This window comes from Tachypleus tridentatus, chromosome 6, assembly GCF_004210375.1.
Source record: "Tachypleus tridentatus isolate NWPU-2018 chromosome 6, ASM421037v1, whole genome shotgun sequence".
Classification (NCBI taxonomy): domain Eukaryota; kingdom Metazoa; phylum Arthropoda; class Merostomata; order Xiphosura; family Limulidae; genus Tachypleus; species Tachypleus tridentatus.
This window is the reverse complement of record NC_134830.1, coordinates 16,388,939-16,533,117: the sequence shown is the minus strand read 5'-3', so window position 1 is coordinate 16,533,117 and position 144,179 is coordinate 16,388,939. Positions and strand designations below refer to the sequence as shown.

Sequence of the window (144,179 nt, the reverse complement as noted above, 5' to 3'; positions counted from 1 at the left end):
ACTGCAAATTCGTGGGTTCGTGGTTTATCTCCTGCAGCCACACACAAACAACAACAACAAACGCCAACACAAAAAAGATATTCCATAACTTAGATCCGTGGATGCGCTGATTGTAGAACTCATTATTTGTTAGATAAAAATAATCCCAGAGTTTACGGTGGGTGTTGTTGATTAAGTTGCCTTAACCAATTCAAAATCAGAAACGGCAATGCGTGTGATAGCTCATTTATAGCTTTGCGCGAAGGTTTTGAAAAACAAAAATGAGCGAATGTAACGGTTTTACTGATGCATATGTATTTTAATACTGATATTTATTCCAGTTAAATATATATCTTGAAATGAGTGTAATTTGTTCTGTTAAATGTATGTTGCGAAATTCTCGCTTATTCACTATATTTATAGAAGGTTCTCGAGCTTCAGAATCAACAATATATATATATGTACGTATATACTGGTATTATTTCCTTAGCTGAAATTTCTAGAAAGTCTCTTCTCAGTCTTATAAAGGTAACCAACGCAACGCGGAGAGACAGTTTTATACTGCTAGTTTGCTACAGTTAGTATACTATAAACCTCAGAGGCGATTAATTGGGAAATTACCTATACTTGAACAAAAAAGTTTACAGATTTCGAACATTAAAAACCGTTCAACTTCAATGAATTAACTTCGGTCGTTAGTATTTCTACGAGGGTATTAGATATTTTCATTGGAGAAGAGTCAGCTTATAAACGACGTAAGAACAACCAATAATAAATAGAGTTGTCCTTCAAGTGAACTGTACAGATGTGAACTCTAAATTCATTCGTTCATCGTAAACCGCCTATAAAATATTCATTTCCACACCAGATATAAGATTCGATATTGTTCGTAAGTTTTAATACTTTTGTATATGAATTATTATTTGTAATAACCATGTGTAATAACCGTTACTAAAATTGTATTGTAGTTTGTATATTAAAATATATTTGTGTTATGAAAAACTGTGCGTTGGCAAATATTGTAAATTTGATATATATCGACAATCCATTAGCTTCTAAATTAAAATTAAAATTTCAGGCTATTTTAACTCGTAATATGTAACATAGTAAACAGAGACTCGTCCAAGATAAGTTATAATGCGTAACATATTAAGTATAATCAGATAATGTTATGAGATGTCACTTTCCATAACTCAAGTATTCAGTAACAATGTTGTTCAAAGATAACTTAACCTACTACAGGATCAGGTGTAATTCCTACACCACCGATCAGGCACACCGAATCAGTTGGGTAAAAAAACAACAACAAGGAAAGTATTTCATAGAATGCTATCTACAAATTGAATCAGCTGACTAACGAACAAGGGAAATAATGCTCAAAACTTCACTTAGAGACGGAGTTATTTTGCTTAGAACTCTATCTGTAGATTGCATCATCTGAGTAAAGAACGAGGGAAATGTTGTCCGCTCTATGAATAGATTGACTCACTGAGTAGAGAATGATGGAAATATTACTTAGAACTTCACCCATAGATTGAATGAGTTGGGTAAAAAACGAAGAAAATATTCCTTGAAACTTTATTCAGAGATTCATACAGAGTACAAATAGGGTTTAAAAAATCTGTAACCTTTGTTGACCCTCAAGTTGAAATAAATATTTTGAGAATTTTAAGGTCGTAAATATTTCTATTCCATTGAGGGATAGTCTCATGTTTACATCTTGGTAAGTTTTAATATTTCTCATGTTTATGTTTTGTTGTGGGGCACTTTCATGCTCACATGTCAGTGAGATATAATTTTGCCTTAAGAAAATAGTACTTTCTCTATTCTAATCTGGTTACATCTAATTTATTTTGTCTACCGTATAATATTGTTTTGCATAGTATCTTTACAGCAATGACTATACTATTATTTGTACTGTATATATTGTTATTTCATGGCTATAAAAATTATAGTTTCATTATTACTTTCTAAATCAATTGTTGAACCATTTTTACCGGAGAATAGAAGTTAAATATTCCTGGTGGATTTGTAAAGCAGTAGTGATTAGAAGCGTGTGTAATCTGTCTCACATCACTCGTCAAGAGCCTTCTATATTATATCTGTTCAGTCTGACTTCATTGGATAGATTCAGCACGTTATAGTTTTTATTTCATTTATTTCTTTATAAACTTTGACATTGAAATATGTGTGGTAAGACAATGGACAAATTAGATGTGTTCGGTAAGAGTACTCCCATCGTTTTTCGGTTTCAGCTTCTGCACTTGTAAGGTATATTTTAGGCTGGTTTGAGATTGTTAACCGCTATGCAGCTCCGTTAGTCTTAACAAAGCCCGAACAAAGAGCAGTAATTTCGTAAAGTTATATGCTGTAACATTCCAGCCTTTTCTCAGGGTTATTAACTTTAATGTAAGGTCACCACGGCCTCACCCTCTCCACTGCCTCAACCTTCAACGTCTACCGTTACACGCAATTATGTTTTTGTTATTTATTAAAAGCCATGATCAATTATAGGCGACCAATCTCATCAACCAAGAGTGAAAGAGTAAGCTCCGTTTAGAAAGGGAGGGAGGAGGACGAAAAACGCGTGCAGCCTTTCACCCGGAATTCCCCAGTGGACAGGCATTAGTTAAGAAACGAGGATGCGTACGTCGCCTCTCCGACTGTTTGATGACGAGAAGGATCTCTACACTGTTTTCATAATGTTTATTCCATTAAGCATACGTGATTTGCAGTGGGATCGTACGTAGACCGAAGTCTAGTCAGCACGTGCACACGTGCCTGCTGATCACGTGATCAGACCGGGAAACGATAGGATTGAAGAACTATGATATGATCCCATCAAACGGATGAACGGAGATATGAAAGTGACTTCAATTAGATTAAAAGACAGGATAAAGGTAAAAAATCGACAACTCTATGCGAGGCCATCTTATAGCTCTGTGATAAAGGATGTAGTAATGTGTTTAGCGAAGTCCTGGTTGTTGAGTCAGCCAATTTACAGACAGTAGCTTGTCACAAAAGAGAGGATTACTTAATTAATGTACAGAGTGGACGTTTCAGAAGTTGTTTCGCTTTCTTTCTTTAAACAAGGATGGTATGTTAAAAGCTCCGACTCATTCACTTGTAAAGGTTCTCTATGTGATTCAAGCATGCGGAAACAATACGAAAGAAGAATAAAACAGAAATAATATCGAGCTAAACAACAACGAATATGATAACACTGCAAATTAAACAAAAGAGATATCAGGAAATGTATCAAAAACTAAACAATAAGGTTTCCCTCACAGATGGCATTAGAAGACATGAACGTAAAGTTTTGAGAGTAATTATTTTATTGGTATTGATGATTGTGTTTTGATTTTTATCCAACGCGTGAATATTTTACTCGTTTTATTAATATGCTCTCCTACCTTTAAATATTAATTCATTACGCCACCTTTCTTTATTAAACCAAATATTTAAACAACCAAATAAGTAAAATAATTAGCGAGACGTTGAAAAAAGAAAACCAAATATTTAAACAACCAAATAAGTAAAATAATTAGCGAGACGTTGAAAAAAAGAAAACCAAATATTTAAACAACCAAATAAGTAAGATAATTAGCGAGTGGTTGAAAAAAGAAAACGCAATTATGAGCAATAAGTAAAGGAATTATTCTAAAATTCACATTCAGTCCGAATTTAATGATAGGTTATTTATTAATACATTTTCTACTGGTAACTCACTGATAGACTGTTTTAGAATAATAAAAAAAAACGAACCTAAATAATATAAATGAGTCAAGTTTCACACAATACAAACTGTTGAGACTAAATGACTCATTGCTGTTCATAATATTTCTCCGTGTTTAGCGCAACATACATGATACATTCGTTTTTTGACATTAATTAATTAGATAAAGAATGTTGAATGGTAAAACGACTTAGAAGCGGTCTTGATTACCGAGACCGGATATTCATGCGTGCGGGTAATGAATAATTAACCTTTCTGGAACGTTTTTCGGCGACCGGTTTTGAGCCACCAACATTTACGTTTGAGTTGTTTCACCCTCCACTTGGCGCACATTCTGCTAAATTAAGTAAACGCAACTCTTTGGCTCCTGCATAGGAACTCTGTCGAGTTTACTTCCATGTAAACCGGAAAGACGCGCCACGCCCTCCACAACTCATTAATCTCCCAAGACAACCAAGCTTTATACAGCAAGCAGCTGGTCTCTAGAGGTCTCGAGGCACTGTCCAATATAGCGCCCAACTCGGACCTCGGAAATCAAGTCCGCTTGCTGATTTAGCGACAAAGCCGTGACGTTGATAAATGATAGTAGTGTCATCCTTGACAGTACGTGCGTTTAAATTTGTCCATTTCGGTAACATGTATTGTTCCCTGAGGAGGAAGTTGAAAATGATCATACACTCGAGTGTACCTCCTTCATCTTTTCTTGTACAAAACTGGAAAAAAAACACACCCAAAAGTTAACTTTTTTTTTATGGTGTCGGAATAAGAAAGGAAGTTAAACATGTCGTTGAGTATAAGAGTTACTTGTAAACAACCTTCCTAAAGTAATTTTTACGTTTCTTTTTTATATATTGTTACGTATTATGATTTCAAATAGCTTGAAAACGAGTTAACTGGTAGTTGAAATTTAGAAGTTTATTGAATATCAAATTCATCACGTTTGCCAACAAAATTAATACCCACAATTTTCTTTATAACACAAATATATTTTAATATAGAAACAACAATACGATTTATAATAACGGTTATTACAAATAATAGTTTATATATAAGAGTTTTACAAATTTACAAACAATACTGTGTCTTCTATCTGGTCTGGAACTGAATCTTTTATTGACGCTCCGTGGAGAGCGAATTAATTCTATGTTGATACGTAGGCACACTTTTTTTCATTTTTGGGTGGCCTTACTTTTAAACGACAAAGATATATGATGTACTCGTATAAATGCTAATGTCCGGAGTTAATTCTCTGAAGTTGAACGATTTATAATGTTCAAATTAATAAACATTCCTGGTCAAATATCTGTAGTTTTCCGATTAACAACCGTTTATCACAATTATAGCTTCTGAGGTTTATAGTATACTGACTATAGCAAACCAACAATATTAAACTTTCTCCCTGCTTGTTGCGATTTATAAACTTTAAGAAGAAGTTCTAGAAAGTTCAGTTGGCCAAACAATACTGGTATTTACGGAATCTGCGTCCTGAAAATCGTGTCTGGTAGTGTAAGACCTGAATAAAAACGAACTATCAAAGTTTATTTTCGGCTATCATAATGGTTACAGTTTTTGTGTTTTTTGTGGCAATATTACAATCAGTTAATTGTATGCATTATAATGTACCTATCAAAATCAATAACGTTCGAATTTCTTCGTACTTAATATTTTTCCGACCTGTGGTGGCTTATAGCGCTAAAAGTAAGGTTTCGATAACCGCGGCTAGCATAGCATAGGTAATCCTTTGTTTCGTTGCTTTCCGTCTAACAATGAATAAACACTAAACCATTTTCTTTGGTGTCGCCTAGTGCTGTGTAACCAATATACTTCCCAGTAGTAGGGGTAATACGTTGTACGGAAAAGATAGAGTAAACACAATTTCTGTTATTGGTTCAGAAAATCAATATTATTTGGGGGCGGGAATGAATGGGAATTTGAAATAAAACAAATAAACATTATTATTTTTCCTTTTACGGATACTGAGTTGTTGTAAGTCACTCTGATAGATAAAGTTTATAGAAAGAAGGTTCCTTAGTCTTGAAACATAACAAACAGTTTTTACAAACAACAAATCAATTGGTAAGTTTATCAGATCTCTCGATGTGTTTTTTTTTTTTGGGGGGGTACGTTTAGATGTAACACACAATTGTAACAGCTATTGGATTTTGCTGCTTATTTAGAGTAGGTTTATGTTGACTGCTCTCCGACTCTACAATGTATAAAAATGTAGTTCAAGCTTTTAGTTGAACGTTTCCGAGACCACTACGATTTCTGTATACTTAAAAGGTCTGTCCAGATGTCCAATTCTGAAATCTCTAAGAAATTACGTTTAAAATTATAAATGATCGTTAATACTGAACGAAGTACATCAATTCGTACCATAGTTGTAGCTCCTCGAACTAAATATTAAATTTGTGTTCCTTAATAGCGTGAGAACAACAAATGTTAATCGGCGGTTAACGTCGAGCGAATTAATTAATTAACAATAAGCAGGTACACTTCTTTTGACGGGTAAGCTAGCTAGTTCTATTTTTGGGTGGTCTCACACGGTTTACAAGCTAGCTAGTTCTATTTTTGGGTGGTCTCACACGGTTTACAAGCTAGCTTGTAAAAAATTCAAAAATATATTTAATTTCCGTTCTTATTCCGACGCCATAATGTTCAGTTAACTTTTTTTTTCAGTTTTGTACAAGAATTTGTTTGTTTGTTTTTGAATTTCGCACAAAGCTCCTCGAGGGCTATCTGTGCTAGCCGTTCCTAATTTAGTAGTGTAAGACTAGAGAGAAGGCAACTAGTCATCATCACCCACCGCCAACTCTTGGGCTACTCTTTTACCAACGTATAGTGGGATTGACCGTCACATTACAACGCCCCCATGGCTGAAAGGGCGAGCATGTTTGGTGTGACAGGAATTCGAACTCGCGACCTTCGGATTACGAGTCGAACGCCTTAATGCGCTTGGCCATGCCGGGCCTTTGTACAAGAAAAAATGAAAGAGGGACATTGAAAGTTATTTATAGCAATATATCGATGTCGCTTGTTGGATTAGTAAAACACAACTTTAAGAAAAGTAGACAACCACAAGAAAAAAAGCAATTTTTTCACATCTATATTCATGATATAAAATTAAGATTATTGTTGGTAAAGCTAAATACTATAATTTATTTTAATTGAAGTTTTAATATCCATATCAGCCGTTTGAGAATACATAAATACAGTATAATTTTTAACTGTTTTGATACAAGTGAAGTACTTCGCTAATAGGGACTGTCCCTTAATATAAAAATATTGCTAAATAAAATCTTCCAATTCTTCCAAATTAATTTGTTGACTATTAAAAAAGTTATATACAATCTCAAGAAAACCAGAAATTATAAATATATAAAATGAACAAAAATATAAGTTACAGAGCGGATTACAATACGAAATAAGACATTTAACACAGAAGGAAACCAGTCTATCTGCGGTAGAGGGTGTACCGTATAAAACCGCCTTCACTGGTACGAGGAAATAAAGAAGAAACGTCGGAATAAGTGTAAGTGGGTTAATATAGAATCTTAATTTGTCGTGTGATTATGTTTAGCACGCTCCACAATCGTGGTAACATGAAAATCACAAAATGATGATCTCTGTTTACAGTCTATAAGATAACGATCTCCCATGGTGCGTGTTTCGTAAAACGAGTGCGCGTCGCTACCCAAGCCCGCGAGGAGGGGAACGTGGGGTGGGGGAGTTGATGTATGCATGTCATAATGAATGCGACTAAATAAAAGAGCCATACAGTCAGGTGGTCAACTACGGTTTAGAGGTGGTTAACAAGAACCCCATCGTCAAGTTATTTGTTGTACAACTTGCACAGAACACACCCCTTTCCTCCGGGATGATATGCTGTTCAGAACTGTACATTGTTTGTACAACCCTACTGTAAAGCTTAGCAGTGAACAGCTAATAAATTCAGTCCATTGTCAGCACGCGTGGACAACATAAGTACAAGGATCTTCTAGTCTAATAAAGACCAATTACTGTTGCACGTGTCATATAAAACAAAACTATTGCAACTAGTCATTTAACTCAATAGATATTCAATAATTATATAAAACACTTTCAGAATATTAAGTTATACATTTGATAATTGATAAAGTAGAATTACAATAGCTCACCTCCACGAATCATTGAATCACTCTAATAATATAAAACTATAACCAGCCATGTGAATTTCTGCCTTAAAAATTAGCAACTTTTTAATATCAGGGGACTGAGTGTGGCTTAGTGATTAACGTGTGTGTTGTCTTACAGCAAAGCCACATCGGGCTATCTGCTGAGCCCACCGAGGGGAATCGAATTCTTGAGTTTAGCGTTGTAAATCCGTAAACTTACCGCAGCATTAGCGGGGAGCCAGTGATTAACGTCTTAGACTTTGACTCAGAGGATATTTGATGTGTATCCCACACTTTGAGGTTTTGGGTGTGTTGTAAAAGTAACACTCAAATGTCACTACGTGATTAAAGAAACCTAAGAGTTTTACAGCATGTGATGTTTACCATCTGCTTTCCCTCCATTCTATCAATTGAAAATTTGTGTTGGGTAGCGCAGATATCCCTTGTGTAGCTTTGTAAAATATCCCAAACAAATTTATTAATCCGAGAAATTATGACTTACGTGATTCTTGGACTTGAAGCAGATATACAAACTTTAAGTGAACTTCATTATTTTAATTCATTGAGTTAATAACGGTATAATTACAACACAAATCAATAAATTACAGTAAATTTATCCGGCTAAATTATTTATTGCAATATACTGAATATTAGCCACTCGTACAATTTTCATAGAACAAAACCTGACCATCCGTCTCACACTTCTCTTGGCAGAGCCAAGTATGAAAATTAGGATACAGGCCTTCTTCACGTCTGCGCTATACATGCTAAGCCATACCGCTACTGTAACTGGCCAATATCAAAAAAATGTTTGTCTGTCTGTTTGTGAACGCATGTCCTATTAAACGAGCTGATCGATCGAAACCATACTTGGCATGATAATTTAGTGGTCTAAAAGCAAACTCAATTGAAGTTAAACTTTCACGTTTATTGAAAAATTACTTTATAGAGTAAACCCTATATCGTTACTGCAATAGCTATTGTAAATATTTGAAGAAAACTCACATTCCAACAAAATTCAATAAGTTTGTTTGTTTTGGAATTTCGCACAAAGCTACTCAAGCCGTCCCTAATTTAGCAGTGTAAGACTAGAGGGAAGACAGCTAGTCATCACCACTCACCGCCAACTCTTGGGCTACTCTTTTACCAACGAATAGTGGGATTGACCGTCACATTATAACGCCCCCACGGCTGAAAGGGCGAGCATGTTTGGCGCGACCGGGGTGCGAACCCACGACACTCAGATTACGAGTCGCACGCCTTAACACGCTTGGCCATGCCGGGTCTCATTCAATAAGTTCAAGACTGTAAGTAAATTATCATTACTTTAATTTCTTTATCGTAATAACCAAAGATACAGTAATAAAACGTCATCTACAATGCGGAGAATAAACATATTGCTGCTCTTTCCGCTCCTTCTTCATTCGTTTGTTTCTAAATTTCACACAAAGGAACTCGAGGGCTGTCTGAGTTAGCCGTCCCTATTTTAGCATTGTAAGACTAAAGGGAAGGCAGCTAGTCATCACCACCCACCGCCAACTCTTGAGCTACTCTTTTACCAACGAATAGTGGGATTGACCATCATATTATAATGCCCCCACGGCTGAAACGGCGAGCATCTTTGATGCGACATGGATTCGAACTCGCGACCCTCGGATTACGAGTCGAGTGCCTTAACCACCTGGCTATGCCGGTCCAATGCAATGACCTAAGAAAGTGTCAAAGCGGTATATGTGCAGACTCACACCGCCTCAAACCGGGTTTCGATACTCGTGGTAGGCAGAGCAAAAATAACCCATTGTGTAGCTTTGTGCTAAATTGGAAACAAACATAAGGGTAGATTTATTGGATAGCTACGTATATTACAGCCATTTCAGATAAAGGATGTTCGTATTACGAGACTGGTAAGTAATGCACAACCTAAAGACATGATATCCCGAAAAAGGAAAACTTCAGTTTTATTCATTAAATTTGTAACGGTTTCACAATAGGACGTTTAGGATATTACCTTGTTCCAAAACAACATTCCAAGACAATATAGAGCAATATCTTTATCCTCTAATGTGAGGAAATGGTCACGAAATATAATCTTCCTTTAAGAACCACCATAAGACAATCTATTAATTTCCTCACTGTGGTTGCAAAAAAAAAAATAAAAAAATCTAACATTAAAACCCATTACGATGAAGCTGGGCATAGGTCCCAGTACCTTTATCAAATAAAGTCAAATGTTCAAAATCTTTCCATTACACTTTGACACCAATGGCTATTTTCGTTAAAAAAAGACAAATAAAATTTAAAATACAACATTTTTCATTCTATGTAAGTCTTTCTATGTTGTTCTAGTGAAATGTTGCGTCTCTGGTCTACAGTCTTGTCTGACAATTTACCATCCACATATACTAGAAAATTTGGAAAATTTATTAAGATGTGATGTCTAGACTGACTACGCCATCCTCTGTAATGATTAGTAATAATTATGGCCATCACAACGTAAGCTATTTATGATATTGGATTTGGTTCTTGTGATAGAAAAAGACCTACAACACCGGTCGTATTAACTTGCAATTAACTTTTATACGACAAAATATACTTGACTGCAACATAATTTTAATAGAATTTATGTATGTACGTTTTCTTATAGCAAAGCCACATCGGGCTATCTGCTGAGTCCACCGAGAGAAATCAAGTCCCCGATATTAGCGTTGTAAATCCGTAGACTTACCGCTGTACCAACAGGGTACGTCAAATTTATATCAGTCCATAAAATACAATGCTTAAATACCACTATATCTGTGGTCGAACGCTGTTAGCGTGCAGGATACTGGCTTCGATCAATGTTTTGTGTTTGGCGCCATGTTTCAGCAAGTTTGTGTGTTTGTGTGTTTTCTTATAGCAAAGCCACAAGGGGCTATCTGCTCAGCCCACCGAGGGGAATCGAACCCCTGATTTTAGCGTTGTAAATCCGGAGACATACCGCTGTACTAGCGGGGGCGTTTCAGCAAGAAAAAAGAAAAATGTTTGTTTGTTTGTTTTTGAATTTCGCACAAAGCTACTCGATGGCTCTCTGTGCTAGCCGTCCCTAATTTTGCAGTGTAAGACTAGAGGGAAGGCAGCGAGTCATCACCATCCACCGCCAACTCTTGGGCTACTCTTTTACCAACGAATAGTGGGATTGACTGTCACATTATAACGCCCCCACGGCTGAAAGGGCGAGCATGTTTGGCGCGACGGGGATGCGAACCCGCGACCCTCGGATTACGAGTTGCACGCCTTAACGCGCTTTGTCATGCCGGGCCCAAAAAGAAAAATAAATAGGGTCTCGCACTTTGGAGCAATTGGTGCGTTATAGGAGTGCCAGTCAAATCATACTATTATATTAGAGTAGCTCACAAATTCGAGGGTGGTTTACATTGACTAGCTGCCTTTTCTCTGGCCTTATCACTTCAAAACAAATTACGTTTAGCGCAGATAGTCCTTGAGTTTTAAAAGCTGAATTGAATTACTTTGTTATTTAATATTTGATCCTTAAGAGTAGTGGCGGTAAGTTGATATGTGAGTAAATAGAAAACATAATAATTGTTTTAGAAACGTTGTTTGTAATTTTAAATACAAATTAGTGTTACCAATTTCATGGATGGAATACTGTGTTTAATTTATTTTCAAGTCATTTTAGTATAAATTAATGGATGAGCAAAATTACATTAATATATCGTCAACAACTGCGCGCGCATGTAATGTGTGTGTGTATACATATAATTTTGTTTCTTAATTTGGATATAAAATCGATGTTAGTGTTTTGTAACCTAACGTTATAAGTGCTCATTTATTAATTTTTCAAAATTCGACGTGGCCCGGTATCGTCAGGTGGTTAGGGCGCTCGACTCGCAGCAATTTGAGGATCACAGGTTCCAATTCTCCTCACATCAAACATACTCGCTCTTTCGGCTGTTGGTGTGTTATCACGTGACGGTTAATTCCACTCTTCGTTGATAAAATAGTAGGCGGTGATGACTATCTACCTTACCTCTAGTTTCATTAAATTAAAGGGGTTCAAATCCCCGTCGCACCAAACATGCTCGCCCTTTCAGCCATAGGAGCGTAAAAATGTGACGATCAATTCCACTATTCGTAGGTAAAATTTTTGTTTGTTTGTTTTGAATTTTCGCACGAAGCTACTCGAGGGCTATCTGTGCTAACCGTCCCTAATTTAGCAGTGTAAGACTAGAGGGAAGGCAGCTAGTCATCACCACTCACCGCCAACTCTTGGGCTACTCTTTTACCAACGAATAGTGGGATTGACCATCACATTATAACGCCCCACAGCTGGGAGGGCGAGCATGTTTGGCGCGACGGAGATGCGAACCCGCGACCCTCAGATTACGAGTCGCACGCCTTAACACGCTTGGCCATATCGGGCCCAGGTAAAAGAGTAGCCCAAGTGTTTGCGGTGGATGGTGATGACTAGCTGCCTTCCCTTCTAGTCTTATACTGCTAAATTAGGGACGGCTAGCGCAGATAGCCCGTGAGTAGCTTTGAGCAAAATTCAAAAACAAAGAAACAAAATTCGATATATGTTTTTATAGCAAGTTTCATCGAACATTTTACTCGGGTGTTAACTTGATATTAAACTTTCCTTTATTCGAATACTAATTTGTCCAGTGACCAAAGAAAGACACCATTTAGTTTTGCATTTTGAAAAAAAAACACAAAAAGAACTTTTTAAAAAATATTCAATGCATTACCTTCGCTACTACCGGTTTATTATTTAACATTGATCTTATTATACCGATCTTTACAACTTTTGCTACACTAAAACATAATCACGTTACAAACATACACCAAAACCTATAATAAACAAACTTCTACCTTCCCTTCATTAAATTGGCAATAAATAAAACAACAGTTAATAACATTAGGTAACATTTTTGTATTCTCTAGTCATTTTAAAACAAGCCCGTCTTATGTTACACAGAATTGTAATGTCAGGAAAGCAAGGTATGTTAGTTTGTTTGCTTTTGAATTTCGCGCAAAGCTACAAGAGGGCTATCTGCGCTAGCCATCCCTAATTTTGCAGTGTAAGACTAGAGGGAAGGCAGCTAGTCATCACCACTCACCGCCAACTCTTGGGCTACTCTTTTGCCAAAGAATAGTGGGATTGACCTGACATTATAACGTCCCCACGGCTGAAAGGGCGAGCATGTTTAGTGTGACACGGATTCGAACTCGAGACCCTCGGATTACGAGTCGAGCGCCTAGGGTAGGTTCGTACTTATCTAAAAGCTCAATACAGTAACTGAACGGTTTTAGTTCAGTTATTGAACTAACTTTAAATTCGATGGAAAGATTTGTAAATGTACAGAAGTTATCTCAACTTTTGTGTTAGTTAAAATTTAAAGACATAATATTACTTCATGTACATGAAGAAAAAGGGAAAAATATTTTTACTTTTTATATAAGGGTCGTAATGCATATGTTTAGTAAACATTGATTGGTGGGGCGTATTTGAATGATTTTTGTACCGCCCTGTGAATCGTACGATTGACAGTTCGCGTACCGTTGATATACAACTGCGTTTTACAATGTTTAGTCCGCTGTTACGTTATTCAAGTACAGAGGTCCAGGAGTTGGAGATGGATGTTGTTTAGTAATTCGCTCTAGTCTATCGATTAAAAATGTCGAACGACTAGCGCAGATAGCCTTTGGATATTGCGAAAAAAAAAAACCAAAAAAACAACCAAACAAACAATCAAACAAGCCGTTAAGTATTGTAACGATTTTCACAAATAAATATGAATTATACAAAATCTGAATTACCGACTTTTCAAACACTTCACAAAATGCGAGCAATGAGAAACTAAAGAGCATATAATTTATCGAGATGTACTGGTGTATAAAATATCAATTTTTCATGATATAATCATAAAACTGCTGTTAAACTGTTGAATATCACGCTTGTCAAAACACACACATTTCCACTAAAAACATTTGTATTTCTAGCATTGTAACAGTCAGAATGTTTCTGTGTAATCAAAGCCTTTAAGGAAACACAAAAAAATTGGTGAGATCTGTGAAGTAAAGAACAGTCTTCAAAAGCCTCAACACAATAAGTTCTAAATTAGCACTTAAAGTCTTGTCATCTTTCTGTGTGAACACGGACAATGGTATACTGAAGACAGAAAAAAAATAATAAATGTCGAACTTCATGATTTACTGTGTAGCACTAATTCATCCACAGTGGCTTTTGACGTCAGAAAAGATCACATAACGAAATAGAAATATTCTAAAACACTATAATGTGAAATGATCAGAGTAAAACATAAAGGTAAGAAATATTTTCCACATCCAAATAAAATAAAACAGATTAATTCACTCAAACAGAAAAGTAAACAGAACATTAACATCCCTTCATCTGCGTTCATGTAGTTGTTTAACATCTTGGTTTCACTGTATAACAAAAGTCTCTCACTGAAGACAGTAACAGGATAACACCTAAATGAACAAAAGGTTTTTCAAAACAAGACAAAGCTTCATGAAGGTTATCTCCGCTAACAATCTATAATTTAGCAGTGAAAGAGTAGAGGGAAGGCAGCTAGTCATCACCACCCACCGTTAACTCTTGGGTTACTTTTACCAACGAATAGTGGGATTGACTCTTACATTATAACGTCCCTACAGCTGAAATGGTGAGCGCATTTGACGGGACACTAATGAACAGTCCAAAGTATATTTATTGTTGGAAACTACTTCGAAGATTATGACATTGATGTCAGTCATGTTCCTTGACCAATACAATTACTAGATTTTAATTTGATTAAAAATCTTTGTTTTGGACTTGAATATAGCATTTAATACTATAATCCTCTGTCAACGTGTTTGAACTAATTTCTCGAAATGGAATAAACTTGACAAAATACACTTGCTAGTATTTTGATGAGTGTACGAAGCAACGTGTTTAAGCTATTATCACGACAAACATTGATTCAACTAGAAAAAAGATAAGGGCTCTAATAAAATGGCCACTCAATGTATTGCCCACACATATTACTATAACGTGTTACTAGAGCGTAGCTGATTATTAAACAGAAGTAAAACATTTGGCGGAAAACTTCATTACTGCTAAACGTTAATATGTCATCACATCGCGGGAGTAAGTTTGTAATGTTTCAACTGTTAGCGACATGGGCACGCGAGGGCAGCTTGCAAATCTCTCCCACTATATGTGGGCTGTAGTGGAGGGCGTAAAAACTCAATGTGCCAACTGCATACAATACATAGCCAACTACAAGGGATGTCAAGAATATAGAGACATTAAAACACGAATATATAACACACAAAATAATAAACACAACACAAAAACAACAATCTGAACAGCCAGTACAGAAAGTATCCTTCCTACCAACACCAACCATACGGATAGTACCCACATACATATATGCAGTGATAACACTACCACATAAAGAAATTAACCATCTTAACAAATAAACAGTCACGCACACATCAACTACCTTATAAAAAACACTTTAAACCACATAATTGAAACTGTACCAAACATACTATTTGAATTTGTTGCTGAACGCCAAAAACACAAAGACAGTATTAAACTACTACTAACTCCAGCTAAGAAACATTCTGCATCCATGCGTGTGTGTGTGTTTTCTTATAGCAAAGCCACATCGGGGTACCTGCATCCATTATCTTGCATATAATACAACAATTCATGAACACAGTTACAGCGTAAAATAGGCCCGGCTTGTCCTGGCGGTTAGGGAGCTCAATTCATAACCTGAGGGTCGCTGATTTGAATCCTCATTAGATCAAACGTGCTCGCCCTTTCAGCCGTGGGGACGTTATAAGTTACGATCAATCCCACTATTTATTGGTAAAATAGTAGCCCAGCAGTTGGCGGTGGGTGGAAATGACTAGCTGCCTTCTCTCTAGTCTTACATTGCTAAATTATGGACAGCTAAGTCAAATAGCTCTCGTGTAGCTTTGTGCGAAATTCAAAAACAAAACAAACATAAAATAAGAAACATATCTATCCAGGGTTAACAAGCCATCAAATATCGCAATTGACCTAGATTTTAGATATCACTATTGTATCAGGTCATCCCATAAGTAATGTTTAAGAATTTAATACAGAAAGTGCATCATCATTTCTGTCTTTGTAGAAGGCTTTAATGACTAAAATATGTAGTAAGACGTGTATAAAAATGTCCAGACAAATAATAGAAATTAATCCAACTCCATTTTTTCACATCATTAATCATATAAACCCTCATGAAGATGGATGTGTCTGAGGAGCACATTAGGTATATAATACTTAATGAGTTTAAAAAAGGCAATAGTGCAGCAGAAACTACACGAAACGTTTCAGGTGTTTATGGTGCGGAGTCTGTCAATGAAAGATAATGTCGAAGGTGGTTTAAGATGTTCAGATCAGGTGACTACAGCTTAGGTGATGCACCACGTTCAGGTCGTTTGAGTTTAATGATAACTTGCTGCTGGCTGCACTTGATGAAGATTGTGCTGTAACAGTTGAAGGACTAGTACAGATGTTTAATTCAACCCATTCAAGAGTTCACCATTGTCTGCAACAACTTGGAAAATGGGACCCCATGGTTTGACAGAAGCCAACATTAGAGCAAGAGTGGACATTTGCAATTCTCTGCACTCTCGTGAACGTAAATCTCCTTTTTTGGACAGGTTAGTGACTGGAGATGAAAAATGGATATGTTATAAAAATGTTAAACGCCGCAGACAATGGCTTAGTGCAGGTACACTGGTTGAAGCACAACCCAAAATGGACCTCCATCCTAAGTAAGTCTTGTTAAGAATTTTGGTGGGATATTGTTGGCGTGATCTACCTTGAGTTGTAGCCACTCATTGAAACGATTACGTCAGATTTTTACTGTTTACTGTTAGAGCACGTAAATGTTGCAGTGAAAGAGACCTGATTTGATCAATCGTATAGGTGTTGTATTACACCAGAATAATGCACGGCCCCATACAGCAAGGATCACATCTGCAAAGATTAAAGAGTCAGATTGGAAAAAAGGTTGCCCCATCTGATTATCATCTATTCCAAAATTTGCAGAACTATATTAATGGAAAAAAACTTGGAAAACATGAAGATGTCAAAACTACCCACTCTACATTCATTTCCTCCAAACCCCAAGAATTTTATAGAAGTGGCATTCAGAAGCTGGTGTATCGTTGGTAAGAAGTAACTATTAATAATGGAACATGCATTATTGATTAAATAACATTAAAAGCGTTTAAAATCCTTTCTCATTTTCTGCACCAAAATCGGACATTACTGAAGGGACGACCTAATTAATACTTAAACTAATACTTAAATAAATACTTATTTATGTATAATACGCATATGATTCCTTAACCTAGGTAAAAAAAGCAGTGAACTATTTCTAGACTTTAAATGCAATCAAAATACGTGAAGTGGTTACTAGCACTAAATACTGTTAGTGCTTCATCCACTGACTTGGCTCTGAATGGGGAAGTTTAAGTCAGTTGTAAATTTATTATTAGTTCACTGATTTCTTGAATGTTCTTATGGCATTTGTAAATAATATAAATAATAAAGGAAAGAGGAAGAGGTTCAGACTTAATCTGACCCTCCCAGGCCTACAGAGACCTAAAGCCAACCGACAGCTTTCGATACCCGTGTTAGGCACAATGCATATAGATCATTGTGCAGCTTTGTGCTTGACAATAAATAAATAGATATTTTTCTTTTAAAGTTTCGGACGCTTCACAGCTCATTAGAGCCATGGGATTATAAAATACTTATAACAACAGAGGAACTAGACATATTATATAAATGTAATATTAGCGTAGGTTACACATAAAATATAATAGCTGTATATGTCTATATCATACATAGAAGTAAGTAACTGATTTTAATGTTTTAGGTAAAACAAAATACAATACTGTAGTGAAACAAAATTTGGTTCAAAACTTGTTGACAATAGTAGTTGTTTATATGCAGAAACTTAGTAAAGATAATAACTTGTAGTTATATTTGTAATTCTAATAATAATAACACAAATTATGTTATGAATCACTCGAAAAGCATCAAAATTAAAGTGATAATACTGCATTAACTTCTTAGCCCTCCATCCTAATGAATCAGGAATAGATTCGGTTTAAACAATGGAAATAGTATTTTGAAGTTATTACTTCTAGGGAACCGATAAAGATCGCTAATTAAGAAGCTTTATGGGTTGATAACAACCCATTTAGAGCAAAAGTTTCATAAAGCACAAAATAACACGAAATCGTCAAATTTAAATAAACTTTACATGTTAAATTAACGATTTTGTAAAACATAAAATAAATAAATTGAAATTATCAACTTTAAATTCTACATGTAACATTAACGATTTGATGAAAAACATCAAATCAAATAAATTAAATAATCAAATTTAAATGATTATTTTATGTTTTATCAAACTGTCAGTATAAATCATCTCTCGCACATTAAATACATTATTATCACTTCACCAGTTCATACAGATCTCTCACATCATGATATACACTGTACAGTCTGGTATCTACAATATCTTGGTGGAGTTATGAAGATCTCTCAGGATGTGTTATACCTTCTACAGCCTAATGTCCAGTATTTAACTAATCCTTGATTTAGTTCTGATGATTTATCAGGATGTGGTATAGACTGTACGGTCTGATGTCTACAGTGTTACTAATTCTTGATTAATACAGGAGTGAGGAAATGTCCGGACGTGATATAAACTCTACAGCTTAGTATCTACAATACAACTAATCATTGATCATTGGCGCAATTGTGAAAATCTCTCGAGACATTAATATAGACTATACAGCCTGATATATACACTGTTACTTATCCTGAGGTTGTATAGTTGTTATTATATCCCAAGACGTCCTCAGTGTTATTAATCTTTGGGTGATACAGTTGTGACGATCTTTCAGGACGTGGTACAGACTAAAGCCTGATGTCTACAGTGTTATTAATCATTGGATGGTACGATTGTGAAAATTTCTCACGACGTGGTATAGACTCTACAGCCTGATGTCTACAGTTAATACAGTTGTGAAGATCTCTCCAGGCGTAATATTTTATAGCTGGATGTCTAGTGTTACTAGACCTTGGGTGATATAGTTGTGAATATTTCTCAAGACGTGGTGCAGACTTTAAGGTCTGACATCTACAGTATTACTAATATTTTGTTAGTAAACATCTCTCTAGATTCTACACTCCGGTTTCTACAGTGCTACAGAACTTTCGAAGTTACAGTAACGAAAAAACATTGCTTACAAAGTTTGTAATTTTTTTTCTAATTATCTAACTCTATTGTACACCTTTGATGTCCAGTGTTAGCAAACCTTGGGTTTTCTCTTTATAATTTTGAAGTCATTCTTTCTTTGTTTTTGAATTTCGCGCAAAGCTACACGAATATTATCTGCGCTAGCCGTCACTAAATTAACAATGTAAAACTAGAGGAAAGGCAGCTAGTCATCACCGCACATCGCCAACTCTTGGACTACTCTTTTACCAATGAATAATGGGATTAACCATCACTTTATAATGCTCCCACGACTGAAAGAGCGAGCATGCTTGGTATGGCGTGGATTTGAAATTCCTTGGAAACGGCGATGAAGATCAAACTAGTCTTTTGTAACTACTTGAAATAATCCAACGCTGATGTAAACTAGTAGTTGCATATCGTTGTGAATTGTCCGTGTGGGAAAGAAATATCTTTGTAGATTAGTTTACTCATATATATAATATAAAAGTGCTGCAGGAACGTTTCAAATGAGTTTGAAAATTAACAGTATTGAGTTGAGACCTTTCCACTGGGGTGGGAGGATGTGTGAAGCTGGTGGGAGTGAATTAAAACTCAAATTTGACAAAATGTAAATCACTGTACTTCAGGGTGGAAAGTGGAAGTACCCCCCTGTACACCTCTGAATTTAACAGTGAAAATGAAAACAGAAACATTGGCATGAACCGTAATAGACTGCAATGTTTTTAAATTGTATTTAAAGTCAAGTTTATTTCTTTTAACTACTTTTTACCATAAACCTTGAAGATCTTTATTTAATTTATTTTAAGTTGCTACAAAACTACAATGATTTTCTTACATAGGATTTTATATGCGACTGATCAGGTGATTTTAGATATTATTAATATATTTGGTGAACCATAAAATAATTATAATACATTACTATACATGCCTTGGCTTGTTTTGTGTTAAAGCAACAGTATTTTAAATCTCTTCTCGTAACTATGAGAACAACAAATGAAACGATTTTAACTTATGAATTTCAATATAAAACAAAAAGAGAGGTTGTTATTGATATGTACAAATTATACTTGTGAACACTCTAGTTGAATTTAAAGTTTGTTTCAAATGTTTGCGCAAGTCAACATAATAGCTATGTGTACGTAGTTGTCCTTAATTTTAAAATTATAGGCAACGGCGAAGGCAATTAGTCAACAGCACCCACCGCCAACTCTTGGGTTACTTTTTCTAACCGAATAGTGTGCATGGACTTAACTGTCACTCTTATAGAGCAGCCATGGCGAGAGTACAGCACACAATAGTGTGCATGGACTTAACTGTCACTCTTATAGAGCAGCCATGACGAGAGTACAGCACACATTCTTTGTGTTAACGGTAAGTTACCTAAGAACCTTCGGATTTACGGTCAGAAGATGCTAACATATGGCCATTTTTGGCCTTGGAATACTAAGATATGTGATATAGCTCTTAAAAATAGCCTTTTTGAGTTATAGCTGTGTATCGTGAATTAAAACATGTTGGCGAATGACTATAACCAACATGAGTATTGTAATAAAATGATGATTTGTTTAAGACATTATATTGGTAAGTTAACGAATTCAAAAACAAAAACATGCCTTCAAAATATGGTCGCAAGTGTGGGAAAAATACTGTTAACAATCCAGAAAAACCAAATGATGATACGAGAGTTGCAAAGTTTCTGTTTCTAAAGAAAATGAAAAACATTAAGAAAACAATTGGCAGCGTGGTATACAGTACGTGTTGCCATGTCGCATATACAAACCTCTTATAATCAGTGTCTGTGTAGTAGATAGTTTCTGGATATAGTTGACGGAAGGGAATGTGTAACATGAAGTTATTAATGGTAATATTTAGCCAACTATTCACGTGCTAATGAAAAGATTTGAGAAATAGTGGTTTGTAAAACAGAGGCTCAATGAATTCATTTTTTTTACTACATAAAAGAGGTTGATTTTGAATTTCACGCAAAGCTACGTGAGGGCTATCTGTGCTAGCCGTCCCTAATTTAGCAGTGTAAGACTAGAGGGAAGGCAACTAGTCATCACCACTCACCACTAACTCTTGGGCTTTTCTTTTACCAACGAATAGTGGGATTGACCGTAACTATATAACGCCCTCACGGCTAAAAGGGCGAGCATATTTTGTGCGACGAGATTCGAACCCGCAACACTCAGATTACGAGTCGAGTGCCGTAACCACCTGGCCATGCAGGGCCAATAAAAGACGAGTGAAATAGACTAGACATGCTCTGGTGTAGTTTTAATTATTCTCGTATTTCTTTTGGTATGTTTAATATTAAATGGTTCCCACTGGTACAGAGGTAAGTCTACGGATTTACAACGCTTAAATCAGGGTTTCGATTCCCCTCGGTGGACTCAGCAGATAGCCCGATGTAGCTTTGCTATATGAAAACACACACATAATATTAAACGAGATCTGGATTACTCTTACAATCTTTATTATGACTTCCGCTTTGTTAGAAGATAGAATTAGGTGTTCTATATAATAAACACTATTTCATCTATCTTTTTTTTTTCGTTATTTTGAATTTTTGAATCATTCGTTGATTATGCTACTGGAAGATGTTATAAAATGTTGAAGATTACTTCTTTTAAGTTCCTTGAAAATGTACTTGAAAGCTAAGTATTTATGGTTACTATTTATAAACTCGCGAAAGTGTACGTATACATTCTTTGCTGTTTAGAAGAACACTTTAATTTAATTTTGAGCTGAGTCTTACCTTTCTCATTTTGCTGTCGTGCGACATGCTATCAGCTATCAATCGCAACTGACGTCCAACTTGCACGACATTTGTTGAAGGAATCTTCAAGGAAGACGTTACGACGTCGGGTAAATCTGTCATCCATGAACCGTCACGGTATGGGGTGTTAGTTCCGATCAAAGCGTCTGAAATGTTTCGTGTAAATAAACAAGGCAAATTAATTATAAATATATTTCCTAATATATAACATACTGGCCTTAAATGCTGTTTGTAAATGTCGTTGTTTGTCTAATTCAATAATGTCATAGAGAAGTAGAACAATAACTTTTCTCACGTGATAGTTTTTTTTTAAATTCAACTTTCCATAAAATAGAGCAGATACATGTTTCTCGATATTTACATTTTATAACATTAAAACTATTTTTAAAACCCTCAAACTTTATAAAATCAGTTATTAGGAAGTTTACTGAGTAAAATCGAAGTTAAAATGTATTTTAGCTCTTGACAAGGTTTATTATTGTCTCTCATGAGTATATCGCTTTATTGCGGTGTTTTCATTAATACGTATTAACACTTTCGTTTCTTCTTGCGTCAATTTCATTAAAAGTGCATTTAAATAAGAAAACTTTGCCATTATAGAACAGCCTAAGTTTTTTACTGTTTAACACAAGTATTGTTTTTTAACATGTCTATAGAGTTATAGTTTTATTAGTACGGTGAAACAACCACGCTTCTAGGCTTGAACACCACTTGGATTGTTTTTAATCCAAGGTCACAATTTTTTTAATGATTTTAAGTTCTTGAAAATGAAAAACAAGAAATATTTTTGTTTTTGTTTTTTCAGACACAAGTTTCATAAGCAAAACAATATCTGTTAGAACTGCGTAGATACGAAAGTCTCACAATTTTGAAAGGTGTGACGGTTCAAATACTTTTTTGTTCTCTTTACAACCTGTCTCACATAGGAACGTAAACAATAGTTTTATTTAGAAATTTAAAAACTTACTTCCTTGTTTTTCAGTCAGAGTAAAAACAAAAATATTTATGAAGTTACTTACGTAGTAGTACTTCTGTATGAATTTTGATGTTTGTTAAAGATATATGAATTAATTTTATGCAAAAAAAACAACCCTAAACTTATCCTTTCAGTAGCCTGGAAGAAAATCAGTTTACCAATGCGTAACATCAGAGTAAATATGGCAGCATGTTTAGTATTACAATAATAAGTTTGAATATGAGATAGTCGTGAATGTTTTAACACCTTGAAACGAAATCTTAGCAAGGGTCAGTAAGAGGAAAACATACTCATAGAAGTTTTGAAAAGAAAAATGAATCTCTGGCTCTTTGTGCTGGTATCTCAAAGACGTTTTCGACATGCCCATCAAATATTGTTGTTGTTCTTTAAGTGAAAAATCATTAATTCCCCTGAGCGCTACACACAAGAAATAAAAATATAAGTGTTGAAATGGCAAAATTCCAAAAAACCGTAAAATTTCTATTGTCAGTTGTTGAGAGAAATGAAAAATGTTAGCGTAATACGAAATTATTCAGCTGATTCTCTCGGTCTCTCCAATTAAAAAAGGTTTATCAACATAACGTTCTAATATTACAGAATCCTGTGTATGTAATTAACGTGTGCGAGATCATTGTATCTATCTGTAACATAACACCATTCTAACTCGAAGTCTTAGCAACCAAAAGCTTCAAATGTGGTAATAAGCGCCTTTACAATAAATGCACACAAAAAGAGTAAACTTTTTGTAGTAAACTGATATCTGGGTTCTTCTCGAACTTTTTTCTTCATGTGTTCCTACTTATGAAAAAGGCCCGGCATGGCCAGGTGGTTAAAGCACTCGACTCGTAATCTGAGGGTCTCGGGTTAGAATCCCCGTCACACCAAACATGCTCGCCTTTTAGCCGTGGGGGCGTTATAATGTGACAGTCAATCCCACTATTCGTTGGTAAAAGAGTAACCCAAGAGTTGGCGTTGGGTGGTGATGACTAGTTGCCTTCTCTCTAATCTTACACTGCAAAATTAGGGACGGCTAGCGCAGATAGGCCTCGAGTAGCTTTTCGCGAAATTCAAAACAAACTTATCAAAAAGTTGTTTTAAATTAAGCACAAAACTACACAATGGGCTACCTGTGCTCTGCCCACCACGCGTATCGAAACCCGGTTTTTAGCGTTGTAAGTCCGCAGACATACCGCTGAGCCACTGGGGGGCTTATCAAAAAGAGGAAGAGGTTTAGTGCACCTGACCCTCCTGGGTATTTAAAATCATTATCCAAATACCAACACAGAGGAAGCGCTGTGAGACTGCAGTAAACCTTCTGAGTTACTACACCACAACAGCAGATGTGACTTTGTTGTTACAAAACTCATTTATCAAAGAAAAACAAATAAGATAGAAAGTTATTGAATGTAACAAAGGAACAATTTAAACAATATTAAAACACGAGAAAATAATTTAGCGAAAAAAGAAGAAAATTTATCAGCACAGCCAAAATAATCTAAGGGGGAAAATAAGCTAATTCTGAAATAAAATATCTGAATAAGAGGAGAGATTACATTTCATATGTTCAAAACCAAACCTAAAAGAGTTAAAATAAATAAAATCAAATACTCTGGTACTAACTGGTGAAGAAACTGATGGGGTGACAGGCGGGTGGGGATTGGAGGAAACACGTAAGGTGCCACAATGTATTTAGACATAGATTAAGTAAAACAGTTGCCTGGTTACAAGACTGTAACCACAATGTATTTAGACATAGGTTAAGTAAAACAGTTGCCTGGTTACAAGACTGTAACCACAATGTATTTAGACATATATTAAGTAAAACAGTTGCCTGGTTACAAGACTGTAACCACAATGTATTTAGACATAAATTAAGTAAAACAGTTGCCTGGTTACAAGACTGTAACCACAATGTATTTAGACATAGATTAAGTAAAACAGTTGCCTGGTTACAAGACTGTAACTGTGACAGTTTTATAGACTAACAAATTATTAAGGAATATAAAAACCAATATTTCAAAAACAAAACAGTGGAAAAGTAAACACAAAACAGAACAGTAGGTGTCAGTATAAAGTTGAGAGAATGTTTATACATGTATATTGATATTTTAGCAGCCAGAGAAGCTCGAAATATCATTATAATATCAAAATAGGAATATCAGATAAATCCTTGGATTGAATTATTTCGTTTTCTAACCACTCACTGTTGAGTAACTCAATTCCTTATTCCTATTAGCACATCTGAATCGTATATATATATGTCTATATTTAACAACAATTTACTTTGATAGTAAAAAATAGTCCTAAGACGTAAATGGTTAAAGAAACGTACCTGTAGTAAAGTTACCGAAATCCATTTTATAAGTTACAACTGTTCAAATATTTGAGTAAATGAACAATATCACATTTCAGTTACATGTGGTCAGCAGGCGGGAAATACGACGTATTATTTACTGACCACTATGTCCAAACATTTAAGCACGTGGTTTTGTGTATGTTCCCTCTTAACACACGTGCAAGCACGCTCAAAGCTAGGATGAATAGTAAATACTCCCGCGCGTGCGTCAAAGCCGCCCAATAAACTCAAAGCCTTGGCTGTCGATCGTGGTAATCCATTTAATCGTATTATAATACACGTGGTTCTCTGTATGTTTATGTGAACTTGGTCAGAATGATAATAGATTAGAAGTTTTTATGATTTAATATACTTTATAAGTGATTACCGTAAAATCTAATATTTTATTTATTGACGTCAAATGTGTATTGGAGAGTACAAATAACAGCTAAATGAAAATCGATAATATTTATATCCCCCCTATAAAAATAAAATAGTAATAATAAAAATAAAAAGTATGGAGAGTGTGTGACTGATATTTAGACTTTCTTCGACTAATGTGTTATTCCCATTGGAAAAACTCATAGAACTTGCACTATTATATAGACTTAAACCTAAAGAAAGTAGTGAACAAGAAAAGTTGGGTCGGACATGGTTAAGGAGTCACAAATTTGTGCTCTTAGTTTTGGAACAGCGGATACGTTATAAGACGCTCAAATTCCACTATTCGATTAGAGTAGCGAAACAGTTGGCGGTGGGTGCTGTTGACTATCCGCCTTCAGGTTACTCAACTTAAATTTTGTGATGCCTAGGACAGAATAATCATTACCAAGCTTTAAGTGATTATTTGAAGTAAATTAAAATGAAATCCTATAGGATTTGCAAAAATGTCGTCAAATGAAGTACTACTTTCTCAACAGAGCAGTTAGAGTCATCAAAAGAGACACAGTCTTTTGCTTTCTCAATAGATTAATTAAAGTTGTCAAAAGAGACACAATCTCTTGCTTTCTTAATAGGTTAATTAATTAAAGTTGTGAAAAGAGACACAGTCTCTTGCTTTCTCAATAGATTAATTAATTAAAGTTGTCAAAAGAGACAACTTGCTTTCTTTAGTGAAAGTTGTCAGAAAAAACATTATCTCCTGCTTTTTCAAGAGAGGCCTCCAATATTTGCAAAATTAAGAAACCTCGAAACACTTCTCAAACGTAGGGATATTCTGGTAACGACACCGAATTAACTAGCTGAAACAAAAAAGTTATCGCCAAACCAAGTTCACTGCGCGGATACTGAAGGAACCCGATATTAAAATACGTGCGCTAAACAAATACGAGGGCTGTTAAAAAAATACGCGGACTGACGTCATAAAACAAAATGTACTTTATTTAGAAGTTACAGGTCTGGGACCCTTTCAAAGTACTCTCCTTCCCAACGCACACACTTATCCCAACGGTGTTTCCACTTGTTGAAACAGTCTTGGTACGCTTCTTTTGTAATGTCCTCCAGCTCCTTCTTCGCATTTGCCTTAATCTCGGGAATCGTCTCAAATCTTCTTCCTTTCAAGGGTCTTTTGTGTTTGAGGAACAAGAAAAAATCGCAAGGAGCAAGATCAGGTGAGTAGGGGGGTGGGGAAGAACAGTGATCGAGTGTTTGGCCAAAAACTCACGAGTTCTGAGGGCTAAATTTCGCAGCAACGCGGTGCATCTTCAATTTTTCGGTCAAAATCTCGTAACAAGATCCAACTGATATCCCACACTCTTCAGCAAGCTTCCTGACAGTCAGATGTCAATTTTCCCGCATCAGGGTGTTGATTTTGTCGACGTGTGGGTCGTCAGTTGACGTGGAAAGACGTCCAGGACGCTCATCATCTTCAATGGACTGTCGACCATCCTTAAAACGTTCATGCCACTTGAAACATGCCGTACGATTCATAGCAACATCACCGTAAGCCGTGTTAAGCATAGCAAAAGTTTCAGTCGCAGATTTTCCAAGTTTAACACAAAATTTCACAGCAAGTCGTTGCTCCTTCAGGTCATTCATTCTGAAATCCGCCAAACGAAAAAATCGCACTTCACTTAAAACCGCGTAGCTAATACACAAATGAAGATATCTGCAATCGGGAAATGGCGTCGTAATCAGCTGATCTGTGCGAACCTAGCGACACCAAGCAGATTCCCCTGGAATCAACTGGAGCCGCGCAATTCAAACAGTCCGCGTATTTTTTGAACAGCCCTCGTATCCAAGTAACCAAGTATTAAACCACGTATCAGAATCAACGTTTAAATATAGCGTATATGATTCTTGTTTTATAAAATCGTTTAATCACAATTCCTGAAAGAGCTTTACTGTATGTTCTACAATTATAGAAACCTATTTATAGACACACAGTGTATTTCAATTATTGTTTTTGTATCTGCCAACACTAGACACGCAGTGATGTAGCGTTTATCTGGGTTTATTTTTATAGAAAATAAATACTTTCGAAAATCGAAACAGTTACATTTATTTCTGTAAAAATATTTCATAAATACTTGACATTAAAGAAAATCAAATAAGAGTTATACACTTATTAAACAAACTTGTTTTAAGAGCAACGTCGTTAAGAAGTAACCAGAGTTAGGTTAACAAAGTTTATATTTAACAAGAACAAAATATTGGTGTCCAAAGTTATCAAACGGATCATTTAACGAATGAAGATGAATCGTGAAAACAACAACAACAAAAAAAAACGTTTTACTCTCAAAGGTGAAAGTTTCTCTAGAAGATGACTCAGAAATAATACGACTCTAGAACATGTATAAATGAGATGTATTTCTTGAGCAGTCCTTTTCTAATTATATTTCCTGAGTAGTCCATTTCTAATTAATCCACTGTAACCATACATATAAAACAGAATCGCGTGACACACTTTATTATACAGTGTGGATTTAATACAGTGCATAAAAATACATAACATTTATGATCCCCCAAAGGCCTAAAAATTTTGAGTCACTCTGTGAAATATTGTTTGGACAATTTGTACAATTTTGTTGGACAAAAATGACAAAAAGAGAAACATTCAAAAGCATTAAATGTAATTTTTTTTTTTTTATATTGCTCTTAGGATTTGGTTTGTTTTGAATTTAGCGCAAAGCTACACGCAAGGCGTCTGTAATTTAGCAGTGTAAGACTAGAGGGAAGGCAACCAGTTATCCCCAGCCACCGCTAACTCTTGGGCTACTCTTTTACCAACGAATAGTAGGATTGACCGTCACATTTAACGCCCCCACGGCTGAATGGGCAAGCATGTTTGGTGTGACGGAGTTTCGAACCCACGACTTTCAGATTACGAGTCGAGTGCCTAAACCACTTGGCTTTGTCATGCCGTTTTGTTCAGACTTTAGTGTTTCTAGGCATTGTTACTATTGTTACGTGATTGGTCTTTCGAGAAAATCAGATGTCCTCGTTATAAGCTAATGATTCTGAAACAGGTCGTTGATTTTCATTTCACCTTTTATATTTATTAAATCAACCCCCCGCCAATACAGCGGTAAGTATACGGACTTATAACACTAATTAAAGGATTCGATTTCCCTCGGTGGGCTCAGCAGATAGCTCTATGTGGCTTTGCTACAATAAAAAACACATTATACAATATTTTCGTGTTTTGTAGATTTTTTTTTGCTTTGATCATATTTATATTTGTTACAAATTCGCTTGTGCATGTTACAAATGTTTCAAGCTCCACGAAATGATTTATATTAGTTCTTTTGATTTTACTTTTAAAACATTTTAAGTTATTTCTGAGGTGACAAAGCCCGGGATGGCCAAGCGTGTTAAAGCGTGCGACTCGTAATCTGAGGGTCGCGGGTTCGCATCCCCGTCGCGCCAAACATGCTCGCCCTTTCAGCCGTGGGGGCGTTATAATGTGACGGTCAATCCCACTATTGGTTGGTAAAAGAGTAGCCCAAGAGTTGGCGGTGGGTGATGATGACTAGCTGCCTTCCCTCTAGTCTTACACTGCTAAATTAGGGACGGTTAGCGCAGATAGCCCTCGAGTAGCTTTGTGCGAAATTCAAAATACAATTCTGAGATGACATGTCATTCTTACTAACTGTAGTACAGAATTATTATTAAGTTTGTTTGTTATACGAGGTAATAAGTTTTTCAAAAAAATAAGCAAATGAATTTTGGTGTAAGTGGGATTATAAATTACATTAAATTAATAGCAAGGTAGTATATCTTCGTAAAGTACGTCTTTTATATTGTCCATTCTAATGAGTAAAATAAAACATTCCGGCTACACTGAACTATAGCCATCAGTCAATGGATATGTGGTCACGTGGTAGCGAATCTTAGTTTCTCGGTCAATATTTTGGCATCATTAGCCTCGATCAAACCAGTCTACTCAGAGTCCACAAGCAACATTTATCAGAGCTAATAGTATCTACTTACATAAATGTGAATCAAATTTAGCAGAAGAATATAGTGTCCTCCAGGGTGCACTCGATAGGTTTTTCGTGAATGTAAGTTCAAAGGTCAACATTGTAGTAATAACTATCAATATATCACCCGTCCAAGGAGATTTGAAAATGCCCCATATCTCTAGAACGATAGAAAAAATAGCAGAAGCAGAAGTTGCAATAAAAATAAATGGTAGTTTGGTGTTATTTGACAGACATTTGTGCTCTCCTGGACTTCTTGTTCCATCGGAAGGATATGATTACGTTGTATTAAATGTGTTTGTGAAATAAAATGTAAAAAACAAAACACGTTAAAATTACAAACTGATAGCAGTCCTTTATTTGTAAAAAAACAACAAAAACATGTTAAAACTACAAACTGATAGCAGTCCTTTATTTGTAAAAAAAACAAAAACAAAACATGTTAAAACTACAAACTGATAGCAGTCCTTTATTTATGTGAATATTTACTTTTGTCAACAGCGCACTAGAAACGCCAAAGTTTTAAAGCAATTAAAAACAATACAATTATTAAAAAAACAGTATTTCTCTAAAGTTCACACGTAAATCGAAAATTACATAATTCCTGGATATAAACAAATTTTGAACCATTACAAACTGTGTACGTAGTCACACGTCCCCTGTTGTGCCAACGTTAAGTTTACTTTAAATTTAATTTTAATTTTATGCCAAAATTCAGGGTCCATTTCCCCGCGATTTACAGCCCAGATAGCTCTCTGTGTGTAGTTTTGTACTATACGAAATTAACGACACTTAGTCAAACAATACTTGTTCACTTTAAAACCAATTAACCCATACTGAATGTTAAATATTTTATTTTGCCATTCAAACGGCTAGATTTGTGACTTCACTATGTGTGTATATTCTTCAAATATTAAACTACACAAAAAATATATATATATAGTTTTGAAACTTAAAAATGTATCTCAGTATGCTTCTCATATTAATTACTACGAGAATAATGCGGTAAACCAGTGGTCTCCAAACGTTTTGTGCTCACGGCACACTTGGAAAATTGTTTACTCTGCGGCACACGCGTCTGACTCCGCGTCCGAAAAGAGAAATGTTTTTCTTATTAAAAACATGAAATACACTAATTTGGGACTATTTTGAACGCCCTGTGTTAGGATAATAAGGCCACGTTGGTCTAAATCAACTTGATACCATAAATTTATAAAATTTCGCGGCACACCTGGAATGGTTTCACGGTACGCCGTCTGGGAACCACTGTGGTAAATAAATAGATGAATAATCTTAAGTCGATTTTTAATTCTTAACAATCACAAGCAGTTACGGCTAAATGTAAATGGCTTTTAATTACGAAATTAAATCTTTCTTTTGCTACGATATGATCAATGTCTCTCACGTATATCACAAATAAACTTTCTATTACGATAACATAAATAATATCCTTCAGTGATAACATGAACAACTTTTGTTCATTGATAATATAACTTTTGTTTAATGATAAAATAACGTTTGTCTAGTGATATCATGAATTCTATTTTTTATTTATAACGTTAATGTGGTAGTTTAATGTTTGTTTCTTTATCGTTCAACACAAAACTACGGCGCAGATAGCCTAGCTGCTTTGTGCCATAAAACACCAAATCAACCAACCAGCACAAACTACACAATGGGCTATTTATGCTGTGTCCGCCATGGGTACCGAAGCCAGATATTTAGCATTGTAAATTCATGGACTTTTCTTTGAGCTACTGGAAAGCCACTGTTTAGTGATAACAGAAATATTATTTAGGGATAATTTGAATAAATATCTTTAGTGATAACCATTAACAACATTGTTCAACGTTTGTTTTTTTAAGCACAAATATACACAATGATGTGCCCATCATGGGTACAGAAAAACAACTGGTAGCGTTATAAACCCACAAATTGAGTTACTGGATGCTATTGTTTAGTAATAATATGTACAGCATTCTTTAGTGAGAGCATGAACAACTTTTATTTGGCAATGAAATGAATTTTCTTTTCAGTGACACCTTAAACAGTGACGTGCACAGGGAAGTGGTTGGGCTCAAGCCCCTGTCTTCCTGTCTTCATGCCTTCAAAGTGCCCATCTTTTCTATGCATTAAAAATTGTCATCAATTATGAAATAATACACCTAGATCCACGCCTCATTTGTTTACTGCGAGTTATTGAAAATAGAACTGTATAATGTCCAGAGACTTGTAGGCCTTTACAGTAAAAACTGATTTTGACATGCTATTAAATGTTAATACGCAATAATTTACTATTTAGTTTTAGATAATAAAAGTGTTTATAAGACCAACTGAGTAGAAATAAAAGATTATCTGTTTGTTTTTTATGTATTTTTTCCCTATGTGTACCAGAAGAAACTCAAAATCCTCATGGTCTCCTTTAACAAGTATCCCCTCAAAAAAAGAAAGAAAGAAGGCTTGCCTTGCTATACTTTAAAAGTATCCTTTTCTAATGTTCTCTGCACATTGCTAAATATAATATGCATTTCCTTAATGATAACATAAATACCTTTCCTTATGTGTTAATAGAATATATTTTCTTTGGTAATAACATGAATAATATTCTTTAGTGATAACGCGAAAAATATTGTTGACAGATAACACGAATAACTTTCTATGTGGTAAGAAGAATGACTTTTCTTTAGTGATAATATAGATAACATTTATTTATTGCTAACATGAATAAGGTTTATTGTGTCTTTGTTTATCGTTAAACACAAAACTATACGATGGGCTATCTTTGCAGGTACTCATCACGGGTATCGAAACCCAGGTTTTAAGTATAAAAAGTAGAAATACTTACCGCTTAGCTACGGTGGTGATGTTCTTCTTTTGTGTTAACTTGAATATTTTTTTATTTTGTGTTAACTTGAATATTTTTTTTATTTTGTGTTAACCTGAATATTATTATTTCGAGAGAATATAAATATGAATCTTTAGTGTAATACAAATAACATTTTTCCTTAGTGATTTCAAATCGTTTGGAAATTTTCAACATAATTCGATTAATGTGCTTTCCATTTACTTTTGCAACGTCAAATAGAAAATGAGAATCTAAAAACTGGTATATTTAGATCTTATCTAACAACATTGCGGTTAATTAACAACTATGGTTTTTAAGTTTCTCTTTTTTTTAAAAAAAAGTTAATTCGTAATATTATTTTTACTACTATTACTACTTAGATAGATCGAGAATGATGTAGCAGTTAACGCGCAGGCCAACACATTGAAAGGTTCAAAGTTCAAATCGGTGGCATATTTCAAAATTTGCTACGCACCTTCAGCTGTGGATGTTTTTACTGCTTAAGAGGTTCCATGGCGACTGTTAATTAAGTCGCCTTTCTTCCAGTCAGTAGTTCTAAATCAAGGACAACTGTGCCTGAACGTTGGGATATTTGTCCTGGAATTTTAGACCACATGTTCCGCAATATGTCTTTCACATTGAGTACCACATACTACATGGAAAAGGGGTCGGAACATTGTAAATTATTTCTATTATACTTTTCATAAGACAGACATTAGTATTAAACATATTACATTTTTAAACACTATATTTTATGTTTATTCCCTTAGGGATTTTCAAAAATTAGAAGGCTATAAAATAACAGTATTCCGATAACAGTGTTCCCCAATGGGACAACGATACGTATAAGGACTTATAACGCAAATATCCAGGATACAATTTCCCATGGTGGACACAGTAGATAGCCCAACGTAGTTTTATTCTGAAATGAACAAACTATAACACTATATTTGTCATATCCAGTGCCGACGGCGCGTTTCACTTAATCCAGAGCTCTTTGAGCCAGCTGAGATTAAAAAACAACAACAACAAAAAACCAGCTGTGGTCGAAACACTATTTATCCGGGCTATTTGATACAAAAACTTTTTATTATTATTATGTTCACACCTTTTGTAAGCCGGGGGAAAATGATTACAACTGTATTTGTCATAAGGTATTAGTGTTAGACCTATTACATATTATAAACAATGCATTCTTTATCTAGTCTCTTAGGCCTAATACTAATATCTTATGACAAAAAAATTATGTGATAGATCTAGGTTAATTAAATCCTCCTTAAAAGGGGGAAAGATAGAAAGTTGTGTGATAATAGTTTTCACGTGTTTTTAAATACATGTGTTTGTTTTATTTTATCATTTTTAATGCAGTACAACGCAATCACTTAAACTAAGAGATAAAAAGTGTTCCTGTTCCATATAACTGTAAACGTACCACAATGATGACATATCACGGTATTCACAGTTCATGATAAGCAGCAGTCCTTGTTATAACAGTTTCGTTACCAGCTTCCGGTAAAAACGAAAATAATATTTTACATCATACTTTAATAAAAATTGTAGCTAGAATGTTACTATATATTTTTCTGAAGTTTTATTTCAACTAGGAAGCTCTGGCATGGTTAAAATTACTACTGGTGCGATGAGATATTACATCCATTATCCAGTTCAATATCTTCTCTTGTGAATCACTTTGTGTTGGTCCGAAGGAAAGACAAAGCTGAAACGTAGGGTATAATAATGAAAATCCCATTTACAAGGTAGTGTTTATCATTTAAACCAATTACTATAATATGAATAGTGATACAGTACGGTAAGTAGCAATGAGAGAAATACGTGAGAAGTACTGTTTGGCATGTAATTTAATTATCATAAAATTAGTAGCGATACATTATCGTATGTAGCTATAAAATAAATACATGGAAATCTCATCAACTACATACTGTTTAGTATTTAAATAAATAGTTGTAAGGTAAGTAGTGTTACAAGTATGGTATGTAGCAATATGACAAATTAATGAGAACTTCATTTATAAAGTACTGTTTAGTATTAAAACGAACTGTTGCAACGGGAGCATGGATACAATATAGTACGTAGCTATAAGATAAACACATAGAAATCCTATCAACAACGTACTGTTTAGTATTAAAACGAACTGTTGCAACGGGAGCATGGATACAGTATAGTATGTAGCTATAAGATAAACACATAGAAATCCTATCAACAACGTACTATTTAGTATTTAAATGAATTGTTGTGAGGTGACTGGTGACACAGTGGTTTGTAGCAATGAGAGAAATACATAGAGATCTTGTCCACGCATGAATATTTAGTGTTTACATGAGAATAGCGATTTGTATTCTGGACTCATTTTAGCATATAAATATAACTTATCTACTTTTGTTGTTCCTTTTCGAAATGTGGCCTGTTTATAAAGGTAACCTTCCCTCTGACTTGTCTTCCGAATTTAAACTTAAATAGCACAAACAAATGATAAAAACATACCTCTTTAATTAATGGAATCTCTAAATTAGAAAACAAAAAATATATTATTTTTAATTTTTAGTATATACATTTCATTTTCTACTTTCAACACATTGCTAAGCAATATGATATAAAAGCCATTGTTGAGACGCATTGTTACCAAAACACATTGGCTTTTCTATGTACTAGTAGTTGTTATGTAAGGAGCCGCTATTTTAATATGGGGGTAAAATAGTTATAACACCCAGCTATAATCCCTCAAGATCGACATAGTATGACTGCAAAACTTTGGGTTTCCATGTTTTTACTTCTTGGAGCTATGGCAGTCACGCCTACACGAAGACGCACGTTTATAAGATAAGTAATAAAACCCTGGTTGACACGCTCAGGGTTCACTTAGTATTAAGGCAAAAGTTTAGATTTCTAGATTTATTGCTCTTGGTGTTACGACTTCCACATATTCTTTTCTATGTAGTTTTTACTAGTTTGCCTCATTAAAAAGATGCGCACACGCACGTGAATAAATAATAAAACATAGGTGCACAACATCCTCAGAGCCCACTTAGTTTGTGTGTAAACTTTCAGGTTTCTAGGTTCCTTCTTTTTGGAGTTATGGCGGTCACAGACATATCCTTTTATTATTATAGATTAATGCAGGTTGTCACAAGGCTATAGTTGTAGCATACTAACACAGGCCCATAAAAAGTGCTATATTGAAATTTACTACTATAGATAATTGTTACATCGTATATTAACGAAAGTTTACCACTGATGAAGAAAGGTCAACCTTTCGAAAGCGCTCGGGTTATAAGATTTTTATTTTATTTTTATCAAGTCTTCTTGAACCTATGTATTTTTATAACATCGTGAACGGAAGTTATCACTTTGTTATAGTTTTAGCATTCTAACACGGGCTATTACAAGGTAATACGATTATTAAAAGAGATGTGTTTGTTTGCTGTTTTTCACTGTGAAATATTACTATATAGAAAACACAAACTGATTAACTCCACAGCACATGCTGCAACTCGTGTTTATTGTGTAAGAATAATTCAAATTTTTAATGTGCTTTACATGTGTTTTTAATTTATGTTTACTTTTTCTTTCTTAATGTAACGAACAATTATTAAAATGAGGTGTTTTTCACAAGTCATTTAACCTGAAGTGCTTTCCTACCCAAGTTAAAAATTATTCTGAAAATAGTTTGTGTTAAATATAGGGTAGACGGTACACTTCTTTAGATGTGAAAAACGTATATAATTATTGGATGTAAAAGAAAGTGTTTTCTTTAATATGAAATAATGTATTATGTTTAATTCGTCAAACATCTTAAAGATGTATTAGTGTTTGTTATTAGATAAATAATATTTTAAAGATCAATCAGTCCCTTATAAAATGACTGAACGAAGACTACCTTAAACGTAACGTCTGTGGATAAAATTTTTGTTCTTGTTCATTTACTTAATATCATAAATTTAATTTAAGATTTAAAGGTCAGATAAATTAAAAACAAACCAAATGATGACTGTGTTGTTATATAAGGATTGCAAACAAATCGTTAACATTTCTAAACATGGCCCGGCATGGCCAAGCGCATTAAGGCGTTCGACTCGTAATCCGAGGGTCTCGGATTAATTGAGACAACACTTGGTAATGTGGTTCAGCTTGGCCAGTTAGTTAGGGCGCTAGATTCGTAATCTGAGGGTCGAGGCCTCGTCGCACCTTTCAGCCGTGGGGGCGTTATAATGTTACGGTCAATCCTACTATTCGTTGGTAAAAGAGTAGCCCAAGAGTTGGCGGGGGGTGGTGATGACTAGCTGCCTTCACTCTAGTCTTACACTACTAAATTAGGGACGGCTAGCGCAGTTAGCCCTTGAGTAGCTTTGCGAGAAATTAAAAAAAAATTCTAAATTTATATTGAAAATTGTTTGCAATTAATCTATGGGTCTGTTAATGTGTGATGCTATCTGTTTGGACGAGACTTCTAAACTGCTCATAGCAATGTAGCGTTAAACTGGAAAGCTTATTACCCTACAAACGGGAGATCATTACCATTGTGACTACAGCACAAATAGCTTACTGGGTAGCTTTGTACGTAAAACAAACAAAAGAAAATCTTCGAAGACTGTCTTGGTTATATTCACCTGAATTTATAAATTATTAATTGTTTGATTATTTAAATGTGTTATGTGAGTGTGAATATTGTCTCTTTTGTACAGAAATATCGTAATATTTTACTTTTTGGTTAAAAAACCAGTGATTTGTTTAAGAACAATAACAACAGATACGTAGAGACATTATTTTCTTCATTTATTAGTTTGTGTTTAAAGGTGAAGCATTCTTTTCTTCGTTTATTAGGTTGTGTTTAAAGCTTTGTTTACTTGAATTTAGCGCAAAGCTACACGAGAGCTGTATGCGCTGGCCTTCATTGTAAGACTAGAAGGAAGGCAACTAGTCATTATCACCCACCGCTAAATCTTGGGCTACTCTTTAACCAACAAATAGTGGGATTGTTCGTGGCATTATAACACCCGTATGGCTCCAGAATGTTTGGTGTAATGGGGATTCGAACCAGCGACCCACAGATTGTAGATGGAGAGCCTTAATTACCTGGCCGTGCTGGGCCTATGTTTAAAGATAGATAAAGAACAATTTATTTATCTTTAGTGTTTTTCAGTCAAATACTTGACATGGTGAAACACTTATGAAAACATAAACTGTTGTGCTGATAAAGGCGCACTGTGATAAATATGGGGGAAAAGTTATACGTCATAGAAGTACTTCGCTATTATCATACCAAGAACTAAATGATGATTATTTCGAAGCACATCAACAAGTTGATGGACATTGTCTGGTATCTTATTTACTGTTAACGAACCAAGGGCTTCTCTGTATCCTTCCTAGGCTGAGTTAGCGGTGAATCTGGTTGAAGAACTGCCTACAATGTTACCATATATTTTTCAGATTATGTTTTCTGGTGAATGAATATCAGAAAAAGCGATACTGGGTTAATGTTTGTTTGTTGTTCGCACGTGCTTGTAATTACTGCTGAAAGAACTGGTTTTCATTTATTTATTGTAATAATATATCCAATATTGTTGTAATATCAAAAAAATCCAGAATATGGGTAATGCTTAGTATTTTTGTTGCTTAATGAATCCAATACTTTTAAGCGAGAAATTAAATGTTAAAATATGAGAGATGACTACTGTCTGTTGTTAATTATTATTAAATGAGTAATAATGCCAGAATATTGGCGATATATAGTATTTTATTTGTTGTTGAATATATTCTGTGTCGTCGTTAAAGCAAGGATAAACAGCACAATATCGGCCAAAGATAATTTCTGTTTGTTGATAAATTAGTAATAAATTTCAGAATATGATTTAGGGCTAGTATCTGTTTTCAAGCTACGTCATTATATATATAATCCACACAAAAATATTAGTACGAAAAAACAACAACCTTCTACATTTATTTAAATAATAATAATAATAAAGTAGAGCCAGACAGAAAGCTTTTTCTATTGTAGACCAATAAAAGAGTAATGGAATTCAAACACACGTAGGATATACAATTTCCGCGAAATTTTCTTTGACAGAATTATTATTTGTTCCTGTGGAATTTTTAAAGCATTTGTGCAGAATAACAGGTTACAGGTTGGAGTATTTCCAGTCTTTATCAAATGAATGGCAGTATTTTCTATGTAATCGTGCTTGATTAATAATTACATAAGACGGATATTTTTTTTCTTTATTTCAAGAAGGACCTATGTAAAAAATGTACTGTAAACACTTTCTAACAGTAAGAAATATATTAAAACACCAGCTTACAGTTTTAAAAGCAGCTTGATCAATGTCTTTTGCTTTTAACCAAGCGGTAATTAATGATGCAGGATGAATTTCCCCAAAACTGCCTTAACCCCGAGGAGCGAATAAAAATGAAAGAAACAGAGTTTTAAAAAAAATTCTTTATCTCGCCAGAAAGTGGAGAATAAGACATCAATCAATGTTGCGAACAGTTATGTCCTGTAAAAAAAAAACTGCTAGCAGGGATACGCCCCTTTCATGAAGCCTCTTCCACAGAAATTTCTCTTCATTTGACCATAAACGGTGAAAAAACACACATTATTTCATATGAAAAAGTACTGAGCGATTATTATTTAAGCATGCTTAATTTATACATTATGATTGTCGATTATACTAATTAAATATTACGCCTTACATGTGCAGAGCTCCAGGGCAAAGCATTTATGTTTAAAAAATATATAAACGCAATTTCCTTGACAATTTTGGCCTGCCTATATGTAAACTTTTATTTTATTTTTTTTTGTTCACTAATGCTGATCAAAAGTTGAGATGGTGGTTTCATTTAATGTTCAGTAAGAATGTGATCGAGTTTGTTATTGCTTAAGTATATGGATACCCAACTGGCCAGATCAGGGCAAACCCAAAATCGTAACGTTATAAGCCCTCAAGCCAATTTTTCATGTTTACACACAATTAATTTTTAAGGTTTCCAAAATTAATTTTCACGTCAATTGTTTGTTTTAATTTTGCGCAAAGCTACGCGAGAGCTATCCACGTTAGCCGTCCCTGATTTAGTAAGACTTGAGGAAAAGCAGTTATTTATCACCACGCACTGCCAACTCTGGGGTTACTTTTAACCAAAGAACAGTGGGATTGACTATAACATTATAATGTCCCCACGGCTGAAAGGGCGACCACGTTTGGTGCGACAAGGATTCGAACCTTCGACCCTCAGATTACGAGTTGAGCGCCTTAACCACCTGGCCATGCTGGGCCTACAGTAACTGTATATTGATGTTCTATAAATTGTAGTTGAAACCAAATATTATATAAAAAATAACTTCATGTTCACGATTTTATTCAAGTTGTAATACTTTGTGATAAATAAAATGGTAATTTATTCCAGGGAAAAGAATGGAGTTTTTGCCATGAATGGTACCTTACACCACTGGGATAAAAGGTCAAGCCACTGATCATAAGATTCTAGCCAGAACTGCCTCTACTTCTGAGCTACTAATCAGAGGGATGACCAGTTTGCCGCCACAAGGACTTGTTCCTGTTCTTCGAGCCAACATAAACAGAACTGACTGCCAATTTTATAACACGCCCCCCAGTAAGTGCTGAGAATGCATAACAGCATCACTCTCCAGCCCTGGATTCTACTTTCCACACCCTGAAACGCTTTTCTTTGGATAATCCTGGTCCGTTTGTTTTTCACCTCTTTTGATAAGAACACACAGGGTAAAGAAACATTTCAACTTGAAAAAATGTGTTGTTAAGTGATCAGCGATTGCATCGGTTCTTCTTAAGGTTTACTGTTCCGTTTTTGCTTGGTTTTTTAATAACAAATAAAATTGTCTCTCTCTTTGTTTAAAATATATAACAAAGTGGTATTACTGGCAACCTGAAGGCCAGGGTTTCTCAATCACTTTTCAAGGAGAACAAATCAGAAAACTTTAGGAGTAAGCGGGCCAGAATTACTTCAGTTTGTACTTCTTGATGCAACAAACTAAATATTGTATAACGTTAATGTAGTACGCAAATTTCACCATGCAAATAGTGCTTTAACAACAGGATTTTGTATCTTTATAAAGTGCTTTAATAACAGAATTTTGTATCTTTATAAACTTTTTAAATACCCGTGTGACAGACAATACTCGTACAAACATTTTTAAAAATAAAATATGCATTTTAGTGCCATTAAGTGCTTATTGTGTTGGCCATATATTTTAACACAAAAATTTTGTACGTTTTAATCACAAATTGATTCACGATATCACCGCTTCTCTCCCGTACTGATTTCAGTTATTATAATTATGTCACGACAGTTGGAAGGACCTGTAGTTGACGAGCCCTACTGTGGGTTACGATTTACATATATGTAAAAACGACTGATATGAGTAGAGAAAGCACTAATATAGAGGAGCGAACAACGTTTCGACCTTCTTCGGTCATCGTCAGGTTCACAAAGAAAGAAAGAGGTAACTGACCCGATAGCTGACCACGTGTTTGAAGGCGGTTGTGTAATTGAGTGTAGGAATGTAAAGGGCGTGCTTAGATGTTTGATTATATATTAATATAGGTATAAAGATGTTCTTTTGTATTGATTTATTTTGGGCTTGAGTTGTTGTATAAGTAAGGCTTCTTTAATTTTTCGTTTGTTTTTTATTTGTTTCTTTATTTAGTATTTGGGTGTTTTTCTATGGTTATGTTGTGTTTATTTGATTTGCAGTGTTTGAAAACGTGTGAAGGTGACTTTTTATATTCTTTGAATCTGGTTTCCATGTTTTTACTTGTTTCTCCAATATAGAAGTCGTGGCAGTTATCACATTGTATTTTATAAATAATGTTGGTGTGGTGTTTGTCAGTGTAGTTTTTACATAGTATAGACCTCAGTTTTGTGCCTGGTTTTTGAATAAATTTAGTATTAACTAGAATGTCATATTTTGTTACTAGTTTCTGCCAAATGTTGGTTATTTTTCTGCTGATGTCGGGAATATATGGTATACAGCAGTATATGGTTTCGTGATTTTTTAAGTCATGGGATATATTTACTTTTGTTAGTTGATTTTGCTTTTTTGTCTAGGTGTGTGCGTATAATGTTTTCTAGGGTTTGTGGAGGAAACTTATTGATGTTGATAAAGTATTGTTTTATTTTTCTAATTCGTCGTTAATTTTATCTGGTGAGCATAGTTTTATGGCTGTGTTTATTAGGTTTCTTAGTATGTTGAGTTTTTGTTTTGTTTCATGTGCTGAGTCCCAAGGAATGTATAATCCAGTATGGGTGATTTTTCGGTGGATTTCTGTTTTAAATTGTGTATGGGTTCTTGTAATTTTGAGGTTAAGAAATGATATTTGATTGCTTTCTTTCTGTTCACATGTGAAGTTAATGTTGGGATGCATAGAGTTAATGTGATTGAAAAAATTAAGTGTGTGTTCTGTAGATGTGAATCCCGCAATCGTGTCGTCTACATATCTGTACCAGTATAGTAGTGGATGTAATGCTGTGCTAATGTTGCCCATGCTTAGGCCATTTGTTTATATATAGTTGTGGTTGTTGAACATGAAGTTTGTCTTCATCGTGGTGAATTCTATGAGGGTTGATAATTGGCTGCTGGGAATGTCTGTTAATGGATTAGGGTCTCGAATATAGAGTTCTTAAGCTATCTTGCAGTTTGTTTGTTTTGGAATTTCGCACAAAGCTACTCAAGGGCTATCTGTGCTAGCCGTCCCTAATTTTGCAGTGTAAAACTAGAGGGAAGGCAGCTAGTCATCACCACCCACCGCCAACTCTTGGGCTACTCTTTTACCAACGAAAAGTGGGATTGACCGTCACATTATAACGCCCCCACGGCTGGGAGGGCGAGCATGTTTGGCGCGACTATCTTGCAGGCTTCAGCGGTTGGGACTTCTGTGAAGAGGGATATAACATCGAAACTGACCATTAAGGTTTTATGATTAAGTTGATCAAGATTAGACTTGAAATTAAGAGCCTTTGATGAATGAGCTGGCTGATGTTACATATTTGGAGAATGCCCATGCAATGTATTTACCAAGAATGTAATTAAACGATTCATATGTGGACATTATTGGTCGTAATGGACAATCTGGTTTATGAGGTTTGGGGATGCCGTATATTTGTGGTGTGTCAGGCCCGGCATGGCCAAGCGTGTTAAGGCGTGCGACTCGTAATCTGACGGTCGCGGGTTCGCATCCCCGTCGCGCCAAACATGCTCGCCCTTTCAGCCGTGGGGGCGTTATAATGTGACGGTCAATCCCACTATTCGTTGGTAAAAGAGTATCCCAAGAGTTGGCGGTGGGTGGTGATGACTAGCTGCCTTCCCTCTAGTCTTACACTCTAAATTCGGGACGGCTAGCACAGATAGCTCTCAAGTAGCTTTGTGCGAAATTCAAAAACAAACAAACAAATCTTTGTGGTGTGCATGTGTCGGTCTTGCGTAAATAAGAATAAAGTATTTTTGAAATTGTGTTGGCTTTTTTCATTTTTAGTAGTATTTTGTTTAGTTGCGTTTTGTGTGTCTGTTAGATTTGTGTGTATTGGTTTAAATTTGTTTCTGATGGGATATTCTTCATTTTTTGGATGTATTCATTATGATTATAGCGTTTCGTTTATCTGCTTTTAGAATTTTTACGCTTTTGTCTTGTTTTAGGTTTATAATGCAATTAATGTTTCTTTTTGTAAGATTGTTTTTAGTTTTCTGTTTTATGAAATTATATCGATGGTTTTGTGAGAAAATTCTTTGAAAAAAATAATTTAAGATATTGTTTTTAAGCGTCTCTGGAAAATATAAATTTTTATTTTTTTCTGGGAAGTTTATCTGTTGGATGTCAATAAAATTGTCGAAGCTGTCTTCTTTCTGTTGGTTGTTTTTTGTTTTCTGTGGAAAGTATCACAAGTCTCCTAAACATGTTTTAATTTCTAAGGTTCGAATGCACCTACGTGCTATTGTGAAGTTAAGTCCTTTGTTAAGTAGATGTATCTCGTCTGTGTTTAATTGTCGGTCAGATCTGTTAATGTTGAGATTAGTATTGGTGTCTTTTCTGTTGTTTGCATCTTAGTTTCTCTACAAGTAGGTTTTCTCATCATCATGGACTACGATTTGTTGCAATCTGTATTGCCAGTTGTATAGTGCTACCACCTGGTGGACAACATTCACACTACATCAGGGGTTTTGACATGTCACTTTTTAACTTGCGAGCTAATCTGGCTGATGAAAGTGCGTGAGTAAAGCACGAAAACTACCATTGTTATTCTTCGAAATATTTCCAAAGGCGACATAGTCTAAGATATTACTTCATGGTCAGAATAATATTGAAAATGAAAAACGTGGGAGGGAGAAAATTTTTTACACACTTTCGTATATATACATATATATAAAAATTATTAATAATTTATTTTAAATTAATCTTTATGTATTTTTTATCTACCATAATCAAAAGTCAATATTTGTATATGCTAAATATATAAATTATTACAATACTAAAAATTTGAATTATCGTTTTTACATTAATACCGAATTTTATCTTCTAACTTTGTAAAATATATATACAACTTCACAAAAATAACGAGCAGATACTTTCATTCTATTTAACTAAAAATATTTTATTAACAACGTCTTACAACAAAAATTTGTCATCTGTTCTAACTAAACTGGTGTAAAAACTAGCAACTACAATATTACATGGATTTAAAAAATTTTAACACTTTAAATACCGTAACTTTACAAAAAAGTTGTTCAACTATAGTCCCCGTACCAAGAGGAGTAAATTACAAATCTCAGTTATCTGATAACAAAAGTTTTTGCACAACCTTACTGTTTACAGTTTCAATTGTACAGGAGAAAAGAAATCCTGTTAACTATATGAATGTTATGAAAACACCGTATTGTTCATCAATTTGTTCTTTAATTATCAAGGCACTTTGTAAGAAGTTATAATACGATTATTTAGTTCCGTAATTTTTAAAAGTGCTGACTTCTGAAATTAATCAAATCTTTTCAATATAAGTTGAACTTTCACCTTCCAGAAATATGGTACATGGTATGATTTCTTACATCGATAATACATTTTTAGTAACAACAATGCTTTTAATAATTACTTGTTAAATGTAAAAACACAAAAAACTTCCAGAATTTTAGTTTAGGTTCAATACAAACTGAATATTTAGTTTTCCACAATAATCTCTGAAATCTGCTTAAGTATGGCTTATTTTCGAAATATATATTACTTATTTTAGATGAACTTGTAAAAATATATAAACCATACAATAATTTAATTAAATACTGAATCCTACGAGTAAACGTGACTGGAAGCATTTTTCTTTTAACATGCAAAACAAAAAGTCTTCATTTCAGTTGCGACATTCAGCTATTTCCGTGTTAATTGTGTCCAAACTTACGGAAACTCAAAAACGTTCCATTTTTCTTGTAAGAACACTTTGTGTAATTGTTTTACATATGCAAACACAAGCCTACTCTGAATAACATATTCTTCATCATTAAAATGATTCTTTTCTCATCGTAAAGCCACATCAGACTACCTGCTGAGCAAACCGAGGGGAATCAAACTCCTGATTTTAGCGTTGTAAATCCGTAGACTTACCGATGTACTAGATGGGTGCATTCAAATGACGTCTTACGAGTTATTATTATCAATAATTAATTAGATCGATTTAAAATATTAAGACCGTACACAGCGACTTTTGTAAATGAAGCTCGTTCCTTGATATTAAGTCTTGCTTTCGCAATTACCAATGATCTTGTAGAAAACTGAAAAAAAAATTTTTAAACATAATTTGAAAATTATGAAACTACGCACTAAGCGGTCAAAAGAACTGTCCGTTTCAAAAACACCTCACAAGTAAATATTTTTCGACAGTTAAATGCTTTATAAACAGATCAATAATTACGTTAAACGTTTTCAATTTCTTTTTTTCCTGATGGATATTATTTGTTTTGTTTGTTTCTGAATTTCGCGCAAAGCTACACAAGGGCTATCTGCGCTAGCCGTTCCTAATTTAGCAGTGTAAGACTAGAGGGAAGGCAGCTAGTCATCACCACCCAACATCAACTCTTGGGCTACTCTTTTACCAACAAATAGTGGGATTGACCGCACATTATAATGCCCCTACGACTGAAAGGACGAGCACGTTTGGTGTAACGGGGATGGATATTATATATGATAGAAACGGTTTGTTGAATGTACATTAAACTATTAAATATATCCAGCAATTGTCAAATCGCAAACTGTATCTTCAACCGTTCTAAAGTTACGTTTATAACATTCAACAATCCACTTTGCGTGTTTATACATGTACACACACCACAGACAAAACGAAATGCACACTGCTGTATTATTTACAGATAAAAAATCACTGGGGGCTAACTTCTAAAATTCTAAACCAAAGTCCATTCCAGAGTTTATGTTCAATATTAAAACACGGTACGATAAAAACAAAATAAACGTACAGTTAACTTAATAATCATTATTGTTTTTAAACACAACTTAATCACAGTTAATATATTTATAACTGACGTTACGATACAAGAGAAAACATTATTTAGAACAATTCGGAAATCAATGAATCATGAAAAACAAAATTTACACGAAACTTCATTTTTCTTGCAGGAACGAAATTCACATAAATGATTTCATATCAGACACAATTTTAATTTTATACCAAAGTTAAACTTTCTGTACTTGATTGTCTTTTAGTTAATTGACGAATATAATATTAGACTAAATACACAAGACGAGAAACCATTTAAACATCACTATAAATTCGAAAATGAATCATAAAAGTAAGCGGGAACTAATAAACAAAATGACTTTTATATGTGCAAATTTGTTTTCGCTTCAAATACTTTAAATCATTTAGTAAGTTTCAAAAAAAACTTATTCAAGCAATAAATATGCTTTTATATAAAACAAAAACGCTGTTCTGCCCAAAGTGTTGTCGATATGGAGAATTCAGCACGCGGTACAAGAAAACACACTAGGCATAGACATAAGGTAGGTTACACCTGTTAAAGTAGGTGCAAGGCGACAATACGTCATAAATTACGTAAATATAAGAGGGAAAATGATTAAACAATCCTGGGAGTCTGTGAATTTGATACACGAAATATCCACAATACTTGGGCATTCTTAACTTATTGTGCACTAAAATATTAGGAACCAGATATTAAAACATCTGAAAAATGCTGTTAATATGCGACAGAATTTTGTAAATGTTCCAGAAACCATCTTTCGAGGAAATTGTTAATGCCAGACATAGCCACATGTAACAAGAACCACAGATGGGGTCGTTTCTGCAATATTCTCTACAAGTGTGGGTATTGGAAGGATGGAGGTCCATAAACCACACATCACTCAAAAGAATGTTTATAAATCTCTACGCACAATGTAGAGATGTACTTCGTCCACTTGCAAAACAATTAACTATGGGTCTGATGGCCAATAAGTAAACATTAATATTAAATACCTTGTACCAAGTGGCAAAGGTTTTGTTGGAAGTATTACAGTGTATATTGATTTTAAAACCTAATTGTCAAATAAGTGGATATCTGAGTGCCCATGAATAACAAGAAATATTAGATGAACAGTGCCAATGTGTTAGGCAGGAGTTTAACGGTCAGTAAGCCAAAGTTTTAAATCCAGCTGAATATTACCATGCTCCACAAAGCATATATGACCTATCTGAAAGTCACAATATCAGTAGCTTGGATTAGTATACTCCAGGGTACAGATTTTAACCCTATAATATATAGTTGAGATTACCTAGTGTTTTTAATTCAGAATATTAGGCCAGAGCCTACAAGCCCTTATCAATTGGCAAGCTTTAGAAATGGTAATTAAAACAGATTATATTATTCTATCTACTCAAACCTCCTTGACAGAATCATTCTGCAGTACAGTAGCAGTTATCTAGGTCAAAGGTAGTTCAAGCCTGTACTAGGACAACAAACACTAGACACTTCCTGTACAGTTATATGTCTGGATACTTTTAGAAAGGCAGTATATACTACCAATAATGCATTAAGTTAATTGACTTTTCTATAGGTGTATATCTAGTGACAACATGATATCCTTTTAAAATTATTTTGAAGCAGATTTCAAGAACTAATTTCTGAAACATTTTTGTCCATTAATGTTGTAAAACTGAAAGAAACAATATCTGAAAACATGATCACAGAACCTAATTTTACAACTTTCTGGAAGAGTTTTGTCCATCATAACTCAGTAGTTTTAGTATTTCATGAAACATTTTAACTACCTATTCTTTCTAACAAGACTATACAAGTAGTTATATGCTTCACAAAATCTACATAACAGGTAATAAGAAAATTATGTTATACATTTTTAATTGTTTATACCAATATAAAAAACAAAATAATACAAAATTTTACAAATTAGTAAAGTTTAACTTAAAAAAATATTTTTTAAAAATGGAAAAATACATAGTAATTCTACTGTTGTTCTCTGACATTCTTTGCAAGATGATGTTTTCTAAGACACAATTTAACAAAAAACTGTCCTTTGTTGAAGTAAATATTTACATTACCTGTAAGCAACAACAAAGATAAACCTTATGACAGTCAATCATTTTACTACAAACTCTTAAACAACATTTATACTTTTAAAGGAATTTCATTTTAAGCCTAACCTATTCATAAAGTATCACAGAGCTCAATCTTTATGGATTTCCATTTCTTCTAATGCACTCTTATCATCATAAAAAAAAAAACAATCATACTACACACTTAACAGTATAATGACAATTTACAATTACCCATGTACCAATTTAAATACAATGGATGTTCCTATACTTGTTCTGGTGAAAACTCAGTATTAGCTCAGTTGTTTATTAAAATATCTGCTTTGTATTATACTGAATAGCTTTTCAGACCAAGTCTTTTCCAAGGAATGGTTTCATTATAAAAATTAATATAATTCCCAGACAAATAGAAATGGTAAACATTCTGAAAAAATATACAACTTTTGAAAACTCTAGTAAAATATCTTAAACAGTGTTTATGAAAGCACTAAATATACAAACATTACCAGAAATTCTAATGTGTAAGTATGTGTATATATAAATATATTTATATACAAAATTGCTAAACTGTTTATATATATAAAATGCTCTAAAAAGTAGAATCATCTTTTGTTTGAGCTTAAATGTATGTTGAAGTCAGCTGTCTCACCAACACCATAAACTACTAGAATACTGACTGCACGAAGTAAACCTAAGAACTGACAAAGTTTATGATGACCCATTACAAACGGTCAGTACAAGGAGCCATTTTGTTACAAAGAAACATATTAAATTCTTCTGTTTAACACAGCTTTAAACATAAGATTACTTAAATACACTAAAATATAAACAAAATAAAAACTGAAAAGAAGTAATATTACAATAAAACTTGTGATTAGTGAGTCTGCTTCTTGGATGCAGAAAAGTTGCTTGATTTCATTTAGAAGTGTCAACCCCAGGACTACCTGCTTTCATTTTAGTCTATTATAATTAAACACCACTGACAGAAATAAAACTTAACACTAGAATGAAGGAATCATAGTTAGTTACCTAAACTGGTGTGGTTCTAAAGGATTTTGTACTGCTTTACCTTTAAAATATTAGAACTTATATAGGGTTTGATTTACTACAAAACACAGATGCATATCACAAAGTTAAAGCATAGCACTGACGGCATGCACCTGTTGGTAAAAGATCTTTAACTTACTACTGTTTTTTAAGAGTTTCTTATTTGTATATAAATCAGTTTAAGACAAGTGTCTTTGATACAATGAGTTCATTGAATTTACAAGATAACTACACAACACAGTGATATTGGTATGCACTCAAAAATAACAAACACATTAAATTATAAGTGAACACTGACAAATATAATTACCATATTTCACACAATATCTTAGTGCAGACAAAGAAAGTTTCACCTTCTATTTAATAGTAAATTATTTATACTACATCAGAGAAGAATCCCTGATATGCAAGAAATTAGACTATTTTTACTGTACTTACACACACTTTATCACAGTTTATTCAAGAAAGAATGATTCAGACTGCTGAGTACTGGTTCATAATTGTTGCCATAGAAACTTAGCTCTGAGAGCTACAAGACCAAGGTGTAATAGTTCCCAGTCATAAAGAAAATAGTAATGGAGAAAAACATTTAACATATCATCACATAAAATAAAACCACTAAATTTATCAAACACAGAAGTTAATGTGGCTGAGATCATTGACAAAGAATGCCATAGTCTGTGATTAGTCATATATTGCATTTCAAAGATTCATAAAAATAATTCTGTTTTCATTTTCAATAAAGCTTACAAATCATTATTCAGAATCTAACTGGTATTTCTACAATACATTTCATGAAAAGAAGTAGAGGATAACATACTGCTTTATCGTTATGTTGAATTAAATAGTCCCCTGGGCTTCATAACTAGTTTAAAGGTGTCTCCCCCAGCAAACTTCAGTCCATGAATGTTTTTTTAATCTTGAACAGATCCTTTCCAACACAGTAATTTCTCAGTTATTAACTGAATATTCAAGCACTTAAAACTAGTCATCTGTTCTTTTATATTGTACATTAGAGAACTTGTGTAATATCTGAATGAAATTAAAAGTATAAAGACCATATGAAATAACATGTACAAAATACAGCAGGTGATTACAAAATATTCATTTTATAACTAGATCTTAAACAATATTGCTATTCCTGATATTTCTTCTAATACTTCTTTCTGAAGAACAAGATAAAACACTAATATTTTTATCTCAGTACTAAAAATTTCAAAGCACTGTGTCACAAAATCATAATCTCTGTAATCTTTGCTTATCACACAATGATAAATCATCTTCACTTACTCAGGTACTTAATTGAATACAAGATGTTATCCCACTAATTCACAATTTTAGCAATTAATGGCATAAGGAAGGCTACTGATAAAATTATTTTGTGGTGCAGATTCATAAAAATGATATATGATATTACATTCACAATAATTTACCTTTTCTTTAGATTTCCTTAGTAACACTTCTAGAATACAGTTATAAATGAATACAGTTGTATGATTAAAATATTTAAATGCAATAAGAGTTATACTAGATTATGTAAAAGTTCCTAGTTTCTTGAAATATTTTCTTTATCAGTATAATAGTTTTTATAGGCATCTTTACCAAGGAAGACACTTTGGAAGTACTTTTTTTATGTACATGTTAGTTTTTACTTTTTTTTTCCCCATTATTTAATATACATTAATAACCCCAAAACCTCAAACATTAATATAAAAGATTGTTCAACTATTTATCTATTCTTTAAGGGGTGGAAAAGGTTTCCCAAGTTCCCGTAATGGTGGTACAGAAATTCGAGCTGCTCGAGTGGACATTGTTCTGTGCAATGTCTTGATTTTTTGTTGTGCAGTATTTGTTAGAGACACCGACTGAGTTCTTCGGAGTCGACAGTCTGAAGATTTTTGCTCTGGAAAAATATTAGCTGCAAACACAAAAGAAATAAAGATTATTTGTTAAAAGGGAACTGTATTTACAAATGTATCAACTAAACATTCAGTTTACAACTTTATTCTTTCCATTAAAGTACTCATTTTTTTTTTAAATATGAAAGATATTTTGTAACAAATTTGAAACAATGAATCAATAATGGAATAAGATTACACCCTATAAAATGTATTATTTATCTCATTTTATGTTTTATTAAATATCTGTGAAACTAAGTTCTAAACCAGCCTGTCATTTAGATAGATCAAATTTCTTTTAAACCTTACTTAAACACCCTTTATTTCATTTATCAATTATAACAGTTGTTTGTTTAGAACTTTGTTTCTTAAAAGGAACAGATACTGCTGACATGTAGAAACAGGAACACAAGTGAAATAGTACAACATGTGCCTAAGCCTTCAGTGAAGTTACTCTAAAATGATAGGAGGTAATCACACTCACAGGGTGCAGTAACAATCTTAGAAATGGATATGCAAGAGACAGTCATATAATAAGACCCATAGAAGTAGACTTCAAAACTAGTTAAATACAATCTAAGCTTCAAAGAAAATAATGAAAAAGTGAATACATAAGAAAGGCTGAGAAGAAGCTAAATAGAAAGGAAGGAAATAAAAGCTGAAAAAATTACATCAGTGCTATGACAGCCTATGTGAGCTTCAAAATTTTGATGATCTAAACAAACACTTTTTTGTTTAATAATTTTTGAAAAACATATACATATGATGTATCAACACACTGTCAACATTTTTTTCCTTTTTGTTAAGGCTTCAATTCCAACTAATTAAGACTCAGTTGATATTTTTATAAGCCAAGAATCTTTACACACAGATAGCTGGCCTAGTCACCAACTGTATAGAAAGAGCATATTTGGTGAAAGAGATCTGAACTTGAAACCCTCAGATTGCGAGTTAAGCATCCAAACCCCCAGGCCATACTAAGTGTTACTGTTAATGTGACTTGTGAAAATTAGTGATATTACTGCTAAGTTAGTAAACTACAATATATATATATATGTAAACTACCATATGTAAGTAATATATTTAAAACAATAAATATCTGTTATTTACACTTTTTCCCCCTTCCTCCTTTTCCTCTTCCCAGTTTCTATTTTTTCTTTCAAATGTCAATTTTAAAACATTTGTATACACAGTGTTTGAATACATAGGTTGAAAATATGACCTTATAATAACATAATAATACAAATTACTCAGAAAACTTACCAAGTGTTTGAATACATAGGTTGAAAATATGACCTTATAATAACATGATAATACAAATTACTCAGAAAACTTACCAAAATATCGTTCTTTTTCTTCTCTCGCACTTTTCAGACGAAGAGTTCTAACTCGCTGAATATAGGCCTTACGTGCTAAAATAGCATTTTTCATTATAAATGGTTTGTCAGCATCAATTCTGGCTTCTTCAGCAATGTGCTCGAAATATTCTGAAAATTAAGTTCATTTTTATTCTTAACTTTGTTTAATTGAAGTTTAGTATGAGATATTTTTATAAATTTGAAAAAAACAACCTATATCTCCAGAACATAACTGGTATCCATGTTGATTAGTGAACTGGAAGGAAATCAAGAGCTCCTGATGAAGCTGCACAAACAAAATATTGATCTAATAAAGTTACAATATGGAGACATAGGTCATTATTTTTGTTGTACTATGTTACATTAGAAAAGCATGAAGGTTGTTTACGATCCTATTCTCTGACTTAATTATCAATGGAATTTACATGGTATAAACAGGACACACAGACCAGCAATGCTTAACCCAATTATTTATCTCTCTCTTTTTTAAAGCTTGTGTCACATGTACAACTTATCTCATCCTGCATATTACAAAGACACAGTCCAGCAAAATCAGCATTTACCATCTTTCATGAAAATTTCTTAACTATACAGCTGCAAAGTGATTATCCACACACTTTCTTGACTTATACCAAATGTATCATCCAACCTATTTCAAATACATGTTAGTGAATAATACCTTTCAAAACAAAATCAAACCACTCAACATAACTAATCCATGTTAACTAAGTAAGATATTCATAATACTACCTTTTCTGTAGATCATTCTTTTCTTATCAATCAATGCACACATTTATCAGCTTAAGTTACTTCTGTTGCTCACTCCATTATTTAGTTTTAAACCATGCATTTACACATTCTAAACATTTCTATTACATTTTAGGTACAACTCTTTTGCAATATCTGGAAGGTCTATTTTTAATGTTGTCTATTGTATCAGATCTCACTTCTTTATACGTTTAATAAATTTCTACATTATCAAGTCTTACTATCTGTTTATTCATTTTCTTAATTATTTTTATTTGAAGATGAACTATTTTGTGTAAAATGTTTTTTTTAAATATTATTTATGGATAATTATATTTTAATGGTTAATAAAGTCAGGTTAATTCTGGATATGCATGTTTAAGAGTTTGTACTTAAAGGCCATGGTTCTGATTCTCCAGCTCCATAGTATGCATATTCAAACAAATTTTGAAAATACTTAAGGAAACATTTAAATTTTTTATTGTATTAACAATCCTCTCTTTATTAAAAAAATTACAACTAACTTAGAAAAAACACTGATTTTTAATTTTCATTTTACCTTTTGTCACATACTATTTATCATAACCTTACCATTTTTGTTTATGCTGTGAAGATGGTTTAACACTCCTTCTAAAAGTGGGGCCTAATATGCTCCAGAGCAACTTGAAAGGTTATTAATATTAGGCTAATAATTTTGTATTTAAATGAAATTGCCATTTAAATCCATTAATGAATGGATTAACAAGATTCCCACTGTCCCTATCTACTATCTAGCAAAACCACAGCCAGGGAAACGGGCTTGGAGAAATCAGGACTAGAAATGTCTTTTCGTAGGAGTGTTAAAGAGGAATTATGCTTGTCCTTAACACCACAGTAACCCCAAACAATTCCATATTGTCCCAGTTGAAACTTAAGTCTTCATTATAAAAATCTTTTCTGTACTTCAAAAATTATCTTAGATCCACATTTATTTAAATTATGTGATACAAAAGTATGGAACATACATTCTCATACTTTAATAGTTAAATGGTTATTATTTGTTCTTTTTTTTAAATATAAGAATAAACCCCTTTCAAATTTTTACATCCTGAATAATAATACCTTATACTTTTATTTTTCATAATATTTGTGAATATAGTTACTAGACATATTTTCAGAAATGAAAATTCAGTTTAGTAGTTTTGAAAACTACAACAAAAATGATAACCATGATTCTAGAAATCTGAAAGAAAAAAACTTGCAAAATGTTTGTGTTAAACATTTATAAAACCCAAACAGAAAGTTCCTTTGTCTACTATTGTGATTAGATACTTACTTTTTAAGTTCTTTACATCAGGCAGAAGTTTTTCTCTCATTAGCAAACTAGTGGAATCACATTTTAAACCTACTTCTAATCGTTGTAAAGATTCTTCTGCCTCCTTAAGTTTGCGTTCTGCTGACATTCGAGCTATGATTTCCTCCTGAATAACAATATTAAACTTTATGTTATCAAATAACACAAGAAAGGTCTTTAACTAATCGTAGTTCATTATTAAGCTATATAGTTTGCATATCACAAACACCCTTTAATTACTAAGAACAATAAAAAATATCTCCATGATATACAAAAAAAAAATTAAAATGACCAGACTATCAACTACAATAACTTTATGAAACAAATATACACATAATATCATTTTTTAATTTTCAAACACTGAGTGTACTGATTTGATGTATTTTATCACATTTTCAGAGAAAAATCCACTAAATGAAATTGTTTGAAACTGCTTTCTAGGGTACATACAACTTCTGCACCAATGCAAAATAAAACATATTACTTCTATATGGGATATTATTATGAGCTCCAGATAAAAAAATACTTACATTTCAAATTACAGACTTTTATGTATCCTTATATTCTATAAAGTTTTTATTCTATGTAACAGATTTACTGTTATACATTTATTTTGATTCCTACGTTTGTTTCAGTTTAATGCATGTGATGTATATTGTTGGATACGTATTGTACGTCTCACCTGTGCTCTAAATTTGTTTTAGATTCTCTAGAGCAATCAAACAATAAACGTTTGGCAAAAATACTAGCATGTCTGCAAATACTGTTGAGCATTCAAGAATCTTGTCCAATGGGTATATAAATTGACATGCCAAGAGACCAAATAGAACACTATTACTGACCAGCTACAGTCAGTATACCATAAGCCTCAGAAGCTATAATTGTGGTTAACAACCATTATTCAGAAAACTACAAAATTTAACCAGGAACATTTATAAATTTCAAACATTATGAGCTGTTCAGCTTCAGATGTTGTTATTTCTAGAAAGATATTTTACTTGGTATAAAGCAAGCTTGTAAACCACATTAAGCAAAACGAGAATAGAGCTAGCTAAATTCCCATCATGTGAAGGGTATATGTGTATCAACATAAAAGTAATTTGTACCTTGTGGACCTAGAATGTTGTGCAATAAAAATAATTAGACAGTGAGTTTTCTAAATTATTAATTACAAGGTTTAATTTAATGTATGCAATAAGGTTTAAACACGTTTTACAGTTATTTGCATATACTTTTTATATTTCAGTGGGTTTCGTAGTCTGGCAAGGCCTACCATAAAGAACTAATAAACAACAGTTGTAAAGGAAACTTGAAATAACTGAGTGCACAATGACTTAAGTAAGCCCATCACAAAATTTATTTTCCTCTCACACTGTAGGTTCATAACTCAAATCCTCTCACACTGTAGGTTCATAACTCAAATCCTCTCACACTGTAGGTTCATGACTCAAATCCTCTCACACTGTAGGTTCATGACTCAAATCCTCTCACACTGTAGGTTCATAACTCAAATCCTCTCACACTGTAGGTTCATAACTCAAATGAAATATATAATGATTAGAGAAGCAGTTGACAACCTTCAAAACAAACAATTCAAGACTTGCTAATGTGGTGGAATGTGTTCACAAACATCTTTACTTCTAATAACATAGTAACAAGTTAAGTTTTTATCCTGCTATTCCAATATCTATGCAAGTTTCCAATGAACTGGAAGTCTACTTATGGTACATATTTGAAAAGAACAGAAAAACAAAAGAACTTTCAGGACATACTTATATCACTAGTCTATGATTTCTTAGAGCTAAAATATATGAATTTACATCAACCATTACAACCAAGTTGTGAAATATTAATTGATAAAATTACACTTGTACTGAAGTTACAAGGTCCAACTTAGCAGTGTTTTGTTCAAATCTATTTTGACTTTCTTCTAGAGGGCTTTGAGTGCTGTATTCATGAATTAAAGTGTACTATGATAATCTTGACCCAAACAAATCTATTGACAAAGGCTTTGGGAGCTTAGATAGCTCTCAAAAGCTCTGTGGTTGTGTGTGTTCTCAGATACATTATGAGCCATTTTGTAAAACTTTCAGGATACAATTTTAACTTGACTTTCTAGAAAAAAAAAATTCAGAAATCTCTTGCAAATTTCCAAGTTACCAGATGGACCAACCTGATAATCACATGAAGCTAGTTAATTTTTTTTAAATGTTGATACTCAAATGTTTTACAAGCATGTCCAATTAAGTTCTAAAGTCTCAGTTGCAAAAGAAAAAATATATTGAATGAAACAGTTATGAGCCTTTCCTTGCATAAATTAAAATAATTAGTTTAGACTAAGAAAAATAAGAGGTGTTGGACATAAGATGCTAAACATGTTTATTTCACTTAAATTATATTTGGTAATCATGCTTGGGAAAGGCTACAGTGACATATTTCCATCTACAGATGGTGAACTTTTATCCAAGACTGTATTACACTCAAACACTGATGTTTTCATGTAAAGTGTGGTGAAATTATCCCAATATCAACAGTTTTGAATTTTAAACATTTTTATGCATGAAATTAAATAAATTAAACAATTTTTGAATAAATTTCATTTGGGAAAGTAGTTAAAAAGAACGTGACAGAACAACTTAATGGTGAAATTCTATCCTTGAGGCAGGATGCACCCAGCCAGGAAGCACAGAGTTAAGTAATATATTATTTCATTCACTTACAGTTGGAAATTATGTTATTTTCTTACAAAAAGACAAAAGTAACCATACTAATATTTATTTGCTTAAAATCCAGTTTTAACCTAATGTATAAACAGTTAGGGTTAGAACAGACCCTTTACAGCTACATGAAAACATTTTATTGAAGAAAAATTTATCATTACAAAATGCCTGGGGCACCACACAATTGACACTTATCAACCTCTCTGAAACATGAAAAGAATTAAATATTTGAAGTGGTAAAAACATACATCCATTGTTACTTATATTCAAAGAAAAACTAAGGAATGCACAATGGAATCACAATATAAATAATAACCACAAGGCAACATACTCAACAGACACACAAAAACTGTTTTGGTTTCATAGCTACATCCACCCAGTTAACTGGATTTTTGACAAGTTCAGCAATACATTTATTTAGACTACATATCATTGTGATTACTATACCATGCACAGTAAAATTTCATATTAGACTGTGAATACAGTAAAAGTATATATTTAATACTTTGTTTATCTTTTGTTATTTAGCATATAGCAAAACAATGCTATTTACACTGTGCCAACTGCAAATATCAAAACCTAATTTTTAGCATTATAAGCCCTTAAACTTACCACTGTACCACCAGATGGGAGGCTAGTGACTTTGATGTTCATAAGATAGGTGAGAAAATGACGACTACAATACGGCACAAAAATGCATATAATTAATAATTATCAACATTGGCTCTTTCAGCACTGGCCTGATCTCACAGACTAACCTTGTAATTATTTTGTGTTTGTTATATTTTTCATGCCATATTTTTTAAATTAGCAAGTGTATCTTTATAGAATTTTACAGATTATTAGTAAACATAATGTGGCTTTAGTATGCAAAATATTAGATTTCTTTAAACAAGTTTTAAATTTTTTCAAGTAATGTTTTTCTTATGATAAAAAGTTAGTATTACACTCTGATCTATATAACATTTCTAGTAGAGACTTGTTGATATAATTCAATGATAGATTTCCTATAAATAGTGATGAATATATAAAAATATGTGCAATTAATCTAATGCCATAGATCATAGCTCATATGCAATACACTTGTCTAGTGAGCTGTTTACAATCATACTTTGGCATTTAATGTGTTACTTCAATAAGAGAAATGGTGTTGCATTTGTTTTTGAAGAGAGAAGATAAACTGCAATACATTGTTGGCAAAAACGTTCGAGTTTCAATACAATGAATGCATCCAACACAACAGTGTATTAAGGTTTTTTAAGATAACTACAGATATTTTTCTGATGGATGACACCATCCTTTGTCATTTAACTGAGTGCCAGAAAAGACTGCTGATAACAAGTGCTTTTTGACAATTATCATCTCTATAACAAATGTCAAAATGAAGATATTCAATTTACTTCAAATCAATGTCTTCAACATGGTACAATAAATCATGCACATATTTATTACCAACTTAAAATTATATATATATATAAACCAAACAAAAATAAATATTTACTCAAATATATTCCCCTCTCTATGCATTTTTCTTTCTGTTCAAGTTTCTATCAGTTAATGGAGAAAGTTCCTTTTCTCTCTCTCTTTTTTTCTTGTATGCATGTGCACGTATGTGTGTGTGAGAAAGAGATTTGGTTAAATATAGATAGCTTTTTAACAAGTTTACATTGTTGGAGAAAGTCTAGTAATATAAAGTACTTACTTTAAGTTCTGTTTCAGTCACTTCTTTCTGTGCTTCTAAATCCTAATATGTGAAAATGATATTAGTAAACTTACATTCATCTTAACTTTATTTATTTTTCATTTTGTATGCATATATTGTACTCTGGAGAAGTACAAAATATTAATAAGAAAACTCACATTTGTGAAAATTCTTTTAAAAATTATATGAAATATTTACAAAAAATTTATTAAGTTTAATTATCAATCAATAAAATGAAAGAAGGGGCATCTAAAACAATGAAAGATAAATTTGTTATGTCGAAAACTTACCCTTTCCATTTATAGTGCAACATAAAACTCCTAATTACGCATATCTAGTTTTGAAGAGTTTACATTCAAAATATTTCATGTAAAGTTTTTAATCATATATACACATAAAAAACAGTTTGGACTAGGAGAAGGCATAGCAATACAAATTATACACGCTTGGATTTTAAATACAGATCAATACACAAGCATAAATTTCAATCATCATACAAAACATAACTCATCCTACTATATTACTAAAATCATTTCTCTGTCCCTGACAAATGTTTCAGACATTAACATACTTTAGGTTGTGTTGAGCCTGCATGCTTGCAATTCTAGTTTGCTGTTTCATTTATTGAAAAATCATATTCATTTTTTAGTCTTGTTTATAAGTTTTAATACATACACACAGCTCTGATGATATTACTGTTATGTTAATGAGCTGAGAGTGAATAATAGCTTAAAATTGAATATGATTTTTTATTAAATGAAACAGCAAACTGAAGTGCCTCGTTTTACAATTAAAGAAAACTTAATCTCCAAATCAAAACTATTTAATAAGCAATGATTCACCTTAACTATCTCACTAATGGCTAAGTCAATTTATTCAAGTTTGTGATTCCAAACTGACCTTTAAAAGTTTCCATACTAGAACTTATATTTTGTATATATTCACGAAATTTAACAAACTTTCAGTAACCACTGTTAGTTTTTGTAGACAAAAAAATAAGAAATTTATTGAAGTATTTTTACTAAAAAATATCTGTAAATATATGAAGTCAAACTGTTAACTGCTTCTGATGCAGTCATTTTCATGTTAAGATTAAAAATATTTTTTTCATCTGAAAATCAAACTTCATTTGTATATTCTCCAAAAACTTATTAGAATTCAAACGTTTTTCTTTTAATAAAACTTTATATTTTATGTTACTCTCTCTGCCCTATCTCTTTATTGACCTCCTAGCCACCATAACAAAAACACAAAAGTCAAAATTATCTTTCATTTCTTTCTAGAATAACACCATACTGTAACAGAAAACTACACTTGTTTATTCGAAATATCTGAAAGCATATAACAGTATATATGTTTCTACTTAAAATTTGTTTTAATGCACTTTGAACTGTATGTAACTAATAATCCCACAACATAACAAGTAAATCACTCAGTAAGTGTATAGCTCATATTACCCCATTTTATTGCATAAAGTATGAGCTACTCATGAGCATACCTCATGAAAATTTATTATTGCTTGTTTTTATGTCACCTAATATAACCTAAACATTTCTAATTTTTACATTTTAGTTACAATTATAATAATAAATAAAGAATACACATGAAAAAAAAGAAATATAGTACTTATCTGGTTCTTCTTTTATTTTTGCTATCGTTTGTTAACGAAACTTAAACATACATTTTTTTACTAATCATACTTCCACACAAAGTAATTTTTATTGAATTGAATAATACATCTAAGAATCCAGAGTGATACCATATAAAAAGCAATGTCCTATAACTATCATAATTTATTTTGCTTTCTAACCATGTAAAAAGTCATACAAGTTCAATGTATTTTGCATGGAAATAATGTTTGAAATGGAAGCAAAATAGACAATTCTCTGTAATACAATGCACCATTTGCTAGAATATATTTTGGGCTTTCTATTGATTATAACTAAACTAGCATTTAATGTAGCAGAGAACTAGTGTCAATTTGTGAAAAAAATGATAGAACACTTAGGCATGGCAAGTGGGTATGATTTTATAGTTTATGGCTATGTAAATAAATAAGATTAAAGGCTACAGAAAGTATGTTTTGCCTGAATAATAATCATATTATAGTGAGTAATTTACACTAAATTCTGTATTTCTGGTGATAAATAAATTAAGGAAAATTGAAGACCTAGAAAACAAATGTTACAATTCTCATATTGGAGAAGATTGGGTATTTTTTCAAATATTAAATAATGTTTATAAAAGTAAGAACTTAAAACTTGTATAACATTAAAATCTGATAATAAAGTAGTTCAATTAAACTATATATGCAACTCTAGAAAAATCATGAAATGTGCACTTTAACCTGCACCATGGTGAAAGAATTAATTTCCTAATATAACCTAAATAAAATGTTCTTTGACTCCATGATGTTAGCCCCTTGTTCATGAAATGACTACCTCAACTTAACAATTACTGAATCCTCAATACTTATATTAACTTCAATAATGTACAGCATTATTTTAGTTTTAATAGCCAGTTTACTATCTCATTATAATGTTGATTGATTTGACCAACCTCATAATGATTTATGTTATAGTTTCTATTCTATAACTTTAAATATGCTTCATATATCTTCAAAAAATTGGCAGACTTTTAGTAAACTTTACATCTTTTGTACGCAAAAACAATCACATTTTTGTATACTAGTCCGAGTGCAAAAAGATTTTCAGAATAAGATTAAAAATACTTTTCTTTGTCTCAAAAAACTCAAGTTTTATTTGTAAAATCTCCAAAACTTCCTAAATAAGTTCCAAATGTTTTTTTTCCAGTAAAGCTTTATACTTTATTTTCTCTATCCTAGCTTTATACAAGGTTGGTAAATTTGACTGACTTTTAAACCACATAAGAAAATCTAAATAAATCTAATTTTACCCTTTTCTTTTTTTCTCTAAAATGACTCTAAAATGTAATACAAGATTACATTTATTTATTTTAAATGACTTTAAACTCATAACGGTATACATCTATTTATATTTAATCTTTATTGCTTTATTGCCTATTAAACCCTAACTATTATTCACACTACTGCAAGTTGGAAATAACTTAGTAAATGTGCAGGCCACATTATGCTATCAAACTGTATTATGCACAAGCTCCTTAATTTTACAGGGTGGCCCTAAGTCCCTACCCATCCATATGTTATTAAGTTATATTCAATTATGCATGTACAGTCATGTGAAAAAGTTAGGACACCCTATGAAAGCCTGTGTGTTTAACATTTTTGGATATATAGATATTTAATCTCAATTTCAACAATACTGAGAGATTATAGGAATATAACTAAACAATTAAAACTGAAGAAAAGACTTTTCAAGATCTTCTGTAAATGTAGTTCTACAAAAATGCATATTCTAACTGAGGAAAAAGTTAGGACACCCTACCCCCTAATAGCTAGTGTTACCCCCTTTGGCTGAAATAACTGCAGTGAGATGCTTCTTGTAGCCATCTACCAATCTCTGACATCAGTCTGAAGAAATTTTCCCCACTCCTCAATGCAGAATTCTTTCAGCTGTGAGATTTTTGAGGGGTTTCTTGCATGCACAGCCCATTTCAAGTCACCCCACAGCATCTCAATGGGATTAAGATCTGGGCTTTGACTCTTCCATTCCAGGACTCTCCATTTCTTAGTTTTCAGCCAGTCCTTGGTGGATTTACTGGTATGTTTTGGGTCATTGTCGTGTTGCAGGGTCCAGTCCCGCTTCAGCTTTAATTTTCTTACAGAAGGTCTCACATGTTCCTCAAGCACCCTCTGATACACAGTAGAATTCATGGTGGATTCTATGATTGTGAGCTGTCCAGATTCTGCTGCAGCAAAGCAGCCCCAAACCATGACACTTCCACCTCCATGCTTCACAGTTGGTATGAGGTTTTTTTTCCTGGAATGCTGTATTTGGTTTACACCAAACATGTCCTCTGTTCTGGTGTCCAAATAATTTAATTTTGGACTCATCTGTCCAAAGAACATTATTCCAGAAGTCCTGGTCTTTGTCTACATTCTCTCTGGCAAACTTCAGCCTGGCTTTGATGTTTCTCTTAGAGACCAAAGGTTTCCTCCTTGCACACCTCCCATGCAAGTTAAACTTGTGCAGTCTCTTTCTGATTGTAGAGGCATGCACTTTCACATCAACAGTAGCCAGAGCCTGTGTAGGTCCCGTGATGACATGTTAGGGTGCTTGGAGACTTCTTGTAGCATCTTGCGGTCTGCTCTCGGGGTGAACTTGCTTGGATGACCAGACCTGGGCATGCTAGCAGTTGTTTTGAAAGCCCTCCACTTGTTGACTATTTTCCGGACAGTGGAACGGCTGATTTCAAAATCTTTTGGGATCTTTTTAAATCTCTTACCAGACTCATAAGCTGCTACAATTTTCTTTCTGAAGGCCTCAGACAGCTCTTTTGCTCTCACCATGGTGCTCACTCTCACTTTAACAGTCAGGAGCACACCAAACTAAATGTCTGAGATTTAAATAGGGCAAGCCTCATTCAATATGCTGAGTAACAATCTTCTAATTATGTGCATCTGGTGTGATACACCTGTGTGTGAGTTGAGCCATTTTAAGTGGGAATAAATGTGGGGGTGTCCTAACTTTTTCCTCAGAATATGCATTTTTGTAGAATTACATTTACAGAAGATCTTGAAAAGCCTTTTCTTCAGTTTTAATTGTTTAGTTATATTTTTATAATCTCTCAGTATTGTTGAAATTGAGATTAAATATCTAGATATCCAAAAATGTTACACAAGTACACAGGCTTTCATAGGGTGTCCTAACTTTTTCACATGACTGTATTATAAATTTGTTTCTTTTTTTTTCAGAGAAATATGGCCGATGTAAGCCCATTTACACTTGAAGAGCATGTTGTGACAAGTACGTGGGTACTTATTATGCAGCAAGAATGAGGGACAGCACACAGATACACTGGATACATAAGATATATGGACGGGTAGGGACTTACGGGCCACCCTGTATATTATTTACTTCACATAATATCTAACATAATAAGTTTCCTACTTTTATATTTTAGTTACTATTATAATAATAAATAAAAAATAATCATGAAAAAGAAGAAATAAAGTACTTACATAGGTCTTTTCTTTTCTGTTGACTGCTGATGACAGCTAACCCTACTTTTCCTAATTAATGTTATTACTGCACTAAATAATTTTATATTTAATTATATAATGTATGAAAAACACCAAATAATAGTGTGAAAAAAGTAGATAATGTTTCATAACCATAATAATTTTTCTACTTTCTAACTATGTGACAAGAGCCATTAAAACTTTGTCTAATGCTGTCAATGTGTTTTCTATGGGAATCAAGCTTGAAACTGAAGCAAAATTGACAGAAGTTCACATAATACATAATTTAATAGATGAAAATTTTGGCTTCCTATTGGTTATAAATAATTTAATATTGAATGTCAGAGAGGACTATTTCTGAAAAAGATGATGTGAGACAGGTGGACATGGAAAATGAGTCTCATTTTCTAGTTTATGGTTCTGTAACCAAATAAGATTGAAGGCTATGAAACTCCTGCTTTGCCTAAGTAATGATGATTTTATACTGCATAATTAAAATTAAATTTCATGCTTTTTGGAAGGACAGTACATAAATTACAGAAGAGGGTATGCTAGAGAGCAAATACCACAATTCTCACAATAAGATAATATTAGGTTTATATAGTTTATGTTTTTGACTTTTGCAATGCGTGTGCAAATTGTTAGAAACCAATGAAATTAATCTGAAGTTTGCAGAGCTGTTGCATTGGTTCAGGAAGGCCATATACAAACTCAGGCAGCATAGGTCATGGGGATGTCACAATCTGTGGTTAGTATATAGTGGTCCACATACTAGACCACAGGAAAATACACCAGGAGACCAAGCTATGGTTCCATAGAGGTTACAAGTGCAGTATATTACTGATATCTGCAAAATTTAGCCTTTAGAAACTGCTCAGCATTGCTAGGAGCCATACAACTGAGCCTAGTGTATGTACATTGCTTAATAGTCAGGAACAGCCTCCATGAAATTTGGCTCAGATCCAGGATACCAGTTAAAGCCCCTGTACTAATTCCAAGTCACTGAACAATCTGTCTGGTGATTTCCCAGGAACATATCTGCTGGGTTCTTCAGCAATGAACCCCAGTACTGTTCACAGACAAGAGAAGGTTCTGTGTATCTTCAAAGAGTGCGAGTCCAGAGATGTGAAGGAGAGTGAAAATCAACCTGTAACACAGTTAATCATGCCTTTGGGGCTGGCTCAATTAAATTCTGGGATAGTACATTTGGTTGGTGAAGGACCCCTGAAGACAAGACTCTACATATATGTGTAAAAACAGCTGGTATGGGTAGAGAAAACTCTCTAAAGAGTAGCGAACAACGTTTCAACCTTCTTCAGTCATCGTCAGGTTCACTACATAGACACTACGCAGATGAGATCCTACTACCCATGGTTTGCCCTTTTTTTGATACTACTGGAGATCAGTGTGTGCATTATTAGAAGGATCATGAAACAGTTGTTTCAAAACAAAAGAATATAGGTAATGAACTGGCCTGTTAAGTTACTGGACCTAAATCTAATTCAGCAGATATGAGGCTTGCTATAGAGAGCAGACAGAGACAGATAATCTGCTCCTACAAGTGTCCAGAAGATCAGAGCTGCCCTCATCAAGAAGCAGACTGTGCCACTTGAGCAAGTCATCTGAAATGTTCATTAACAGCATGGGAATAGGTGCAGAGAAGTCAAGTGATATAGGAGAGCCTACTGGGTAATATACTTTTTTTTTTTTTTAAGTCTGTTCATCTCAATAAGTTATTCCTTCTTTGATATTTATGCAGCCACATATTGCCAATTTTTACTGGTATTGCTTTCCTGTTATTTATAAGTGAATTTTTTGACAACTTTGGTATTGTTTACCAATGACATTTGTAACAAAAATGTATTATTTACAATGAAAATATTCAAACTTTGAAAAAATCATATGAAAACTTTATTACTCTTCATTTTTGTGAGTAGCATATTTATTGTAAGTGTATTATTCTATAATCAAATTATGGTTTCATTTTCATACATTTTCATAATTACAGAATAACTTTATATTTTTATTTGTGGCTGACAGTTTTAGTCTATTTACTGGTTATATTTAGCACACACAGAGATTTGCTTAATTCTTATGGGAAAAAATGTACAATTTGTTTAAACTGATCTGGACTTTCCTCTTGAATGGCTACAAGTTCTACTTCATGCTCAGAAAAAAAAATCAGAAAATTTACAAACAGTATAATGTTTCCATTCAAAGTTCATTGGAATGAACTACAAATCAAACTTTTTAATATATACGATTTTCAATGTACAAATTAAATAAAAGTAAATACTTTTTCTTGAATAAATTTCATCTCCTGAAGAATTTTCTCTTTACATATGAAGAAAAACTACTAATTTATTTTACATAATGTTTTTCAATTCAGTAATACAACATTTCCCTTGGGATAGACTGGACCAAATCTAGTATTGTAGAGTTAATAGTAAAAGAACCATATCATTAACTGCTACCCACTAACATCTTCACTGCTCAGGTGGGGTGAAAAAAACTCTTACCCCATGTAAAAAAATTAATTTGTAACCTGCTCTTAGATGTTGATGTGCATAATTCTACCATATTTATCTTTGGGTAACTGAGAGTTGTAGGTTGTTTTTTATAGGTATGGGAGGTGACATTTATTAGCTACTGATACAATGAAATTGCAGCTGTGATTTCAATTGGTGGCAGGTAAAAAACAAAATGATACATGGAGCAGTTAACTATAGAAACATCATCTGATGCACACAGTTGCAAAAGGGTTAATTCTGTATATGTATTTGACCATTTGAAAATCAAATAATTTGTATTTTCCAATAACAAAAACAATACAGACATCATATACATACGTTTAATGAGGAAAGCAAGTGATCTGCTTGTTCACTGAAAATCTGTTTTTCTTCTTCCAACATTTTTGCTTGCATTTCATTATTAGTAACTCTAAATATAAACAAGAAACAGAGTAAGTACAAATCACAACAAAATAAGACAGTCTATGTTGATTCAAAATTCACAGAATAAAACACCTCATATAGATCTAAACATAACAGAAATAAAATACATCTATCAACAACATACAACAGAACAGACTATCATGAATCTGAAGTTTTTCTTATAGTAATTAATATACTTTAGGAATTCTAAAAAATAACTTCTTTTAGTTATAAACTTATAGACAATTTTTTTAAACAAAGAGGCCACTTAATAGGTTCTATGTAGTCTTACTTGAAACTGTTTACTTTGCACTTTACCATATAAAGACTGCTTTAGACATTCTGTTCTATTTGAAATGTGGTTGAAATTCAAATACATGTTTCAACATTTCCTAGATAATAAACACGAAACATCAATGCCTTAATAATATGTTATACTAATTCATTGGGTAAAAAATGAAGCTTTAAAATTAATAAGAAAAACACAGTAATACCAAATAAACCTCTTTAATACAGACATGTTGGAATTTTCTTAAATTCCATTATCAGCATTAATATCTAAAAACAATTAGTTGATAATATTAGAACAACAAAAAAACCATTAGCACTGAACGAGTTTTCACATCCAAGGAAAGTTTCAAAAAAAAAATTTAAACAGTAACAATATAATGGAATATATGATTAATTGTGCAGCATACACTCTTAATAACATTAAGAGAAACTATCACAGAGAAAGGCTTAGAGTGTAAACACTGTATTTTAAGATAACAATATCACACAAACACACTGAAAATCTGGAACTGATTATATGAATGACAACAGGGAGGAGGTGATGTTATTTAGTGCTGAGCAATCATTGAAAATAGAGATGCTTTTTAATAAAGATTTCATAATCTGTGGTTATGGAATCAAGAATTTTAAAGTCTTCTATAAGTATGAAGTGGTTATTATTCTCACTGTACAACTGGATACAAGAATTGAGTGGATTACTTAGCTTATACCCATTACTTGCTGAAATTCCTATCTGTTTGTGTACACATATTTTGTAAGTGATACATATTTTTACCAATATATATAACTTTACAGCTACCACAAGTGTATTTATACAAGACTCACGAGCAGGTAGAAATGGGGAAAGTACCTTTGGTTTTAAAAATATTTTTCATTTTAAATGTTGATGAAAGTACTAAATGTAGCTTAATTTGGGGGTAATGTGTAATAATTATATTTCAATTGGATATTTGAGTTCCAAACTTTCTTTACCAAAGAAAGAGATGACAAAAATCAGGGTATGTTCTAAGACAGTGCGTAATTTTTTGGTAAGTTCTATTTTATTTGTTAAATTTTTTTGTGGGAGAGCTTGTAATCAACACTATCCTAACATGGATCATTTATTGCACATGGCATGAGGCTTTAGTGAGTTAAATTCAAAATTTTTATTCACTTATTTTTTGTTTATGTTATACCTACTAGTGTTGCATAAACTAATAATCCATATTTTGAAAGTATTTAAATTTTAAGTTCTTAATTTTATAAAACAATACTTTAAAAATTTTTAAATTTCCCCAGTGTGACACATTTTGTCCAGGCATCTACTCTATTCTATCCACCATCTCTTCAATAAGTATGATATTAAAAGTAAATTATTCACTATAAAACCATCATTGTTCTGGCAAATCATATTTTAATGGATTTCAATTTTGTTTGTTACAGAAAATCAGACCTCTCTTACTATACACACCCATCATATCGTCTTTTTCAGGATTTGTTAATAGTTTTCTCATGTTGAATTTTACATTATCTATGACCAATAGAAATCAAGGTTTTCATCTATCAAATGATGTATTAAATAATGTTTTATAAATGAAAAATTGTCAGTTGCACTGTTAGTACAAGCTTTGTTCTCAAAAGAAAGATAATGACTAGCTTGGATGAATTTGTAATGGCTCTTGTCGCATAATTCGAAAGCCAGAAAAGTTGTGAGAGTTACAAAAAATTGTTTACTTTTTTGTGTTATTAGTATATGTTTTTTGCAGCAATATTTAATTAAATAAAAATTATTTAGTGCATTACAACCATTAGTATAAAAAAGTAGGGTTAAATGCCATTGACTATTGACAGAAAAAAAGAATACTTGAGAAAATACTTTATTTCTTGTTTTTCATGTTTATTCTTTACTTGTTATTATAAAAATAACCAAAATGTGAAAACATTTATCTCTTTAGGTTAAGGCTAGATAATGTAAAATAAATAATAATATAAATGATTCATGAGGCACGTACACATGCAGATCATGGGTAATGTAATTGAATAGAGTAACATGACTTTCACATTTCCCAAGTGATTGACAACTTATAATGGCATGCATTGTAGTTAAGACATAATTCAAAGGGCAATAAAAAGTAAAATTTAATTATAAATAGATATATATTTTTACAAGTTTAAAGCTATTTAGGATAAACAAATGTAGTTTCATGTTAGAATCTGAAGTCAATCTAGAAAAAAAAGGGTAATTTAGATTGGCTAAGATTTTTTTTAGCTTTGAAGTCAGTCAAATTTATCACATTGTATAAAATAAAATAAAAAGTATAAAGTGTTACTGAAAAAAAAAAACATTTAAAATATATTTAGGAGGTTCTAGAGATTACACAAATAAAATCTGAGTTTTCCGAGATGAAGAAATATGATTAACACCAAAGACACTGTACCCATTTTTATGTGCTCATGAATCATATATAAATAAATACACTTGAGATAGCTATAAAGCTACCTATATTGGTAAAACTACACATCACCTACAAATATGTTTACAAGAGTAAATTTCAGTTAAAAGGTGATGTAAGCTAAGTAATCCACTCAAGTGAGAATAATAACAATCTCATTCCTCTAGAAAACCAATGGTTACAAATTCTTTATTAAAGAAAATCTCTCCATTTCCAGTAATCACCCAAGACTGAATAATAACATCAACTCTTTCCTGATGTCATTTATGTAATCAATTGTGGATTCTCACTCACTTTATTTCAAATTTATTATTATTTTGAAGATAGTGTTTACATTTCTAAATAATAGCTTCTCTTAAAAATCTCATTAAATGTGCATTCTGCACATTTTATCATACATTCTATTATACTGTTTGAATCTGTTCTTTTTAAACTTCTAATTAAATACAAAAACATTCAATAATAATGTTTTTTTAGTTTGAATATTATAAACTACTTTTTCTTAGACATTAATGCTGATAATGGAATTTAAGAAAATTCTAAAATATTCGTATTGGAGATGCATTTTGGTATTACTGTGTTTTTAATATTTATTATACTATACTATGTTTCAATATCTTGGAAGATTATTATAGGTACATAGAAAAATCAATACTTTGCTTCAAGTTCCTGTTTTTCTTGCAACAACATTTGTGTTTCTTCTTCAATTTCTTTTAAATCTTTTTGCAATTCTTCTGTAGTGCAAAACAACTCCAAGTTCTCTTGGTCACGTTTTTTTAAAAGTTCCAGTGTTCGTTCTCTTTCTTCAGCCAAATCCTACCAAACCAAGAAGAGACAAGGTCCTTAAGATATTGTGAAGATGTCTTTAATGTTTCCAAATATTTAGCAAATAATATCAAAAACATGCTAGAGGAAAGTTATTAATATTTACATTCAGTGTGAAGATTAATTAGACTCTTAAGAAACAACTACATCTGAAATAGAGGACTTATAACATTGCTATATTTTAGAAAAAAGTTATAAACATCTACTTTCTAAATATGAAACACATCACCTTGCTTAACATGAGTGCTAAATAGACAATTCTTTATAAAGCTCTACCAATAATTGTAGAAGGCATAAACAATAAATTAAAAAAAAATTAAGAGCATTAAAAATAATTACACATATCAGTAAACTTATACTTCTTACATTTATTACTTTATTCAACTACATACAGAAGGAATAAAACTCAGGAAACTACAAGAGGAAGTGAGTTAACAATGTATAACACACATCCATCATTTTAGAATCATTTATAGCAAAAATTCAGAAAATCTAAAAAGGAGTCTATGATAGAAAGAGATAATGCAACATTTTATCAGACATACTTTATATTAGTAAATTAATTAGATTTTTAAAGCAACAAAAATATTCCTCCCTTATTTAAATTTTAAGGATTGTCTGTTTGTGCATGACACACACACACACAGACTATCCACTTTATTTGAGACTTTTTACACACATTTTTAAAATACATCACTTATATACATATGAAAAATAGACTAAAGACAAAGTCCTGTATATGGAGCTGTTTGTAAGATCTATGCACTTTTTAAAGGTATATTGCAATAGGTACAAGTCTAACATGAACATTTTTATCAAAGCTGGCTTTTTAATCAGCTGACTATCAATATCTATCGTTAAAATTTAATTTAAAGAGAAAAACCTATTGTTATGAAAAACTTTGTTTATAAATACTGGTTACAGATCATAGTAAAAACAACAACATATGATACAGATGTAAGGCCAAGTTTTAAATGATCAATTCTTTCAAAAGTGATCAGGATTTGATCATCTCCAGTGGCACCATGTGAAGACACTATAAAAACAGTTATGAAAGAACAAACAGTTAAAGTAAATGCTTCTATAAGATGCCAACATGGCTTCTGTTAGCTCAAGATATACACCATGGAGAATAAATGAATAAAACATGTGATGGTATTTAATTGGAAGAGCAAAATAAACTTTTAGCTGCCCTGGATCCTGCTTGGGTGATCAGCAAATACTGGATGTTTAATATTTTAACTCAGACTAGTTACCATACAAACTGGTCATTCCATGAAATATTTAGATAGATATTACATAACTGCAATGTTTAAACCAACTATGTACAAACTTATCATTTCATAAAATACTGAGGAATTACTTTTATAAATTAGTTTATATAAGGTACATTACTGACTTATAATTTAACAACTGAATCTTTTAAGAGGCAGATATAGAATATTATGTAGGTTTGTGCATGAACTTTTGCCAACCCTAAATGTTTTTTTCCCCAACTATTGTCCGGTTTGTTAACTATATTCTTTTTCCCCACTAGAAGCTACAAGTTCAACATATGAATACTTTATACATTTTTCTGAAAGAGGGAAAGGAAGGAAAATAGCAGAGAAAATTACATAGACCTGACTGATTTATTCTGTTAAAAATTCTCCCATCATATCTTGTGTACATTGGATTTTATGAGACTGACAATAATTTCATAACCTGTGACACATTGTTTGCAATGTCTTTATTTATGGCATCTCTTAAATACTGAAAATTATTCTGAGTTCTCTATTGCATATCTTCTCTCCCAAACATTCATCTCTGTTCAATATAGCCTCTACCTAAAAAATTCAAGAGTTATGTTTGATGAAAGAAAAATGGCTAATCTATGTATTTCTACACAATTACAGAGGATGGCTAAAGATTTAATGCTTCCATCTATGCTGTCTCTTCTTGATTGTCTGTCATTGCACTTTTAAGTAGTTCAGAGATATTCAAAGTGTTTAAATACCTTTGGCTTCTCAAGGCATTTTGTATTTAGTCAGCTGTTTTTCAATAAACCAGTTAACCCATAGCTATTAGTTGTTAAAGTGCACATCACAGACTTTTACAGAATTACATTAAAAATTTAATCACTCTTTCAGCAATATATATGAATATATTTGAGATCAAACTTTAGCTAATAAATCAAATTTTGTATAAGATTAAAATATTTATGCTTATATTTTTTTAGGAATTTATATGAATAAGTCTGGTATCAAACTGTAGATTACAATTCATATTTTAATATTATACATTATTTAATTTCTTAATTTAAAAGTAAATTAAAGAAACACACCTAAACATCAATTCTCTGAGTCATGTGGTATGTTGGATGCAAAATTGGTTCAAATTAGATGGTTGTGATGCCAAAGTACAAAGTCTACAATTTTGTACAAATTAGAAACTCAAATTACTGATATTGATGAGCTAGAGTTAAAAATAAGAACCTCCATCTTTTCTATTTTCTGTATTATCACACAGGTACTGAATCAAACACGGTGGATCTGTTAACCATTTTCCATTTTTGAAAAAGTTTGTTTTTATACATGTACTTCTGTCTATGCACTTTAATAACCAACCGAAAGCTTAGAATGTCCCCATAGTGACTATCTAAGCAATTTTCAAGAATTACAAAGTCATCTTATTCTTCAATACAAAATTCAAGCTGGTAAGTTGAGTCTTTAAGTCTGCTCCAAATTTCAAATTTTTTTAGATCCAAATGGAACTTAGTTGCTAAGTTCAATAAATTATAGTTGAATTTTGTGATATAAATACAGTTATTTATGATTTTTTAGTTATTTCAAATGTATATATAAAATAATAAAAAATTTCTTTTCACATCCCTCGCATGCAAAATTTCATAAAGCTCAGTAACTAATGAGAAACAACAAACAAGTACAGAGGTCATAACTAGAAGAGATAACTTGTTTTTGTTTTAAGAAAAATAAGTTTAAAACTTATTTGTAAATTGTAATAATGTATATAGATATATACTAACTGAAATGTAACTTGTATTTTACAAAATACTAGTTCACTAAAACAAGAGAGGTCACTTTGTAAAGACTAAAGGTCAGCTTTATATTATTAGATATGGTAACAAAGGTGTACATGCATTGCCTTATTGTAACTTTTGTATTGACAGCCAGGCATGGCTGAAAGGTCAATATAATAAAATATATGTGTCTAACTACTACTATTTTTAAATTATTCAAATTATCCAAGTCTTATGTGAGGATAACTAATTACTTAAAATGTAATCTATTAATGAGCCTAATGACTAATTAACTAGCAACTTCCACTATCTGCCTAGCTCTTATGATGATGACTTCATTTACCTTCCTCAGCTAACAAAATCACAGGATCTCAGTTCAGTTCATAACTTTAAGTATAAATTTCAATGTCACATTCATCTAATAACATATATAAACTAACTGTTGACAACAATTCTCAAACAATAAGTCACAACAGAACAAGATGTCTTCTGTCATGTTGTACATTCTATGATATGCTGTTAGGGACTGCAGCAGATACCCTTAATAACTTACTCATAAATACAAAAATATAATACATTACTATACCATGTTGAGTTCAGACTAATACTGGCATAAAAATGGTCTACTACATTAATAGGTGCAGGTCTTAATAAACTTATCACTTTATCACTGATGTAACTGCAAGTAAAAGTAGTTAAGGTTAAAGTATTAAATACCTGTAAGTTCAAAACTTCCAATTTATAGCATGTAAAAACCTTCATAAAAATAATTTTTCATGTCAGTTTATATTGTAGTAAACTTATGTAACTAAGTATCTAGTTATTTCACAGAAAAATGATTACCTGTAGTGTTGTTTGTAACATATCTGTAGTCTGTTTGAGTTGACAATTTTGGTCTTCAAGAATCTTAAGAGCTTCAGCTGTTTCTTCCAACTCTCTGAAATATATACATAACCTTAATTCTATTCAAACTGAGGATCATTTTTTTGTTAGATCAAATATTACAAATAGGTTCAATCTGGATGATTAAATGTTTGATACCAATATGTGAAAATTTTCTTTTACTTTAGGTTCCTTTTTTCATCAAGTAAGCTCACCTTATAAATATCAAGAAGGAAGTAGTTATTTAATTATATTCAAACTGAGTATCATTTGTTTGTGAGATCAAATATTAAACAACACAGGTTTGATCTGGATTATTAAATGTTTGATACCAATATGTGAAAATTTTCTTTTATTTTAGGTTCCCTTTTCATTAAGTAAACTCATCTAATAGTGAGAAAGAAGGAAGCAATTATTGGGTTATTATTTAGATTGACTGTTAAAAATAAAATATTTAATTTGGACTTAGTTAACCCAATGTACACAGGCTTGGAGAATTTAACTGATCTTTCACTCATTGTGTGACCATGAAACCACACATACTATAACTCCGAATGTACTAAGTGTATCTTCATGAAATTTGGCAAGCATTTAGTAAACATTACATTATTATTTCTAAAGTTTTATTCTGTGGAGTTATGTATTCTTTACCAAGAATAAAAATATCTCTTTCATCTTACAATTTCTATTTTTCATTTGCATAGCTTCTAGAACTTCGTAATTGAACATTGAAAGATTTTAGTGACACCCATTTCATACTATTTTCTCTACTCACTTACTTGGAGCAATAAATTGATGTACAGTAAAATGAAAGTTGAAAAATACTATATAAAATCAATAATTCATTTTTCTGTAGAATGACTGCAGAATATAACAGGTTATTACAATTATTTATTCTAATAATTTCATCTAGTGACCTTTTCATATATGCTTTCCATAATTTTATAAATTCATTACTGTACTTTGGGATACATAATAACATGAAATTTAGCATTGAAGCTATTTGCATTTGGATGCTGTGCTTCAGTAACCTTGCATTTTCTCACTATGTTGGTTGTTCAAAAAATAATTAATGTAAATTGTGAATTTTAGAACATGAAAAGTACATTATACACCAGATTAGAATGCTCCAAAACTAATATGACTTACCTGGTTTTCTAATGGAGATATAAGTTAAACAAGTTTCATTACTGTCAGGAGCAACAATTACTCTTTCTATTGGTTATAAACAAATCAATGAGATAAATTGGTGCGAGTGAATAATGTTTGAAATGCATGAAAATATGAGAAACCTTCTCTAATGGGTTTAACAAATATAACGAAATACAAGCATACCAAGAAAGAAGAAATTTCAAATGTTATATTCTTCCTTATTAGTATGTGTAACTTGTGTTTCTAATCAGTTTGGTACTACAAAAGCTTTATTGTTAAAGTTATAAAATCTAGAGAAAAGAATTCAGAGGGTAGAAAAGTCATAACACAGAAAGGTTAATATTAAGCATATTTTAAATATTTCCTTTCAAAATTAAAATCAAAACTTAAATAATATTAATATTTGAATTTTAAACTACAAGCAAAAGTACCCATCCTTAGTGATTGGAAAAGTTTAAGTCAATCTATCAATCTAAATTATTTCATGAACTTTAAAAAAGTTAATTGTGTTGCACTCTTGGTTTCATTCTAAACTAAAAGCTACTTACATCTCCCACTGTGAAGAATAATTGTTGAACATTTCACTAACGCTAAGATACCCTAAACAATAACATACAGTAAATCAACATTTTTATTTATTAAGTTATGTCACATTTTGAAATATCGATGATAGTGCGATTAATTCCTAATATTTTAGTGCAGAACAACCTGCTTACAACATAAAATCTGGCATCAACCTCATTTATGCCTGTTCTATCATTTAAAAAAACAAATGTTCAGCTTTGCTTGTGTGCAAAACTTTTCAAACAGGAGCTAGATGAATGGTTTGGAAGATGTTTTGCATGTAACTCTTTAAAAGGAACGTGCACTTTGACCCACTCCTACGCTTAGGTTAACCCTTCCCATACACCAACAGTTTCTTTATTTGACTAAAATCATGAGGTTTTTTCTAAGCAGAATTCATGAGGTAGAAGAATTAAGACAGGAATTACTCTATGAGACAGTTATAACTCACATAAACTAAATATACCCAACTTACATAAGTGTATATTTTTTGTGTAAGTCAAGAAAACAAATGATAAGAGAAAGTACTTTGACACTACTAAAGACAATGTAACTGATCATATTGTTAACTGTCTTAACGACAGCAATAATAATAGCATTTTATGTCTTGTTAACAATTAAAACAAAATATTTTGCATAGCTTGAAGTAGAAAGTTTGTTTTATCCAGATGACAGAAATGTTGTTGCTCATTTATTCTAGGAGTAAGATTAACAGAGAACTACAGTGATGAATATGACACTGAAGTTTATCCAAAGAATCGAAATCAAGGGAGATGGTAGAAGTCACTGTTATGTTTTCTGAATAATTACTGGTAATACATAAGCATATATTTGGTAAGAAATGTAGCATTATAGATGGGTAATACCAGTAACAAACTCTCACATACATTACAGATATTACCTGTCTCATCATCATCAATATTCCTCACATTGTTCCATCACTGAAGCCATGCTTTCCAGCTATTTTAGATAAGTAATTTTTTAGCTGTTTGTCAGCTATGAAGTGGCAGATTTGCTATATTTTTTGCATGATGATGTGATTATCATAAAAGAGTTTGATTATGATCTTGGGGTTATCTTAAATGCATAAGTATGATCCAGTAACTATAATAGGACCAAGAATGAAAATACAGAATAAAAATATTATTTTAACACTGTTACATACAAAATTTAACCAGACTATTTTATTATCAATATATATGAATAAATGTAGCATCAAAATATATTTAGTAAATTAAATAGTAATTTCATACAAGTTTTAATATCTTGATTTCAAAAGCGAGTATTTAAAAACGTTGTAATTTTTCTTGTCTGAGTAGTGACATTTGTTTATTGATTTTCTAATTTTTCTTCACTATTTTTATAATGCTCTGAGTTTAACATAAATTACATATTATAGTACAGACATTATTAAGGCATAGTCAATTTTAATACCCTTCAATCAGTTTTTGTTTGCAGAGTTATAAATCAGAAGGTCAAACATACTTGTCATGACTTACTATTACATCTTTTCTTTTACTTACTACCAATAATTCTCTTTAATGTTTGATTTACATTAATTACAATCAACAGAAAAAAAAATGTTTCAATTTACCAAAAGAAGTATGATGAACTATCTTAGTATGGAAGCTATTTCACTAACAGATTCAAAACTGATATTGCTGAGTTCAGATCAAACCTATCAGAGTGATTACAAGGCAGTTGTGACTTAGTCAGAAAGCCAATCAAATAATGATAGTTGTAAAACATTGTTTGCTTTGTGTGTGTAATTATTTTGCTTTTCTATGAGCATATATGAAATACATACAAATTATTTGTTACTACTAATACTATTACAACAAATTAAGGTTTAGTTTCATAGAAGAACTAACAACAGAAAAAACAAGATGCTAAACATAAGGATTAAATTTTTTTTCAGGATTTTCTTATAAAAATAACTGAATTCTAAAATTAGAAACTTTTTAGGTCAGATAATGACAAAAAATAAAATGAGTATACTTGCAAGTAGTTTGTGTGTTACATCATTCAATACTGTAACTTGAATTTTTTGCTATCTGATTTACAGCTTGTGTAGCAAAATTATTAGTTAGACATGGTTCAAAGTGCTATAAACCATCAGCATTAAAGGCAGATGTAAACTCTCCATGCCTTAAAATATTTAGAATAAATAATTGTCCTTTTTTGTCACAACCTGCAGTCATTCTCAAAGAAAAAAGGGGACAAATAAGATACGTTTCATACTTCTTTTGTTGTTATAAAGTGAATGAAAATAATAGATAAAATATAAAGCTTTACTGAAAAACTTTTGATACTTATGTAAGAAGTCCTAGAGGTTATGTAAATGAGATATAAAAATATAAGATGGAAAAAAAAAGATTTCAGTCTCATCAAGAAAACCACCTAGCACTCAAAAGTGGTCAGTCTGAGTTACATACAGACTATATATATTTATAGATGAATCTTTAGTAAACATATTTAACTAGAAATATAAGTTTGGTGTACAAAAGACTTACAATGTTTTCTAACAGCTTGCCATAATTTTGTACGGATACACTTACTACATTAAACAACAATACTTTCATGGTTACCTGGTAGTTTTAAGGTCAGTGAAAGTGATTAAGCTTGTATAGAGAGAATTAGCTTCTGTATAACATCTTTAAAACTGACATTTAGACTAATATGTAGACAGTACAAATTGCTGAGCATCAATCTGATAAAAATGTAGTGTAAACTGCTCTTACCAAAAAATGTAATGTGTAATAAAACCACAATGTAAAAAATACCACACAACAAAAACTTGTTTAAAAAAATTAACAATAATATCCTTGCTTTAACTCCTATTGAATATTTGTTATTATATACTTTTAAATTTGATGACATATATTTGAAAATGGGAGATGGCAAAAATTGGCTTAAAAAATGATGTACTTATAAAACAACAACTATTACAAAATTTGTCTCACTTTTACATTTACCAAAAATCATTAAAATAATATAATAAAAATTAAATTATGGACTTACAAACTGCACACATGAAAATATTAGGAACTGTACTGGGTTTCCCAATTTGACTGATCTTGTACTTACCATAAAAAATTAAGAATAACTGCTGCAAAATTTGGCAAAGATTTGAAGAGAAGGAATAACTGTTTTTTAGGATATGCAAGTGTTCTTGACAAAATTATTGTAACTAAAAATATTAGTGAACATTAACTGAGAAATGTACAATAGGTTGATAACCTAATTTTAAATTCATATGTTTACTAAAAAGTTCAAGTTGCTTCCTCAGTAAACTCAGATCAAAACAAAATATTGACATCAATTTACTGTCCACTACAAGGTATTTAATGATTTGTACTGAAAGTTTCTGAGAAGTATTACTGAAAACATTTGAATTACCTTACAGATAGTAAAAACTATAAATTCATGTTGGCTTATTTTTTTGATAAATTCAAATATCCAAGTGTAAAACAATTAAAAATACATTTCTTCATTTTCTAGACATTTTGTTTCACAGAGGCTGAAATACTTTGCTATTTTACACTGAAGTTTATAAGATATTCAGTAAATTTCAAGTTCTGATATGTTAGTTGAAAGAGAAAATTATAAATCAATATATTTAAAATAAATTTCTTAAAAAAACAAGTTTTCAAACTACTTTTCTGAATTAAAATATTTTGACACAAAACCTCAGTTTTTCATTTACCTAAAATCCTAAAAAATAATATAATAAAGAATTAGGTTACAAGCTTACAGACTATACACATAAGAATATTAATAACTGTACTTGAATGTTTGTTGATGTTCTTCCTGAAATTGAAAGATCATTTCTTGTAATTTCTTCTTCTCTTTTTCAAGTTCAGCAGTGATTTTTTCTAATTCCTGTTATAGAAATTATTCTTTTGAAACAAAAGATATATGTTCATCAGTATTAGATTTTTAAAAAATCACAACCTCATTAACAAATCTAGACAATTTTCTGGTTCTAGTAAAACAACTTAGGACACATTTCTCAAAAATATTTTAAACAATATCACTACTTTATTTTTACTTTTACATATACTTAATGGAATGGTCAGTTTGACTACTTTGCCACTGACTCAGAAGATTACACTTAACACATGTACCCCAAAGTTACTATCACTGGAGTTTTCACAACTATATATATGCTTTGTGTGTATCTTCACAAAATTTCTCAAGCCTTTACTATACAAATCTTCTGTAGACAAAAAATTAGACCTTTTAATCAAATACTTTTACTAAAAATTTGTCTGTGAACATATAGAGTCAAAATGTTGACTTTCTCAAGTACAAAGGAATTTTGATGTTAATATTAAAAAAATACTTCTCTTCATCTGAAAATTTTCAGTTTTTACTTGCATAATCTTTAGAACCTAAATAGATATCAAATGTTTCTTTTATTCAGAAAACTAATTTTTTCTTTGTTTTTTTTCTTTACTTCACTCTTTCAGCATGGGCTCAATCCCAGTATCAGCCTCGTAATCATTTTGTGCTTGTTATGCTTTTCACAATACAACTTTTAAATTAGTAACCATATCTTTACAAATTTTGCCTGATTAAACTTTAGAAGGCTTTCATATGGAAAACATCATATTTTTCTTAAATTTTAAGACTGAAAATACTTTTATGCATCAGAAAATGTTCCACTTTTGTATATCAAATTTTTATAGTCTACACATAATTATCAAACCTTTTTTTAAAAAAACCTTTTATTTGTTATTTTCACTACTGTAACTCTATACTGGTTGGGTTACTTTGTAACTATTGTTAAAAAAAGGAAATAAAAATAAATTATGCTTTGTTCTAAAATGACTACAAATAATAGGAAGCACAGATGTTTAATCTAAATAGCTTAAATCTCATAACATTATACATTATGTATATTTATTAATTTTATTATATTGACTTTCCAGCCATGTCTAGCTAACATCACAGAAGTTGTAATGATGTAGCACATGTGCACTAATGTTACCATATCCAGGAATACAAGACTGGTTTTTACAAAGTGACTTATTCTGGCTGTGTTTTAGTGGAGTAGTATTTTGTAAAATACAGTCACATTTCAATTATATATGTATATACAGTATTATTATTTGTTCTTAAACTTATTTTTCTTAAAACACAGAACAATAAATAAAGAAATAGAGCAAACAATTATATCTTATATTTCCTCACTTTACTGCTTGCCATAGGTTGTTAAGCCTATCAAATTTTGCATGTGGACCATGTGAAATTAAATAATGTTTTTAGGTTTTACATATGCCTTTTGAAATAACCAAAAATCCTAAATTACTAGATCAATACTACAAAATTTTGCAATAATTTACCAAGCTTTATTTGTTCTGAAAAAATATGAAATTTTGAACTCAATAATGCCTTCTCTTAATGCTTGGAATCCAGCAGGAAAAGAGTTTGTTATGTAAATACTTTGCAGAGACTGGAAAAACTACTAGGAGGACATTCTGAGCTTTTGATTGGCTATATTCACATCACTGGGTGAAGTTTATGTAACAAGATAAAGGTATACCTGCTATAACACACAGAATACATTCCTATACAACAGTGTTTTATTATATGCAGGTTTTCCCATAGGAATGGTGTTATAAGTCAAGGCTGCATAGCTACAAAATTATGTGTCCTTTAACATTAATTTTATTAATGGTATAAATCACTTTTACAACATATACTGACACACATTAATGTAAAAATAAAACAACAAACAAATATTACAAGCAAGAGATTTAATTTAAGACAAACAACACAATATTGTGTGTGGAAATTAGTTCCAAACCCACAGTAAATGGAACAAACAGTCAAAAGTTTGAAATCAGAGAAACTAGTTTCAACACCTTTGTGCTTCCTCTTCAGCCTCACATCGTCTTCCGGCAGGAGAAAAACTGGTCAGCAAATGCTTGTGTAACTGCTGTTGTTGGAACTCCCTTAAGAAATCAGGAAGTCATTTAGTTTAAAGTGACCTCAGGAGGTATTGAAGTTAGTCAGTCTTTTGATTAAGGAAGTTTTGACAATTCTTTTTTTCATGTAAAAGTTTTATTTAACATTTTTTTTATTTCTAATTGATTCAATGGCGTTATCATGATTTCCATATTTTATATCTTTTTTATGTTAATTAAACTCTTATACCAATGTTTCTTCTAGTTTCACAGGGTAGCTGCATGTTTGTTTCACATTTTATCATATATATATATTTTTTGTATTTAAAAAATAAAACATTCAACTCCAAACCTGTGTTATAAAAATGTTTCATTATAGCAGTTATGTCTGTATTTTCAAAAACTGAATAGGTGGACAGGGCCACCTTGTTTGAATAAAAACATATACAATCAAATTGTATATTTGAAGGTACAATTTGATATCAAACGTAATGATATACATTCATAAAATAGTAGTTCAATGATATTTTCAGTGTGAGTCAACAAATGCAATGGCCCATGTTTAACGAGTTAACTCAATATAGTTGTTCAGTTTGATGAACCTTGCAACTCCCACAAAAAGTTAAAGGCTCGAAAAATGTGAAATATAGTGAGTAGTCATGTTTTATCCTCTTTAGGATTGACCAAAGTTCCAAAGCACTTCTCCTGAGAGTTTCTACTTCTAACATTTTTACATCTATTTCCTGTTTTTCTGTATCACTTTAATATTAGCAGCTGAAGTAGAAACCTGCCATTCATAAAGTAATGAATTACCATTCCTGCCATTAGACTGTTTACATGACACTGTAATATGACACCACAGGCAGCAAAATAAACTTGTGCTGAGCAACTTTCCCAAGGAGTTTATAATAATCTAACAACACAGTAGTAAAAGATTTAGCAGCTTGTTGATAATACACACTGAAAATTGACTAAAGTAATAAATGTATGTGACAATGTGTGTCTTATTACAGAGTCCAGGATGATCCACTACACTTGATAGGTATTTGGATGTTATTTTCCTAGGTTGGGCACAATTTAGCAGTATAGGTGTATAAAGTAAGTGCTTATGAACACAAATGTATTACTATTCATTCATAAATGCTTAATTTTTAGTTACCATATTTCCCGGTGTCGAAGATGCACCTCCATTTTGATTTGCTAAATTTGGGGGAAGGGGGAGGAGGATAAACATAAGAATAAGGTGGCAGCATTTCCATCATTCTTACCAATATGTTTCATGGATTGTTTAATGACTTACGGTACAAAAATTCTCTTGCCAACTTCTTGTTTTTTTGTGAGCTATATGCTTATCATATTTACTTTTAAAAGTGTGTACTTTACATTAGCACTCAAATATCTATTATTATCAGCAATAATGTTATTCTAAGCCTGAGGAATTAAAAAGGATGCCGATATCACAGCACCATATGTACAGTGATCTGTTCTTGTTTATTTATTTGTTATTTAATACCAAGTAACTTGAACATTTCATTCTAGGTCATACAGAGGGGCTTGAATTAGTGTCTAGTATTGAAATGGTTCCTCTAAGCTTAGGTTTAGACCAATGAGCAACGTAACCTTCAGCCTGGAAGATGCAGGGTAAATTTTTTAGATTTATTCTGGGAAAAAAAATGTCTCCAATGCTGGGAAATAGAGTATTTGTCTTAAAACATCACCCAATAAAAAGAGATATACAGAAAAACAATGATTTCTATAACTTATAGTGTTATGACACCAACTTGTACTTTTGCATCTTTCAAGTGAAGGGGAAGACTAATTTTGTAGATTTCAAACACACATTTTAGAAAACCAAAAATTTTTCAAAGTTTATGTGGGCTTAAAAATATCTTGTTTCTGTTCAGAACAGATTTCAAGATTTCCAGTCAAATGCAAGTTTTCCTTTCAGGCCAATCATAAAAGAATGTCATATCAAGATAGTTTAGATTGTGTTCCTTTTATTGGTTACAAATGTGTACTTAAGAGAACTAAGTATGAGTAGACAAGAGGTTTCCAAAAATTGGAGTGGGTGTAGCTACCCTCATAGATTTGCAAATCAAAAAGGTTGGAGGTCTTTATTTTATATTTCAGCTTGTAAATGTCTGAGGTTTGATTTTCTAATTTGTTAACCACTACAGACCTTGCATGGAAGGCATAATAAAATATAAACTAAGCAAGAAGATAAAAACAGACATGCCATATGACACATAAAGCATATTTGGCATTTAATTTTTTTAATTGAGAAATTAAAACATATATAACATAAAAAGTTGAATCACAAACAACATTGTGATGCAAATTTCAGTGAATACAATGATAGTGTTTAATTAAAACTTGGAAATAAGCAAATTTAAAATGAATACTTATCTCTCTAATTACAGAAAGCTTATAGCTAACTTAACTGTCAAACTAAGCCTTTCCCTAGTCACTTTCTAGATGTCATTTATGATGTTACTACTGTTAATTAATCCTTTTGCAAAGGGCCATGTCATCAAGTTTGATGACTTGCATTAAAATTTCATTGAACCACTATTTTATATATTTACATCAATACATTTGGAATCAAATTGTAGATTAAAACTGAAACTTTAATATTATATATTAGTTAATTTCTTAATTTAAAAGTAAATATTAAAAGAACACATCCAAATATAGATTTTAGAGAGTCACATGGTATGTTGAATGCAAAACTGATTAAAATTAGATGTTTGTGATGTCACAATAAAAAGTCTATAGTTTCAAACAAACTACTAATATTATCGAACTAGAATATAAAATAAGAACCTCATATCTTTATTTTGCCGAGATATGGTTTATGCACTGAATCAAACGCAGTGGCCCCATTCAACTCTTGCAAGTTTTGGAAATGGTCCCTTAAATATTCTTACTACAATATATGACATGTGAATAACTCTTCAACAGCTCAGAATTTTCCTCTAATGGTTTTCTCAGCCATTTTAAACTCTGAAAAGGCTATCTATATCCTTCATCAACAGAGTTCAAATTTTGTAACTAGAAGAGATAACTGTTTGCTTTACTTTTTTTTTAAATATAGAACAATAATTTTCATAACTTATTTCTAAATAGTAATAATCAATATATATACATATATAAAATGTAAAACCATTTAAATGTTACTTGATTATACAAAATACTAGTCCATTAAAACACAGCCAAGACTATGCTAGCTTTATATTATTGGATATGATAACATAAGTAAACATGCACTGCATCAATGCATGTTATGTAATGTTAGCTGGAAGGTCAATATAATAAAAAAAATTTATAAATGTATCATGTTATGAGCCTTAAGATACTTAGACTAAACACACATATTTGTGTGCTATAACATGTAATCATTCTCGCATGAAAAAAAAAATCTTAATTTTTTTATGATGGTTACAAAGTCAACCAATTAACAGACTCCACAAAAGGTATAGAAAATAACAAAAAATATAGTCTTACAAATGTCTGAAATGTATTTAGGAGGTTTGAAAGATTACACAAATAATATAAAAGATTTTCAGGAGGAAAAAATAGTTTTTTTAATCATATCATGAAATCACTTTGCACTCAGACTAGTAACAAAACAGACTATTTTCACAAATAAATCTTCAGTGAAAATATTTCATGAAAAAATCTCTACCTCTCTCTTTTTATTTTGCAAAATATTGTAATCTTTTCTAAGAAATTGCTAAATTCTGTGAAGGTACATATACTGTATCAAAAGTTAGAGTGTGAATAGTTAATGTGTATATTAATCCAAGCTCATTTCAAAAGGGTTAACCAAGGGAACTTCTGTAATATAAATTTAAAAAACTTTACATGTGAGGAATCAATGTGAGCTGCTCATCTGTGATGTGATTCAATACTTCTGTTTTTTGCACATTTCGCTAAATTTCCACCAGGTAAGTTAGAATGGTTCCGTTACTTTACACTTGCCATCAAGACGTAGTTTATGACACAAATTATTATACGTCTTAATCCTCTTGCTAAAATGCCTGCTTCCATACTATAGCTTTTCACACAATTTGTGAATGTTCACAAAATTTGTCAGAATTTTAGTAAACATTATAAAATTTAGATTTTTAATGAAGCATTTTTACTGAAGATTTGTCTGTGAATGTATGAAGCATTTATACATTGTCTGAATGCAAAGTGATTTCCATGTTAATATTAAAATGCTTTTCTTTGCATAAAAAATCTCAAATTTGTATAATCTCTAAAACTTCCTAAATAATTCCAAAGTCTTTTTCAGTAAAATTTTACACCTTCTGTTATCTTCTCTACCCTAACTTTATACAAGATTGGCCAATTTGCTGACCTCATAACCACTAAGAAAATCAAAATAACTCTATTTTACCATTTTTTCTTTCTAAAATGATTTCAGATTGCAACATGAAACTACATTTATTCTAAATAGCTTTAAGCTCACAACAGTATACGTATATTTATATTTAAATTTTATTGCCCTATGCACCCTGTCTAACTACTATTCAGGCCATTAGAAGGTGTAAATCACTTTAAAAATGTGTAGCTCATGTTAAGCTCCTGAATTATATTATGCACGAGCCACTTGTGAACATAAATCAGGAAAAAAATATTTATTACATAACTGTTATTTATTTCATCTGATCTAACCTTAACAACCATAAAAAGGTTTTCTTTACATTTCAGTTACTTTTATAATCACAAGTAAAGAATACACACAAAAGAAAGTATGTACTCAGGTCTTCTTTTTTTCTGTCAACTGTTAACAACACTTAATCATTTTTTTTTATATTAATGGTACTATTGCACTAAGTAATTTTTGTTTACCAAAGAACACAGAATAATAATGTGCAAAAAGCACACAATCTCATAATCATCACAAATTTTCTGTTTTTCTGATCATTAAATCTTTATCTTGTCAATGCATTTCCTGTGGGAATCAAGCTTGAACTGAAAGTAAAATTGACAATTCTTTATAGAGATAACAACCTAATATAAGTCATCATTTGATGGATGAAAACATTTGCTTTCAATACTGTATTATTTAAAACAAATATAAAGCCAGAGAGATCTATTGGTAATTTATGAAAAAGAAAATGTGACAGATTGGTGTGGAAGGAGGGGCCTGATTGTCTATTTCATGGTTCTGTAACTAAATAAGATAGAAGGTTACAAAAATTGTGTTTTGTCTGACCAATTAAAATACTATTATGAATAATTAATATAAAATGTTGTACTTATTGAAGAGATGATGAATGAATTAGACAAAGAGGAGATGCCTAAAGAAAATATGTTGCATTTCTCATACTATAAGATTAAGAATTTAAAACTCAAATACTATTAAAACATGGATTATTAGCCATATTTTTATGCTATATTTATTGGTATATCATGTAAAAAAAAGTATCTTAATTAAATTTTGAGCATAGCTCACTAAAACCACATTACATGAACAAAGATGATGCCCATGGAGAGAGAGTTAATTTCTTTCCCTTAAAGAAATATATTTAAGTCAATCAATTTGCACTTTGGAGTTGCCAGATGAAGTGTTACTCTGATATCTCATTTTAAAAGTTTTTCTCTTTTCTTATAGGGCTTCAGATTATTCAACCAATCAGAAATATATTCTATAGATACTGGAAAGTCAGAATAAAAAATTCTTGCTTTACTGAGATATTACGAAATCAAGATGTACTATGTCTTTTAAGAAATATCCATGATACTCTCTGACATTGCTAATGGACATGTTTATAACCAACAGAAAGAACATATTATAAATTATGTAAATTACTAGATTAAGTAAATAGTGTAAATAAAAAAATTATTATGCTTTCATTTGGAAAAATGGTAGTCAGCTGCTTCTCTTGATGCAACTTGACAGTTTATTTACATTAAATTCTTGCTGGGTGATATTCTGTTTTGTTTTAGCAATCAAAGCCAACAGTTCATAGGAAGCTTGATGTGTTTAGGCTGACATTACTCCAAATAGTAATGGAAATGTTTTTAATCTATTTTTAGGTTGATTAGAAAGCCACATATATTAGTTGTACAAAAATAATTTACTATGAAAAAGACAGGCTTATCAAACCATACTTTAACACAAAAACCTCAAGGCTAAATTTCTTGTTGTTTATGTATATCTCTTTATTTAGTGTTGTATCATTTTAAACAAAATTAATAAATTAGGTAAAACTTTTAAAAATCTAAATTACAATTCTATTGATTACATTTGGAGGAATGTAATTTGGTCATTGCCTCTTGATGCAACTGAACTGATTATTTACCCTATGCTCTTTGTTAGGTGATTGATTGTTTTGTTATTGCCAGTTATACATATCTAAAAAACAATAAAGTTAAATGAAAACAGTTGCATAAATGTTAAAAAGGTCTAAAGGTCTTAGGAAGAATAATTTTAGCTACTTAATACAATCTGTAGTCATTCTAAAAAAAAGAAAAGCTAATTTTTATTTCATATTTTTCAACTTTTTACTCACTGTACATTGATAATTTTGTTCAGAATATACAAAAACACTAATGGTTTTGTTTTGAGCACACTAAAATCAACCCAAAATAAAAAATTAAAATTCATTTTTTTTCTTTTTATGAATAAAATTAAATATAACTTTTTCATGGAAGAAATTTCAACTCTAACATTTAAAACTCAGATAGGGTGAACCTATTCTGGTATCATACAGTTAATACAAGAAAGAAAAAGATATAAAGTAAACAATCTACCTCATTTTTATCTATTTCATCTCGTAAGGCTATTGTCTCCTCTTGTAGTTTATCTAAATAAAGTAGAAGTAACATATTTACTGTATGTGATAAGAAAAAATACACATGTCCAGCCAAAAAAATCAAAAATAATTATCAACATAATTTGAATATTTCCAATAAAATCTAAGGTTACTCACTTTGCTGTTTTCCACTTTAGAAACTATAAATTGTAGTTATCATATCTCATCATATGACATCCTATGCAAGTTTTAATAAAATGAGATAAATTCTAGACTTCTTTATATTGGATCCCTACCACTGAGATACCAGTGGATGAGGAGAGAACCTGTATTAAAAGGTGCAAAACCAAAATACACAAAATTTCAGAGAAAAAGAACCGTCAATGTTCTTTATGAAAGTTGGAAAACTTCCAAAGCAGTGTGTCTGACAGCAATGGGCCCCAAATCCATAACCCAAGCAAATATGGAGTAATGCCCTTATGCATGGCATGGTGGTATTTTCTTAAAGTAAGCCCAGTGTATGCCCATAAACATACTTCTGACCCACTAAAGGAACATTCATAAAGTGAACATTATGATTAGGAAAGATAATCTTCCAGAATGCCAATGCTTTATAAGGTTTCATCCACAGAATACTATTCAACAATATACTTGTCAAATTCCAATTGTTCTGATTTCTTATGATGTGCTTTGAAAGTCAATAAACTGATAAAAAATAAGAAAGAGAATCCTTGGAAAACTTGTCATGTTATGTGATATCAGGCAGCAGAATGGCTACTCCTGATAATGAAGGAAGTAGTTCAAAGGATATTACGTGACTTGTAACATCATTCATACAATGTGTGATTAACTCATGTTTACGAAGTAAAATAATATCTTGGGTTACAGCAATGGTCATGCAATTATTAAGGAAATGTTCCCTTTTTTTTTTTTAGTTTTTGTGAAAATTGTGTTCTTGCCACTTTACATTCTACTCTTACATTAAAAAATAAAAAGAATATTCAAAACTGTTCCTCTCAATTATTTTAAAACATAAGAAACAACAAACAGGTGAAGCAAAAACAAATGGCACATAATCTATTATTCATGTGCTGAATAAACAACAACTTTGCAATGGCAATCCTGATTAAAGAATGGAAAGTTAAGCAAATACTGTTTTATATATATGAGAAGAAGATAAAATATCTATATAAAATTCTCACAACAGATGTAAATGGAATTTTTATAACATACGAATTTCATAACTCTACTTTTTTAATTTAAGATTTCTTGACTGGATTAATCTAGTTTTTATATACAGGATCTTTTACGATGCTAAGGAATTGAAGTTACAAATATTTCTTCTTACAATGTATATAGCCTTTATGTTTTAGTATTTATAAAATGTTAACACTGAAATAAAAGTTTCCTAAACCAGTTGTTATAAATTTAAAGTACCAGTAGTTGTGAAGGAATCAAATCACGACACTAAAAGGTCACTTGTATTTATTGAGGGTTAATTATGAGTTGCATCATTGTTTACAAAACACCTATTTTACACATGGGATAAAAATTATAATGCCAACAAACTAATTACTTTTGATAACCAACAACACACTAACCAAACTGAAGAATAAACTTTATAATGAACTTGGTTACATAAACTGCAAATCAAACTAAAATGACTTGTTTTTTTTTACATTTCAAGATGACAAGGAAACTGTACACATAAGGCTATTTAAAATGTATTTAAACTGCTTTAACTATCTCAACACAACCTCTGCCAGTTTGATAGACAAGGTGACTTCTTTGTACTCATTAAGTCTTTTGAGATTGAACACCAGTAACTTTTAACATAGTGTGTATATCTTCACAAAATTTAGCAGTGTTTCAGTTAACATAAGACTTTCACATACAAAAGAATATTTTTCTTAATAAATCAACAAAATTACCTATATGAAAAGTGATTTTCATGTTAAGAATAAAAATAATTTTCTTCATCTCCAAAATTTCAAATTTCATTTCTGTAATCTTTAAAATCTCATATACACATTCCAAATGTTTGTTTTTAGGATAATTTTACACTTTATGTTAATTTCTCTACCATAACTCCATACATGATTGGTCAATTTGACTAAACTGATGGAAATAAAACTAGTTACCTTTTTTTCTTTTGAGAATAATTTCAAATGTAATACGAAACTACCTTTTTTTATCCTAAGTAGCTTTAAACTTGTAACAGAATATGTTTATTTTTTTTAATTTATTTTTTATTTCCCTTTGAACCATGTTTAACTACTATTCATGCCATTGTAAGTTGTAAATCAGTTGGAGAACATAAGCCCACTTTACACAATAGAATTAGCTGACCAAGAACTACTCATGTGCATACCTCATGAAATATTTTTATTATTTATTTTACCTAATCTAACCTTAACTAACCTAGAGATATCTACTTTTATATATTAGTTACTTTTATAATATTATAATAATAAAGAATAAACATGAAAATCAAGAAATAATAGTACTTACTTGAGAATTTTTTGTTTTTTGCTGTCTGCTTTTGATGACACCTGACATTACTTTTTTTATACAAATAGTAGTAGTCGTGTAGTACATAATTTTTATTTAATTACATAATGCACCAAAGAACATAAAATAATAACATACAAAAAGCATACACTTTCTTCTAAACCCACAATTTTTCTGGGTTCCTAACTATGTGGCAAGAGTGATTACAAATTCATGTTAATTCGATGTGAAGCAAAGATTTATTTCAAGTGTAATTCATAATTATCTATTCAGAATACAATAAAATATAATGTCATTTGACAGATGAAAAACTTTGGTTTCTATTGGTTACAGATAATATATATAACTAAACATAAGACAACTATCAATAAATCTTGAAAGAGAAATATGAAAGGTGGATGTAGCAGGAGGAATCTAATTTTCTATTTGATAACTCTGCAATTAAAAATTGAAAGCTATGAAAATTATGCTTTGTTTAAGGACTGATGATTTAATGGTGAAGTCAGTAGTTACTGGACAGGTCATGGATAAAATATAGAAAATACCAAGAGAAAATGTGTTGTGTCACACTGGAGGAAATTCAAGACTTTTTAGATACTGCTTTATAGAATTAAGAACTTAAAACTTATTCACCATAAAATATGGATTATTAGCTGAGATCTTATGCTATACTAATTGAAATAACATAAAAAGTAGTTTAATGAAATTTTAAATGGGCAGTAAAGAATACCCATATCAATAAAATTAATGACAACTTTCACAAAGTATTTATGAGTTTTATACTGAAATACTACAAATGAAGCATTTAGCTTCCTAACTTACAAAGTTCTATAATCCCTTGTGCTCTCTTCACAGATGATACTTTCAAGTCAAAATCACTAAATTATTTTTGATGTAAATGTTCTTACTGTACAAGTACAAGAATAAATTATTATAATAAACAGTGTCAACAACATGTCATGCACAAATATTAGCAAGGATTAAAATAATTGATATCACATCATAAAACATGAAGCAAGATGAGTCTTGTGATAATCAGTTTTATCTTGTATCACATTTACTGCTAATCAATAAAAGAATAAAATATTATATTTACCAGCTATTATTTGCAAAGTTCCATCTGTGGTGCATAAAACAGTAAAAAAACAACTAAGTGTCAGTACCACATCTGTCATCACAATGTAAAATTCAAGTTATTCAAACTATCATGAAATAGATTATACCATCACTCCTTTCAAAGAAGGAAAATTTCTAGCAAACCACTAACAGCATAAACAGTTCTACTTTCACTAAGTCTTGCCCTAATACACAGATCTTAGGAGAGTTGGTAAAATTACAATTGGCAAAAATGCTGATGTCAGAATGAATAAATACCAAGTGGCATTCTGACATTGTAGATCGAATTATGCTAGTGAAACTTACAAAAGCCCAGTAATGGGCTGGGAGTGATCCCAAAACTGAGCATTGAACAGTGATAATTTTCACTTTGTAACCAAAATTTTCTGCAAGATGTGTATGAGGCACAAAGAAAACTGAAACTGATCCAAAACTTCAATCATTCATATATATTGGAAATTTCAAAAATTTTGTTATGGAAAATTGCATAGTTAAACACAGGAGGTTTGATCAGCACATTAAAATAGAAAGAACCGACACAGGGACAATATTTCCCACAGATCTACCAACGACTAGGTTTCTAATGTCACAACAGAATTATGTATTATTGAATTTTCAGTTTATTAAAACATTAAAAATTCCACATAATATAAAATAAATGAAATCATAAAAAAGTTACAATTATTTATTAACTTACAATCATAAAACGTAGATTTAAGGCCAGAAACGTATAATTTTCCTGTACTGAAAAACAATTTCTGATAGGTACTTACTTTCCTCACATAAATAACCATTCTTGTTCAGTGATGCCCCCTATATACACAAAAACATTTTGTGCATGCCACAAACTTTGAATCTCATATATGGAAATAGCAGATTCCAATGCATCTCGCATACAAATCCTCATGAGACAACCCTACACCAAAAAGTATGTAGCATACTCTCTTGATGCATATGACTTCCTCTATTTAATTCTACCAAAGTATCACTTTGAGTTTTCGGAGAAAATAGAAACACCACTTATCAGTGTGGAGGAAGGCTGGAAAGTGTGAAAGGTGATAATTACCTTTCAGAAATCCATTTTCATTATAGGAAACTTATAAATTCTGATATGGTACATCACCTCCTCTCACGTAAATAGCTAGAACCCAACATTTAACAAGTGGAGGGACCAGTGTGAGGGAAAGAAAAAGAATCCTTACAAAGCATTCAAAAGACACTCCCAAAGAATATTGAGAGTTTAAGATTGTACAATGGGAGACTGAACCACTTCTGAACCAGGTAAACTCTTTGCCATACATAGATGGGCAGAAAATAGAAGGTCTACGTCTACATTAGAGAGAACTATGGTAGGAGATTGATCCAAACCACACACTGCCAGTAATTTTCAGACTGGGATCACTTCTTCATCAGAGATTTGGAAGACAATTCATCACTTCTACCAGGATAAATTCCTTAAGATAACATAGTTAGTGAAAGTTTTGAGAGTATGTCCTTTCTCAAATGCAGCTGCTGAAAAATATTTCAGCACAATGGGCAAAGTCAAAACAAATTTTATAATAAGATGAAAAATTTCCTTTATCACCGCAAGATAACATAATTTTGATATTTTTTGTGATTGGACCTGTTGCATATATTTGTCCTATGATTATTTTAATTTCATGTAACCTAAGAATGTTATTATATTCATGAAGTTTTAGCAGTTTTATACTTCATATGAAATTTTGCATAAAACTACATGGCAGTTATCTGCAATAGTTGTCCCTAATTTAGCAGTGAATGACTAGAGAAAGGCAGCTAGTCACCACCAGCTCTTGAGCTACTCTTTTCTCTTTTACCAATGAATAGTGGGATTAACTGTCACACTATAATGCCCCCCACCTCAGCCAAAAGGTGAGCACGTTTGATGGAAGAAGGATTCTAATCCATGACCCTCAGATTGCGAGTGAAGCTCCCTAACCACCTGGCCATGCTGGGCCCAAAATTTAGCAGAAACAGTATCAAGGCTAATAGTTACCTTATTATATCTAGCATCATCTACTGTGTATGTCTGATTTACATTCCTCTAAGTATTTTCTTTCCCTCAACCATGTACCTTATATATTTCATGAACATGTCATAATGAAAGCATATACATAGTTTCCTACAGAGGCCCAAAATAAACATTTATTAGACTGATATCCAAAATGTACTAAGTGCTAATTAATTTTAAGAATGATTAGTAAAAGCTGCTAATCCACTTTCCAAAAGTAATTTAAGCTTCGTATTAGTCTGTTAATTATTATATTTTCCCAGTTTTTAATGACCATTTATATAACACAATCAATTTTTTAATAGTAATACCACACAATGTACTTACGAAAGTACTTTTGCTTTTCCTTGGATAACTGAAGTCCTTGACACTCAAGTTCTTTTATCATAATCTCACTTAACTGAGAATTCTTCCATGTTCTGTAACAAAAAATTGTACTATGATACAAAAGAGAGAATAAACAAAGTTGCATGTAAAGAAATTAAAATTCAATAAAAGTCGTAATTTAATGCAATAACAAGGAAAAATGAAGTTTGGACAACTGCAGGGTTAACAATAACTAATAATAAATTTAAATAGACAAACAAGTACATAAAGAAATGATTGGGAGTTCCTGACAATTTCATTAATATTGTGTTACACAGTTGTTGCATGAGGTTGGGCTTGCTACTAAGTTTCTTGTAAAGGAGTTCAAAGTATCCAATGCAAGGTCATTCATAATTACAACAGACTCAAAAAGATCCTCTGATCAAAGATACCCAACCTGTTGTCAGATCTGGCAAAAAGTGGTTTGCTGAGGAAATGATGAATGAGGCAGAGTCCACTGGAGACTTAGACACAAGGAGATTGTTGGAGCTATCTAAGTAGAGTGGCAGGGTTTGGGATAGTTAAGTCATAAATGGTGGTTATTTCTTAATAATCAAGAGTAACGTTGATTACTTTTTCAGGAATTTCGAGAAGCCAAGTATGAAAAAAAAGACTAGTCACAGCAGTTCATCAGGCTAAACACATGCTTCAACAAGATGGAAATCTTTACAGCAGCAGACTTTATCATGGAATGCATTATGGAAGATGCAGCCACTCAAAATGTCATTCCTCAGGCATTCTATATACGAGTTGCTTCCTATGCCATCAAATTTAAGTATTTGGTATGATGACATGTTACATTTATGTTATGCTTGTTGTAGAAAGGGAATATTGAAGCATAACCCGAGTTTGCGTCCATTAAATCTATCTGATAGCACTTACATCTTGCATCATAACAATGTACTTTGAGTGATTGTTGATGCAGTCTGAAAAAAAGAGTGCAGAAGGCTAATGAAGAAGTAACTGACTTCAGACAGCTCATAATTTTGTCAAAGATAATTTTAAGCAGTAGTCCATGAAGAAACAACATACTCTCCTGTGTAAATGATTGGAAGATATCAGTATACCTTTTCCAAATTAAACTGCAGTCACAAACCTTAGGCCAGATATTACTTGTTTGGTCAGCAAGTGATGTTCAGTGAGGTGTGTCATGGGAGGATATCATCCAAAAAGCTCATGAATAAAGTTTGCCAAAGATATTGAACTGAAGTCCATTTGTGAGGATAGAGGACAGAAAGAAGCATACAGTTTGTTTGAAAGTGGCTGCCAAGAATTTGTTGCAACCACTTGAGTGGCTATGAGACATGGCATTTGGAAGTAGTGCAGTGAGAGAATGGTGCAGAAGTGTAGCTGAATCAGACTTACCATAGATATGGTCAAAGTATTCTCAGAAGAATAGGTAGACAACAGATGAAGTGAAGAAAACATGTCCATATGGAAAGCAGAGCAAGTCCAGCATCAGAAAATGACACGAGTACACTACAGACTCATTACTCCAAAAAATTACTGAATTTTAAAGAGCCAAAACTTCCACTAACAGGTGGCACTCAGATAATGATCCTGTTATTGTCAGCACTGAGTCAAGGGTACATATAACTAAAGTAACTGATTTCGTACATGTTCAAACATTACCAAATACAAGTGTCCTCTGTTCAGGCAAAGATAAAATACTTCTTACAGTTCCACAACGATAATTCATCACCATCATTATTCTTCAAGTCTGCTGTGTTCTTCAGGAACAGCATTTTTAACATATTAACTGCAGCTGGGTGGTCATATTTTCTAGTGACATGTTTCAGTATGTTTAAGAATCTTTTACACTAAGCTGTGCAAGAATAATAAGAACATGAAAGTTAACAGCTCAAGAACTGCTTCAAGAGCTGAAAGTTCATTCATTCAGACAACCACAATTTCATTTACTCCACTTCATGTCTTCCATTCATGTTAACTTAGGGTGTGGTATAGATGGACATGTCCACAAACAATATACCCAAATGAATGCCTGATACTTAGCCTTTGTAAAATGCTTATGAAAACTGTCAAAGCATGTTAGAAACTACTGATCTTCAACTTGCCATCATGCACAAAAATGCAGATGTTATAGCTAACAAAATACCACTTAATACTCCAGATCACTCTTTACTAACTTCAGTGCAATCAGTTTGCCTCAACCTGCAAAAACATAGCAAATAAATACAGGTCAGGCAAATTTCTGCAGACATCAGTCCCTGGTGCTGTGGTAAGGGTCGAAATGTCCACATACATTGTATGGTATTTCATCCCACACTTTTAGTCAGAAAAAATATTCAACAAAATTCTTTCATAGTGACAGTCAGAAAACAATGATGGGCTAATAATAATAATTGGGGGGCCTTTTACTTTTCATATTATTAAATTTCTGCTCTTACTTCGATGAATTTATTGGTATTTAATAAAGACAGACATCTTAAAAGTATTTAATCAAATGTTTATACATATTAGAAACTTGTGGAAAGCATTTGGGGGCATGCCAACCCTTGGCCTATATGTACGATGCTTCTATTTTGGTACAGATGAACGATTATCTTTTTAAATGCTCAAGGCACAACATAAAACATCATTAACCTCACAACTGATGATGGCCCTTTCATAACCATCTGTTAAGAGCAAAAGAGATGTGTTCAACAGGATTATAATTTGGACTTTGTGGCAAATGTTCCATTCACTAGAGATTTCTCAAGTTTTCAGTTTTTGCCAAATTACTGAAATTTATTAAAAATATGCTTCTTGTCATTAATATATTGAAATTCTGGCCAACAAGTTTCTTTTCATAGAGTACAGCATGACACACTAATATAATGTTGTATTTATGTTGATCCCTAGTTCCACCAATGTTATGAAGATGGTCAACACCATTCACAGATATTGGAGATAGTCAAAGAATCTCAAGCATATATGCATTTTAAAACAAGGCATTTCTTCTGCAAATTCTCATTAATTCTTTGGTGAACATACATACTGCTGTTCTAACCAAACAGCTCAAATTTGGACTTGTTTATAAAAAATCTTGCACCACTGTTCCAAAGAACATGACAAATATTCTTTTGCAAAATCTAGTCTCTTAGCTATATTCTCTTTGCAAAGTAAGAGCTTTCTTGCTGCTACTCTTCCCATAAGGCCACACTTTTGCAGTGTTCTTGACACTATTTCTTGAAACTTTACTGTGCATGACTTGTTAATGTCATCAGCAAGGTTTTTTGCAGTTTTTCTTCAATTTTTTCATTGATTGTCTTTTTTTTTTTTTGCAGACTTAACATTTCTTTCATAGTGATCGATGAAGAACTGACTTCTTCTGGAATGCCAGTGGTTATTAATCTCTTGAGTGAATGTTGTTCTACAAAAAGTGTTTAGAAACAATTTAGATAAAAAGTGATATGTAATAAATCATATCTAAATAAAACTTTATTTAAACTTATTCACTTATCCTTTACTATTCCTAATCAAAATTAATACTCCATCTTTTTAACATTTTAATTCCATATCATAAATGTATTTGATGATTTACCTGCAAGAAAAACCCAGAATATGAAGATACCAGACTTTTGTCAGTACAGAAAATGAAGGAAATCATGTGTGAACATGTTGCACTACTTTGTATTTATATTAACATACCTTATGCAACTTTTTCAGTAAACATACATTTAATAATTTGATGTTGTTTCTTTTATTAATTTTAAATGAATAAAAAGTACAGAATATTAAATCATGAATAAAGTAAGAAAATAAAAAAACTTACTTATTTATACTCCTTTTCTAAGATTTCAAATTACAATGGTTTTATTTAATATGCACAATAAATTAAACTACAGATGCAATGGGGTGTTCTAATAAATTTGCTCATTACTTGTACAAAACAAATTAATTTTGTAACTTACATTCATTAATGTTTATTAATTATGTGACAAAAACATAATACTTATTGTTTAAAAGTCTTTTCAATAATAATAGTTATAGCTACATTAAACATAGAGGATAAAATGGTACATTGGTATAAAGGTTATGAAATTTATTCATAGAGGTACTTGGTACATTACCATAAGTCTATTTGGTACTCTGAAGTTATTTTGTCTTTTCAGTTTGTGCTTACTAAAACAGTTGCTAATTGGGGATATTTCACCTACAAATTCAATCAACTTAAAACTTCTAGTTGAAAGCAGTCAACTGACTAAGGTACTTTTTGCATATAAATTATTTTTATAATTTATATATATATATGTGTATGTGTGTGATAGACAATGGAATGAGGAAGATACATGGGCCTCCATAGTTATATGATACATTCCAGAGAGCCAAAGTTTGGTGATAAAAAATTTTATCAGTTCACCAGTTATAAGAGAAAAACCACTTCTGTCAAACAGTGGTTTAGTTCAAGCTCATACTGTGAAATAGCATTTTTTTCTCAGCATTTCAGTTCAGTAAATTTAAGCCCTGTAATGATACTAGTGTTTGAAATATTCTCTTTATTCCTGTAATTTTCCATAACAACAGTTACTATATATTAAAAGTGTTTCAAACCAGAACCACCACACAAATAAAAAATACTAAATTTTAAATGTGAAAACCATCATACAGATGACCTCAGCAATTCTTGTGTTAAAAATTACCATACGATTTAATGTTGCAAAAACTGTTTACGAGATATTGTGAGGTACATATCAATGTGTATATATTTATTTATTGTTTAAACACTTTTCAGAAGATAGTAGCATAATTACTAATATACCTATACATTTGTTGTTTTTAACACACAAAAGTGGGAAGGTAAAGGGAATTAATTACACATACTACAATTTATAAGACTTCATAGACCAGTGATGTAAATAATACAAACATGCAATAAAAACTTATGCTTTCATCTATGTATGAAATTTCAAAAAAATTCCAACTTTTTTTTTTAAAGTTTCAATGAATTTGGAAAATGCTCCTGTTGATTTCAGAGTTTCAGATTGTTGAGTATGTGAAATTAAGCTTTTCAGTGTATCAAATCAGAATGGAAAAGGTTAAGATAATACGTTTATACCTTCTGCAAAGTAAGTATAAATATAAATTGTTAACACTGCACAATTCTTTAACAAAATATATTAAACAATGAAATTTCCAAAGTTTATTGAAATTTTGTTATCAATTGTACTTAGCTGATATTTATTTACATAAATGGCACAAAGTCTACTTCACATTAGAAATACAATATACTTTGTCTGTATAGTAGCAAGAATTCCAATACAATATTTGTTTTTCTGGTAGATCTTAAAAAATATCACTGATGCAAGTTACATATACACTAGCAGTATGTGGAGAAATTCAACAATGTACATATAGTTGTGATATTTCAATCAGTTTACATTCTTAATCAACCACATAAAATCAAATATTTAGACCCTAAGACATGCTCCTTCAAAATATTCTTTTAAAACCAAAAACCCCCTCTCACAATTTTGATATTGTGAGCATTCTCAAATGTTTGATTTAGTCATCCAACTAAACACTGAATTTATAAACAAGGTTTAGGAAAATTACACAGTAAACCTCTTCAAAATTCAAATAAAAACATATTCAAATACACTTATATGTATATTTTCTTTACAACATGCAAATATAAAATATCTTTTATTAGCACAAAATGATATACTATACACAATGTTCTGAAAACCGGTTTTCAAAATTATCCTGATGATACAGCATTACATGAAAATTATTTAAAAATTTTGCAACAGAGAAAGGTTTTTATTATATTTTAACACACACACACACACAGAAATTAACATGGATCCAAACAACTCTTACTAAGCATTACACCTATACATAGAATGGTTTCTGGTGTATTTCTTCTTCTCTTCATCATATTCATACACGATGGACAGACATCAGTTTTTGCAAATGATATTACTTTGTTAGTAGAATGTGTTGAAACTTGGCAAACAATATACAGTTTTAGTACTTCAAGCCAGGGTTTAGAATTAAAGACTACTGCATTCCTATCTAAAAGTTGTTCAGTAAACTTCCTTGTAAATAACATTTTTAATATTTATACCTTCCTGAACATAAATGTTTAACCAATCAAAATGCAAATACTCTGGAGAGAATTACTTTCAGCTAACCAATAAAAAAAACAAATGAGACTTGAATAAAAACAACCCTGACAAACAAGCATCCATTTCTCGAACTTCTATTGTTATACATTGAATGTAGAAATGTTAAAAACCTCTTATGAAAGAAAGATTGACACTTGTTTCACTTCTTTTTTCTGATAAAAAATAATAGGAATAAAAAAAATATTCAAGTACAATTCTTTTATGCTTATTTGTAAGTAGTTCTGGTGAATAGTTAGGTTTTATTACTAAACACAACTGTTTACATACTGTGATATACCAGTATCATTTACAACTGAAAATAATAATCCTCTTTCTTGATAAAGAAGCAAATACCACGAAAATATAAACAACCTGAATGAGAAATTTAGATTCAGTTGTTAAATTTTTGTTGAAAAAAAACTGTTAATAAGCAGAAGAACTGTTATGGAAGATTTATTTTTGTTTTCATTATAAAACAAAAAATCTAGCAATGTTTTAAGTTTTACATAATTTCAAAGTTAGTACAATCTATAATGTAAAAATTAACTTACATTCTGCTTGCCTCTTGTAAAATATTTAACCATTTTTCCCTTTCCATTTCACAGTCAGCTGCTAAAACAAAGTGGCCCTTTATAGAAACAAAATATTTAATAACTCACTTCTATAAAATATGGCAGGTGACTGAAACACAGAACTACTGATACTTAAAATTATTATTAATTATATAAAATTTTTAATAAGAATACAAACATGGTTTTAAAGAACAATGACATGAATTATTTTTAATATTGAAGTGATTTATTATTTTTAAAGTACAGGTAACAGGAATATTTCAAACCACACCTGATGTACGATTTAAGAAAAATAAATAAATAAAGTATTGATTCAGCTTAATATATAATTTCTATATTGCAGCATAGAGTACATAACACTAGAATACTCAATAATCATAGCACATGCTCAAATAAACTCAAAGACTAATTCATTCTAAGCGTGTCAGCAAATGTTAATTATGTTATTAATTGTACTGTATCGTAAATGTACATGAACAAGATTTTCTTAGACTGAAAATTTATTTCTGATAGATACTTATCTCTCTTATCCAAAAATCTCTCAATCCTGGAATGCCCTCTATGTACTGCTAAAAATTTTTACTTGCATCATCCCAGTCTTTTATACCCCCTCAATTTTGCAGCACTTCAGAATATGTGCTGATCATATGATTACCCTCCAACAATGCACCCTCTAATACTAGTGCATCTATCTCCTTGTACTATTCTGTAGTCTTCACTTTCAAGAATTGGCTGATACAAACTAGAAACAAGAGCAGAGAATGAACTAAACAAAGTAATCAATCCAGATGAGTACAGGAGAACAAAAGGTATTTGACACAGCAGCTTTATTACTAACAACAAAAAAATATGGACAAACTCTGGTCAAATAATTATATGAAAAACTGTGACAGATGAGGAATAAAAGGGTAGGATGGGCAGAATGAATCAAAACCTGAAGGAAGACCAACACTTCTGGTACACAGACAAGGAGGAAGATGCAGGCAATAAAAGACTCTACACTAAGCAAAGACAAGGGACCAGATATAACTAAGCATGCAGATTGAGGTTGTTGGAGGAGATACTGGAACAGAGTTAAGGGCAGGGATTTCTCTCTAACAAGGGCCAGAGCAGACAGAACTATGACTGAGCAGGCAAATATGTAGCAACAAGCAGAACATGACAAAAAATAGTCTGGAGAGAAGTCTGATTCGAGAGTGGGTATACAAGTGAAGACCCCCTACAAACATGACTGAATGCATTTACTTCCAGAACTGAATGGTATGGAATCAGATCAAAATGAAAAATTCTGGCATTCTAATGAGCAGCAAAAAATTTTTATGCAGCATTCCCAGTTGAGAATACACCCTCCAAAATACCCATGAAATGAAGGATCACTCTGTGAGAAGAACTTGGTCGGTTCAAGATAAGCAACTAACCACCAGATGCATGATGCTAGGAACTTGATACACCAAGATTGCCACGTCGTGGTTGTAGGCCCATTAAATAAGATTCAGCATCTGAAAACAGAGATTTGGATTTGGTTCCTCCATGCTTGGTGATATAATTGACAACAGTGGAATTGTTGTAATGAACTATAATTACCCATCCCCTCAAGAATTGGAGGAAATGAGAGAAAATCTGACAAACTGACAAATGTTCCTGGATGTTGAAATTGAGAATAACCTCCTTGACAGACAATTAATTGGAAATCTCTGAGGAATTGAAGAAAGCCCCTAAGCCACTAAGAAGGCATTGGTAAAAAGATGAGACTCCAGACAAAAAGGTGTAGTTGTGGGAATCCCAACCATGGTTAGTTCCCTGTTCAGTCACTAAACAAGGTTGGTCTTGATTCAAGGGAGAATAGTATTGGACTTGCCCAAGCAATTGTAGGAGTTCTAATCGTCAAGAAGCATCCACTGAAGGGAATGAAGGGGAGCTCAACTCAAGGGAAGAATAACTTCCAAGGAAATCCACATCCTCAAAAGGAAAAGAGAGAAACCCTCACACAGTGAGAAAAGGAGAAAGTAGAGCCATATCCCTGAGCCAAGCAGAGAAGGGCAAACCTAATAAAAAGGGAATGAAAGAAAATCTCCCACTGGAATAAGAGATTGAGTGGGGTTAAGAATGGACCTCTCCAACTGGATTAAAAACCCTGCCCAATTAATTTCCTGAAGAAGTAAGCAGGTGTAACTGACAGGTGGGGCATGAAAAGAGGAGAGCAAGAGTCAGTTGTCTATGAAAAGAGGAGAGTCTGAAGATCCAACGAGTGAAAATGACTGACAAAAGAGCATACCACTGAAGAAATTACAAGGAACCAAAGAAGAACCAATTGAAAATGCCTGGAACTGGAAGACACAACTTATATACTCAAACCAAAGAAAACAATGAAATACAGTAACAGCTAGCATTTGAAAATAAGCATTCATCACAATAAGTTGGTCACCCAAAGTCTTTGGGAAAACTTCCAAAATGAGAGGTAGGACTCTATGGTGAAATAAGATGGCTTCAGATAGAGTTCAACTGCAACACATCTAACCCAGGTTGAGCAGAAACCATCAAATCAACAGCCCATTTGTGAATAAGGTCTTGAAAAGACTAGATAAGATGACTGGAAGAAGTGCAATCCCAAGGACGAAGAAGGAACATCTGGGATGTAGATATGGGGAGGAGCAGAACTGAAGGCAGAAACCTTTAAATAGAACCAACAGAACCCACATCACTGTTTTGAAGTGTAGCCAATAAGACACATAAACTAAACATACTTAAAATACTCATCCTAATATATTAACAACACCTAGAATTTGGTAGAGTCTACAATGTAAAAATAACAATCCTGCAAAACTATGAAAGTCAACCAAAAATAAGGAATACTCAAAATACAAAACCAGTGAAGGAACTCAGAAGATAAAAGATATGTAAATATAGAACTTATTTACAAGTCCACTCCAAGAAGAGATAAAACAAAGGATTAAGAGAATTATAAAAATCAAATTACCGTACATGGTAATTAGATCAATCCACACAAGCTTACACAAACTTGCTAAATAATGATATAGCTACTGAAAGTGAGAAATCCATGCTGAAAGAATTATTACAGATCTCCTGTGTAAAAGAACTGTACCTAACCCAGGAGATTATATAAAAGCACAGTGGTAGATGGAAAAGTACCACAGAAAGAAATTTTCACTCAATAGTTATATACTTATTCACAAAAAATTGTAAAGAAAACACAAGACATGAACTTTCCATGAATCAAAGCATTTGCTTTCCTAGCAAACATTATTAATTCTGAGACCTATGGACTCGTGTAAGAACCACTGTCTACTCTTGTGGGAATCATATCATCTGCAATATTAAATCTAAAATACAAATATATTATAATTTTGAAAATGAATATAGCTCTAAAACAAACAAGTAAAAAGCACAGGAATTTGAGACTAAGTTCAGACTAATGTAAACTTGTGATGAAGCACAATAACAGTTTTTTAGTCATATGGGAAGCAAATTAAAACCAACACCAATACACTATAATGACAATTGAAAAGCATGGATTACTCTAGAATAACAGAGGGGATAGTGTGCTAGTATAGTGGATGCAGTATGATTTATGGAGAATAAGTATATGTTCTGAAAGGCTACAAAACTGATAACATTTATAAAAGATTGGTGCACTCTGAGTGAATAATTTTAGCAATGCATAGGAACAGTCCAAGACTGAGATAACTTTAGGTAAGAGGGAGTAAGACCATAATAATTTCAGACTTTTTATTATGACTAGAGGTTTATTTAGTATATAGCAAGACTTTTTTTTTAACTAATGCTTATTTCATTTGCAATATACAATTTACACAGAAACAAAATCTAACAATGAATGTAATAAGACAATTATTTATGAAGGAGAGCTTGCTTTAAGGACAAGTAAAATCACAAGAAAATAACACAACCAAGTTTTCTACTTTCTATCTGTGGAGAGTTTCATCTAAAATTCTTCAAGAATTACCTTTTGCAATCATTCAGAAAAACAAGATATTTTCAGAGTAAATAGTTACATTAATTTATAACCATTGGTATGTGTGTATCATTACTGTAATTTAAAAACAAAATTAAAAATTCTGGTCTAAAATGTTACACATACATTGCCCAAATAGTTTTGTTACTCCTTTGTGGGTCAGACATGAATACCATTTTTTTTTTCTGTGATTTTCAACTGGACATTCTACTTTATTTTCTAGTAATTTACATCTGACTAGCAATAAAAATTAGTGGCTTGCCAGTGAGGCACTGTATCACATAGAATTTCCTTGTCTATGCCCTAATTTAAACAACTGAACTGAACATATTTCTTTAATTATTAGTTAAATTTCAATTGTAGCACTCTGTGAAGGTATAATATAATAGTAATTAATTATTACTAAAGCTTCATTCATTATTCAATATTTTTGTACAAGGAAACTGAATACATTCAAACAAAGAACACAAAAGTGTGACACAATGATCCATTGTCATGCCAACAAGAAGGCTTAGTTACACAAACTACAGAGTGCTTAATGAGGAAGTGAGTAACAAGCTCTGTAGAGTCAAGAAGTTTTGGGACATGATGAATGTTGATCTCAAGTTATTGAAAATGTAGCTGTATATAGAATGTGCCTCACTTTTTTAAAAGGTCATTGTTATTGCCAAACATAGCACAGATAAAAACATAATAATTACTACAAAAATATAAAATATTACAATTAAAAATAACAAGTGCTAGTAATTACTTACAGAAATGTATTCATCACTACTGATTCAAGCAAATAAGGCTGAGAGGCATCTGATGTGGGTTCAACAGTACTACCACCTAATGGAATAACTCCCTGTAAATAAACTCCATTTCAAATTAAATATTCTTACTACTATAGACATACATGTATTGTACATACTTTTCTTAAAGTAATTCTTGCTAAAATCATCTCTCTCAATCAAAAGAAGCTACAGTAACCACTCCTACAATGCAGGTTCATCCAACTATATTTGCTTATACAAGCAAAAATAAAAGTAATCAACCTGCTTATGAGCACAGAAAATTCAGTTTTGTGCAAATCACCCAATATGTAAGCACATGAAGGTTACAGACCATTATACCTTTCTAAACACAAACTCAGTCCATTTTATTGATCACATCTCCTTTTGTACTTGTTTAAAGTCTCTAAAGATTTAATATTTCCAGCTTTTAACATAGTATGAATATCTTCACAAAATTTGGTAGTCTCTAAGTTAACATTACAAGTCTTTCTCACACACAAAAAAATCATATTTTTAGGGAATTATTTTTAGTAAATTAAAATAAAGATTTGTCCATGAACATATTGAGCATTTATTTTGAATAGTCAATGTGCAAAGTAATTCTTGTGTTAAGATTAAAAATAATTTTCTTCATCTCAAAACTCACAAGCTTTCTTTATGTAATCCCTAAAAACTATTAAATATATTTGCTGTGTTTTATTCAATAAAACTATCTTTTATGGGTTATTTTCTCCATTCTATACAGGATCAGTTAATTTGACTGACTTTGTAATTACCAAAAAAAACATCTAAATTACCCTCTTCTTTCTTTCTAGAATGACTTCAGATTGTAACATAAAACTACATTGTTTTTCCTAACTAGTTTTAAGCTTGTAACAGCATACATCTATTCATAATTACATTTCATAATTAAATAATGTACTAAAGAATGTAGAATAATAACATGAAAAAAGTAAAAAATATCCCCTAACCACAAATTTTTCTGGTTTTCTATGTGACAAGAGCTATTATAAATTAGTCATTTTTTTTTGCCATTTTAGACAGCAGTACAGAATTAAAACAATTATCATCTCCAAGTGTCAGTGAGGTAAATAAAAGATGCAAAGTTATAACAATAACTGAGAAAATTAAGATCCTTGATAAGTTACAAAACAGGATGACTGTAGCATCCATAGCCCAAGAATATGGTGTAAATAAGTCTCCTATATTAATAAATGTTGAGGTTTCTCAAGTGTCTAGGATAAATCCTTTCATGGAAAAATTATTGAATGTATGAAATAGTGGACAAGTAAACAAAAGAGGCTCTACTGTTGACAGCAAAGCTGTATGTGAGAAAGCATGTAGTTTGTATAAATACATAGTCTGCCAGTGAGTTTCAGGCAAATAAAGGTTAGTTTGTCAAAGTTAGGCAAAGCTTCAACAAATGTAACATGAAGTTACAAGATAAAGCTGGGTCAGCTAATATTGATGCAGCTGCACAGTTCAAGCTATAGTTGCTTGAATTCATTAAGGAAAAAGGATACGCTCCTCAACAGATGGTTAATGCAGAAGAGACAGGGCTCTTTTATAAAATGATGAATGAGATGTACAGACGTAAAATAGCATCAGGGTATAAGGCCTAAAAGAATAGACTTCCTCTGCTTTTTTGTGGAAGCACAAAAAATGTTCAATGTATCAAACTGTTGCTACAGTCAACTTTAAAAATTCAAAGAATAAAACATATATAACATTTAGTTCTACAGTTATGTTTCTTTGGTTTATAAACAGTCCTTATTTTTCCAAAATTACTTTAGTTTCTTGCTGCCAGTCCTTGTACTTCTTTTTGACAAAAGCACATGGCTGTTGGGATGTAACTAGTCAGTCAAAGCACACAAAAGTACTTTTTTCATGTATTTGCATTGTGTATTCACTAATTAATTTTTGTAAACAGTGTAATGTAGGGGTTCTTAATGTTTCTTAATTTCAAACATTTAACCAGTATAAAAGTAATTAATTATAGTTATATAACTACATTATGTTAAATCTAGTGATATTTACAGATGTGACAAAGTAGTTTATATAATTACTTATGAGAATAAACTTAACAGAGCACATGACACATACATTTGTTGGGGTCAGATAGAAATGAATTTTTTTTGTTGTTAAGCTCAACCAAACAAAGTGAAGCCTCTTCAAAATAGGAGAATACCAAAAGGACAACAAAGTGGGACAGAAAGAAAAAATATATTGTTATCTGTAGCCAAATGCATTGCACATAACTTCTGTGATTGGTTGGTTAAATAAATAACACAGTAGTAAATTACTAAAATTTACTGTCAACCCCACAACCTCTGATAAATAAAATGTAAAACTATTTTCAAAATTATTATACCTTTGTTACCTATCCTCTTATGAGATCTATTTAAGTACTGGAAGAAACTACATATGAGTTAAGTTTCCATATTTAGACTTGCATCATATAATCACACTATAATTATCGATTTCTGTTAACAAACTACAATACAAAACATTTTGAGTTACTGGTTTGTATATGATTAATTTTTTTTCCTCCAAATGAAATTATCATCTTGACATTCTTACATATGTTTCATTAGAAATAAAACTTACTTTTGGATGAATGTTGAAACAACTTTTTTTTTCGAACATCTTTTTTTCATTTTCAGAATAATACAGCAAAAATCCATCTTTCACTACAAAGAATCTGAAAAATGTAGATTAAAGAACAATTGTCATTTATTTATATTTTTTAGTATCCAAATATCTGCATTATTTTTTTCTGAATATTATTGGAAAGTACACTTTCTATAGAATTTTATTTGTTTTTGCTCAGAGTGCATGTCATTATCAATATCATCTTTGAAGCTTTTCACAAATCCCATAATGCTATTTTATATACACAATTGAAATATTTGTGTTCTCCATGTTTTTGTTCAAATTGGTGTTATTTACAATACTGAAAATTTCCTTGAGGGTATAAAATGCTTTTATTCAATTGCACAATACAATAAAATATTAAAAAAGAAGAAAATATGTTTAGAATTGTCACTAAATGTCAACAATATTAAAAATCATCCTAAATACACAAAAAATGAAAAATAAACAATTACCTAAAAAAACTTTTGATATTCATTTAGGAAGTTCTAGAGGTTATACAAATAAAACTTGAAATTGTAAAATAAAGAAAGGTATTTTCATGCTTAAAATGAAAACCACCTTTTACTCAAACTATCCAGAGTCTGAGAACACATAACTAAAACAAATAGACAACACATTTGGAGTAGAAAGATTTAATTAACGTCATTCTTTGTATACACAATACTTGCAACCTTTAACAAAACCAATTTTTGTGAGGATACCTTAAGAAATCTCAGAGTTACCATGACCTTTTACACTGTATCATTAAGCATGGTATTAAGTATTTGATATTACAGCCAATCATCTATTTATTTTACCCTACATTGCTGATTTAGCAACAGTTCATGGTAGAGGGTGAACCATGAGACCAATGTGAAAGAGTAGAATTAATTAAATACTTTGCTACTATGTGCACGTAAGTAATAAAAATATATAATGATTCAATAAAAAGATATGAAATATGGGTCTCAAGTGTACTTTTGTTTTTGAGAATGTAAGTTACATTATTAATACCACCTAACTTGGCACGTTACCTCTGAAAAATAAGATGGTGTCTATCCAATGCTGTCAATACACAAAGTATCATAATTAAATGAAACTGTGATTAAATGCAAGTTTTACTGAAAGAATGTTAACCATGTTAAGGTGTGTAAATACATGAGGTGAGGTTTGGTGACTTATGACCAATAATGAAACAGTATATCACACAGCAACTGTCTCCTCATCAAAATATAGTTTTTTGTTTTAAGAGGACAAACACAAACCAGAGAGAACTGTTTATTTTGGGCATTATTGGATATATTTAAAGATGGGTTCTTTCATTACAAAGAAAAACATTAAGTGCTAGAAAATAACACGGAGGAAAAAACAAAAAACTGTTATAACTACTGAAACTTTAGACTGTTAATGCAAAAATGTGTACATACATTTGTAACTATACTAATTACATTAATTTTTTGTTATTCACAAATATGGAAAACTAGCATAATGTAATAAATGTGTGTGTGGAGGGAGGGTATGTGCTAACAGTGCTAAACACTTGATCTCTCATATTGGCTATATCTTCTTACATTTAGAATGTTCAATACTGACAAATTTTAGATAGCTGACATATTTTGTAAGTGAAATTACTGAAAGCTACTATAATACAGAATGTTCACTCAGTATCTTGAAGTTTTATTATGAGACACTGATCCTTCCTCTAATATATGCAAAAATCAAAACACTCATTTACAATATTTTCCCCTCTTTAGAATACAATGAAGTTACAACCAAACTAATGTAAGGTAGTAACAGAGATAAGTATTGAACTTTAAAAATAGAGGCACATATACTATTTAATTATTACAAGATATTGTCAAGTACATTTGAACTTCATTATTGGCCATTCAAGTTTATGGACACTACACCTACATTCTCTTATGTCACAAGCAAGTTTGAATTCTATAAATACATATAAATTCTCATGACATGTAAAAGATACAGCAAATTAAAACCTCTTATTTAAGATTCAAAATAAACTAATTAACCCAATAAGCACCTATGAGGATCAAAATATAAAATGGCCTTTTACAAAGTACTGTTCAACATGGTATTAGGTACCTGATATCACAGCTAATCAATTATTAATTTTGCTCTACACTGCTGATTTATCAACAGTTTATTGTAGAGGAAAGTAGACACCAGATACAGTATACAAGGATATAAAAGAAAAAACTGCAGATAATCATTTTGTGAGTTCTAGAGGTTATGCAATATACAAACAGTATGATGGACAAAAATATTTCAGTTCTTGACATCAACATCACATTACAGTTTGACTTATCAAAGTTTAAATCAAACTGACATCGTCAATACACTGATATATGAAGTTCATATACTTCTGTAGCAGACATCATTGCTTAGTTCTGAGAGTTCAGTGAGATTTACAGAAGACATTAATGTTAAAAATTTTGGCTATGCATTTGGCTTTCTTATCTATATTATGCACAAAAACAGAGGTAAATAGAGTTGAACTAATTTTTCTTATTTGTTATATGTTCTTCAAGCTATTGGTGATGAAATTATAGGAGCACATGTTCGTTTAAAATATTGTATGATGTTTTGGTGTTAAAGCAAAAATTCCACTGAAAACTTGTCAAACTGCTTTTAGCATTGTTGCTACTTTTGTCCTTGCTAGCACTTTAGCATTGTTATCCTTCTATAAATAGAAAAACAATTAAATTGTATTTAGATTTTAGTTAATCATGTGCTACCTGTTTTAAAATGCATATTACAAAATTTAATAATTTTTTAAGAAGTCAAACTGCACAAATTCATCAGGGTTAGTTAAGCAGGCAAACGTTCCAACATTCTGCTGAAGTCGAAAATGTCTCTGCCTATGATATCCTAATATTTCATGAGAACACCCAGTGATGTGTGTTGCAATAAGTAACAATGCTAAGGGACGGGAAAATAAAACATAAAAAATAAACTATGTGAAAAAGTAAAAATTTACAATTAATAATATAACAAAATTACAATTACTTGATGAAAAATTAAAAAGGTATACACACTTTTTCTGTTTATAATTTAAACATTTCATTGCACAATGCACTGATAATAACATTCAGAATCTGATTGCAAATAACTACCACATAAAAATAACAAACCTTTAGTAAAAATATTTAATTAAAATAATCTCATTCTTTATATATGAAATACTTGTAAACCTTAGCAAAATATTAGAAGTTGTTGTTAAGATATGTTACAAAAGCTCAAAGTTATTGTAAATATTGCTGAACTGTGTATCATTCTTCATACAAGCAGCAAGCAAATGGGTTCAATCTGGTAACCATAAGGCCTCATCCTATATGTCACAACCAACATGAGAAACATGCAAAATGAACAAATTCTGAAACAGCAAACTTACTAATCAGAATTAATATCGGAACACAACTTTAGCTCCCGAGTTCTAATGATCACTGAAAAAACATTTGGCCTGCACTTTGCTATCCCAACCAACATACTATTAACTGTTGAAATTTAGACACCAAACATTGGTTTTGTCATTTTTGAAAATATGAGTCCAACATTAGAAACATAAAACTTTAGATGTCTACAATGGGCTTATCCAAGTTGATGAGTTGCCTCATGTTTGCAAACAATGCATCTCAAAAAAACATACTTTATCTATTTAAAAGCAAATACACTGTAATTTCAAACAAAGAAATAAACACCAGCTAGACAGCTAGATACCTCTACTAATCCTGAAGCCATCTCAAGTCATGTAACTGTTTCAAGTTATGCTGATTAGGCAGTTTTCCAAAATTAAATATGAAATTAGTTTGGGAATGGGGTGGAATTGTGTACATCTTATTTACATAAATGATATTGACAAAAGGATAATTAGTAACCAGATTATATGTAGCATATATTTTAGTATCTATGTACATAACCAAAACTTCTGCACCACCTATTGAATGTCACCATAAAAATTTATGGCACATTTCCCACTTTCACAATTCAAGATTCAAACAATAAGAAAAATAATGGTGTTATGTTTAACAGCCACTTCTTTTTAATAGAACATAATTTTAAATAAAAATACTCTCCTTACAACAAGAACAAAACTTTCACTACAGCTGTATTTGAAGGCTCAATTATAACTTTATTGATGTAACTTTTAAACATAGCACTGAGAAATTATAGTTCTTAAAAAAACACCTTTTAATATGTAAAATACCACTACAGTTTATATCAGGAAAACATGTGATCACTTTAAGCTCTGTACATTGAATCATTTTACTGTAAGAATTCTTGTACAGCTCATGAGCACACTCCAAACAATTTTCTAATGCAGTATTTCTCAGAAATAAATCTTCTTTTACAAAAATGTTTATTTTTTATAAATTTTTTCAATGACATGAATACTACACTTAGTAATTACTAAGACAAGCAGCTGCCCTATGAGTAGCATTTCTTATAACAATAAGAAAAGGGTATGTCTTTCTCTGCAGCAGATGCTCAGGTATTAGGGAATGACTAGAATTTATTGGTATGTTTAACAAATACACAGGGCATTCTTTTAGTAGGTGCAAGATAATGCATTTATGCTATTTCAGTTTTGGTAACACACAAATTGGTGCCCACTCCATGCATAACTGAAGAATAAAATCTTGGCAAGCAAACAGAACATTAGGATGTAATCATCTCTTTATGCGTATCATTAACTGGATCTCAGTTGGAATGTTGGTTACAGTTTGGGTTTCCTTATGTTAAAAATAACATTATAAATAGTTCAAACAAGAGCTATTAGAACTATGCTGTGGATGGAAGGGTGATATTATAAGAATAGGTTAAGATCTCTCATATACTCTTGAGAAAAGAACAGTTAACATTGATCTCACTGGATTTTACATGATTATCTGAGTGGAAGGAGGTCAGTAGCATAAATTCATCCAATTTCTTTGTGCTGTTTCCTAATTACAACAAAAGAAGAAAGCACAGGTTTAAGATACAGAAAGGATAATGCAGACTATAAGAAGCTAGTACCTTACAAGAACTTATATAAGGATCAATGACTTTCTGAAAAATACAGGGTAGGTTTATATTTTTCTTTTACTAAAGGGTGCTAGTACAAAAACAGTGATTGAAGATGAAATACAGCACACTGATGATAGCATTTCAGCCTGATTCTAAATATCTGGCAATGACTTTTTCCTGAACAATGACATATTCTGCTACCATACACTTGTTTGAATAGTTTCATAGAACATTTGAAACCTTGGGACATATAAATGTAATACAGAAGTAAAAATAAAATGATGGACAAATATAAATAAACTGCAGTAGGTGTATGATGCAATAACAATACTTTAACAGGATCACCAGGAACAATGAAATTGAATGCAATGTCATCTTTGAATTTTCATAAAAGATCAGAGGTCAAAGGCCATGCCATCCTGTTTGTTGACTTGCATTCAAAATTTTATTGAACTATTTTAAGAATTTGTGTCAATAAGTCTGGAATAAAATTATAGATTACAATTCAACTTTTAATATTATATACAGATAATTTCTTAATTTAAAATAAATATAAAAAGAACACATCCAAATATAGATTTTAGTAAGTCACATGGTATGTTGAATCCAGCACTGTTTACAATTAAACGTTTGTGATGTCAAAATACCAAGTCTACAGTTTATTACAAATTAGGAACTGAAATTGCTAATATTAGCAAGCCAGAATATAAAATTAGAACATCATATATTTATATTTTGCCAAGATATGGTACATGTAACAAATCAAATTCAGTGCCCCATTTGTCTTTTTTTTCCATTTTGGAAACAGCCTCTTATATACACTTACTTCAATATATGACACTTTTGTAACCAATCAACAGCTTAGAATGTCTAAAGAGTGGTTTTTCCCACCATTTTAATCTTTGAAAAGGCTACAAAACTCTTTCGATACAAGATTTCAATGAGATAAATGTTGTCTTTAGTCTGCTAGTAGTTTCATATTTTTTTATATTATACTGGAATTCTATGGTATCAGTGTAATTATTTGACTTTTTTGGTTACTCAAGTGTATATATCTAAACCCTAAACAAAATTTTGTTTGATATCCTCCACATGCAAAATTTTAAAAGGTTTAGCAACCTATGTCCATCAGAAATCAAGTTCAAAGGTCATAGCTAGAAGAGATAACTGTTTTCTTTATTTATTGTTCTATATTTTAAAAAAATAAGTGTAATAACTTATTTCTAAATAATAAATATACATTATATATGTATATTTATTATTCAGAAATGCACCACATCAATGCAAGTTATGTAATGTCAGCTTGACATGACTGGAAGATCAATATAATAAAAAATTAATAGATATTGCATTATGAAACTTAAGTCACTTAGACTGAACATTTGTATATTTGTGTTATAATATGTAGTCATTCTAACACACAAAAAGTATAATTTATATTTATTTCCTAATGTTTTTATGATGTTTTCAAGGTTTGTCACATAACAGACCCCACATGGTTAAAAGTATAAAAAATAACAAAATATAAAGTCTTACTAAAAACAAACATTTGAGATGTATTGAGGATTTTTTAGAGATTATGCAAATAATATTTGAGATTTTTAGGAGGAAGACTAGTTTTTTAATCATATCATGAAATCACTTTGCACTCAGACTAGTAGCAAAACAGATTACTTTCACAAACAAATCTTTAATAAAAATATTTCACTAAAAAATCAGATTTTCTTGGTACAGAAAATACTTGCAATCTTTAATAAATCTATCAAATTTTGTGAAGATACACATGCTGTATCAAAAGTTATTGTACAAATACTTAATATATAGACAAACTCTCATGTACATTACACTGAGCTTCAGCTACAGAGTTTACAGAACAATCATCATAATCTGAAATAAAAAAATCTTTAGCCTCATGTATTAACAGACAAACTAAGTAACCTTTACTTAACCCTTTTGGCACCAAATAAAAAATTTGAATGTTTGACATGGTGCTGAATATATATTTTTTGATACTTCAACTAATTACAGTATCAGTACTAAAAGCATGATATCTTGGCAATAACTCAACAAAAGTCCCTGAAATTGTCTGTGATTGTACCCAATACTTTACATGTTAAATTCAATACATAAAAATAACAGGAATAAAGGAAGACACCCTGATACACAACAAAGAAGTACCATGTAAAGCACAATAATTTATTATAAATTGTATACGATTTGTGCAGCAACCCGTCAATAGTCTTTGTGGATATGATGTATCTCATGGCATGGTAAGAAGCACATGGAGAGATTGCACTGTTTGCAGAAATTATTAGTCTGCTTTCTTTTCCATCCAGCTGTGTATCTATTGCTGCAAACAGTACAATCAGGTTTGTGTTTTTTGTGCTCATATTGTCCAATACTATGTCTTTCCACCAAGCACTGACCTTTATCAGTACTTGGTGTTCCTTTTCGTTTAGCTTTGCTGACATATCCCTCCAGCAAATTTTGAACAATCTGCTCTCTGAATAGTCTTGGAGATACTGGGTTTTTACCATTACTCTTGCAGTCTGCACAATATATTATATATCTGTTAACAAGAACTAGCCTTGGTCAGTCAGTTTATGCAATAAGTTATATGACCCTAACTACACCATGTGCTTACCTAAAGCGGGGGCAGATTCCAGCCCACGAATGTCTTCTTTATCACTCTCATCTGTTACAAGTAAACTTTCATTATCATCTGGCTCAAACTCTTTGTCACTCTCTTCATCGTTACAAATAATGTCAATTACTTCTTTTGTGGTATAAGCTTTTCCTTTTGGCACTGTAACAATGTTGCAAGTATCAAAAGAATATGCAAGGAAGGTATCTTCTAAAATAATGAACAGTATGATCTACACAGGCTATAAAACAAAGAAATCATGTGACCTTCGGTTTAAATACCTGCTGGGAATCCCAAGTAAACAATGAATACACGTGGTTCTAGCCTCAAGCGGGTCTACAGGCCAATGTGATTATGATAATTAGCCACGAGGGTATGTTGTTTACATCTTGTCGACGAAGATCACCTGCTGCACTGAGCTTCAAGTTCGACTGCGGTTGCCAACCGTGCCGAAAGGGTTAAACTGTGTATGCAGTAATAACTGCTTTCTTCTATTGGCAGCAGAACTAATCTTCCTTTATATACAATACTTCTGATTCACTAAATCAGGCAGTGGGTAAAATACTGTTTTATTCCTTCAACTAACTCCATTATAAAAAAAATTTAAGTCAGTAGAATTTGAAATACCACATTTTGTTTCTTTCATTTTACCAACTTTTTCATGGCAGACTTTGGGAATTTATTCTAAAAATTAATTATTATATGTAAACAAATACTCACAAGCAATGTCCTAGCATAACATTTAAAATTTTTAAAAACACCTGTTCCTATGATAATTTGCACATTTAAAAAGCCTATAAATATATGGCCATCATTATAGTCGCTAGCTCTGTAAATCATCAACATATCCAATCTCCATTTTTCCTATTCCAGTAATAGTAAAGTAAATGTATAGTAATGTTTATAATACCAATGACAGTTTAAGATTAGAAAGCTCTCTTATACTTGGAAGCCATGAAGAAATGATCTGTTATTATGGTATCTCATTAAAAGAGTCTGTATCACTGACACCCTAAACTGAAATAAATACTTTATTATGTACTTAATGAAGTAAATTTAACTTTTTATATTAAAACATGAGAGTTGTTCAATTATAGTATGAAACCAGAGCTTATAATGCTCTGAACAAGTATTTTCAAAACAATTAAAAGAAAACAATAAATTCAAAATAAAAGTTTGAATATTATTATGTTGCTTGAATTTTGTTATACAATTAGTTTAATAACATATTTTATAAGTTATTAAACATTTTGAAATTGTAACCTTTGTAAGTGAAAAACTTGTCCATTTATGAATATCTTAAAGACCCTTAATAAAAATGAAAATATTAATTTTCATGTATATTTCATACAAACCAAAAAGTTGTAATCTATGCTAATTTTTTTTAAATCCAAGCAAAAGCATCATTTTCCAAAGGCTGTAAGCAATACTTAAAGAAACTTTCACATGATAAAAATAACAATACATTCTCTAAACTTAAAGCTCTTTTGAAATATACATAATTTTTACAGTTACAAACTAATACAGGTAAGGAACAAGTAATTTCAATTATGCTACAACTTATGTTGCATATATAAAACTTATTGTTTGTTAACCTGAAGATGATATAAGAAGGTAGAAATATTATTCTGTACTTTATTGTAATTAAATTGCTAATACCCACACCAGCCAACTTGAGAATACATTTCTACTTCGAGTGGATTTCTCATCATCATGAATGTTTAAAATTTTAGTTACAATTTACAGTATATGTGGTGCTACGTTAGCAACTTGAACTTTCACACTTAATCACAGGCCTAATGAAAAGAAATACTTCAATTTTCAAATAGAAATTAGCTATGGAAGAGTATGTTTAAAACTTACACTGCTATAGTTTCATGTTACAATTAAAAAAAAAAACTTCATTTCATACAAAAATTACACAAGAAGCCAACATCTTATTCGTACTTGCTAATTAATTAGTTTTACTTGACAAAATTACCTTTTGTCCATTTATTTGAGTGATGTCCAAACGGTCGTTTCATGAGAATACCAGTCATCTGAACTTTAGCAGTTACTGCGAAATGATCATCACTACTTTCAGAATTCTTGTCTCCCATCTTTTATGCTTTAAAAATCCTTGTCTGGATATTTTACCACAAATCATTAATTTAATAATCACATTAAGCTATTTTGAGCCTTATTGATAGTCTAACTATAGTATAGGCCTAAGCCTAATATTACAGTTTGTTTGGAAGAGTAAGACTGTATGTTTGTGACGTCGATTTGACACGAGAAATGTCCAATATTCTTCATACGACATTTTTAACTTTCTCACAATTTAAATTTACATGCTACAGCTGTCAGTAATGAACTTTTTCTTTATTCTAAAATACGAAGCGATAGCTTTTTTCAATGTTGTATACATTGTGTATCATTACCACGACAAAATTACAAATACCCCACCACTGCAATACTATATCAACAACGATTTACCACTCGCCTGACTCTTATGTAATTTTAGGTTCAGTTGTGGAGCGCACGCCCTAATCGTTAACTATTATATTTTTATTACGTATTTCAGTAAACTTGGGTTTTGTCGTTTCGAATGTATTAACATATGTATATATATTAATATATACATATATATGTATATCACACGAAGAATTTCATTGTTATCATATCTGTCCGTTAACAGCGACGGAATACTTTAGCTTGAGCGTCTTAAGATAGTTAAAATATTATCACAGGATTGTTGTAACTACTGTACATTCAGGATAGCTCAGTTTCAAAAACCATAAAGAATAATTATTTCCAATCGAATCGTTTGAAATTTATTGATTTACTTTATCGAATCACAAAAGCTTTTTTATCTACTCAATTTCCAGACCCAACAAAGTGAACGAACATATTTATTGGAGAATTGCACAATGAAAAGACTGAGTCACCTTTCTTATCTTCAAGAAATCTCGCCTTCTGGTATTGGAGAGAATTCAACGTTGCTCGGCTTTAAATCAAACAAATAATAAATCCCAAATGTTTTATAATGAGCTTGAAATTAAAATAAAGGGTAAAATCAGTGGAATTGAACAATTTGTATAATATTTTTCAAGGAAGAATGGAATTTCTCAAGAGCAGCTTGTTATTCTGGATGATGTGCATTAAATTTGAACTGTTTAGCATTGAGCTGATAAACAACTTGTTCAAACAACCCCAACATAAAATTTGAACCATGTTCAGACCGAATTTCTTTGGTTAAGTCAAGGAAAGTATAAAAATTTAATCAGAACTTTAAAAATGGTTTGGGCTAAAACGTTTTTGAGAGGGATAACTTCAGTGAGTTAAGTGGATGTGTACATGATAGTCAACAAATATTGGTTCCCTGGTGGAGTTTTTGGTAAAGGTCCAACTACTGAAACGTTCTTTGAAAGTAGGATAGGTTTCAAAAGATTATAAGCAATTAAGAAACATATTGCCTATCATTGGTCAAAAGAAATGTTTCATAACTTTGTCACATGTCTTGTTGACACCTACATCACCTTCCACGGGGGAGTTCATGGGCAACTTTCAGTATTTCAGAATGATATGCTGAACCTGGAACATCTGGTGTTCTCCATTTGCTCTTAAATACACCATTGAAAAAAAAAACCCATTCAGAACTTTCTTTTGTTCATCTTTTGGGAGTGTATATTTAAATAGTGAATAGATCTGTGGATATTTTTCTTGCTTTACGATCAGTTTACTTCTAGCAAACGGAAATTTACCAGATGAATCAGATCCCTCACGTCTGTCATTGTCATTCATCAAGGAATTTTCAATAAAACAATTTATAGGTATCAGATATTCAGATCCAAAAAATGTCTGAGACAAATCTATAATATCGTCTTCTAAATACATGTCTATCATTTTTTTTTGGCTTAATTTTTTAGCCTGAGCTCAAGTCACAGCACACAGTGGATTCTTCTCAGCAGCAACATAATTCTAAGATGAAACAGTGATCAGCTTGATAACCATTTTGAATTCAGCAATAACTTTTTTCCCAGTCAATCATTTCCCAACAATAATGATACACCCCTAATTGGCAGATTAGGTCTTACTCCAACCACAACTGTTCCTGAAACTCGGTATGATGTTTTGAAGAGTAGCAATAATAAAACCACCCTTAATACTCTGAACCATAATAGACTCACCAACGGCAGAACTGAAATATAAAGGCAATATGCCTTCTAACAACAATGAATGAACTGCCCCAGTATCACATAAAATACGCATGGGTGTGGGATTAGCAGTTCATTTGTCAAAGACACAGTATCAACAGACACAAAAGGTACAAATTACTCCCTGAATACATTAACTTTTATATCAATGGCCAAATCAATAGCATCGAGCGACATGGTGAAACTACATCTATATGTGGACATAAATGCACTGATTGTTGCTTTTTTTTTTTTTCTTATTCAAACACAAATGTTAGACATAACGTGACCAGTTTTTTTTTTTTTAATACAAAAGTAGCAGACAGGCCTTGACGGTTTTGATGAAAGTTTATCCTGACTGTCATAAAATTTTGAACCAGAGAAGATGGATTTTTTAGAAAAATCTTTAACTGTAGTGGATTGAACAAATACAAGTTTTTTTTTCTAAGATGATAGAAATTTCTTTTTTATGAAAAGTGGTTTTATGTGTTAACGTGTAATCATTAGAAAGAGCAGCTGCTTCCTAGTGTTTCAATCTTCTTTTAATTAAAGTAAGGTTTGAGGTCGTCACGTGCACATTTAAATTCATTGTGATATTTAGTATTACATATTTATTTTAATATTAATGCTTATTTCAGTTAAGTATATATTTTTATACTGTTCAATGTGCATTGTGAACTTCTCGCCTAGTCATTAAATTTGTAGAAGATTCTCGAATGTAAAAATCAACTATGTATTACGTGCGTATGTAAATACCAATGATTGCCAGTATTGTTGCTGTAGCTGAAATTTCTAGAATCTCTTCTCACGCATCGAGAAGAGAATATATTGTTGGTTTGCTGTAAAGCTCGGAAGCTATAACTATTATTAACGCTTATTAATCGGGAACTTTATATATTTGATAACGGATGTTTATATATTTTAAACATTACAAATCATTTAACTTCAGCGGATTAATATCAGACGTTACCATTTTAGAAAGACATTTTATAACTCTAGCAGTAAAAAACTCACCTGTGATCAGCAAAAAGCTAGTTAGGTCTCTGTTAAATGATTTTTGTTTGATTTTCAATTTCACAAAAAACTACGAGGGATATCTGCGCTAGCCGTTCCTAATTTAGCAGTGTAAGACTAGAGGGAAGGCAGCTAGTCATTATCACCCACCGCCATCTGTTGGGTTACTATTTTACCAACGAATAGTGGGATTGACCGTTATATTATAACAACCCCACCGCTTAAGGACGAACATTGTTAGTATGACGGGGATTCGAACCCGCGACCCCCGGATTACGAGTCGAGCACCTTAACCACCTGGCTATGCCAGGCTTCCATTAAATGAATTTTACCTGTATCAACTCAAAATTAATTCACTTGTCATGAGCCATAGGTAAAGCATCATAAAGTTCTGGATCAGATAGAAAACTCAATGTTGTTTGTGAAACTTTTGTATATGAATTATAATTTGTGACAATTGTTATTATAAATTGCATTATTGTTTTTATATTAAAATATCTTTGTATTAAGAAAGAAAACTGTGTATTTGTTGTGATTAAATTTTCAAAAAGTTTTTTTATAACATTGTTCTTTCAGTATTAGATTATTTTAAATTACCTGGTGATTTTAAGTCCAAGCCTTGTAAATGATTACAAATTAGTTTATGCACTCATACACTGTTGTGACAATGTAGGCCTAACCTTAATTTGTATGTGACTAACCTAGAAAACAACTTATTTGTACATATTAGCTCAATATGTCAAATCACTAAGACAGATCTAAACACGTAAACATACCAATTCAGTCAACAAGCTCACTTATGTCACGCTCCATACATCACCAACGATTCCGAGTATCAGTGAGAAAAGAAAAATTTGTGACGGAATAAAACTGATCAAGGACAATGTCTCCTTCCAGTGATTATGGATTCTCGCTTTAAAAGAAATTAACTTTTAATGTTGTATTGCTATTCATAAATACAGATTTTTGCAAAAAAAAATGAAGGTACTTTCATAAAGCACAACATGCATACTTTGTGACAAATTATAAACATAAGACTTCAACGGTATTCAAATGAAGTCAACCACCAAAATTTTTAAAATTTTGCTAAATATTCAAACAAGTTCTTGAACGATGTTTTAATTGTGGTAAATTGCTCAAGTTTTATTTACATTAATTAATTTGTGTTCAGACAAAATTGTTTTATTTTTTTCGTATAACTTTTCGTTTTATTTTTTTTTCAGTCATTTTTTGAAAATGACTGAAAATCGTTGTATTAAAATAGAACCATTTCTTTCTAACGAGACGCGAAGTTTTTGCAACAATGTGTAATTTCACATTTCGAAAAATTATCAAACTAATTATATTTTCTCTTTGAAACAAACAAACCTTAAAGTTTCCAAAACAGCAATGAGAAAAAAAAAAAAGTAGACTATATAAAAGATTTTTGAGCGAGATATTGTCCATATCCAGTATAAAACATACAGTCGCTACAATTTTCCCAGGAAATCAAATCTATTGGTAGAAAAACTCTTATTAAAGCAGCTACAAAAATGATAACGAAGAATGTTAATTCTTGTGATATATCATGTGATACTTATGGAAATGTCAAAGTTTGTATCATAGTCTCTTAGATTGCTGTCAGACATTATTTAGGAAATACAAGTTTCTAAAGAAAGTGCCAATATTGCAAACACTTATGCTGGCAATGAGGTCGAGGGTGCTAACAAGAAATAAGCAAAAAAAGCATGAATTTAATAAGTATCGACAACTATAGATAAATCCCAAACAAACAGCTAGAATATAAAATTCACTGTTTACAAAAAAAAAAGCAATTAATACAGTTACGACAGAAAGTGTTTGTACCTCTGCGTCGCGAGTAGTTTTTTCCTCATAACATAAAAAGTATCACGATTAGGATAATAAAAGAAAAGTATGTTATAAATATTATATTAACACACACCTATATACAGTTTTATGTAAATTGAAGACAAATAAACTGTTTATAAATAAACGATACAATATAAATTAAGTATTAAATTAATAATTATTTTAACAAATAAAATGAATCAGGAAGAGAAAGCAAACGAAGACAAGATACTCTAATTCCAACATTCTGAATTTAAGCAGTTTCGTTAAAAAAGCATTAATTATCAAAACTGCTTAAATTCAGAATGCCAGTGGGGAGCGAAACACGTTGGTTCACGACATGTCTGCAGATTTATTCTGAATTTATTAAATCAGGAAAACAGTGGCTCGTCAGTACCTGTACAGAATTTGTGCAAAGAAAAGATTATATCTGAACGCTAGAAACAAGCTTTCGATACTTATGGTAGGTGGAGAAAATATCCAATTTATTATACTTAATTAAACTAAACATCATGGCAGATATTCCGATTTAACACACAGCATTCCAAGAAGAGATGCAAAGCAATCGAGGGCGCTCAGAAGAGACCTTCTCTTCTCTCTGCTCATGAAGTTAAATTTAAGTGGGCTAGTGATTAATAGTTAAACTGACAAGATTTGAAGCTAACGAGATTATGCTGTTATCTGGTGGCAAAGGTCCATTGGTGATCCGCGAGAGACTAAATATTGATCCTTAATATATATATATATATATATATATATAAAACACAAGAGGATAGCGACTTGTAGATATAAAACCTCAGAATTTGCTGTGGGGAACGGGGTACCCGAGAAAACCTACTTTTATGATCAGGGCGCCGAATAATCTACCTTGACCGTGCCCGGTAGTTGCTGAAAAAGAAATCATGATTATACTCAGTTAGAAACAAACGAATCGAAATTATTTAAACCTAAGACAGGTTTTATTTCATGACTATATTATGAGGTTAATGTCATGTGATTAGCGAATTTACATAATCATTCTATAAGTTATCGCTAGGAGAAGCTTGTGTCCGTTTTATAATGCATATCTAGAGACATTCAACATGCTTTAACTAGAAGAGTTACCACTTTAATATACCTAACAAATCATAGTTGAACTAAATAATAGAAGGAATAATAAATAAAGAGTAAATAAATCCATATCAAATAAAAGTAGAATTTCCTATCTCACAAATTCTTAACTCATAGCAATTTGTATGTCTTACAATTTAAAATCTATTTTAAATCTTTCCAATTCATCAGAATCTCGAAAAGTAATCATCCTTGCCAGTCTTAACTTGTCTCTAAAGAACTTTAAACTCAGTAATGAATATCCCTAAGATTAACGGTTCTGTAAGAATTATTAAAATGTTTCCTACATATATCAACATGTTTGTAGGTCGTAATGAAAAACAGCTCTAATGATAAAGCACTGTGGAACCTCACTCTTAAAACCATTATATAAATAACATTTTTTCCTATTTAAACAGCCAGTCCTAAATTAATTGCTTTTAGTCTTATGCTAATACCTTTCTCAAAAGAATCATATTTACCCTTAATTACTTCCCTACCCAAATTAACTTTCGTAACGTCTCTGTCAATGACTGACTTCTAAGTTTAATTCGCTAAGTTATGTTTTAAATCTACAGCAATATCTTCACCAGAAATATAACAGCTGCCACCCCACCCACCATCATACGTTATCAATCAAGACAATCTGTAATGAAACAACTTTTAGAAAATGCACTGAAAATCTAAGACAAACCATGCTACAAAATAGTTAAAAAGACTGATATTGACAAACAGATTTAAAGAGCTACATCGTTTGACATAACACCATCCTTAACAATGCAACACCAAAGAATCAAATAGATTTACTTAAGTTATTACCTCTCGCTCCAATCTCAGAAACCTTTAGAGATTTCCGAAAAAAAATCCACTTGTCAGAAAATGAGCGGTAAACCTTTGTCATCTCTTTCGTCTGTTTGTTTGTTTATTTTGAATTTCGCGCAAAGCTACTCAAGGGCGATCTGCGCTAGCCGTTCCTAATTTAGCAATGTAAGACTAGAGGGAAGGCAACTGGCCATCGCTACACACAGCCAATTCTTGGGCAATTCTTTTACCAACGAATAATGGGATTCACCATAACATTATAACGTCCCCAAGGCTGAAAGGGCAAGCATATTTGGTGCGAGGGGGAAATCTCTTTCTTGGTGAGCAAGTCTTAAACATCCTTGTTCATGCAAAAGTAAATTACTCTCAAATATAGAATAGTTGTCATTTACCAAATAAAGCTTATTTGATATGCAAATTCATAAACAGTGCAGACTCTTTTCTCAACAAATATGATGAAAAACATTTTAAATACTAAAGAAAGTACTTGCACCATAAACAACACCTCACATAGTATACAATAAATAACCAGCAACATGTAGAAAAAATCCATCCATATTTTAGAGAGCGTATTATATTTATGAATCTTCTACGATTAATTAATTTACTGTCACATAAATAAATGTTTTTCTTTCTTTTATCAAGTGCGATATAATTTCCTTACTTTTACCCCTAATCCTTCTTAACAATTATTTTTATTAATAGCAATAATTTTCTACGTTAGGTTTTTACTTTCTTTAATCGTTCTAATTACATTTTCTTGTTAATCGATCTATCCATCACATTTTGATTTTTCTTTATTAATGGTCTTTTCAGATTTCCTGGACCGTTTCTAGCATCTTTGTGTGTTAAATTCTCGTTTCTTGATGTTAACATAACTAAAGTATTATCTATCTGCCTGCAATAATTCTTTGAAAGCTGGTCTAAACACTTCCGGGAAGTTAGGGTGGTATATCGTGACGTGACTCTTCCACCTTTTCTTACACTTCGTTTAGTCAATCCCATTTTGTGGATGACGAGGAAAGTTACACCTTTGGAAAGTTCTCGTGTTATAGAATATCATATTTTGTGTTTTTGTTCCACATTTTGAGAGGTGCTCGTTCCCTTCCAAAGGCCATTAGGCTTGTTTGTTTGTTTGTTTGGAAATTTCGCACAAAGCTACTCGAGGGCTATCTGTGCTAGCCGTCCCTAATTTAGCAGTGTAAGACTAGAGGGAAGGCAGCTAGTCATCACCACCCACCGCCAACTCTTGGGCTACTCTTTACCAACGAATAGTGGGATTGACCGTCACATTATACACCCCCACGGCTGGGAGGGCGAGCATGTTTAGGGCCATTAGGCAGTGAACCAAATTCATACTCTTTTTCTAGCTGTTGGCATGTACAATCTTTATCAGAAGTATGTTTACGATTTTTCTCTATTAAGTTAACTCGAATGCTATTCCGCATGTTGAGCACTCGTACGAATGTTTAGAAAAAATTGTCTGAATAAAGCGGACTGAACTAATTATGGAAGACTGAAATTCATGCTTACTTTTGTCATCAAATAATGATTACTATGCTATATAAATAGAAAGAAATGCAATCATATACTTGCATGTTAGGGGAAATTAAAATTAAGGGACGATGGAACCACCTTCAAAGTTATATAAATATGGCCAAGTGAATATTGTAATTTTTAAATATAGTAGATGTATTTTCATGAAAGTTTGCAGGTTATCAGTAAACATTACAAGATATTCGTATGCAAAATGTTAGACTTTTCTATCAAGTTGTAAGTCTTTTTAAGTGACGAGTTCTCGTGCATGTTTTTTTTCGAATGCTGATTGTTCAATATGTAAAATAAATTTGAGTACTTCGATCCCTCTGATGTTCTGCTGTCAGTATTATCGGCAAGTGCCAACAAATTGATCTCAATCACAGTGTCACGGCTAAGAGAGTGCTGTCAAGACCATTTTGATCTCTTTTACGACCTTAGTGACAATTTCTATGCCTAATTAACATGAAGTCGTCGTGATAGTGACATTTTTAATAGTTAGCTATGGGACAGGTATTTAGGGATTTTAAGTAAATCCACTGACAAATCAGGCGACTGATTACTTGAGCGATGTTTGTGTTGGCTGTTCCAGATTTAGAAGTGTTAGACTAGAAAAAAGGTAGCTTGTTAAAACCACCCACCACCAACTTTTGGATACTCTTTTACCAACGAATAGAGATTTACCGTTAATTTACAACACATACCCATCCACCCTCAACAACTGAAGAGTGAAACATGAAGAGCAAAACCCATAATCCGTAGATTGGGAATCGAGTGTTCTTAAGTTCAAACCACAGCCCATCTAGAATATGTACAACAGGTTGGTTGTTAGTCGGTTAAGAATATTGCTGCTTGTTATATCTAAACTACTAATATAAGTGCGAGTGTTGTATTATGAGAAAAAAAAATTGTGGTTAGTTTTGGAAATAAAATTCTTTTAGTCTTTTTCATAATTTTATAAATTTCTTGTGTTAAAGTTGTAGGTATGATGAGAGGTAGAGAATCTGGTCTGTGTTTATGAATTACACTCTTTAGTGTTTTTAAAATATTTTGTTATAAATATCTTATTATTGTGCAGCGTTATTACTTTGATTTGGATTGTTCTTGTAATAATAGTAATTTTGAGAAATGGCTTTTTATAGATGTTTCGCAATATTTGCTTAGCTAGTATATTAAATCGTTGAATACAATACTTTGCTGATTTTTCCAACATAGGATAATAATTTAGCGGAATGAGTCCAATAAGAGTAAATTATTTGAAGAAATATGTATAAGATGCATATAACTCACGACGCAAGTTCAAACATTCATTTGTGTTAAAATCATTTGAATTACAGTTTATACCTAAATCCAAAGGCGGAAATTGGTTTCCTTTTCTGGAAACTATGCACGTCTTTGAAGGCATCCCTCGGAAAAAGAGAATTTGATAAACAAGTGGAAATATTTATTTTTTGAAAATTGTTGTTAATTTTTATGAAAATGATGTGTAGATTTCTTTGTTTACGGAGATATGTTTGTACCCATTGAAGAAAAAACGAATAAACAAGCTTCTGATTTAAACTATATTGTCACGTTCATAAAAAAAAAAAAAAAATTTGCAGATTGCACTTAGGGTGTGCGCATTCAAATCAACAGTATTTAAGAAATAATTAAAACTTTGTTTACAACACCACTTTTTAGTTTATTATTTTTACACCTGATTAGTTCTTAATAACTTAGTGATAATATGCTTCTGCTCATACGTCGATTTAATTTTGGAGTTTGCCATTTTAAAGAAATTGATATGCTCATAATCGTGTAAAAAAGCATACTGCAAAACTTTAATTCATTGCCTTTCTTTAAAGTTAGCAGGATGAACTTTCATACGCAGGCGGCAGGGGCGTTGAAACAAAGGACGCAACAGCCTCCACCTTTACATATTTAGTGCACATTGAAACTATAAATTAATATTATTATATTAATTTTTTAGGAGCATGCTTCTCATACCTCCTAAAATTAGTCATAATTGACAGTACAGAACTTGCATTTAGCAGCTTATTGTAGTTTCAATCTCTCATCGTAAAACCTGAATGTCTAGTCAAACACCCTATGTTTGTCACTCTTTCCTACACCATTGAGAAGGGGATACAGGGGAGTTCCTTCGAATAAACATGACATAACGTCGCCCATATTCTCAGGGAAAATCCTGTGGTGGAACTGATTAACTTGCTAGTTCTTCAAAGTTCAACACTATATGTAAATTAACATATAACAGGAGAGAAAAAAAATTAAAATCTCGTAACAGAAACTTAGTTTTTAAAGCAAAATTACCTAAACTGGGGGATATTAGTATTTTCTTTGTCACGCTTACGATAATGGGTTTTTTATATTCGTGAATTATTTATTTTTATCCAGAAAGGCTGGTCGTATGTTGTATTCTGACGATTTTAGTCTTGACTTTGGAAAATTTAAATAGACATGTCCACAGGGTTTTAAGGCAGAGAGAAGACCAAAGCCAGTGATGTCGTTGAGAAGAAGCAAGGGAACAAATATTCGATAAAGTATACGATGATAAACTTCCCTTGATGAGGATCACCGGGCTCTGTAAATTAGGATTTGTATGGGGAAGGGGGAACAACCACTTTTACAAGACAGAACACACAAAGCAAGAAAATATTGCTGGGTAATTATACTGCACAAGTCAAAGGTATTTTAATATAAGGTTGCGAAGTGAGTGTGGAATATCGAAAATCTGATGACGTAAGGTGTTTAGCCATACTGGTATTTGTTACATATTCTATGATGAAAAGGTCAGATCAAGATAAATAAAATGTTATCTGAACTATAAGTTGGGGAAAAAGTTGTAAACATAACAATTATGAAAAACAGTTTTTCCATTATGGACTTCGCATAAATTTACATATATTAATAGAAAATATTTCAATCTCACTTTAGTAATACAGGGTGAGGTATAAAATTATCCCAATGAACATAAACCACCTTTCCTTTCCTCTACTGGAAGTTACTTCACATTTCTGTACCAGCTTCACTAAATCCGGCCATCATGTATTGCCCAGTTTAAAGTAGTATAAACTCCAGGCATAGTTTCCCAACAGTGAACATTGTATAGCTTTAAAAGACTAGCAAGTCTTATTCTTTCGAACCTGCACCGTGACAAGACTAGTGTGATGCCAAGAGGTAGTCATAGCGTTTTATAAATATATAAATAAATACACACACATACACACATTACTGTCATTCCAACCAGTAATTGAAGCTGTCACTGTACAGAAGTAGTTGTCTTGTTATTAAGTACAACGTTAAAGAAAGGGCTATCTGTGCTTTGCCCACCACGGGTATTAAACGCTATGCCACTAGAGAGGAGGGGCGAGAATTAATGCTATAAAATGAATGTTTTATACTTTTTATTTAAGACAGTTTATTAAACAAAGCCTATTTTTCACCGTTCACTTTTTCTTGATAATTAATAATGATAAATTATCCCTGGAATAAGTTCCACAGCTTTATAAACTTAACTACAACGTAGCCTACGTATATGGAGATCAGTTTATTCATCAAGACTGTCATTGAAAACCAATCATTAGAAACATTCTTCTTGTAAAACCCATAAAGCAGTGGTCTCAAATACTGTTAACAGTAACTCCTTCCAAATCAATATATTTGTTAGAAACATAAATTTCCTACTTCTACTAGAGTCTAGTTCGTTCACCACCTCAGCTTTCGAAAAAATCTTTAATTTCACTTCTACAGTAAACAAGATTTTAACGTAAACGTATTGAACGTATTGAAAAAAAAAGCCGTGTCCTCTTAGCTTAGAAAATACCAGTGTAATCAATACAGTCGTGACGCAGTGCAGATAGCGCATGATCCGCGGTATCTTAATATATACAAGACTGTATACTGCACCGTTTCAACACATCGTGACAAATTACTGCATTGCAGATAAGTTGTAAACAACGATTGATCAGCACAGAAATATGATTTATTTTTGTATATATTAAGAAATTTAAAGTGTGTTCAAGTTTGACCGTTAACATGTTCTATAGGTCAGGTATATAATATAATTTTGTATTAAAGTTAATAAATAAATTAAAAGTGTAACACTCTATTCTTCAGTTGAAGCGGTGGTGCAGTTTCAGCATTTTGTTCTGCAACTAAATTTTATTACCAAGGAAGAATAATAAATCCGTAATGATCAATTGGAAGGTACATGTATAAAATACAAAGGAACTTCATTTTTCGTGCAGATGTGACAGTTAACGAATTAAGGCTGAATTTAATACAACGCTTATGATAATAAAAGAGAGAATATGTAATAAAGTTTTGTTTTTCTTGTGCTTCGTGTAAAGGTTTTTTTTATGAGAAATTGAAATGCTTTAGTATTTTCTCTCTCACGTCTATAGACAACTACAACAACTAATACTACGAAATGTTATGTTTAAACAATGCAAAGCCATACAGTTTTAACTAGACCCAAATACATTTTGCTCCAGGTAACCAAAGTAAGTGGGCACTTGTGTCAAGAATGATTATCTTCCAGTTTAATTATAACTACATCAATCGTCAGTATTACTTACTTTTCAGACATTGGAAAATAATTTTTAATTATGAATAAAATTACATAATCTTGATTCGAGTACTATTACGATGGCTGAACTAGACTCTTTTAATTTACATTTTTTTTGTACAGTCTAACAAGTTATGTCAATGCATCTTTAATACATTTCTGATTTGCATTGTTTACCACAGCAAACAATTTTCAGTATTCAATGACCGTATGCTAATCAAGATAAAGTAAATAATATGGTTGTGTCATCCCGGATTTCATATCACTCTGATCACGTATTTTACAATTATATATAATATATAGTGTTTGTTTCATGTAGCTAAGACCAAATTAGCATTGTACTATAAGAGTTGTATTATAAACAAACGAAGAAATGCATGTACATTCATGATGCACTGTTATTACATTTTTGATTATCTCGTTTTTGACAGTAATCACGAATTTTTGTTTCAAGTTAAGCTCAAAGCAACACAATGAGTCATCTGTGATTTGCCCATCACTGGTGTCAAAATCCACTTGCTAGAGTCCGCAAACATACCACTTACCACAAGGGGGCTTCTAAATACTAAAGGACAAAGAGAAAACTAATACTTCACAAACAACTAGATTTTAAGATATGATTACAATTTTAAATTGTTTGTGTAATTTAAAAAAGTATCTTTTAAACATGGTTTTTGCCTACTTCATGTTGTATTGCAAAAATCGTATTATGTAGTTCATTCTTGATTATTTTAATTTTTTGTTTTCCAAAAAAGAATATATCAGACGTTAGATGGCGTTTAGGAACACTGTGTCGCAATACAAAGGTAAAATGATAGGTGTAATACGAGTATGTATCTCCGCGTTCAGTTCTGGAAAGTACTTTTATTATTTCAACAATAATATCTCTGATTTTGCATTAAAACACAAAGTAAAATAAACGTTTATTATTACCAAATGTTTTTTATTCTTTGTTAGCTTAAGAGAGGTGAAAATCTGTGACGGAACTTTTGCACTATGTTTTCTATTTCGTGACCTAGAATACAGTGAAAAGGCTCTCGCGTGCTATTTAAGTCTGTTTTTCGAATAAATTGCGTAGTTGACGTATGTTGGAAGCGGATAAGGATGGGAAAGAAGGCTGAAGAGTTTAGACGACGTCAGTTCCGCCAGAATTCTTCGGAACAAGATTGTTCTAGAATATTGAAGAAAGGATCAACAGCAAACGTGCAACCAACAGACACGATAAGCTAATTAATAATTAGGCTAAGTTCCCTAAATTATGAAATAGTAATTCAATTCCAAACGACTTTACCATTAAATTTTTAGGCATTTATTTAAAATAATGTGTTACTATTACCCGGGCAAGGTTATAATTGTAGTATTTATTGTTACGAAAATTGAACAGCAGTATTTCTCTCTCTAGTTTTTAAAGTGATTTTCTGTCGTTAATTTATACTACAGGGGAGGAGTGGATGGATGCTGCATCATCTGAAAAGTACCATTACCACTGTTGTACACTATCTATTACCGTAGGTAACAGTAAACAACTTGGATTTTTGAAAAATGGTTACATTGAACCGTGAGAGAAATCGCTTAAAGCATCTTGGGATGGGTGGGGAAGATATGTAAATTTCCTAAGGAGGTACTGCGATCATATGACTGAAATGTGATAAGTAAGATGAATTTTTACTTTTATTGGTGAATTCAAATAATTTGTAGTAACAACGTTGTTTGTGGTAGTGGAAATTAATTCTTCCGCTTTTGTAGAAGAAAAACTAATTTCGTTGCATATATATTGTTTTCCTAGTTCTTTACTTGTTTCGTAGCCTGTTGAGAAGACATGGATTAAATATGGAACATATATAGAAAAAATGTATTTTATATCGCAGTTGTTATGCTTTCTCGAAGTGATTCAACTATTTATGTATGTTAAAAAGAACCGTCCAGATAGCGTTACGATCTTCTTGTGGTAGGGATTTTATTTTTTTTGCTAGTAGGTGCTGTAAGTAACAGAAAGGTGATATTCAAGTGAAGAATAGAGGGATCATACTGACGAAATTTTCCAACAGGACAATTTTGTTCTTATTAGAGTACTGAGAACGTACCATTATTGAACACTTAGGTATGTAAATTGCTCTACAGTAGTTATCTAATATTTCACACTTCATCATAAATACATAAGTAGTATAATTTTGTTTAGATGACGTGGTGAATTTAATTCGTGATTTGACTTCTGTTGAACTAATATATCTAGTGTGAAAAGTATATATTATGTAAAGATTACTATTTTGGGGTGGGGAGGGGTTATATGAAAGTTTGGTTATCTTAAATAGGCCTGACGAATGAATAAACCAATATTGTACGTGGAACTGCCATTGTTGAAAAGCACTGTCGAATGAAACAACGTTTTCTCATGACTGAGACTGGGTGAGAGATGGGGCTGTGTATGTTGAATATTAACTATAAAGACAGGTAATATCTGGTATTATTAACTGATTTGCCTTTTTAAATATTTTCATAGCCTGTTTCTTAGCGATCTTAAAGCCAGAAGCATTCTCTTTTGGGTACTATGTATTATGTGGACTTTTGGGAGGGGTCATTGTTATCTTTGTAGTAGGACTGCAGAACAAAGAAATGTCTTCAGAATACAACTGTTGGTCAACATGAAATCTACTGTAAAGAACTGTGTTGGGACTGCATATTTCGTCACAGGGCTATGCTTCAGAAGAATGGTTTAGAGCTGATCCTATTTTAACAAACAGGTAACATTTATGCTGGCTCACTCATTCCAAAACTATAAACAAATATTTTGAAATTGTAATTCAAATATTTTACATTTGGAATCATTTTTGGGGAGACTGTGATAGTCGTGGTATCTGTTATATTGTCAGCAAACTGTTATAATTAATTTTGCTTTTAATATTGCATGCTGCATAATACTTTTTTCAAAACTTGAACTTTTGGGTAATACACTGTATTTTTACACATTCAAAACATGAACAGTTTTTTTCTATAAATGGGCGAAGGGGGGATTACCTAACTTTCACATTGCTTGAGTAGGTTCGACACAGTGAAGAAGTTTAATCTCCAAGAAGTTACCACAAAGAATACGAAGCCTTCTGTATCGTCGGTGTTAGTATGCAAATCCTTGAACTGCTGTCCTTTTGTATTGAACTTTTGATCTATGTCAGGAAGGTTGACTATACGAGAAGTTTTATCAATCTCCAGATTAATGGATTCGCAAGGTTACAGAGGTCGTAGGTAATGTCTTTCAATAGCTAAATGCATAAATATAAATATTTGTATCAATAATAAATTTCTTTAGTACATTACTGATCCTTTAGTCAATTTACTTTGAACGGATTATTAGTTTTTTAAACCTTGTATAAAGCTATAAATTATATATTCGTGGAGGGTAGAGTTTAATATTATTTAAATGTAATAACTGTGGCTCTTGAATGTAGGACAATAAAATGTAAATGTTTGATAGTGTTTGAGATTCACTGTTTTTGTAGAAATTTTGGTGGGAGGGGAACTAAACTTTCTCAAATTGCATACAGTAGTGTCGCCAGAGAACTGGAAGCCAGACTTGGCAAAAAAGGTTTAACCAATCGAGTAGGTTCTTGAGAAAGTTGAAGATTTTAAACAACGAAGATGATGTATGGTGGTGGTAATCTTTTACAGCTAATTTTAAGTGTTTCACTAACTGTCATGATGTGTTAATTTGCTATCAAGAGTATTAAATTTTTGTTACCAAAACAAATTACATATATTGTAAAAATTAAGTTCAATTTTCAAATTAATTCATAATTACTGACGTGCTGTTATTCAGTGCTTTAATATAGGTTTAATTTGGGTAATAGAAAGGGAGAGGTGTATTTCTAAACGGTTATCAGACTACTAACAAGTACGAAGAGCATTTAATAAGATACAGGAGAAATAAACAAACCTAAGTGTGGACATGACTTCATAACCCTAATGGATGTGCTGTTGAATTCTGGCTGGCTAAATGTATACAATTGATAATTGCCAATCTGTGAGTAAGACTGTGATCTGCTGTTTTCTTTCACTTAAACAGGAATTCAGTAATTACAATTGTGAAGAATTCTCTAGTGATAGAAAAAACCTCTAAAACAAATGTGAAAACTTGTTCTGTTTAAGGTATTCAGAGCTTTATTTAAATGACTAGGTATGCGTATCTCAATTATACAGGTCAAGTTTGCTATACAAGACTACATATAGGAGTTTTATTCAACGATGAGGGTTTACACCTTTTATTCTGTTAATTTCCTCTGGTTCTGCCGAGCTACAGTCTTCTCTTGTCCTGTTTTTATAAGAAGCTGAATAGTCACTGTGCAAGAAAATATTCGTGGTGAATCGTTTATTGTAAATAAATGGTGCTGTTTGGAGCTTGTGCTTGAAGAGCTGACGCGTATTTTCTGACATCTCTTGGATTATGAAACTACACAACGTGTAACCACAATGAACTGTAAAAAGACCATTGCACATTTTTTGACAAACTGTGATATGTATGTAACTTAACACATTGTAACTGAATAAAACGTTTTTAATGTTTTGTAAAATACAAAGGTAATGTTTAATGTTCTTAATACTTATGTAAGCACGAATCAGCGTTTTTCGTTGATAAAGAAGTAATTAAAAGTTATTTTGAACATGTATGAATTGTATTTTTATTTGATATTAAATATTTTTAAGGGATTCGTATTTTAATACTTAATAATCAGTAGTTGTATTTTTGGTGTCTTAAGTTACATTCGTTAAATCATATGTTTTAACTAAGGAGTACATAAAACATAAATATTGGCTTTTACATAATCGTTAAAAATATGTAATGAAATAGTTTAAATTTCAGCAACAACAAAACAACTGTAGTACACGAAATTTAAACTGGTTAAGTTTATATCGTGTTAACATGTTAATTCGTTTTCGTAATATAAAAATTCCCAAATATGGAAGGAGAGACAGACTGGGGATTAAACAAACAAACGAGAACATCGCAAACAAGGTTTGATAACTTATTCCTTTTCATAAAATATAAACTTGTACTGAAGTTTAATGCTGAACAAGTTTTTGTAAGTAGGACATCACGAATTTTTAAAATAAATGTGGTATTTCCTCATGAAGTATAATTGTCTACATTTACATAAGAAGGCTAATAATATAAGTAGATATAAGGTTATCCACAATTGTGAAATATCCTTTTCTATTACTGTGTAAATTCAAATTTTAAATGTTTTCCTAATGTTGTATAAGATGAAGTACAAAATTTTAATGAGTTTGAGCATATAATGAATGGCTTAATTATGTGAAAATTAATTGAATTAACGTTTCGAAGATTAACATTTAATGTGAATTTTTACCTAGCAGACTTATTTGAGGAGTAAACTTATTATGATAACAATATATTAAAGGTAGCGTAAACCTCTGTACAACATAAGTATATAATTGCAAATTAAATAAAACTTGGTTCCGATTACAATAGTTATAGTTACGCTGTTTTCTCAACAACTAAATTGTATTTTTTTGCTTCTCCTCAGTTGCTCATTTCAATATTGTACAGAACAAGTGCTTAAATTATAAATGCAACAACTAATACAGTTTACATAATTTCAAATATTACATTAAATTTGTTTCTGATGATATAAGTCTTAACATGGTGACAAATTACTTGGAAGAAAGAAGACTCCACGAAAGCACATCAGAGAATCTTTAACGTTTCTCATTCGTCATAACTGAGTGTGTAATCTAACTTAACTATCTTCAAAGAGAGTACATTTAGTACTTCGTTCATTTTCGTCACCTGTCCTTCGAGAGTGAAATTTAAATTTGGAATGATATTCAGAGAAGAATACACAGCTTAAAAACGTAAATAGCATCACAACATCGCACAGAAAGGAAATTTTTATACGATTATAACTTGTCACGTTTACAAAATAATTTCCAAGCAATAAGCAGGTTACTTATGTTAAGTGTTTTGCATTTGTTTCAAAGTAGCAAGCTGTGTGTTTTTCATTGACACGAATTTAATCAATAATATTTTGACATACATGGTGTGTAACGTGAACGTTTCCCATAGTTTGATATTGCAGATGTAATCGTATAACGTTTTGAAACCATGAGAGTAAATAATTGGAAATGTGAGACTGGGTAATTGATTAGCATAAAATAAACGCTTGTGAATTGATGTAACAGTTACTTGAATACATCGTGAGATTAATAAGTTTCAGCATTTGTACACATTGTAAGTTAAGGTTGTAATTGTTCATATCTTACACCCTGATCTAAAGTTATGCAGAATTTCTAGCCCCTTGAATGAAAAGATAAACTACATTTTTTGACATATTTTAAACGCTACTGTCATTTCGCGAGAATGGTTCAAAATGTTTATGATTATTGTTTTATAGAAAACGATTTATAAAAGCTTGCAATGTAATCGTGGTAGGTTGATAATTATACAGAGTAAGGCGGTGGTTTGTTTTTGTGTAACTACAGTGTCAATGAGTGTTGGCGTGTTTTGATGATGGTAAATTTGCTATTTACTTGAACAGATTGTTAATTTAGTAAGGTTGAAATAACTTTTATGATAGAAAATTAGACTAAAGCTGGTGTTTACTGCAAGGAATTGACGGCATGGTCACTCAAATAGAATAAGATTTGTTATTAGATTGACAGAGACTCAATGAGGAAACTATCGTACTATTACGATATATGATACAGTCGTTGGCAAACATTTCGTTATTTTGTAACGTTCGTCAGTGTTTACAAGAGAACGAACAAGTTGTTGAAACGGTTTTTATTATATCAATAGATATTTGGTGTTTTAAATAAAACAAGTTAGATGACACAGTCAAGTGAAGCCAAAATTAAACTGTAGGTGGTATTAAGAAGAAACGTTTGTATTAATACGATGTTAAAACGTATAAGGAGTTAGATTAGATGTGTGCTAAAGAGCAAGAGAATGCAAGGTATTTGTATTTTGATAAAATATAAGCTTTACTCTGTAGTTTATAAACTAGGTAATGATTTCTTCTAAATAAACGCTTAATCTATTTGAAATCTACTGTTGAAGTGCGAAAAAAATAATGATTATTGATAATGAATTCTTTTGGATGTTGCATTGAAGTAGTAAATTGCTTGTGAATCACAGAAAATTAGGCAGTGATATCCTCGGCTGCATGGTCTGTAACGTAAGGTTTGGTAACATTCAGTTTTCTAGATGTGTAGTAGCTATACTATGATAATTCGTAGCTACGAAGGTACACAAGAGATAAGTTCTTAATATGGTAATAAAAGTAGAAATTATTAAATTAAGATTTTGTGATTTCAAATATTACAGTACGAAATGAATGTACAACATAATGGCGTGGACCAAACGTAATTATCTATGAACGACTGTCATTAAATTTCCAGTGCATATGTGGTGTAAGAGTTAAAAACGGAAAGAAAAAATTAGCGATTGTAAATAAAAAAACATGAGTGATTTAAAAGAACTTTTTGTATGGGGAGAACAAGCACAATACTATGAACATGACCAATGGGTGCGAGTGAAAACTTTGAATTCAATGACAAAACATGATCAGTAGAAGGCATTAGGTATTTTGACTAGAGGTTTCTTTTATTGAAAAATATTAAAAGGAACGTACGCTCACTTGAGTGAAAATGTACTTTGAGAACGCAGTTATTCAAGACCATTTACGGAAGTAAGTGATAGAGAAAGAACCGGTTAATTCATTCGAATTAAAAAAAACAAAACCCATTGACGTGTGTGTGTGTGTGTGTGTGTATAGGAATAACGGACAGTACAATTAGTGCTGTGTAAGAATAATAATTAAAACTTTCTTACGGCAAAACATGGTCAGTAGAACGCTTGATCATTAATTAACTCACTAATCATGAATTGATGTTAGTTCATAAGTTACTGTGATCGAGGTAGTATTGTATAGGTTAGGTAGTCACATGATTAAAAAGGAAAACAAATTGATAATTGTAAATAGCTGGCGTATGATCATGAATACATTAAACAATTGTATTTGTAGTTATTGACCACACAAGAGAATTATGACTTACAATATTTTATTGTGGTAGTTGGTATACTGGAATATCACACTGAAGTTGATACTCATGGCATGGAAAGAAGGAATAACATTGTTCGATTTGCTATTACTGAGACAGAAGTTTAAGTTTTACTGTGTCGGTATATGGGTATTGATGTTAAATACCCAGGAGGGTCAGGTACATTTGACCTCTTTCTCCCTCCGGAACGATTATAGCGTCTGTCTTTAGGGTTGTTTTTTTTTTTTAAGCTTTGGGTCAGAGTATTAGAATAACATCATACTCAGGCCCATTTCAGGGCTCAGTCCATGCATGGACGAACAAGAAGTTTTTTGTTTTTTTTCCTTTTATTATTTCTCTTGTGTTTTTTTTTGTATTTTCATACATATATATATTTGTATTTTTCACCTTTTTCTTCATAGAGAGAATGCTACTACTACTTGTAGTTGTACACACACACACACACACACACAAAGAAAGTAATAATAATAATTGTTATTCAATAATTGAATAATTCAATAAGAGAGGAAAAAATGATTAAAAAAGAAAAATAATAATATAATAATAAAAAAGGAACAAGGACTAAGTGTCTAGTGCATAGTGGCCAGCTTGTGTTACATTTCTTAAATATGTGTTAAAAGGGGAGAGGTATTTAGGACTATTTACATCATGTACGTGATATCTGTCGAGATCACACATTAAGTCATTTTTATGCCAATTTTTATTGAAATAATTTAGAGAATTATGCAAGAGTCTTTCAGATATTGTGTCTATGTTTGCATACTTGTGCATGAATGTGGTTGAGGTGCTACGTGGTACTTTATATGCTGAAGTTAGTACTGAATTTTGTATACGTTGAAGTTGCTGTACATGTGTGGGTGCTATGTTAATCCAGGCAAGTGATGCATATTCTATTGTTGGTCTAATGTACGTTTTGTAGATTTTAAGTATGCTATCTGGTGATGTTCCTTGGATTTTACCTGAAAGACTTCTTGCATAGTTTGCTCTTTTCCAGATTCGTATCAGTACATTTTTAATACGTGGTAACCACGTTAATTTTGAATCATAGGTTAGACCAAGAAATTTAGCAGAAGTAGCAGTCAGTAAGAGTGATCCATTCATATAGAGTTTTGGTGGATCTTTTTTCAGCTTATTCAGTCTGCTGAATAATATGACTTGGGTTTTTGGAATATTGATTTTGATTCTGTATTTCTGGCAGTATACTTCGATGTTATTTAGGACTGGTTGAAGGTTCGATGTTGCTATTGACGGAGTGGGGGCACTTTTCCAGACTGCTACATCGTCGGCAAACTGTGATGCATAACCTAAATTTAGGTCCGACAGAGGCATATTACTCACGTACATGATAAATAATATAGGGCTAACAACCCCTCCCTGCGGGACTCCTGCTTCGGGTGAAAAGGACCCTGAGTGGGCTTCATTTACATCTACTTTACACATTCTGTTATCCAAGAAGCCATCGAATAATTTCCTGGGGTAATGCCATTTCAAGTAATCTATGACGTAAACCATTATGCCACACTGTGTCAAAAGCTTTCTCAATGTCGAGAAAGCAAGCTACAGTGCATTCTTTTTTTGTTGAAGCTGTCGGTAATTGATTCTGTAAGTCGAATCAGGTGGTCTGTAGTTTGGCGGTTTTTTCGAAATCCGTTTTGAATTTCTGGTAATTTTGAATTTTCTTCTAAGTAAACTGAGAGACGATTACTAATTATCCTCTCTAATACTTTGCAAATACAACTGGTTAAGCTAATCGGGCGGTAGTTGTTTGGTTTATTCGCTGGCTTTCCTTCTTTCTGGAACATTAATATTATTGCTTCCTTCCAAGAAACGGGGATATATCCAGCTGATAGTGAGAGATTAAATAACGCTGCTAGGTGTTCATATAATCTCCGAGTGCCATGTTTTAGGAGGATAGCTTGAATACCATCTTCTCCAGGGGCTGTGTTTTTTGTGTTGTTAATAGCAGTTACGACTTCTGTTACAGTGATGTTTTATCAGTTGATGAGTGCTCCAGTCTTTTGTTTTTTCTTGGTGTGTAATAGTGTTGACTGGAAATTTAGGTGTAAAAATGCTTCTGTTTTGATGAATAAAGTTTGTAACTGTATTATAAAAGTATCTGTTCATGTCTGGTTCATGATGTGTCTTGAACGTGTTTTCTAGGTGTTTTTTAAATATCTCGGCTTTTTCTGTGTTAGTGTATGCTGTTTCTCCATCCAGTTCCAGTGGTGGATATACTGTGTTTGTTGTTCCTGCATTTGTAAATCTTTTCAAGTGTGTCCAGAATTGTTTAGGATCAGTTTTGTGATTTAGATCGGAACAGAAGGTGTCCCAGTTTTCTTCTTTTTGTTGTCTGATTAAGTTTTGTATTTTATTCCTTATTGTGTTCATCTGAGTTTTAAGTGTGGGGTTGCGATTTTGAATGTACTGTCTGCGGAGTATACGTCTGTTTTTAATTAAGTGTATTATATCTTTATGTGGTTGCTATGAATGAGTTGTTGTGAAGTGTTTTTGTTTCGGTATCGAACTGTTGGCTGCATGTTTTAGACACTCAGAGATGATATGACAGTATGCATCTATATCTGATGCGTCCGCGGCAATGTGTAGTACTTCGGAAGGTAAGGTTTCATTTAATATAGTTTGAAAAACTGGCCAATTTGCTTTGTTGTAGTTCAGTTGGTCTTTAACTATGATTTTATTTAAGTGGGGGGTGAGATTGAAGATACATCAAACTGAGAGGTGGTCACTATCCAAATCGTGACCAACATGAAAATTTACGAATTTGCGACTCATTTGACGAACACAGGCATAGGTCCAGTATTTCACTGGTGCCGTGTGCGTACGAGATATGTATCGGAGTTGCATCGTTTAATAAAATCATGTTTGATTCATCCAAAAATTGAAAAATAAATTGCCATTTGCGTTTGTACTACGACAGTTTAATGCTATATGTTTACTGTTTAGGTCGCCGATAATAATAAGATTACAATTGCTATTATACAATACATTCAATAGATTTACATCTAACACTGTACTAGGCGAGCAGTAGATGCCCGCCACAGTAACGTTTGTATGATTTTGCGTTTTGACATTAATAATTATTGATTCATTACTGGATGGGATACTAACTAAATTCCTGAACTATAAGTTCAGTCTTATACAATAATAAAATACCTCTGTTTGGATCTCTGTTATCCTTCCTGTCATGTCTAATAGTAGAGTAGCCGTTTAATTTGAATCTATGGTAGTTATATAGGAGAGTTTCACTAATTATAATTACATCTGGTTTTATGGAGTTTGTTGTATCTTCAATCTCATGTTTCTTGGAAGCAAGAGCACCCTGGATATTGATGTGTAAAACTGTGAAGTTATCCATGTTTAGTAGAGTTTATGATGGAGGTTAAAATTTGCGGCAATAATTTGTGTATGTTTTTCAATATGATTTTAACTATTATGTCTGTGAGACTGTTGGTGCTTGTAGGGTTTGTATATTCTGCCATTATTTCCGAGAAAGTGGAAGTTATGGCAGATGTCAGTGTGGTTTCAATCGTTGTTGGTTCTGTGTTTTGAGGTGGTTTTGGTATTTCCTCTTCACATGGTGATGGTTTTCCTGTCGGGATGATGAAGTTTTAACTACTGCAGCGTAAGTGTTTGTTTGTGTAGTTGTGCTTTGTGGTGCTGAAGTGGTAGGTGTGGGTTCCTTAATTGTTCGTGGTGGTGGCGGCTTGTTCGTGTTGTGATTTTTAATTTCGTACAAGTGTGTTTTAATGGATTTATATTTCTGACATCCTTTATAATTTGCCGTGTGTTCTTCCCCACAATTGCAGCATTTGGGTTTGGGGTTCTGTTTAGTACACTGTGTAATGTGATGATTCTCCCCACAGCCCACACAACACGCATTTGCTTGGCATGCTGCTGCTACATGTCCAAACCTTTGGCATCGGTAGCACTGTGTGACAACCACTGCTGGTGTTTTTGTTTGTTCTACTGTGTACTTTTGATACCACATTGTGATACTATTATTAATGAGTTGTGTAATATCCTGGCTGTTGTCTGTGACTACTTTGATTAGGTTTGTGGGTCTTTTAGTAATGTTTGAAATTATACGGTCTACTGAAATATGTTTTATGTTTTGTGTACTTAATGCTTCCTTAATGTCTTCTATGTCTATTGAATTATGTACACCTCGTATCACAAAATATTCAGGTGTTGGTTTAGTTCCTGGTAGGTGTATTGTAATATTTCCTGTTTTGAACGAGTCCGAAGGCCAAGCTTTCAGTAGACTGTTTAAGTCAGCGGGTTCCTGTCCTTGAACCAGAACACCGCCTCTAGGCAGACGCTTAATGTCATTAATTTTTGTGGGAGGTTTGCACCTGTATATTTCTTTAGCTAGTTGTGGTTGGTTGAAACTACCAGGAACTCCTTGGATTATAATTGCGTGCTTAGGTAATTTTG

The 144,179-nt window shown here is 31.9% G+C and overlaps 1 protein-coding gene and 1 long non-coding RNA gene across 4 annotated transcripts; one reads left to right on the top strand and one right to left on the bottom strand.

Annotated features, from left to right (window-relative positions):
• Positions 1-44,149: 44,149 nt before the first annotated feature.
• LOC143251990 (uncharacterized) lies at positions 44,150-122,811 on the bottom strand. Of its 3 annotated transcripts, none has more exons than XM_076503458.1 (14): positions 122,569-122,811; positions 108,908-109,001; positions 106,280-106,371; positions 101,513-101,589; positions 94,813-94,904; positions 88,825-88,877; positions 79,935-80,029; positions 74,393-74,486; positions 70,361-70,521; positions 66,899-66,989; positions 58,928-58,969; positions 54,488-54,632; positions 52,405-52,554; positions 44,150-51,087 (listed from the first exon to the last, which is right to left on the bottom strand). In XM_076503458.1, the coding sequence occupies exons 4-14, from the start codon at positions 101,557-101,559 to the stop codon at positions 50,903-50,905; spliced, it is 1,155 nt and encodes a 384-aa protein (XP_076359573.1). In that variant the 5' UTR covers positions 101,560-101,589; positions 106,280-106,371; positions 108,908-109,001; positions 122,569-122,811; the 3' UTR covers positions 44,150-50,902. The 3 variants fall into 3 exon arrangements, with proteins under 3 accessions (XP_076359573.1, XP_076359574.1, XP_076359575.1); XM_076503459.1 differs by having other exon boundaries at positions 122,590-122,811; XM_076503460.1 differs by lacking the exons at positions 106,280-106,371; positions 108,908-109,001; positions 122,569-122,811 and adding an exon at positions 102,892-103,072.
• A 9,917-nt stretch (positions 122,812-132,728) lies between these two features.
• On the top strand, positions 132,729-136,312 carry LOC143251999 (uncharacterized). Its single transcript, XR_013028782.1, has 4 exons — positions 132,729-133,755; positions 133,967-134,395; positions 134,694-134,894; positions 135,194-136,312. It is a non-coding gene; the product is annotated as an uncharacterized LOC143251999 (long non-coding RNA).
• Positions 136,313-144,179: the final 7,867 nt, after the last annotated feature.

Excerpts from the sequence above, each read along its gene's own strand:
- LOC143251990 (XM_076503458.1), bottom strand. The coding sequence starts at position 101,559 with ATGGAAAGGGAAAAATGGTTAAATATTTTACAAGAGGCAAGCAGAAT. Across the intron at positions 80,030-88,824 it reads ATGAAATAGATAAAAATGAG|GAATTAGAAAAAATCACTGC; the intron begins GTAGATTGTTTA and ends TTTCTATAACAG. Across the intron at positions 66,990-70,360 it reads AAACAGGAACTTGAAGCAAA|AGTTACTAATAATGAAATGC; the intron begins GTATTGATTTTT and ends GTTTATATTTAG.